Source organism: Giraffa tippelskirchi, chromosome Y (assembly GCF_054371585.1).
Source record: "Giraffa tippelskirchi isolate mGirTip1 chromosome Y, T2T-mGirTip1v1.2.pri, whole genome shotgun sequence".
In the NCBI taxonomy this organism is placed as follows: domain Eukaryota; kingdom Metazoa; phylum Chordata; class Mammalia; order Artiodactyla; family Giraffidae; genus Giraffa; species Giraffa tippelskirchi.
Window position 1 is genome coordinate 9,068,882 of NC_137290.1, and position 143,471 is coordinate 9,212,352.

Below are 143,471 nucleotides of genomic sequence, written 5' to 3' on the forward strand. Positions count from 1 at the left end.
TCCTTGAGACCTCTGTGTGCATGAATTAAATTCGTTGATTTTTCCTGTCTCCATGCAAGGTTACGTGAGTGGGTTGCCATTGCCATTGGAGGAGGATCCCACAGACAAGGGAGCCTGGTGGTCTATCTTCCAAGTGGTCACAAAGAGTCATACATGACTGAAGCGACTTAGCACACAAAATATCACTTTAACTGATGGCTAATATATATTGTACACCTGTGCTTTTCATATTTGCCCATTTACATGCACAGAAAACCATTGGGTACAGTACACCTTAAAAAATATCTGGTTCTATGCTTTTATTTATGGAAAATAGGATTACTAATTCATCTGCTTTGTTGTTAAGTCCACTCAGATTTTCCCATTTTTTAAATTGTTTCAGCCAGTCTGTTCTTATAGCAATTTGACTGTGTCACACAACTTAACTTCTCTTAGCATAAATATTTGTCCAAAGTACCTAACAATCTTCTTTATTTAGTATGATTTCATAGCAAGACCATCTTATTTGTTCTCCTTTCAGTAACTGATTCTCTTCCCCTTCTGTTTGTTCAGTTTACCTACTTTTCCCCCCATTCTTATTAACTTTGTTTTTTCAACTTTTGTTCTCTTCTTTCTCTGTTTATTTTATTGCATTTCAATTCTAAACTTGATTACTTTCTTCTTTCACCTTTCTTTGGGGTTAGATTCCAGGCCCAAAGTTTCTCAAGGAGATATTAGCTTCTTCTCTTGATTGGAGAGCTATATATATTTATCTTTATTAAACAGAAATGCACTGGGTTCTTATTGTGTATTGAGAAGTTCATTAAAGGATGGTGCCTCGGATGACACTGTGTTTTACTGAGTTCATTGTAGTAAAATAAGAAATCACATTGGTAACATCAGCATTTTGCTACTGAAGCTCAGTCTGGACAGGTATTTTACAGCCTTATTATAAAATCATGTTCTCAAATGGAGGTTTCTCTGGTACCTGGGTATATCATAATCCATAACTAATTTTATATGACTATGGAAAAGAGGCAGTAAATTCAGATGGTGAAGTATCCACCTGAAGTAAGGGACCTGACTTCCATCACTAGGTCAGGAAGATCCCCTGGAGTAGGGCATGGCAACCCATTCCCATATTATCGTCTGGAGAATCCCATCAACAGAGGAGGCTGGTGGGTTACAGTCCATAGGGTTGCAAAGAGTCGGAGACAATAGGGAGTAATTCTTTTAGTTTCATGGAAAAGGTGTATTAATAAATTTTATAGTAATCTTTAAACTTAACAGTGTTTACTCCTAGAGAACACTAACTTTTCTGTAGCAAGTTTTTACACAATACTGACTACATAATATATCTTATTTCTATACACCTAGTATTTCAAATTTCATAACTGACTGAACATATGAGCGTGCTGCTGTCATCATAGTTGTATAAAAAGAGGTCAGTGAGGCATTCGTCCATAGCGAAGTATTCAGTTCAAGAGTGAGGAACGGAAATCAGCCAGCTGAAGCCACAGACGTGAAATTTTAGGCTGTTATAGTATGTCCTCTAGTCTTTTCCATTCTATGGTTCTCCTCTATTTCTTTGCACTGGTCACTGAGGAAGGCTCTCTTATCCCTCCTTACTCTTCTTCGGAACACCACATTCAAATGGGCATATCTTTCCTTTTCGCCTTTGCCTTTTGCTTCTCCTCTTTTCTCAGCTATTTGTAAGGTCTCCTCAGACAACCATTTTGACTTTTTTGCATTTATTTTTCTTGGGGGTAGTCTCAATCACTGCCTCCTGTACCATGTGATGAATCTCCGTCCATAGTTCTTCAGGCACTCTGTCTATCAGTGAATCTGTTTTGTCACTTTGACTGTATAATCATAACAGATTTGATTTAGGTCATACCTGAATGGTCTAGTGGTTTTCTCTACTTTCTTCAATTTCAGTCTGAATTTTCAAATAAGGAGTTAATAATCCGAATGAGAATCAACTCCAGGTCTTGTTTTTGCTGACTGTCTAGAGCTTCTCCATCATCAGCTGCACAGGATACAATCAGTCCGATTTTGGAATTGACCATCTGGTGATGTTCGTGTGTAGAGTCATCACTTGTGTTGTTGGGGGAGGGTGTTTTCTATGACCAGTGTGTTCTCTTGGCAAAACTCATGTTAGCATTTGCCTGTTCCATTTTGTACTCCAAGGCCAAAATTTCCTGTTGCTCCAGATATCTCTTCACTTCCTACTTTGGCATTCCAGTCCTCTATGATGAAAAGGACATTTTTCTTTTAGTTTCTTTTTCGGTCAACTTCAGCTTCTTCAGCTTTACTGGTTGAGGGATAGACCTGGATTACCATGATGATGAACAGTTTGCCTTGGAAATGAACAGAGATCATTCTGTCATTTTTGAGACTGCACCCAAGTACTGCATTTCAGATTCTTTTGTTGACTAGGAGGGCTACTCCATTTCTTCTATGGGGATTATGGCCCACAGTAGTAGATACAATGGTCATCTATATTAAATTCGCCCATCCCAGTCCATTTCACTTCACTGATTCCTAACGAGACGATGTTCACTCTTGCCATCTCGCTTGACAGCTTTCAATTTACCTTGATTCATGGACCTAACATTGCAGGTTCCTAGGCAATATTGTTCTGTACAGAATCGGACTTCATTTCTCTCACCAGTCACATTTACAGCTGGATGTTGCTTTCCCTTTGGCTCCATCTCTTCGTTCTTTCTGGATGTATTGCTCCACTCTTTTCCAGTAGCATATTGGTCACCCTATGACCTGGGGAGTTATTCTTTCAGTATCCCACGTTTTTGCCTTTTCATACTGTTCATGGGGTTCTCAAGGCAAGAATGCTGAAGTGGTTTGTCCTTCCCTTCTCCAGTGGGCCACATTTTTTCAGAACTCTCCACCGAGACCCGACTATCTTGGATGGCCCTACACAGACGGCATGGCTCATAGTTTCATTAGTTGCACAAGGCTGTGGTCCACGTAATCAGTTTGGTTAGTATGCTGTGATTATGGTTTTAATTCTGTCTGCCCTCTGATGGTGAAGGATAAGAAGCTTATGAAAGCTTCTTGATGGGAGATACTGACTTTGGGGGAAACTGGGTCTTGTCCTGTTGGGTGGGTCAGGCTCAGTAAACCTTTAATCCAATTTTCTGTTGATGAGCAGAGCTGTTATCCAAACTGTGGTAGGGGTAAAGAAGATAGCATCCTCCTTCAAAAGGGCTTTTGCCGGCACTCTTGTATTCAGTGCCCCTGACCATTCAGGAGGACACTGTTCACCCACGCCTCCACCAGAGACTCCAGGACACTCACAGGGGAATGCAGCTCAGTCTCTTGTGGGGACACTGTTCCTTTCCCCTGGCTCCCAGTGCACACAGTGTTTTGTTTGTGCCCTCCAAGAGTCTATTTCCCCAGTCCTGTGGAAGATCTGTAATCAACTTCCACTGGCCTCCAAAGTCAAAGGGTTTCTCAGTTCCTTTGTCAGATCTCCAGGTAGGGAAATCTGTTATGGGTCCTAGAACTTTCTTAACAGTGTGATAATTTCTTTGGTATACTTGTTCTTCAGTTTATGGGTCATCTGCTCAGTGACTCAATGGGGGATAATGGATACCTCCTCCAAGAGGGCTTATGCTACATGTTCCGTGAACCTGGTCTGCTGCACCCAGAGCCCCTGCCCCCGCAGCAGGCCACTGCTGATCCAGTCCTAAAAGGAGGCCCTCAAACACTCAAAGTCAGGACTGGCTCATTCTCTGTGGGGTCTCTGGCTTTTGGTGCACACAAAGTTTGTTTGAACCCTCTGAGCATCTCTAGTGGGCATGGGATTTGATTCTAAAGGCAATTCTGTCCCCCCTACCAACTTGCTGGGGCGTGTCTTTTGCCCTTGGATGTGTGGTATCTATTTTTGATGGGATCCAACATTCTCCTCCGATGGTTATTCAGCAGAGTTGTTATTTTGGAGTTCTCACAGGAGAAGATGAGTATAGGTCCTTCTACTCTGCCCTCTTGAGAGAATAGTACTGCCCTTAAGCAATGTCCTAGGCATGGTCATTGATAAAGAATCCAATACACAGCAGAAAATCAAGAAGACAATTCAGGAGACAGTTTCACTCACATCCCAGATCAAATTCAAGGGAAGCTGAGAAGCTCACTGTCCTTGTGGTAGCCCACATTTATGGAGAAGCACTGTGGGTAGTGTCGACTAGTAGCCACCATGTGTTGGGTCCTCTGGATGACCTTCAGTAACAAGTCTTCACTCAGTGCCCTAATGCCGCTGGGGTGCCAGAGACCCACACGCCAGGTCTTTCCTATGGGAAAGACTAGTGGTCTCTTCAGGAAAACTAGAGATGCCAAGGGGAGATTTCATGCAAAGTTGGGCACAAAAAAAAGACAGAAGTGGTTTGGACCTAACAGAATCAGAAGATATTAAGGAGAGATGGCAAGAATATGCAGAAAAACTACACAAAAAAGATCTTAATGGCCCAGATAACCACGAGGGTGTGATCACTCACTTAGAGCCAGACATCCTGGAGTGTGAAGTCAAGTGAGCCTTAAGAAGCATCACTATGAGCAAAGCTAGTGGAGGCAATGGAATTCCCCAGCTGAGCTATTTCAAATCCTGGCTATGATGCTGTAATAATACTGTACTCAATATGCCAGAAAATTTGGAAAACTCAGCAGAGGACTGCAAAAGGTCAGTTTTCATTCCAATCTCAAAGAAAGGCAATGCCAAAGAATGTTGAAACTACTGCACAATTGCACTCACCTCACACACTAGCAAAGTACTGCTCAAAAATCTCCAAGCCAGCCTTCAACAGTATGGAGACCAAGACTTCCAGATATTCAAGCTGGATATTTAAAAAGGCAGAGGAACAAGAGATCAATCACCACCATCCGTTGGATCATACACAAAGAAAGAGAGTCTCAGAAATCATCTATTTCTGCTTTATTGCCTATCTCAAAGCTTTTGATTGTGCAGATCATGACAAACTGTGGAAAATTCTTACAGGGATGGAAATACTAGTCCACTGTACCTGCCTCCTGAGAAATCTGCGTGCAGGTCAGGGTGCAACACTTACAACTGGACATGAAACAGTGGACTGGTTCCAAAGTGGGAAAGGAGAACGTCAGAGCTGTATATTGTCACCCTGCTTATTTAACCTTCACGCCGAGTACATCACGGAAAAGCCAGGCTGGATGATGCACATGCTAGAGTCAAGATGGCCATGAGAAATTTCAACAACCTAGGTATGCAGATGGCATCATCCTTATGGCAGAAAGTGAAGAGGAACTGAAGAGCCTCCTGATGAGAGTGAAAGAAGAGACTGAAAAAAGCTGGCTTAAAACTCAACACAACAAATTAAGATCATGACACCCAGTCTCATCTCTTCTTGACAAATAGTTGGGGAAACAAGAGGTACAGTGGGAGACTTTATCTTCTTGGACTCCAAAATCACTGCAGATGGTGACTGCAACCATGAAATTAAAATACACGTGCTCTTTGGAAGAACAGCTATGACCAACCTAGACAGCATATTAAAAGGAGACATTATTTGGGGAGGAAGGTCTACTCAGAACTACGGTTTCTCCGGTAGTCATGAACAGATGTGAGCACTAGACCAGAGAAAGCTGAGAATCCAAGAATTGATGCTTTTAAACTGCGGTGTTGAAGAAGACTCTTGAGAGTTCCTTGGACTGCAAGGAGCTCAAACCAGTCAATCCTGAAGGAAATCAGTCCTGAATTTTCATTCGAAGAACTGATGTTGAAGCTTAATCTCCAATACTTTGGCCACCTGAGTTAACAACTGCCTCATTGGAAAAGACCGTGATGTTGGGAAAGACTGAAGGCAGGAGACAAAGAGGAGGATAGAGGATGAGATGGTTGTATGGCATCACTGACTGGATGGCCATAAGTTTGCCAGAACTGGGGGAGTTGCTGATGGACAGGGAAGCCTGGCATGCTGCAGTCCACAGGGTATCAAGGAGCCTAACACGACTGGGAATGAACTGAACTGAAAGTATGTGTTGCTAGAAGAAGAAGAAGAAGAAGAAGAAGAAGAAGAAGAAGAAAAGCAGCTATGGGAAAGGTTACTTCTTTAAGATTTCTGTTTCCACCCAAATACACTGAACTCCCGGGTTCCTGAACTTTCTCTATTTCTTGCTTTGATAGGCCAACACTTTACCACTGAACTACGAAGGAAGCCCACAAAAACGATGTAACTATTGTATTTTACCTTGTACCAATTTTAAAATGGCAAACCACTCCAATATTATTTCCAGGAGAATTCCATGGACAGAGCAGCCTGTGGGACTACAAGCTCTGGAGTCACAAAGAGGAGGAAACGACTGAGCTATCAACACTAGTGCATGCAGCCACCAGAGGGAGCTATCTTCCCCTTTCCTGCAGCATACGTAATGACGTGTCTAATGCGGCTGACGTCAGCCGTGATTCACCAGTTGGCGAGACAGAGAGGAAGAGCAAGCTTTCCGCGATAAGCCTAGTGGCCACCATTTTGTCTCTGCGTTGGAGGTAAAAAGGTGTATCAGTGAAAGGGGCAGCAGGGAGAGCAGGTAAGGCTGAGGCTGCAGCAACTATCTGTTAGTTAGTCGGCGGGGAAGGAAGAGTAAAAAGAGTGCTTTGGCTGGGTTTGGCTTCTGCTACACGTGGAGTAGCCGGCGGAGCCACGTGGCGAGCTGGCATTGGTAACAGATGGCTTTTGTCTGCTGCTCTCCTCTGGTAGCACTTTCGGGCAGCGATTTTTAGCCAGCTTTTTTCGGAAGGGTTTTGGGGAGCTCTTGGGATTCAGGAGAAGAAGGGGACGACAGAGGATGAGGTGGTTGGATGGCATCACCGACTCAGTGGAAATGGCTTCGGGTGGACTCCGGGAGTTGGTGATGGACAGGGAGGCGTGGCGTGCTGCGGTTGATGGGGTAGGAAGGAGTCGGACACGACTGAGCGACCGGACTGAACTGCTGCTGCTGCGTCGCTTCAGTCGTGTCCGACTCTGTGCGACCCCATAGACGGCAGCCCACCAGGCTCCGCCGTCCGTGGGATTCTCTAGGCAAGAACACTGGAGTGGGTCGCCATTTCCTTCTCCAATGCATGAAAGTGAAAAGTGAAAGTGAAGTCGCTCAGTCGTGTCCGACTCTTCGCGACCCCACTGGACTGCAGCCCAGCAGGCTCTTCTGTCCATGGGATTTTCCAGGCAAGAGTACTGGAGTGGGGTGCCATTGCCTTCTCCCGAACTGAACTGGGATACCCTAAACTGAGTTTAAGGGGCCGTGTAAGTGCTGGTGCAAGGGCATAACAGCCAAGTGCAGGGTGGATGTTACCCTTTCTTCCCTTGGGTTCCAAAATCGCACCTCAGGGCTCCAGAGGCCCCGATTTCTGCCTTTAGAGGCTCAGGTCCACATGTCTAGTCAAAAATCTCACTGCCTAGTATCTTACAGCACCAGGCTCAGAATTGCTAGGCATATATTCCTATGAAGACCTTAAATCAAAATTAGTACCTTCACAGCTTCCAGGAGGAACCCAAGCCTGGGCCCGGTGTGTTTACCCTTCAGTTCCCTCAAAGAGACTTTTCTCGAACATCTTTGCTGACACACCATTTCACTCACTCGTTTTCTCCTCCTAGCAACCTTGCAGAGATTAAAACAAAGTACAAGACCAGTGAATACTACTGACCCTAACTAACCCCTGCTGAGAGACCCCGTCCACACAGCTCACCTTCATTGTAATCTCTTATCACAGAGATCACTCTGGACCCAGTATTTCCAGTTAAAATACAATCTTTTTTTAGCATGTCAGTTTAAAGACCTTTCATTTCTACATCTCCTTTAAGCAATGTTCCTAAGGCCAAGATTTCTGCTTAGCGGCCCAGCTCCACAAACTCCACTTTAGCATTTCCATAAGGAAACACCTCTGAATCCAATATTGTTGTTCACTAATATGCTTTACTCCTAAGCCATTATCTGCTGTTGGAGAATACCCAGGTTTTTCATTGTGGCACAGTTCTTTTCAAATAATCCCAGGTATCATCCCTCAGAACCCCCTAAGAGATAAGACACCAGGCAGAAATTCTTTGGATATATACTCCTTCAGACATCCTTCCCCAGTTCTTCCCCAATTCCCCCCATTTCTGTGGCAGCATCTGATAACACCCTTGCAGATTTTGGTCCTAATCATCCCTGGTAGAGGATCATCTTCCCAGTCTTGCTGGTGCTCTATCTGTGCATTCGAAAAATAGCTAATTTTCTAGCTTTTTAAAAAATCCTGTTACTCCACATCTTACCTTATACTACACCCTGAGGGCCTTGGGAGGCCCCCAGCATCCTCATTCAGAAGCTGCAAGTCTTCACTTGTGGTCTCATTGGCCCATAGAGCATTATCATATCCCCTACTCCAACAGCCTTACATCAGCCTGCATCCCCTGCTCAGCATCTATTCAGCCTGCCTGAAACCCAGGCAGACGTTGTGATCTAGCCGGGGTGTGGTCCTGAGTCTTCAGTCTGTTACTTCCTGAAACTCTTTTCTCTTCCTAGGGAATGTCAGCTGTCTGAGCTCGGCTTTCTGTTTCCTTCCTCTCAGTGGCTTTAGTACCTAGCATGTTTTCATTCTTCTTTTCTTAAAATGAGATTATTAGTACTAAACCCCTTCTCTCCCTTAGAGTTACCATTAACAAAAAGAAAAGTCTGCCAACATCTGGCTCATCTCTGACCCTTTTTCTAAAGATGCCCAGCTTGCCACTGTCGAAACAATGCATGTCTGGACCTGATTCAAAACCAAGTCCTGATTTCTCCTCTGCTTGTTCTGTGATGTCCACAGAGCCATCAGGATCAGCCAGTGTCTCTAACATAAATCTTGGAGGTGGGATGGTGTTGTAGTTGGTGGTTGAGTAGCAGTATCTCTGTTATTTAAGCCCTTATTTTATCTTGCTGAAACTTTTTTTCCCTCCATTCCTAGGAAATGCCAAAGAAGTGCAGTGAAACAGACATAGATGAGGGTCTTTACTCTCGACAGTTGTAAGTGTGCCTAAACCTGGGTATATGAAGCAGCAGAGGGACATAGAAGACAAAGGAGGGTGGGCCAAGCCCTGACCCAGAGTCTTCTTCAAACCTGGCAGATATGTCCTCGGCCACGAGGCTATGAAGCATCTCCAAGCATCCAGTGTGCTGGTATCAGGCCTTCGGGGCCTAGGGGTGGAGATTGCCAAGAATATCATCCTCGGTGGTGTCAAAGCTGTCACCCTGCATGATCAGGGCACTGCTCAGTGGGCTGACCTCTCGTCCCAGGTACCCCTTCCTGACTCCCTTTCCTTGCACAGGCACCTAACTGCTTGATCTCTGCATTCACTTCACTTTGTTCCTTTCTGTACCTTCTTCTAGTTCTGCCTGCGAGAGGAGGACATTGGTAAGAACCGGGCTGAAGCCTCACAGTCCCGCCTTGCTGAACTCAACCGCTATGTGCTAGTCAGCACCTACTCTGGGGCCCTTGTTGAAGACTTCCTTAGTGATTTCCAGGTATCTGCAGCATCAACCTGCCTCACTTTTCTCAGATCCATTTTCTAGTTTGTTCACTATTTTTTTTTTCAATGGATTGGGCCTGTGGGTGCTGATACACTGCCTGGGGTTTCCCAGAGAACTTGGGTACTGGGTACCCATCTACCCTTGTTGTAGTGGTAGAAACGTACCCTTGTGATTAGGGAGGAACATTTGGACAATGATTCTTTCCACATCATTGCTGAACAGGGTTAGCTTTGTCCTATTTTGTTTAGTCTGAAAATGGAAACTAATGAAAGCGTAGGATTGGGGGTGAAATGCCAACTTTTACAGAGTATGTAAAAGGGCACGCATGGTTGTAGGAAGGTAGGAGTGGGTGTTTGCTTTTCAAAAAAGTGAATTAGTTGGTCTTCACATTCTGTCCCACTACTACCTCTTTACTTTTCTTGTCATAGTCTGGGAATTCATATTCATCTTGAGATTTCGCCCTCACTGAGTGTGATACGTGTATTTTATATTTGTAGAACAGGTCAGAACTAGTAAGCCTGAGCCCTGAACATCTGGCAGTTCCTGACCTGCCTTTCTCCTTTATTTTCTTACTCCCCTTCCTCAGTGCCAGTCCTTTTTGCAGTGAGCTTCTTTCTTGTTACAGGTGGTGGTCCTTACCAACTCTCCTTTGGAGGACCAGCTGCAGGTGGGTGAGTTCTGTCACAGACACGGAATCAAGCTGGTGGTAGCAGACACTCGAGGTCTTTTTGGGTGAGTGCCTGCTTCTCCCTTTATCCTAACTCCTTCCTAGCCCAGGCCCAAACCCTCTGGCTCTCAGTGCCCTAATGATTCTCTTAAGGAAACCAGGTGTGCAGGTCTGCATGTCCACCTCTGCCCATACAGCGTAAGCACTGTCTGATTACCAGCATGATGCCTCAATACCCAGGTTCCTGGTCTCAGTCTTGTTTTCTCCTTTTACAGGCAATTGTTCTGTGACTTTGGAGAGGAAATGATCCTCACAGATTCCAATGGGGAACAGCCTCTCAGTGCTATGGTTTCTATGGTTACCAAGGTATGGAGTCTGGCCCCAGGATGGTATGTTTGTAGCCGTGGTCCTTGTGTATGCTCCTGGTACCCTGATCTACATATGAGGTTTTCTTTACTTCTCTTCCAACCAGGGCAACCCTGGTGTTGTCACTTGCCTGGATGAAGCCCGACATGGATTTGAGAGCGGTGACTTTGTCTCCTTTACAGAAATTCAGGGCATGAATGAACTCAACGGCATCTGTCCACTAGAGATCAAAGTGCTGGGTATGCTAAGCCTGGGGTCAAGAAGTGATTACCTAGAGCAAAAGGAGAATTGTCCCTGTGGTCATACAGACGTGTGCTGAATTATATATACCACACGCCAAGGGGAGATAAGTCTCTAATCTCTCACCTGGGATTTATAATACAGGTATCCAAGTAGCCTTAGTTGAGAACTGTGAACTGAACCTAGAAGCAGAATAGATTAATACCACTAGCGTTTGATTCCATCTGGCTCATTGATTGCACCTCTCTTTTTTTTTTTCTTTAACTTTCAGACTGTATAAAAGTAAGTTCTGCATTGACTTTTCCAAGTAATACTTCATCACTGCACACACACAACAAAATATTTGCAATTTCATACATGTCATAAAGTTCTTCAAGCATGAAAAAGCTCGAAGAGCATTTTTATTTTATAATGCTCAAATTAAAATTATTTGATTCTGTTTGACAGTTACATGTTCTCTAGGTTTACATGTGCATCCAGTGTCGTTTTGCTTCCGCCCAAGCGCTTTATCTTATGTTGTATTTTAGTGGTGACTCTTCTTGCTTTTTGATGTTTGAAATTGTCTTTCTTTCAGAATGCTTGATTTTGAAAAACAATTTTTTGCAGAGTGTAGCATTCTAAAAATGTGGTTCTGTTCTTTCTTGCCTGTTTTCCCTGCAAAGTCTCCTGTTCTTTTCGTTGTTCCTTTGTCTTTAATGTGCTTATATTTTCTGTCACTGATCTTCAGCAATGTATTGATTATGATACACCTGAATGTAATTTTGCACTTATGATAGACCTTTGTGTAATTTTCTCCATGTTTCCTTTGTGATTTATCAAATTTATATTAACTCTGAGTTCATAGCTTTATCAGATTTGGAAAATTTCTGTGTCCTCCCCACCCCTGTTTCCTTGGTCAAAATACTACTTTCTCAGCTCACTCCCCACTCCATCATCTTGTTGCAGATCTCCAATTGCACGTATTTTAAGCCACATTACTTTTTTGGTTTTTCTACCCCCCTCTTTGTTGTATTGCGGATAATTTCTCCTACCGTGTCAAATCTACTACTTGTTTCTTGTGTGTTAATTTGGCAAACATACCAAGTATATAAAGTCAGTGCACACACGCATGCATGCATGCACGCTAAGTCACTGAAGTTGTGTCCAAGTCTTTGCCTCGCTACAGACCATAGTCTGCCAGGTTCCTTTGTCCATGGGATTCTGCAGGCAAGAACACTGGAGTGGGATAGCCTTTCCTTCTCCAGGGGATCTTCCCAACCCAGGGATCCAACCTGGAACTCTTTTAACATCTTCTGCATTAGCAGGCAGGTTCTTTACAACAACAACCCCTGTCAAGTCATAAAAACATTTCATACGTCAGTGGAGTTCTCAGTAATCATAAATTAAGTAAAGAGTGATTTGGAAGATAGAAAAAAACACAAGCTGCTTCAAGTGAAAAAAAATACATGGAATTTAATGAATCCCAACAAAGGCATGAGCAGAAAAATGTTTTTTAAAGATATAATGCTTCACAGTTTACAGACTTGATGAAAACTAAAGCCAGAGACCCATAATCTGGAAATTTTTGATGGAAGCAACATAATTGTGGATTTTAGAGTTGTCAAGCTACATTTTCTTGTTTTCATAAGTTTTGAGCTTATCTCGTTGATGTTGGATCCTGTAAGAGCTCGCTGCTTTTTCTTCAGAGTGACAATTTAGACATCGAGTAGCTATGGTATTGAAGAAGTCAGGATTGTGGAGTTTTTTGTTTGTTAGTTTTTAATGAAAGTATTTTTAATTGAAGTGCAGTTGACTTAGCATCTTTTGTGTTGGTTTCTGTTTTATAGGAAAGTGATTTAGTTGTATATATATTCTTTTATGTATTCTTTTCCATTATAGTGCTTCCCTGGTGGCTCAGAGGTTAAAGCGTCTGCCTCCAATGTAGGAGACCCGGGTTCGATCCCTGGGTCAGGGAAGATCCCCTGGAGAAGGAAATGGCAAACCACTCCAGTATTCTTGCCTGGAGAATCCCACAGACGGAGAAGCCTGGTGGGCTACAGTCCACGGGGTCGCAAAGAGTCGGACACGACTGAGCGACTTCCCTTTCTTTTCTTTCTTTCTTTCCATTATAGTTTATCACAGGGTATTGAATATGGTTTATCTCTCCTGGGTATAATAGTTTGCATCTGCTAATCCCATTTCCAATCCAAGGTAGAGGTAGGTGGCGAAGAGTGAGAGTGGGAGGTTTTGCCATTCTGGTTTTGATAGACCTGTTGATCTTGGGATGGTGTGAATTGACAGATAAGCCTTCATGCTTTTTATCCTCTAGGTCCCTACACCTTTAGTATCTGTGATACTTCAAATTTCTCTGATTATATCCGTGGAGGCATTGTCAGTCAGGTCAAAATACCTAAGAAGATAAGCTTTGTGAGTATGTATGGGAGGGTATACTGTAGGGTTCCAGGTATGTTTTCTTTTGTTTCATTTTGCTTTTCTAGTTCTGATGTGCTATTCTCTGTTCTCCACCAGAAATCCTTGCTCAACTCACTGGCAGAGCCAGACTTTGTGATAACAGATATTGCCGAGTATTCTCGCTCTGCTCAACTGCACATTGGTTTCCAGGCCTTGCACCAGTTCTGTGCTCGGCATGGCCGGCCCCCTCGGCCCCACAGTGAGGTAGGTGGGTGATCAAGCCAGCCTGGGTCCTTGCACCAAAGCTCCGCCATTACTTCTTCCATCTCTTTACTTTTTCTCCCTCTCCCCACAGTGGCATGACTGAGCCTTTGTTTCTTGTGTCCTACCAGGAGGATGCAACAGAACTGGTGGTCCTAGCAGAGGCTGTGAGTGCTCAAGCCCCGCCAGCAGTGCAGCAAGACAGTTTGCGTGAAGACCTCATCAGGAAGCTGGCTTACGTGGCTGCTGGGGATCTAGCACCCATGAACGCCTTCATTGGGGGCCTGGCTGCTCAGGAGGTTATGAAGGTAGGTGTGGTGGGAGTGGGCCAGGTTTCTTCCTGACTCTGCTACTTGCTGTCAGGCTATGATTAGCCAGGGATCACTTCCCCTTTCTTACCTCCTCTTCAGGCCTGCTCTGGAAAGTTCATGCCTATTATGCAGTGGCTGTACTTTGATGCCCTTGAGTGTCTCCCTGAGGACCAAGAGGCTCTCACAGAGGACAAATGCCTTCCAGTACGTGATGGGGGCCCACAGAGAAGGTATTACTTTTGTCCTCTCTAATGGACCTTTTCTCTAATCCTCTCCTCCCTTCACATGACGCAGTGCCAGAACCGTTACGATGGGCAAGTGGCTGTATTTGGCTCCAGCCTGCAAGAGAAGCTGGGAAAGCAGAGATACTTCTTGGTGAGAATGCCTGTTGGGCAAAAGCTACTTTTATTTATTCTAGCTCTGGCCACCTCTTCTGGAGTCTCCCCTTGCCTTAGAAGGGAGGGTGTTTGATTGTACTATCATCTCTTCTGTTTACTGTTGTTGTGTTTTTGTTTTGTTTTGTTTTGTTTTGTTTTCATACCATGTCCTTGATTCCTGGTCTTCTGCCTTTTTCCTGATGAGCATGCATTTTTATGCTCCTGGGCCTTAAATATGCAGTCTTAGATTCTGTTAACCAACCTCTCTTACAGTCTCCAGGAAGAATAAGGACTGAGGGGTGGCTTTGTTACCCAAGGCCCCCTAACCATTACCTCTCTCTCTTCTTGACTGCCTTTCAGGTGGGTGCAGGGGGCATTGGCTGTGAGCTGCTCAAGAACTTTGCCATGATTGGCCTCGGCTGTGGGGATGGTGGGTCAATCACAGTTACAGACATGGACGTCGTTGAGAAGTCAAATCTGAACCGACAGTTTCTGTTCCGTCCTTGGGATGTCACGGTGAGTGAGATGGACAGGGTTAAGTTGTTGAGTTTTTCTCCTTTTTCTTGTTATCCATCATACTGACTTAGGTCTTTTGTGTTTCCCCCTTTCCTTCAGCTCTTCCCTTAATTTTTCTCTACAGTTCAGTTTTTCAGCAGGTATTCACTGAGTACTTATATCTTGCATTTGCCATTTTACATCTCTCCCTACTCTTTTTTTCCTTTGATTTTTAGTTACTGCTTATGTGAGATTACAGAAGCTAGGTTATAGAGGAAAGTCTTTTGTTAAAGTCAGGGTTATTTTTTGCCTGCTCGGTGTCTGCCTTTCATTTTATCATGCAGGTGCTAGGCTCTACTTTGATAGTTGAGATATATAAGAAAGTAGAGAAGTTTCTGCTCTTCTCTGATGTGATGACATAACATTGAGAGAGTCTCAAAGTTCGGTGGAGGTAGACAGCGCTCTTTCCTCAAGTCCACAGCTGTTTTAAGACTTACGGGGATATTATTTTCTTCTTATTCTCATCTCACCAGTGGGATGGGGAACCTTCCTCTCTGCTTTTGAAAGCTGTCTGAAAAGGACACAGTGTTTTCCACATGACTAGATCAATGTATGATGGTACAGAATTGTGCATTAAAGGAGATCCTTTCAAAATGCAGTGAAAACCAGTGGATGTTGCTATGGATTCCACATTTCACCTTGCAACTACATTTGTAAACACTTGTCTACTTTTATGTATTTTTTTAAATATCACCTGAAAACTGTTACTGGAACTTTTTTTGGCAAGGCTGAATACCCCTTATGTTCTTTTAAGCAACATATACAATGCATTGACTGCAGTACTCGTGAAAATTCATCTGTCTTCTAAAACAGCTTAAGACAAATTTGCAAAACTGTTAATACAGTTGATTCCTGTCTAATATTAAAGTTTCATGTTGCAATGTTTTTCTTAACATTTGTGTTATGTAATGGAATTATCTGATTTTTAAACAGACTTATATAATTTAAACATTTCTCTGTTTAAATGTCTAATGTAGGGAATCTTGATGGCTTTGCATCACATTAAAAAAACCTTTCTAAGAGCTCTGCTTTTGCCAAGTGCTAGAGTGGATAAATAACAATAGCACAATGTATAGTTCAAACATGGGGTGAAAAATAATGTTTTGGGCTAAGGATGAAAAGCAAGATAAAGAACAAGTACCATGAGAGGATAGTTTGCAGTGTGGTAAAGAAAGTTCTCATTGGAAAGGTGGCATTTCCACAGAGAATTAAAGATAATACAGGTGAAGTGGAAGAAATCTCAGGAAAGAGTATACCACATAAAGATAGCAGCATGAGGAAAATCTCAAGGTTGAAATATTGTTTCTGTGGTTGAGAGACAGAGACAGTGGGAGATCATGGGAATAAAGAAACTCGTAAAAGTAATAGGGGCCACCTCATCTTATCCTTAGTTGAAAGTGGGAACCGATAGAAGGTTTTGAACAGACCACGAACTTGCGCTGACACGGGGTTTCAGAGGATTGTGCTTTCGGTAAACCAGAGGATCTTGGTTTTCTCGCAGTGAATGCACACCATGTGCATTCTGGGTGCTGGCAACTAAAAATAACAATGCATATTGGGTAGATAGAAGAAACAGGGGCTCGACCCATTGTCTCCTATCGTATTACTATTTTCTTTTTCAGCCCTGTTCCCAATTTGTTTCAGCCTCAGGTCTGTGGCACTTGTCATATGCCACAGGGCCCCCTGAACTAACAGTGTTGGTCTTGAGCATCATTACTTAATCAGTTTTCAGAAGAGGTCTGCACAGGTGTGTTGGGTGATTTTATACATGACAATTCTGTTTCCCCTGCCCCTAACCAGAAATTGAAGTCTGATACAGCCGCTGCAGCTGTGAGCCAGATAAATCCACACATCCGGATTATAAGCCATCAGAACCGTGTGGGCCCTGAGACAGAGCATGTATATGATGATGACTTCTTCCAAAACCTGGATGGTGTGGCCAATGCCCTGGACAATGTGGACGCCCGTAAGTGCGCTGGATGGGTGAGAACAAGGCCAGAGCCGTGTTTGTGTTTTCGGGAGGGAGTGTCATCTTCTCCTCTACTGATGTTTACCTCCCCTTCATCTGTTGACTCTTTCCCACAGGCATATACATGGACCGCCGCTGTGTTTACTACCATAAGCCACTTCTGGAGTCAGGTACACTGGGAACCAAGGGTAATGTACAAGTGGTTATCCCCTTCCTGACAGAGTCATACAGCTCCAGCCAGGACCCTCCTGAGAAGCCCATCCCCATCTGCACCCTGAAGAACTTCCCGAATGCCATCGAGCACACTTTGCAGGTGATCAGCTGTGGGGGTAGAAAGAGGTGGAACAAGACAGGCCTCTAGACAGTGCCAAGCTCTTTTTATTCCAATGATGCAAGCCTCAGTGTATATAAAATGTGCCCTCCCTTCAAATCTCCTCCCTTCACTTTAAACCTAGTACCCTAAACTTTTTGGAATGCTTTTTCTTAACATGGGAATTTTATTTTGGTAACATACAGGAAAGTATTATGTATACTATATAAAACATTTTACATAAGAAGTGTATATCTAAAAAGTGAAGATGTCTTTCTTTAGATACAGAATACAGTTTTCTTGCTAAAGAAAATCAACTTCTTAATATCAGCTCTGCTGGTTATTTAAACCTGTCTCTACTGCGTACATATTTACGACTGATGTTCTGATTTTTTGTCCAAAATACATTTAGCAACTTGTTTGTCAGACTAATTCTGTTTATGTAACGTGCATATATAAATGTATGAACATATTTGTCATCAAGATTGACAATGTAAAAGCCTCCCTTTAACTGGAACTCAGAAGCTAGCCCTAATTCCTGTCTCCTTTTCGGTCCCAAAATAACCATCATTTTACCCAAATAATTCCTAATGCAGTTTTTGAGGATGTGTCGGAAGTATGAGATTAGTCAGAAAATGAGAAGAAACAGTTGAATCTGTCACTTTTCCTTTCAGGATGAGTTTATACTTATGGACTCAGTACACAGTGTGTCTCTCTGCCTGTCCATGCCTCCCATGTCTGTGTGTGTATGTATATATTTATAGTCAGAGACAGACGGAGGGAGAGGTAGAAAGATGTGTTGGTGTGTATGTGTCTGTTTCTCTCAATATGTAAAACCTATGCAAGGTTATGTTTCCGTTACTCTGTTTCTTTCTACTAACATATAGAGAGGCCAATAAAAGAGCTTTGTGAAATGGAAATTTTACATTGAGAGTTACTCACAGGACTTTTGCAAAGCATTTACATTGGTATGTCCTTGTGACATTCAAAATAAGTTTTAAATACACACCTGTGTGCTTATTCTTTGATATTCACTCCTTGAGGTATAGACAGTAGTGATACAGACTTGTGAAAGGAGGATACAAAAGTCAAGATGTACATGAAGGTCACAAAAGTGTGGCAGAGCTGGCATTTGAATCTGGATCTCCACCAACAGGATGCCTCATATCACTGTGCCTGGGACTGTATTTATTGATCTCTTTAATTCTCAGGGGCAAAGTGCTGTTATTATTTCTCCCAAGTCCCCAGAAGATCATTGTGGAGAGATAATGCATGTTTCCTTGTTGGGGTGAACTTTTTTTTATAATTTAGGCATGACATACCTAGGGTAACGTGTTCAACCTCAGAATAAGTTTACCACAAACTTCGGCTTGTGTAGTAATCTCTGCCCAGATTAACATCATTGATTTTTAAATAGAATGGGGGTTGGGGCTTCAAAAGTTTGAGGTGTCCCATTGGGATGGCTTCATGCCTGTTTTCCCATAGCAGCCATGCTCTTCCTGTTTGCTTTATTTCCCTGATGGTCTCTCTTATGCCTGCAGAAACTTTTTGTTATCTCATTCGTTTCCTGTACCTCACGTAATGTTTTCTGCCCTGTCTGCAGTGGGCTCGGGATGAGTTTGAACGTCTCTTCAAGAAGCCAGCAGAAAATGTCAACCAATACCTTACGTGAGCACTTTGGTCCAAATGCCTCCTCACCCTGTCTCTGGCCCATCAAAGCACTCTGTAACTTCTTAACAGTTAGGAGCTACTGTACTTTTTTTTTTTTTTTTTTTTTTAGGGGGCTTGGGGGACACACCAAGAATCACACAGTAGTACGTGGACACTTAGTTCCCCAGTCAGGGATTGAATCCATACCCTCTGTGGTGGAAGCACAGTTAGAGGACCACCAGGGAATTCCCTGGTCTACTTTCTGAATAAATTAATGGTTGCTTGGGCCTTATACCTTTGGAAGTCAGGACTGACTTTCCACAGACATAAGCTTACTCCTGGGATCACTGTGTAATTCTGCATTGGTTTCCCCTCTGATTCTTGATAGAGACCCCAAGTTTGTGGAACGAACGCTGCGCCTGACAGGCACCCAACCTCTGGAGGTGCTGAAGGATGTGCAGCGCAGCTTAGTGCTGCAACGGCCACAATCATGGGCTGACTGTGTGACCTGGGCGTACTACCACTGGCATACCCAGTACTCCAACAGCATCAGACAGCTGCTGCACAACTTTCCTCCTAACCAGGTAGTAACACAGTTGCAGGGACCATTTGTCAACAGGTTTACCGGAAACAGTCTGCCCCAGCGTTTTATAATTTTTTTAAATTTATTTTTAAATGGATGATAGTTGCTTTACACTATTGTGTTGGCTTCCGCTATGCTTTTGACATGATTCATTCCAGTTAATCCCGCTGTGGCAAGCTCAGCAAGGCTTTGAGAGCTCTTAGAATGATTAAGCAAGTGATTTTTGAGGTCAAAGACTCCCACCCTTCTTCTCTAATCCACAGTCACTCTTTCCTCTAGCCGTCAGATACTTGGTTATCAGTTTCCCTTAGACATAGGATGTGTCATTGCAGAAATACCAGTCAAGACTGTCAAAAGTGTAGAAGAAAAAAGTCAGGGTAAATGGCATAGAATCTAGCTGTGTTCTCTTGGAACAAGTTATGCAGTTCCTCTCTTCACCTCGGTATCCTCATCATGGAATTAGGCATAGTGATTCCTAATTTCATGAGAGTTTTATGAAGGTTAATTGCTATTTAATAGTAAATTGTTAGTACACTGCCCAGTGGGCTTCCCTGGTGGCTCAGTGGTAAAGAATCTGCCTGCAGTGCAGGAGACTCTGGCTTCAATCCCTGCGTCGGGAAGATCCCCTGGAGAAGGGAATGGCTACTCATGCCAGTATTCTTGTCTGGAAACTCCCATGGACAGAGGAGCCTGGCATGCTGCAGTCCATGGGGTCACAAAGAGTTGGACATGACGTAGTGTCTGAACAGTAAGAACAAAGTGGCTGGCTGTCCATAAAAGGTTCATAAATATCTCTCTATCTGGCAGAAAGTGAGTGTCAAAGGATAGTGAGTTGGGCCTTCCAGGACTGAAAATGAGGAGTCACGGTTATGAGAGAGGCTTCTTGTGGCAGGTTCTGCTCCCCCAAATCTTTCTGTTTTCTAGCTCAAAGGTTCAGGAGCCCCTTTCTGGTCGGGGCCTAAACGCTGCCCACACCCGCTTATCTTTGATGTCAACAATGTAAGTCTACTCTCCTGGGTCTTCTGTGGTTGGGTGCAAAGTCGCTGAAGGAGGCTGAGCCTCTGTAGGGGAGTACTGATGTTCTTACCCCTCCTTACCTTGCTTTCTCTTAGCCCCTGCACCTGGACTACGTGATAGCTGCTGCCAACCTGTTTGCCCAGACCTATGGGATGGTGGGCTCTCAGGACCGGACTGCTATCACCATACTCATTCAGTCTGTGCAGTTGCCTGAGTTCACCCCAAAGTCTGGCATCAGGATCCAGGTTTCTGACCAGGCGCTGCAAACCGGTTCCTCCACTGGTGAGAGCACATTTGTTGGGCTGGAGCCACCACACCACTTCAGCCCATGTCCATGCAAGCCTCCTGTGCACTGATGTTTTGCCCCTGGCTCTTCTCTGTCATCTCCAGTCTGAGATTTATCCAGTGCCCTTTTTCCTTGCTTCTTCTGTTTCCAGTAGGGTTTGATTGAGACAAATTCTCTCTTGCACTACTTCTTTCTTCTCCTTCTCTCAGGTGGACCATGTCTTTTTTTGTGTTTTTTCTTTGTTTTGTTCTATTTTCCTCCACTACTTTTTGTGTTCTTCTGAGGTAGAAATGGATGTGATTTCTACCACTAGTCTCTCTCTGCCTGATTTCTTCCCTGGTTCGTCTTGACAGATCTCCTCATCTACATCCCTGCTTCTCTTTGATATGTATCTGTAACCTGTTATTAATCGCTGGGTATCTTTCCTCACCTCTCTCTCAAGATATTCCTCATCTCCCCATCTGTAACTGTCCCCCAACTTAAAATTCCATGTCTCCCCTACCCGTCTCGTGATCTATAAGCCCCTGTCTACATTTTATCTTCTTTGTATGTATCCCTCAATTTCTTCCCTTGTATATCTCTCCCCTCCTCATATATCTCTTGCAGTTTCGGTCGAAATAGCTACTCTCACCGACTCCTCTTTAAATTTCTCTTTATGCATCTCCCTACCTGTCTCCCCTTCAGATACTTTCTACTGTCTTCTTTCCTATACATTTTTTTTTTCAATCTGCACTGTTATTCTCCTCCTTCCTTCTCAGATGTGTCCTGTTTATCCCATTTCATACTACTCTCTTCTTTCCTATTGGTGCATTTCCCGGCAATATCCCTTTCTGTATCTTTTATCCCCTGGTCTCCTGTTTGCCTTTGTGGTTTCTTTCTTATCTCCACTTGGCTCTGTCTTTCTTCTTTAAAATGTCTTATATTTATGTCCTCATTGACATCCTGTGTTTTTCTTTTTTATTGTGGTAAAAAACACAAGAGATTTACCGTCTTAATCATTTTTAAATAGACTCTTAAGTAGTATTAAATACAGTTATATGGTGCAGCAGATTTCTAGAACTTAACTTGCAAATCTTCAACTCTATACCCATTAAACAGTAACACCCCAGACCTCTTCCCCTCTGCCTCTGGCAAACAATACTGTATATTCCATCTCTATGATTTTGATTTTTAGGTACCTTATGCAATATTTGCCTTTCAATCTCCGGCTAAGCATGTAGTTCTGAGTGCATTTATGCTGGTAAACTGCCAGGATTGCAAATGTTCCTTTTTTTTAGGAGGCTTAATGTTTCACTGACTGGATAGACCACATCTTTGCATCCACTCATTCATCAGTGAGCAAGTTGGGCTGCTTCCCTCGTTATTACAAATAGTATCGCTGTCTAAACCTTTCTTAGCCTCAGTCTTTTTCCCTCAGTGTCTCTAGATGTACTCAATTTTCATGACCCACACACCTGTCTACTTCTTTTTTCTTTGGGGTGTTTCTGCCTTACCTTTCCCGCTTTGTTTTACTCTTTTCCAAGGTGTCTTCCCTTTTTAAATCCTTTATCTGTGTGAACTTTCTCTGCCTTACTTTGGACTCCTGCTTTCACCTCAGACCGTGGCATGGAATCGAATATGTATCTGAGGATTGACATGTACTATCTGCTCTCTGCAGATGATAACAGCTTACAGGAGCTCAAGGCCATGCTGCCGAACCCAGAGAGACTTTCTGGGTTCAAGATGTACCCCATCAACTTTGAGAAGGTGATTAGGAGGAGGTGACTCTCAGCAGGAGAACAGGACGGGCTGAGCCATCTTTAGCTTTTGTGAGGTTTACATGCCTACCATATGGCCCAGTTATTTTGTGGTCTGGACATCTTTGGCTGGACTGGCAGGTGATGGAGGAGAATAGATGTCAGTCCATACTAGCTGAAAACCTTTTGTTCCTAATCTGCTTCCTCTATTCTTCCTCTGTCTCCACTCAACAATAGGATGATGACACGAACTTTCACATGGATTTCATTGTGGCTGCATCCAATCTCCGGGCAGAGAACTACAACATTCCCCCCGCAGACCGGCAAAAGGTAACTAAAAATTTGGATCTAACCTGGAACCCTTTCCAAATTTGAATCTGCCACATAACGACCTTTTCAGTGGCCCCTCAGCCTCTCATAACAACCACCTCTGCTCATCACATTCTGTGTCCTAGAGTAAGCTGATTGCAGGGAAGATCATCCCAGCCATTGCTACAACCACAGCAGCTATAGTTGGCCTTGTATGTCTGGAGTTGTACAAAGTGGTACAGGGACACCGACAGCTTAAGTCCTATAAGAATAGCTTCATCAACTTGGCCCTGCCCTTTTTCTGCTTCTCTGGGCCCCTTGCCCCACCCCGTCACCAGGTAAACTCTTGTTTTTATGGAAACTTTTGGTATTACGCATCAGTGAGTGATACTATATGTGTATATGAGTAGGTGGTATATGTATCTTACCCTTGGAGAACTGGCTCTAGTTTTCATCATTCTGGAGGGTTGCTTTAATTTTGTGCATCCTGTGTTCATTGTTTGAACCCGTGCACTGTGGAAGTGAAACTGGCATATTTGTGATTGAAAGAGGAGAGTAAAACCTGGGCTTCTCCTCCGATTTACCCTACTGTGCTTTATCCCACAGTTTTATAACCAAGAGTGGACACTATGGGATCGCTTTGAGGTGCAGGGGCCGCAGCCTAATGGTAAAGAGATGACCCTCAAGCAGTTCCTTGACCACTTTAAGGTAAGGCCCCCTTCTTCACTTACTACATGTAGGGTAGTGCTTGCCCTGGTTCCTGGTTTTGTCCATCCTAGTGACATGGTTGTCCCTCCTTTTTAACTATCTTCAGACAGAGCACAAATTGGAGATCACCATGCTGTCCCACGGTGTATCCACGCTCTACGCCCTTTACATGCCATCCAGCAAGCTGAAAGAACGGATGGATCAATCGTGAGTTGGGCTCCCTGGGCAGGGAGAAAGAGGTCCTGTCTGGGCTAGGAAGTAGCAGCTCTCTATGCAACTCATATTTACTGTTTTCCTTAGTTATTTGCCCCTATATGTCCTTTTCTCTTTTTCTACTTACCTGACCCTGTTATTCCTCATACTAGGGTGACAGAAATTGTGAGCCAAGTATCAAAGCGAAAGCTGGGACACCACGTGCAAACATTGGCGCTTGAGCTGTGGTGCAATAATGAGGATGGCAAAGATGTGGAGGTTCCTTATGTACGATACACCATTCGCTAATTCCTTTATGCTCCTCTTCCAAGTTTTCAGTCAACTCAGTGTTTCCATTTTCCCTATATTTCTGGCAAAAGCTGAGCCTCAAGTCCTTTGGAGAACTTGTTGTTGTGGCTTCCTGTGTTTAGTGTTGGAATTCTTAATAAAGAGGTGTTAATCCAAGTGTGCCGTATCCTTCCTTTTGCAAAGGCCTGAACCTAGTTGCCTTTGGAAGGAGCAAGTTCACATATTAATCCAAAAGGCTCCGCACTGCGCCAGCATGGAATTTGTCTTAAATCCAGGGTTATCAGATAAGATTAAATCCAGTTGTTTTGCCAGAGCTTGCTTTGCTCCATTTTCCTCCTGTCCTCTGCTTACAGACAAATAGAGACACTTGTAGGTTGGATGTAGAGCATATCTAGCCTTACCGCATGCATTATATCTGATTCAAGTTCTACTCTCTTGCAATAACAGTTTGCAAGGTGGTAGAATTTGGGTCTGGATTATGGGTCTGAATCTTGCCAGTGTGAATATTCTTTGTTTCATCTCTTGAGTGATCAGATAAAGAGTTGTTTGCAAGAAGAAAAAGATTTAATTAATACCTATAAGTGTTGCAAGTAGTACTGCACATGATACTATTTTTTTTTTTTTTGAGAATATACTTTAGCTTCTCTGTGTCCTAGAGCTTGGTCCTCTTCTAGCTTACTTGCACTCGGATGGTTTATAACCGTGCCTTTTTGCTGTGCGGGATCCTCATCTTAAGCTCTGCTCAACTGAGGTTTCATGGCCTTAAGATGTACACTTATGAAGAAATTACTGACCGGAGAAGAAAAGTCCTTGTCTGCTGTACCCTGATGCCCTCATCCCTGGGTCTCCCTGTTTCCTTCTTCGATATCAGCAGACTGGGAAAACTTAAAAGGGTTTTATCTCATAGATGAACAGTGAGAGTACACACAACCACTGCAGAGCACAGAGCACAGCAGGCACACTGACCAGACGGCTGAAGGAACGAGTGTGTTCAGCTGCCACTGTATTTCTTCCTTACCCTCTGGTACCAGCTTGGGTGCTTAAAGGTAACTACTCAAACCCTCGGTATGTCACCCAGATATGTAAGACCCTTGTTCTTACACAGCAGTTAGAAACAGCCCTCATTCCTAACTCAAACCTGGATATTGGAACTAGCTAAGCCAGTCCATGAACCAGGCAGGCCTGTCAACATCCAGGCTACTGTCTGGGCCAGCTGCAGGCCAGACACTGTGTATGTCCTTGACTCTTCATCACCACAGTATTAATCTTCCAGGTGACCTCAGTTCTTCCATAGGTTCTTTTTGTTCCCAGAAAAGCCATGGACACAATGAGCAGATTTTCTTTACCTCTGGTATCTTACTGAATGGTGGTGCTAGTTGTCGAGTTTAAATGGAGAAGTTTCTCCAGGATTGGCACTTGGGCATCCTCATTGCTCTACAGCACTGAAGACACTAACATTTATCCATGGTTTCCATCATCCTAGTGTTCGAAGGCTGCCTAGAAACTGTATTCTTCTACCTCTTTTCTCCACTCTCATAGGTCCAGATCCTCAAGCATGGCATTACGGGACTGTCTGGGCAAACAGTGCTCAGCACTACAACCCTTAAACCTCATGGGGCTGTTTAGCACTTGAAATGAGGCTACTGCTACTGATTAACTTAATGCTTCATTTTTTTGTAACTTGAAATACATACATGTAGAAAGGGGCTATTGCAATGAACAGCAAAACGTCCCTGCTCCTTGGCCTTCATCTCCCATCAACTTCTGAATCACTCAGGAGACAAACAAATTGCCAAGGACAAGACCCCAGACAAAGCAAAGAATTCACGTGAGGACTTTAAGGCCGAGGAATGGAGCATCTTCAGAAGGACCGCTATTGCCTAGTCCCTGGAACTGGATGACAGCAGGCTCTGAACTGACCCCCAGGGAGCTGACATGCCAACGCGTCTCTCACAATCCCAAGGACTCTGCAGGCAACCAGCCCACCACCCTTGCTTTCTCCTTGGTCCCTCCCTCACAGGCACACCCTGCAGAGGGGCACACACGTACACCCTACTCCTGCACCTTCCTCGCCTTTCTGCACTGCCAGGGAGGCTGGAAGTGCCTGGTGGCATGCCACACACACAGCCCGTCTCTCCTAGGATGACTATGTTTTCGCACAGACATCCTCCCTCAGCACGTCTCGCATTCCGTCTCGCATTGTGCCAGGGTGTGCCACCCTCGGGGAGGCAGGGTGCTGGCTGATGGGCTGATCCTAGGCAGCCCTGCCCAGTACCTTCCCCAGTCTCCTCCTCACGTGTGTGGAACAAATCTCCAGTGAACCTGGCTCTCTGTGCCTCTTCCTCCTTTGGGTCTCAGCCCTTGTCCGCGGGACCTTAGCCTCCTCACCATCCTGGGTCTGTCGTAGGCATGGCCAGCATTTCCGCAGGCCGGCTCACATCCCCAGAAACGGAGGGGTCCACAGGCATGGGTTTCAAAGCCCCAAGCCGCATGATTTGCTCTGGGTGACTCCTCAGACCCTCCACCCCTCTTCCCGGTCCAAACACAACAAAACAACTCGGCAGAAATGCTGAGCGTGTTTTTGCCTTTTGGTCTAATTGCATATTTCTGGAGTCACGGTCCTGAGTTATCACTCACCATCCTTTCCTTGTTCCCGTCCTGGACAGGGTCACTGCGGAGATACGTCGACCAACCACCGTCAGTCTGGGGACGCCTCATGCCTCCTCTTCTGGTTGCTCCACGCCTCCTCTCCTGTCACCTTCATCTCTGAGTCTGCCCTGGGCCAGACACACAGGCACAGACCCACACAAACACAGGTCAGACAAGCACACGTGTATATACACACACATGCACGGCATGGGGCCACAAACCCAAAGAGGGAACGCAGGTGTGTCACTAGCTGAAGACACCTGTGTCCAGCAATGTAGGAGATGGCGTCAGTAGGCACCATGTCCTTCCCTTGGGGCTCCTTGTCCACCTCCTCTCCCAGCTCTTCCGTATTTTCCCCAGCGAGCCTGAAGCTGTTTCCAGGGCTGCCTGTGTGGTGGTGGTGAGAGGCCGAGTGGTGGATGTGGAAATTCACAGAAGACCCCAAAGTCAGCACACAAGTGCACTGCGAACCTGGAGAGGACACCCTTCCAATGATAGGCCTTCAAAGGAGGAGGCGCAGGAAGGAAGGGACCAGGCAATCTCAAACTCAGTGAGCAGCAGGAGGCCGGGGTTTGGCAGGACCCGGGGGAGGATGATTCTGACAAAGATCGTTAATTCATCCTGCCTCTAGCAGAATCACCTAGGACTCTCGCGCTGCAACCACAGCTGCTTTGAGGGAGACTTGCTTCCCTCACACACACATCGACTCCCCAAGCCTCCAGTCTCAGCAGGTCACCTGCCAAACGTATGACCCGAATCTAGGCTCCGCAGCCAGCTTGCATGAAGGCATTTGGGAAAGGAGAGTGTCCCAGCCTCTACATGGCTGACCCATCAGGGCCCACCACCTGACCCCCTCACAACCCGTGTTTCTGTCAGTTACCTCTCATGGCAGGACCTTCCTCCCTGGGGTAGGACTGCAGGGGATCCTCCCACATGTCTTTGCCAATGATCTGCTGGCAACATGAGCAAGGTCAGCCCAGGGCTGACCAGTCCCTGTACCCTCCCGTGAGCAGCCAAGAACTCCAACATCAATCGCCACCTGTGCGCGGGCCCAAAGCAACCCCACCTCAGCAATCCTGTTCAATTCTGGGCAGTTGTGGTCTGACAACCAGTCGAGAAAGTTAAGACTCCTGGCATCCAGCCTGCGGCTGGGTGCTCCCCGTTCAAAATCCTAGAACCACCGGACTGGAGTGGAATGATGCGCCCTATACCCTGGAGGAAGACAGGGGAGACAGGGGAGGGTCCCGCGGGTGGAGAATCCACACACTTGCGCACCCACCCACACCAGCCCAGGAGCCTCGCCGTACCAGCGATGTCAAGTTAATACTCCTTAATGATCGCCATGTCCCCGAAGTAGGGGTTGTCCTGAAAGGAAAATATCAGCTTGCAGTGGGACCGTGGATGGCTCAGCACCTGCACCTGCCAGGACAGGGAGGAGGAAAAAGGTGCAAGCTTCTTGGGGCCTTAGCTTGCCTCCCAGGCGGGCATTAAATGCTTCTGTGATGCCTCTCCAAGGACTCACAGCACAGGCACACGGATAACAGGATCCATCAACTCCCCGCCCAGGGCCCCCACCCACCCGTCGTCAGCCTCACTGACCTTCAAGTCCATCATGTAGCTAAGAAAGTCTTCATCTTGGTCACCGATCATGACGGACACCTGGGGGTGGTTCATAATCTGCTTTAGGTCAAGGAGCCAGTCAGACCACATGCTGGGCCAAGAAGAACCACGAGCAACAGCCCTAGTCTGGGGCAGAAGGATGACACTACGACAGGCATCTGTGAGGATTCTGGGCACTTCCGCTTGCCCAGCCACCACTGACTCCTCAGGCCCTGCAATACCACCAGACAGGCTCATGGCTCTGGGTTCCCTGCAGTGTTCTGCATCCGAGGTGGTCTGCATCCCCCAAGCAGGGTCTCTTTCTGACCGCTCCTGTCCTCCTGGCCTGTGTGCGCTGGGTAGCGGCATGTCACTGCTAACATGGTCCAGATTTGCAGTTCCTGTGCAAACAGCGTCTGAAAGCTATGTGGGGGGCAGTGTGTGTGTGTGTGTGTGTGTGTGTGTGTGTGTGTGTGTGTGTTACAAGGGGTGTTATGTTTGTGTGTGTGTGTGTGTCTCCCACTGTCTCAGCTATTTGCTGTGTTCATCCACATTTGCAACAATAACTCTTTGGGGTTGCTGCTCTCTTCTCCTGTCTCTAGTCATTCCTGACCACGAGGTTTCGACTACTACTCCTGCTCAGAGGTAGGCCTAATGGAGACACCCAAAGTCCTGGCTGGGACACTTACAGGTGTGGCACTGTGCCTTGGGAGCTCACCACTCCCCGGCCCCCAGTTCCTTCAGGGGCCTCCGTCATCCTCCCCCTGCCCTTGCCGCCTCACCCCTCCTGCACCTGCTCCTGCCCCTAGGGCCTCCTCCTCCTCCTTGGCCGCGGACGAAGATGCAGCAGTAAGGATATGCTTTGGCCTAGAAGCCAGGGATGCCCGGGATGATGGCGCTTCTCTGAGCCAAGTGACACTTCCTCCTCCGACGGTTCCTGTGCAGTAGGCCCAGCGGTTTTTCTCATTATCAGAGCTCAGTTCCACCTGCAGGGCGTTTACTTCCGGCCGCTCACTCGGGCCTCCGGGCCTTTCCTGGCCCTGCTCCTCCTCCATCTTCCCCTCTCGCTCCTGGGTGGACCCCTGGATCTGCTCCTCGTCCGCCACAACCTCCACCTCCTCCATGAGGTCGTCCGCCAGCAGAGGGAACTCCCGTCCAACCCCGGAAACCTCTCCTTTCCCCAGGCCACGCCTCCCTCCACCGCCTCCAGCCTGAAGAGGGTGGCCTCTCCCCCTGGCGTGCCACCTGGTGCCTGCAAGTTCCCAGCCGCGCACAGCATCGCGACGGCAGGCTGCGTGGACCCCACGCCCTGAGCACCCGGGCTCCCAACTAAGAAGGTCCAGAGTCCCGGGACTCTCCCGCCTTCTTCGGGCCGCCTCTGACGCTCCTCTCAGCCCTGACCATGACCCCGAGCTGGGGCCGATGCGAAGGGGCCGGACATGATAGCAGAGCAAGTGGTGGGCACCGGCGGCCCAGGCTGCAGTCACCCTGCCGCGACCACTGGCTCTTTGGGGGCGGGGAGTGGGGGAGATGGTCGCAGGGCGGGGGCTGCTGTGTGCGGGGGTGGGGTGGGGCCTGAGGCTGAAGAACGGGGTGCCGGATGTCCTGGGGCAAGGCGCCCTGGCCCTGGGAGATGGGCCCAGCACGCAGGATACCCCGGCTGTGAGCCAGGCTGGACCCATATCTAGTCCAATGGCAGAGAGGGTGGTGGGCGGCACCCTCGATGGACACGCCCCTAGGCCAGAGGCATCGTCCCAGGCTCCTGGGCTCCAGCGCCCCCACGTGGCCCAACTCTGCTCCCGGGCGGCGGCGGGTTTTGCATCTTGCGCTTCCCCCCTCTGACGTTGACTTGGCCTCTGGAATTTCTATCCACATCTTTCCGCTGCACAATCCGAACAGCACACTCCGGTGTCCCACGGGACCTTCATCCCTGGGAGCTCTCCCGGAGTGTCCAAGGAAAGGCAGGGACGCAAAGTGGCTGGATAGTTTTCTCCGTGGGACAGAGAGCCTGTTGCTGTCCGGATGGTAGGGGAGTGGGTTCAAAGCCTAGCGTTTGCTACAGTCGAGCTCCACCGTTCAGGGGCACCAGAGACGTAGGATACAGAGCTCTCTCCGTGTCTCTTTGTCTTTGCTTCTGGCACAGCACTGTTTTCTCTGGCCATCTTTCTGTGTGTGTGCTAGGGGCTGGTGTCTGTGTGTCTCCCTCTCTCTAAGTGGTGCTGTTGACCTCTGCCATGCTCTGGACACCAGCGCTCAGAAGAGACGCTTAACCTCAGCGTGAAGCCAAGCCCTTTTCCTCCTGAGTAAGTCGCACCCACGGGAGATCAGACTTGGTCAGTCCACACGGTCGGAGAGTGCTTTCTCAAACTTGAGAGCCAACAGCGGGTGGTCTCTGCTGAACCGCAGAAGGGGACGGCCGACCCTCCCTCCCTCGCTGGGCAGACGTGAACGCTGCACAGGAGTAAGGTGGGTTGGCCCCACTTTGGACAGAGGGAGAATCGGGACATGCTGTTGCTGGCATGAGGGAACTCCCTGAACCTTGTTCGAATGCCAGCCAGGGAGATGCTAAGGACACCTCCCCGTTACGTTCCACGACTCACCGGTGCAGGAGGCATGGACGTCTGCCCATTTACCCTACCGAGCCCCTTTCAAAGTGGTTCTGTTCCCCAGGTGAGGACACATCCCAGCCTACCCTGTCGCCCTATCCTAGGGGCCGGGAGCAGCGAGGAGATCAACCTATGCCATCCTTCCCATAGTCCCGATAGCCGATATACGCGTTCTGCAGAGTACAGAGAGATATTTCAAACTGGCAGGCTCTGCAGGTAGCGGGTGCTTATGCGACAGTGCTGGTCCATCTCTGAAAGCTTCCAAGAAAGGCAAGGGGTGCTCATGCTCCTGGCAAGGTCATGGAAAGAATGCCCCTGTGCCTGAGAAGGATGTAAAGGTCCTCGCAGCTGGGTGTCCAATGGTCTGTGGGGCCACCCACCCCGTCTTCTGTGCCAGGGAATGCAGCCTGTTCTGGGTCTCGGCTCCTTTGCATCCTCACTGATCGCCCCCAGGTGCTTTCCTCCTGCCTCTCTTTTCTGCCGGGGATCCTGGGTGCAGCACCGTGTTTCCACTTAGAGCTTGCTCTCTCAGTGAGATCACGGGGCTTGTTTCCCTGGCCCAGGGTCTATGCACCTTTCACTAGCTCCTTCACGTTTTTGCTGCCCATCCTTCCATCCCCCGGCTAGGCCTGTACTGACAGGTCACACTCAAGTGTCCTGGCAGGAGCTTACACACACATGTGTGCTCACCCCCCCACACACACATGCACACAAGCGCACGAGCACGTACACACATCACTGAAACGAAACCTGCAGATATGCAGAAGTACAGGCTTTCTTCTCCAGGAAAATAAATTTTGGTAAGCACCCGTCTTTCTTTGTCCTGGTTATTTTCTTTCACTCGCTCATCAATCACGTCAGGTTGCACTTCTAATTCTGTGCCTTTGCCTCCAAGGTTACAAAATGTTGGCATTTGCTCGTGACGGGGACCGAGCTGCAGAGCAGCAGCCAGGGTTAGAAGTGCTCGCCGTGGACACCTGAGTGACATGCATATGTGTTCTGCATTCTCCCATCGCCTTGGACAGGTTCACACTTCCAGTCACGTTGGCTTGATTCCATTGCCTGTGCTTTGCTTCCAGGAACCAGAAAACCAAGGGCCTTTGGGCTCAGCTGAGTTGCAGCACCCCTTTCTCGGTGTGCACCTGTCTCGGTCATTCCTTGTTCATGTTGCAGCCCTGTTGTAAGCCTACCACCCCTTAGGGCCCACGAGCTACTGAGTGAGGGCCCACTGCTCTTCCTAACTGTAGCTTTCTGTGTGCACCTGTCTACCTCTGCCCCCAAGCGCTATCTCCCTGTAGCAGAAAAAGGCCAAAGAGACACCCAAGCCTCCAAGGGCCCCAGGAGAATGTGACAGGCCTGGATCTGATACAACGTTGTGGAGAAGGCGCACTTGGATCTACAGGACCTCTGCCGATACGAGGCATGGAACCTGAGGCCCAAAAGGAAAGGAGGCATCCTTACCCTTCAGCCCTTCCGTTTACTACTACCCAGACCCACGGAGCCCCCACATGGATGGTGCCCTGGGAAACCGGCCCTCTCTGGTGCCTTAGCTCATGCCTCCCTTGTGCAGAAAGCAGCATTTCTCCCCACATGTACCACGACGGCTTGATTCCACCCCAGGCCTCAATGATTTGCTAAATGCCAAGGCTCTCTTTCAGTTGCACTCAGTAGGCTGAGGTAGGATTCATTATAGTCGGGCATCCCTGCTAGCCTACACAGCCCATGCGCCAAGGAAGCCAGGCCCCGATTGGGCCCAGAGACAGCCAAGATGCTCACTTGGAATCCAGGATCCCTCTGAGTGTCGCCTATTGCCGATTCGCTACGACAACATCAGAGTTTCTGCTCCAGCGAGACTGTCAGAATCTTCCCTCAGGGGAAGACCCACACCTTTGCTCCTGTGGCCTCCACAGCCAGGGACGAGTCCCCAGAGAAAGGAAGGAATTCTCGTCAGGACTTTCAGCATGAGCAATGGGGTATTTTTGGCCGGATCGCTATGGCCTAGCCCCTGGAACCTGAAAACCAGCAGGCTCCGAACCGCCCCCCGGGGCATCCCTGTCTCCCACTGTCCCAAGGTTCCTTGCAACATGCAGCCAACCCACCACTCTTGCTTCCTCCCTTGTCCCTCCCAGTGTCAAAACAGAGCAACTGCAGGCAGGTGCTAATGTCTCTAGAGTATATGCTGTCGGCTTTACAGCAACAAAAAATGTCATGACAAAAGTTCTGAAGCTTTTCAAAGGTAAAGCCTGTATGTTTAGAAGATAGTTGTTGACTTCACCGCTTATGAGGTATTTATGACTGTTCTTTGGTGCTGGCTGATTTTAAGATTATCACCGGTTTCCAGCCCCCTGTTACTTAGGAAAGCACCCACTCACTTCTGAGAAGTCAAATGATCACCCATGAGCTTCAGCACTTCAACAATTTCGAAGACTAATGAGCGAGTTTTCTCTTTAAGATAATACATGCATTTCACAAGAATCCCAAGTTGTGACATGGTCTGTTCATTAAAACAAACAAACAAAAAAGCCTCTCTCTCTACCTTGTACTTTTGAAGTTTTAATTTTGCTGATATTTATAATCTGTTCAGCTTGAGAAATTTCTTTCAAAAATTTTGCTTTCAAAATCCAGATTCCAGGGGTACAAGCATATACATTCAGACTGATTAAAGGAAAAGCAGGAGAGTTGGTGAGGCAGTGAAACCCCTGGAACTCTTGTGCATTGCTACGGAAGTATGAATCAGTGCTGCTCTTTAGAAGAGAAAAGTGGTGGCTGGCATAACTGCACATATGCATGTCCAACCCCAACAACCACGTTCTTGGGTATATTCCCAGTAGAACTGTGTATTAAGCTAACAGAGGGCATGCAAAAAGATGTTTCATGACATCTCTTACACTGTTGGTGGGAATATAAACTGGTGCAGTCACAGTAGAGAATAGTGTGGAGGTTCCTTAGAAACTACAATAAAGCTATCATATGAGCCAGCAATCCCACACCCAGGCATATATCTGAAGAAAACTCTACTTGGAAAAGATCCATGCATCCCTATGTTCAGAGCAGCACTGTTTACAACAGCCAAGACATGGAAGCAACCACAGTGTCCATCAGCAGACGAACGGACAAAGAAGATGTGGTACATACACACAACGGAGTATCACTAAGCCATCAAAAAGAATGAAATGATGCCATTTGCAGCAACATGGATAGACCTAGAGATTATCATACTGAGTGAAGTCAGGCAGAGAAAGACAATTACCTTATGGTATAACTTATACATGGAATCTCATGCAAATGGACTTAGGAAACAGAAACAGACTCGCAGACATAGGAAACACACTTATACTTACTGAAAGGGAAAGGGGTTGGGGAAGGGATAAATTAGGCCTTTGGGATTAGCAGATACAAACTGCTACATACAAAAATACATAAGGTCCTGCTGCATAGCCCAGGGAGCTCTATCTGATATCCTGTAATGAAAACCAATCTGAACATTCATACATCTTTCTATCCGAATCACTTTGCTGTGCACCAGAAACTAATACAACATCATAAATCCACTATACTTCTATAAAACAAAAACAAAAATGAACTCATATATATATATATATGTGCTGTTGCTTCAGTAGTGTCTGCTCTTTGTGACCCTATGGACTGCATCCTTCCAGTATATACAGGCTTCCCTCATGTCTCAGACAACAAAGAATCTGCCTGCAAAACTATAGGTTAACATATATATATCAGTTCACTCCAGTTGCTCAGTCGTGTCTCACTCTTCGCGACCCCATGGACTGCAGCACACCAGGCCTCCCTGTCCACCACCAACTCCCAGAGTTGACTCCAAGTCACGTCCATCCAGTTGGTGATGCCATCCAACCATCTCATCCTCTGTCATCCCGTTCTCATCCCACCTTTAATCTTTCCCAGCATCAGGGTCTTTTCAAATGCGTCAGTTCTTCACATCAGGTGGCCAAAGTATTGGAGTTTCAGCTTCAGCATCAGTGTTTCCAATGAATCATACATATATATATATATATATATATATATATATATATGTGTGTGTGTGTGTGTGTGTGTGTGTGTGTGTGTATGTAAACCTTACATATATATGTAAACCTTACATATATACCTGCATATGTCTAAAGAATGTTCCTAACAGGTCCATTCATAATAGGCCCAAAATGCCAGCTACCCAAATGCCTACAGCATTTCTCAGCTTTTGTGCTGGGAGTCCATTTGATTAAGGTCTGACGAGAGTCCATCCTTAAGGGTAAGGACCATCCTTAATAGACAGGCCAGATGGGGTGTGTTTCGGCAAGTGTGTGTCCATTCCAAAAGAGTGTCAGTTGCCACCATCTAGGGGTTTTGTGAGTAGGCCATTGTGAGCAGCAATGAGTGTGTGGGTGTTTGGGAGAGGGGTGACCGCGTGCCTGGGGGTCACTGTGCATTTGGTGATTCTGCAGTGTGGGACCCCAGCCCCCGGCCCTCCCTACCCACACCCCCGGGCATCCAGGCCCTTGTGTCTCCACAGCTCAGCAGTATAACATGGTTTTCCCCTGTCAACCTCATGTCCGGTCTCCTGAAAGACCTGGGCCCGGGCGGGGAGTAGGTAGGGGTGGGGAGGGGTGAGGGTCAGGGCCCAGGTGGAACCCCCTGCCAGGGAGACAGTGATGCCAGGATGTTAAGCTCACAGAGGGGGTGTGAGGCCAGAATTTCCAGTCCTCCAACCCTGATAACCACAAACTTGTTTCAGGCAGTTTTAACTGCTCGATCTGAGCACCCGTGTAGAACGGGGGTGTGAAGGGGTTGTGAGCCGCTCCTTCCCCGCTTTTGTCCTGGTGGTCCCCAGGCACCTTTGAGGAAAAAGGTACCTTTTCCTAAAAGGTGCCCTTTTCCTAAATAATTGAAGCAGATGTACAATGCATAGAAAGGAGGCCAAAAAGATGCTATTTGAGTTAGTTCGAGTTTTCTCAGATTCATGTTCATTGAGTCGGAGATGCCATCCAACCATCTCATCCTCTGTTCTCCCCTTTTCCTCCTGCCCTCAATCTTTCCCAGCATCAGGGTCTTTTGAAATGAGTCAGTTCTTCGCATCAGGTGACCAAAGGATTGGAGCATCAGTCCTTCCAATGAATATTCAGGATTGATTTCCTTTAGGAGGGACTGGTTTGGTCTCCTTGCTGTTCAGGGGACTCTCAGGAGTCTTCTTCAGCACCATGTATGAGACCTTGGCAAATTGTTTAACCTCTGTGCCTCAGTTTTTCTATCTGTGAAAGGGGGAATGATAAAATGGGTCCTGCCTCCTGGGGCAATTGGGAGAATTAAGTGTGTCATATGCAAAATAACTCACTCGGGTTGGTATCCGGCTTTCAAGAACCAATTGTTTATCTTTTAAAGATTTTTTACAGTGTGGACCATCTTTTAATTTTTTTATTGAATTTGTTTTACAATATTGGTTATGTTTTATGGTGTTTTGTTTTTTTTTTATCACAAGGCATGTGGGATTTTATCTCCCTGACCAGGGGTTGAACCTGCAACCCTGCACTGGAAGGCGAAGTCTTAGGAAACGATATTTAAATCCTCGTTATCATTCTGCCGATGCAGTATCAGGTTAACCCATGTATGAGCCGGAATGGCTTTCCTACATCTCAATATGTGAAAACTTCTTTATTTCCAAAAGCCACAAGGATATTCTAAATATCTGTGTAAAACGGGAGGAGATCCTAGTCAGTGGGAGAGAGATACAGAACTAAAGAATAACTTTATTCACTCCTGGATTCAGCACAGCCTGGTGGCTGGGGATAAATCATAACAGATCAACATAAACATGAAACATAACAGATCTCGTCAGTGGTGGAAACCGTAGCCATTCTCCTTTGCTATAAAAGGGCTTCCCTGATGGCTCAGTGGGTAAAGAATCTGCCTGCAATGCAGGAGACACAAGAGATGCAGGTCCAATCCCTGGGTCGGGAAGATCCCCTGGAGAAGGGGATGGCAGCCCACTCTACTATTGTTGCCTGGAAAAACCCATGGACAGAGGAGCCTGGTGGGCTACAGTTCACGGGGTCGCGGGGTTGCACTAAGTACAGACACAACTTTCCTCTAGTGATGGCAGCTATTAGGTGACACAGGATTGCCGAGCTAGGGACTACACTTCCCAGCATCCGTTACAACTGCATGTCGCCATGTGACCCGTTCTGGCCAACGAGAGGTGAGGAACAGTGATCTGGGTTTCTTGTAGGAGTCGCCCTTTGAAGGACTGAAGCATGTCTTCCCCTCTTCTCATCCCCCTACTTTTCCTGGAACCAGAAGCTGGACTGAGTGTAGGGGGTGAGCCCCCTCCAGACACGTGGCACAGAGCACCAAGGTCAAAGGACCCTGGCTGCCCAACTCCACAGAGCTGCACCGCCCCAGCCCTGGGAGTTTCACACACAGACCACAGCCTTGGGAGAGACAGCAAGTTGGGTTCATTGAAGCCGCCATATTGGGGGTTTCACATGACAGTAGCCCAGCATGCATGATAGGGGGGCATGCGGGTGGCCTGGAGCGGGAGGCCGGGGGGACCTCAGGTTTCAGGAGATGTAGAGGACGTTGAGACCGCACAGGGGACACTCCCAGGCCTGGATCTCCTGATACTTTGCACGAGGCTTCGAAGGGGAGGTGTACTTCGGGCCAGCTCTCAAACTTACAGGAGAAGGTTGCGAGTCAAACTCGGAGTCGCTTGAATCCATGTAGAAGGTGAAGCAAAAACCCAGCTGGAAGGAAAGAAAGACCACAGAGAGGAGAGAGAAGAACTTTAGTGCCCAGGGGGAGAGGGCCCCCCCCCCTTAGTTTGAGGAGCTGATCATGGACTTCAGGGGCGACCCACCTGGGGTTGAATTCCTTCTTCGCCCAGTACAGCTGGGGATCCTGAGGCAGATAACCTGACCTTCCCTGGCCGCAGTTTGCATTTCTGTATAATGGACTATAAGTAACCGATCCCTCACAGAGGTGCATAAGGACTGAACAAAGTAATCCAAAAATGGATCATTAAATGTAACAAAGTTTGCCGCTTTGTGAGAGCTGGAAAGCCGTCAGCTGTGACAATGTTTGCTTTGCTGATTTTCTTAAAACCATCTGCTTTCCTAAAAAATTAAACACTTCTTCCCAACAGAAAGCTTCACCCACAGTGCTGGCAGTATTGAAGCTGTAGTAATTTCTGGGAGGACTACTATTTCCATCCCGCGGTTTTTGAGCATTTAGGACGCTTCAGCCTGAATGACATGTCAGGTCCCATTTAATCCTCACGAGGTGGCCTCTGATCTTATTTCTCCATCCTGCAGATGAGGAAATAGGGCTAGGGAGGCCCTGGTAAGCGTTCCCACTCTGACATTTGATCAGACATATAGGTTGGGAGCATGCGGCACTCAGGATTAGAAGTGAGTACATAACCTTCTTGATTCTCCAGGCAAGGATACGGGAGCGGGTTGCCATGCCCTCCTCCAGGGGATCCTCCCAACCCAGGGATCAAACCTGTGTCTCCTGTACTGGCAGATGGGTTCTTTACCACTGGCACCACCTGGGAAGCCCATTTTTCCAGGTAAGCGTGGCACAGATGTGAACTCATTTCATTTTCCTAGTAATCCCATGTGGGGTTCCTACTGCCCTGTTTCACAAATGAGGAAACTGAGCCACAGAGGAGTTCAGGAACTGGTCCTGGGTCCCACAGCTGGTAGTGGCTGAAGCTGGGTTTGAACCCAGCGCTGAGACCCTGGAGTTGGGGCCCTTAGCCTCAGAGGGCTGGGATGCCAGCTGGGAGGCTTGGGGTGGGCAGGACAGTGTTCCCTCCACACGGTGCCCTCACCTCTGCAGAACTGTCCTCCTGTTCCCAGGTTATCAGCCCTTCCCACTTGGGACATTTGGGGTCCAGATCCTTCTTGCGATGGGTGGGGCAGGGGTGTCCTGAGCATTGCAGAAATGCTAAGCAGCATTCCTGGCCACTGGATGACACTAGCACGACCCCTTCAATTGTCACAAACAAAAATGTTTCCAGACATTGAAGGCGTCCCCTGAGGGGCAAACCGCCTCTGGAGGAGAATCACCACCTCATCCCTTCCTTGTGTTCTCCAGGTTTGGGGAAAGGGAGGGATCGCCTTCCCATTGCATTCCCATGGTCAGCTGACTTGGCCTGGGGCCATTAGGGTCCTGCATCACCTCAGTTCATGACTGGTTCTGTGGATGACACAGGTGAGCAAGGGCCTGGAAGGCACAGTCAGAATTCTCTCTGCTTCTAGGTTATTTAGTGCATCTACAAGTGTCTCTCCAATGAGTCCCTATTAGAAAGGGGAAAGTCAGATATTATTCAGCAAAGAACTGGGACAAGCATCTTGGCCCAATGGCTCAAAATTCACATCACCAGTGATGGCGCACAGACCTCATGTGCATCAAAATGTGATGTTCTGAGAAGGACACGGCATCACTTAGGTGGTGCTCCAGAGATCAGAGCTTATCCTGAATCTCATTCATAGGGAGATGGCCAAAAATGCAACCGATAAACCACAATATGGGATGGGGGTGACTCTGGACTTCAAAATGCCTTCATAAAAGGCAAACAAGGCTTAGGAGACTGTCTAGCGTAAAGAAAACTACAGATACGTTACTAAGTACAACCCCTGCATACACAACTAGACCTAGTGTTGGAGGGAAAAGAATGCCAAATGGACAGTATGGAGCATATTATTAATATCAAAACCGATACAGGGATAAGATGAAGTGTGTGTCAGGGCTGAATGCAGGAAGGTGACCATAGCCCCACCCTTAAATAACAGAATATTGCATTTCTCAGGCGATACACACTTAGGTATATTATGTGTAGATATACTGCAATAAATATACATATATATTACATTTTGTTAAAGAAAATACACAAACAGAGAAAATGTTAGCAATTGGTGAATTTGGGTGATCTTTAAACCGTCTGTGACTCTCACGTTCTTTTCCAATGTGATTTCTAAGGAGTCCTTCCCAGGAGTGCTACAGGCACTAATAGGAAAGACATTCTCGCAGGCATCTGACACAGGGCCTCCCCTCCCCCCTCCCCACGGCTGCCCCTGGTTCTCACCAGGGTCCCTCCAGGCTCCCTTCTGGCCTGTTAAGAAGCCCAGAGACACAGCAGATGCCTCGTTGGCCAAGGGTGAGTCACGTGCCCAGCCCAGGTACAATCACAGGGAACCTTGGCACTGCCAGCTCTGATTGGTCGGGGCGGACCTGGAGCTGGTCTGAGGATGGGATCAGATCCATCCAAAGAGCATGGAGACACGTGGTCTCCCCGGAAAAGTCAAAGTGGTTAGTAGGAAAAAGAAGAATGGTACCCAGGTAGACAAGGCCATGCTTGCCTCCACAGGAGGGACCGTTCCCGAATTCATTCCTTCATTTAATCAGCCCGTGTGTATACAGAGCCTGACACCGGTTACACCTGATCTAGACAGGGGATGTGTCACTGAAGAACACGGGGGTTCCTGCTGGCATCCTCCCCCTGAACTACTCTCCTAAGGGAGACAGATTAGGAGCAAATAGATACACAGTGTAATCTCAAGTAGCAGTAACAGTGCTGAAGAAACTCAGCAAGGCAAGGCATCGGGGAGGCAGTGTCAAGGGCGGCTTCATGAAGGAGGTGACACAGGAGCAGAGGTTGGAATCAGCAAAGAGAAGGAGGCAGGAAAGAGGGCAGCACCCTCAAGGAAAACCATCCCCTCCACAGGAAGGGGTCCCATCTGGGACGGCGGAGGGGCACAGGGCACCCAGGCACCCAAGGGTCTCTGCTGGGCGGAGAGGCTGGCCGATAAGCCTGACCTCTCAGGCCCAGGGTTCTCTGGGCAAAGGAGAAAACAACTAGACCCACCATGCCACACGTCGGCACCCGTTTGGCTGACACTCTTGCATTCTTTCCGGTGGGCCCCCTTTGCCGACCGGTAGTGCTCTCAAAAGGCAGGGCTGAGCGAGGAAGAAAGAGGCATGAGGCTATCTCGCCGCTGAGGCTTGAGAAACTCGATAATAATAAGATGCTCATCAGGAAACCAGTGAAGACGGCTAATACCTGTGGAGTACCTGTTATGTGTCAGGTGTGCTTTTAAGTGTTTTGCAGGCATTAGCTTGTTTGGCTGTTCATAATAATTCTCTGAGATGGGCACTATATTCCTCCAACTTAGCAATAAGGAAACAGAGAGCTTAGGACCCTTGTGGGAGTTTGCACAGCAGTGCCTGCAGAGATGCATGAAGTTGCATCCTGAAGGTCCCCAGGGAACAGACAGGGCTTGTCAGTGAGTGGAGAGGCTAGAGTTAGACAACAGGAGCTCTGGAGATAGTGACGCCCTGGGGCGCCCATGCCCAGGAGGAAGGCACAGCTGATACACAGGTGCCAGTGGGGCACGTCTCTCCAGAAAACACGAGAGTTTCCTCGAAGAAGACAGACATGTCAATTTGGAGTCAGAGTTCCTGCTATTTCAAAGCTGCGCACAAATCCATCTATTTCCTTACACACTCCTCCACTCCTGGCCTCTCTCTGGAGGAGCATCCAGGCCACCTGTGCAAACGTCCCCTCGGACACTGCCATCTCCCTTTCTAAACATATGGTCCTGGATCCACTCCCCTGTGTAATGTGACCCAAGTAGAGTCCTGTTTCTACTTGCATATATTGTCATCATCAAACACTGGGAATAACCCAAATGGCCACCTGCACGAACCTGGTTAAGCTTCCCTGATGGCTCAGTGGTAAAGAATCTGCCTGCCAGTGCAGGAGACACAGGAGACCTGGGTTCAATCCCTGGATCCAGGAAGATCCCTGGGAGAAGGAAATGGGAACCCACCCCAGTATTCTTGCCTGGAGGATTCCATGGACAGAGGACCTTGGCAGGGTTACAGTCTGAAGGGCAGCAAAGAGTCGGACATGACCGAAGCAACTGAGCACACACACATAGCACAGAGAGACTGTGGAATCCCAGGCAGCTGGAACACAAACCAGGCATCCTGAGAGGGAGAGCCCTCGAGATGGACAGGGGACACAGTGCTTAAGGTCAAAGACCCCCAGGCCAGATGGCCAGGGTTCCGATCCCACTGTGAGCTGATGATTCACACTTGTCACCCTTCAGATTTCCCATCTGAAAAGGCGGTAATTCCTGTCCCTCCCTCACTGTGAAGCATGTGTGACTGGATGTGTGGAAAGACTTGGGACTGTGACTGGAAGATTCTCAGTGTCAGATCAGAACTAAATGAAACAAGACCCAGTATGAATGAAAGTGGCATGTGTAGTATGCACCCGTATATCAGACATAAATACACAGTAACAGATACATACACATCCTTGTCTCCATGAGTGAGCATAGAACATTCTAGAAAGCTGGACAAGGAGCTAGAAAGTAGCTATGTCTGGGGAAGGAACTACAAAGCTGAGCGACGGAGAGGCAGGCCTGTTGTTTTGTGTGATGGTTATAGGCTCCGACAGATTTGATAAAATACGTGGGGAAAGACATGGTGGATTCCGGCAATATCTGGCGTACCATCATCACGTCAGCTACAATGACTGGGTGTCCCCAGCCCCCCCCCTCCTTAAGAGGAGCCAGTGGGAGATACTTGGGGTTGGGGCCAGTCTTCAGGGTCATCCCTTCCCCATCAGCCTTTCCCTGAGGCCCTCCCCACTCCTGCCTGCCCACAGTTTCCGCCCCACGTGTGTCTCACCTGGTCTCTGTGGAGGCCTGGTCTGCACCTCCTCCCTTTCCTGGCCCCTGCTGGTGTTCAGAGGCAGCATGGTGACTCCACTGCTGCTCCCTGTGAACAGGAGAGACAGCAGTCAGTGCCTGGGTGGCAGAGCCAGGGGGCCCGGGTGTGAACCCAGAGGTCAGGTGCACTCAGACAGCTCCATCCCCTCCACATGTCTCCAGGTCCCCAACATCCAAGGAACCAAGGGGACGTGTTGACAATGCCTCCCTCCTGGTTCTGTCCAAAGCCCAGCATGTGATCTGGGGAGACCGGTGGTCATGGAGCCTGGCAAGGACAGGGGCAGGGCTCGTGGTACCTGGGACTTACCCCCTCTAAAACTAGAAAACCTGTGACATAAAGTGCTGGGGACAGGAAGCTGCAGCTTGGCTAAGTGGGAATCAAAAGGGCCTCAGGAGTCTGGCATACAGCAGGCACTCAGTAATTGCACTCCTGGGGCATTCCCAGGGCTGTCTTTCAGCTCCTTCCCAGGGCTACCAGGCAGTCTGACCGAGGGGTTCAGACAGGCCCTCCCCTCCCTGTCCTCGGGGCCATCCAGGTCCACATCAGGACTGTGGTCAATGGGAGGGGCTGAGCCCCAGACCCCCAAGCACAGCCCGGGGGAGGGGCTGGCCCTGCAGGGAGGCTTCTCTGCACAGGCTCAGTGTGGGGTCCTCATCTCCGGCCAGCATTGCCCTGGGCAGGACTTGGGCCAGCGTGTCCGGGGGTGAGAACTGGGGGGATTCCAGCCTGCCAGTCACTAGCTGAGAGAGCTCAAGGTTTACCAACAGCACAAGAAAGCACAGCACACTGAGATTTGAGTTTCAGACACACAGATCGTTTTTTAGAATAACTATCTCCAAACACTGCATGGGTCGTGTCCTACATGACATAAAAATTCATTTTGTGTTTATTCTGCTAAACTGTGTTTCAGTATTGGCATGTCCCATGGACTACTTTCGATGTACTTGTACTAAAAGGTAATTCATTCTTCACCTGAAATTTCTATTTAAGTATTTATCATGTGTTTTACCTGGGATGCCCCAGTTTGGGGGTATTTAACCTCTTGTGCTGTCAGCTTTCCCATCCACAACATGAGCAGAATGATGAAACGTGAGGATTACATAGAATTAAATGCATGTCAAGTGTTGAGAACACAGTCTGACCCAGACTCAGGCAGTCCCGTGTCGGATCCAACTCTATCGCTGTTGGTGGCGGGGGTGGGTCAGGAGGCCTCCCCCCAACCGTCTCCCATGCACCTTCCCTGGATCACTGTCTCTAACCCTGGGACCCTCCAGCCTGACCTCTGACCTCTGATCTCTCCCTGATCAGTCTAGGGCCTCGTTCTGGGCCAGGTTGTCTGGGGGAGAGAAACCCTGCGGGAGGGAAAAGGCCCCTGGGTCACCAAGCAGCTGAGGCACAGGGACAAGGTGCTGGTCAGTAGGGCATGTGGGCTTCAGAACTGGGGCAGCCCTCCAGGACCCTCAGAGCTAGGACAACCCCCCAGGAACGGGGAGACCCCCTCGGGTCCTCTCACGCACTCTGGCTCTCCATGATGTGCTCCAAGCATCTGGGGCACCAGGTGCACCCAGAAGTTTATTGGAAAGAACCGAGAGCCGCAGGCAGACACACTGCCCTGCAGCCCCAGAGGGGAAGACATAAGAGCTGTGTGCCCACCGTACCCTCCGGCTGAGCCTGGCCCCCCAGCCCCGGCGCCTCCCCCGGAGGCCGCCCCTCTGACACAAGCTGCCCTGTGCCCACCGTCCCCGCCCACTGACCCCGGCCCACCCGGGCCTGGCCCCTCCCCCAGAGGCTGCCCCTCAGAGAGGCACCCTGACCCCCAAAACCAGACACGACCCCCAAAGTCCCTGGAGGTCGCCAAGCCCATTTCCGACGGCTGTAGTTAGCAGCACATCATCACAGCCATCCTCCGAGGACCTCTGTATGCCTCCAGAAGTTTCTCTGTCCCTATTTGTCCCAACAGGCTCCCCCCAGAGACAATTTCTCAATCTTCTCTTTGGTCAGGGCTGTGCCTGGACCCGTGATTCCCACCTGACCTCTCCTGTGTCCTGCACAAAGTCCCGCCTCCTCCCCCAAACTAACAAGTCCACAGGTCTGTCCCTTGCGCTCCCTAAAACCTGGGGACCAGGACCCAGCTCCCCCTCCGCTGTCCCGCGGGTGGTCACCGCCATCCCCTCTTGCAGATACCCCAGCCTCCTCTGACCACTGCAGTCGTGGCTCCTCCTGGTGACCCCAGAAACACTCAGACTTGGGAGGGGCCGGGAGGCTCAGAAGGTGAGATGGCCCTCAGGGAGGCCTGGTTCCTCAAGGGGCGCCACCGCCCGCCCCATTGGGTCTCAGTGGCCCCCAGGTCGTGCCCCTGCACCCCACTCCCCAGGAGGCCCCCGCACATCCTCCCCGGGTGCCCCTACCCCATGCTCCCCGCGGAGACCCCGCAGCACCGTCCTGCCTGAACATGAAAGTTGGAGACCCTTCAGGACCGTGGCCAAGGAACTGATCTCGAGACTATCATTGCGACCTGGGTCTTCCACCCTGGGCGTAGACGGGATGGGTCCCAGTGCCTTTGCTTGACGCCCGGACAGGGCTGGCTCTGGGGATGCCCGTGGAGCCTGTGGACAAACGCGAGAGAATGAATGCGGCTGGATTGCCCAGTCACACAAGGCCCCCGTCCCCGCCCCAACCCCCAGATATTAAGTCAAGAGGTTAACAGGGTCTCTGACACCCGCACAGGCGTCGGAATGTTCACCGCAATTCCATTATTCGTGGGGAGGGTCCCGGGCCTCTTCCTCCAGGGAGATCCCCAGCCTGCCAGCATCACTGTCCCTCCTATGAGCTGTCCCTACTGGACCTCAGCGCCTGGCCCCTCGCCCAGCGCCCCTCCCCCACTGTGGGGCCAGGCCTTCCTGGGAAAGGCACAGAGGCTCAAGCTTCAGAGACCCAGGGGTGGGGGTCCTGAAGGATTACACACACACAGTGACTCCCTCCCGCGAGCTGACCCCCTGCTGGGGACTCACAGGGGGACACTCTCAACAACTCCCAGCCACACCCCTGGCCCCAGAGTCCCACGTGTGCAAATAAAGACACACTTTGCACTTGTAGATCCTGAAACACACGCAAATGGGCAGTAACACATCGTGAGGTTCAGGAACGCTCAGGCATGCATGCGTGCATACACACACACACACACAGATGTGCAGATACACACAGCTTCAAATACTGGGCACTTCCAGGCACACACACTCAGGACACACATATTTGCACAATTCAATCTGAAAGGACACTCTATGGGACACCCAGACCACCTCTGTCTGACACCCCAGGCTCAACCCCCAGTCTCACCTGGGGACCCATCCCCCAGAGGCTTCCCCTCTAAGACCACCCCCACCCCTACCCGCAGGTTCACTCGCCTTTACACTCTCTCCAGATGGTGTTTTTAAACATCAGAATCACTGCTTTGGACTTACAGGCTTGGTAAACAGTGAAACCTACTAGGAAATCAAATCACACAGATAAGCAGAGAGAAACCCTGGCGTGTCTCTCTCAGACACCCTCGGAGACACCCAGCCGTGCACACGGACACACACATACCCACACCCACACCGCAGTCACAGACATTCCTGGAAAATCAGAGTCACCCCTTCAGCTCGCGGGCCTTTTGGAAACGCTAAGACCCGCTCACAGATCCACACACACAAACGTTCAGGTTTAGGTTCGTGGAGCTTGAAAGAGCAGACAATCCGGGCAGATACACACACAGACACACGCATATACGGACTTGCAGAAACACCTATTTTCAAACAGACACTTTGGACACGGGGACATAAAGACACAGACGCCTTGGCAGACACGTTTGCAAAGCCGGAATCGGCCTCCAGACACAGGATCGCCTAGGGCTGGACCCGGGGGCCGACGCCCGGTCTCCCCCAGAGGTCGCCCCCCTCAGATGCGCGTCCCCGGCGCGCTCCAGGCACCCGCCGGCCGCAGGCGCGGGCGCGGAGACACACGAGGCTCCATAACGCTCCGGCAAGCACGCTTCTCGCCAGCTTGCTCTGGTGCCCCCGAAAGGCTCCGGAGGGGTTGCACGCCCCTCCGCACTCCCCCAGGCCCCCGTCTAGGCTCCCCCGAGTCAGCCTCCTGAGCTGCCTCCGGCCGTTCCGGAAGGAGGCCCCGGCCCTGCCGCCTCCCCAGAGCGCCTCGTCCCCCACGGGAGCCGCGCGGCCCGCAGACCCGCGCTCCTACCTCCTGGCGTCTTCGGGCCGGGCGCCTGCTCCTCCTGCACCTGCCCAGGGAGGAGGCCCAGCCAGGCCTTCACCCACAAGGCCCAGTCCTCCTCGCTGCCCTCCAGCCTGCTCTCTTCCCGGCGGCCCGAGGAGCCCTCGGACCACGAATCGCCCGCCTCGCGCCTCAGAAGGGTCTGAGGACTGCGGCCGCCCTCGGGGAGCCGCGGGCTCCTCGGGGGGCTCCTCGGCGCGCGCGCCCGCGCCCCGCCGCCGGAACGCACCCGCACCTCCTGGCGGGCCGCCTCCGCCCTCCCCGCGGCGACCCCGCAGCGCCAGCCCGCGGCCCGCCGCCCGCCGCCCTTCGCCCGCCGCCCCGCACTGCACACTCGCCCGGATGGCGCAGACCCTTCGGAGCCCCGGCAGCGACTCGGCTCTGGGCTGCCCAGAGGCACAGAGTCGGGGCGGGCCGGCCCCGGGCCGCTTCCTGGCGTCCCGCGGGGGCGGTGAGGGCGGTGGGTTCCCGGAAAACCCTCCTGGGGACACCCTGGACAAAAGCACGGAAGGAGCGGCTCCAGACCAACGACCCCGCCCGGGCCCACAGGGACTCAGATCGGGTGGGTATAACAGTGCCCAAAACAGACAGCAAGTGCTAGTGCTGGCTGTGGTTTTATTGCCAGGGTTGGAGGGTTGGAAATGTTGCTCTCATACCTGCTCTGTGAGCCCAGCGTCCATGGAATATTGTCTCCCTGGCGGGGGGTCCACCTGGGCCCCCCGCCCCCAGCGCCCCTTCCCCTCCCCGACCTCGACCCAGCCTGGGCCCAGGTCTTCCAGGAGGCAGGTGGGGTTGACAGGGAAGAACCAAGAACCCTGTTATACTGCCGGACCCAGGTCTTCCAGGAGGCAGGTGGGGTTGACAGGGAAGAACCAAGAACCGTGTTATACTGCCGAGCCACGGAGACCCAAGGGTCTGGATGCCTGGGGGTCAGGGGGGTGGCACTGATGTCTGGGACCTGGGGGCCTGCCCTGTGCCTACTTCACATACACAGTGACCCCCAAGGCACACCCACACACTCACTGCTGTTCACAGTGGCCTACTCTCAAACCCCCAAGATGTATTTCTCCTCCATGGACCAGAATCTCCTCCCCTCTTTTTTTGTTATGCAGATAATTAGAATGAGGAAGTTATCTTGGGTATTGACCATGCGGTAGGCACCAACCCAGTGTCTTTACACATGTCGATCCCCTTAATGCTCACGACCACGTGGCCAATTCTGTTATTCTGTCTCTTTCTGAGATAAGAGAACAGAGGCACAGAGTTCCTGTCGCTTGCTTCAGGTCACACAGATCATAAGGAGCCAAGCCAGGATTCAAATCCAAGGAGGCTGACTCTAGAGACTGTGCCAACAGGACTTAGCAGTTAAACAACAACAACAAGCCTCTGTATCAGACTCCTTTGGTGGCAAGCAACAGAAACCCTGATTCAGGGCCTTTGCACTGGCTGTTTCCTCCCCCTGCAGCGCCCTTCCCCCAGGGTTTTTCTGTTGTTGATTCAATCAGCATCTTTTCCAGTTCTTCCTTGCATGCAGGTATTGTTGACTTCACCGCTTATGAGATATTTATGACAGTTCTTTGGTGCTGGCTGACTTTAAGATTATCACCAGTTTCCAGCCCTCTGTTACTTAGGAAAGCACCCACTCATTTCTGAGAAGTCAAATGATCACCCATGAGCTTCAGCACTTCAGCAATTTAGAAGATTATAGAGCGAGTTTTCTCTTTAAGATAATACATGCATTTCACAAGAATCCCAAGTCGTAACAAGGTGTATTCATTAAAACAAACAAACAAAAAGCCTCTCTCTCTCTACCTTCTACTTTTGAAGTATCAATTTTGGGGATATTTATAATCTATTCATCTTGAGAAATTTCTTTCAAAAGTTTTGCCTTCAAAAACCAGATTCCAGGGGTACAAGCACATATCCTTCCGACTGATTAAAGGAAAAGAAGGAGAGTCGGTGAGGCGGTGAAACCCCTGGAACTCTTGTGCATTGTTATGGAAGTGTGAATTGGTGCTGCTCTTTAGAAGAGAAAACTGGTGGCTGGCATAACTGCACATATGCATGTGCAACCCCAACAACCCCATTCTTGGGTATATTCCCAGTAGAAATGTGTATTAAGCTAACAGAGGGTGTGTACGAAGATGTTTCATGACACCTCTCACACTGTTGGTGGGAATATAAACTGGTGCCGTTACTCTAGAGAACAGTGTGGAGGTTCCTTACAAACTAAAAATAAAGCTATTGTATGAGCCAGCAATCCCACTCCCAGGCATGTATCTGAAGAAATCTCTACTAGGAAAAGACCCATGCATCCCAATGTTCAGAGCAGCACTGTTTACAACAGCCAAGACATGGAAGAAACCTCAGGGTCCATCAGCAGACGAACGGATGAAGAAGATGTGGTACATATACACAATGGAGTATCACTAAGCCATCAAAAAGAATGAAATGATGCCATTTGCAGCAACATGGATAGACCTCGAGATTATCATACCGAGAGAAGTCAGGCAGAGAAAGACAAATACCTTATAATATAACATATAGATGGAATCTCATAAAAATGAACTTAGAAGAAACAGAAACAGACTCGCAAACATAGGAAACACACTTATACTTACTGAAAGGGAAAGGGGTTGGGGAAGGGATAAATTAGGCCTTTGGGATTAGCAGATACAAACTGCTATATACAAAAATACATAAGGTCCTGCTGCATAGTCCAGGGAGCTCTATCTGATATCCTGTAATGAAAACCAATCTGAACATTCATATTTCTATCCGAATCACTTTGCTGTGCACCAGAAACTAATACAACATTGTCGTAAATCCACTATACTTCTATAAAACAAAACCAAAAATTAACTCATGTATATACACGTGCTGTCGCTTCGGTATCACTAAGCCATCAAAAAGAATGAAATTATGCCATTTGCAGCAACATGGATAGACCTAGAGATTATCATACCGAGTGAAGACAGGCAGAGAAAGACAAATACCTTATGATATAACTTATAGATGAAAATTCATACAAATGGATTTAGGAAACAGAAACAGACTCGCAGACATAGGAAACACACTTATACTTACTGAAAGGGAAAGGGATTGGGGAAGGGATAAATTAGGCCTTTGGGATTAGCAGATACAAACTGCTATATACAAAAATACATAAGGTCCTGCTGCATAGCCCAGGGAGCTCTATCTGATATCCTGTAATGAAAACCAATCTGAAAAATCCTACATACTTCTATCTGAATCACTTTGCTCTGCCCCAAAAACTAATACAACACCGTAAATCCACTATACTTCTATAAAGCAAAAACAGAAATGAACTCATTATATATATATATATATATATATATGTGCTGTTGCTTCGGCAGTGTCTGCTCTTTGTGACCCTATGGACTGCAGCTTGCCAGTATATATAGGCTTCCCTCATGTCTCAGACAACAAAGAATCTGCCTGCAAATCTATAGGTTAACTCATGTATATATCCGTTCAGTTGAGTCCAGTCACTCAGGCATGTCCAGCTCTTCGCAACCCCACAGACTGTAGCACGCCAGGCCTCCCAGTCCACCACCAACTCCCAGGATTGACTCAAAGTCACGTCCATCCAGTTGATGATGCCATCCAACCATCTCATCCTCTGTCATCCCATTCTCCTCCCACTTTCAATCTTTCCCAGCATCAGGGTCTTTTCAAATGAGTCAGTTATTCACATCATGTGGCCAAAGTATTGGAGTTTCAGCTTCAGCATCAGTGTTTCCAATGAATCATATACACACACACACACACATATATATATATGTAAACCTTACATATATACCTGCACATGTATGAAGAATGTTCCTAACAGGTCCATTCGTAATAGTCCCAAAGTGCCAGCTACCCAAATGCCCACAGGATTTCTCAGCTTTTGTGCTGGGAATCCATTTGTTTAAGGTCTGATGAGAGTCCATCCTTAAGGGTAAGGACCAGCCTCAACACACAGGCCAGGCGGGGTGTGTTTCGGCAAGTGTGTGCCCAATCCAAAAGAGTGTCATTTGCCACCATCTTGGGGGTTTTGTGAGTAGGCCATTGTGAGCAGCAGTGAGTGTGTGGGTGTTTGGGAGAGGGGTGACCGCGTGCCTGGGGGTCACTGTGCATTTGGTGATTCTGCAGTGTGGGACCCCAGCCCCCGGCCCTTCCTATCCCCACCCCCAGGCATCCAGGCCCTTGTGTCTCCGAAGCTTGGCAGTATAACATGGTTTTCCCCTGTCAACCCCACTTCTGGCCTCCTGGAAGACCTGGGCCCGGGCAGGGACAAGGTAGGGGAGGGGAGGGATGAGGGTGGGGGCCCAGGGGGAACCCCCCGCCAGGGAGACAGTGATGCCAGGACGTTAGGCTCACAGAGTGGGTGTGAGGCCAGAATTTCCAGTCCTCCAACCCTGATAACAACAAACTTGTTTCAGGCAGTTTTAACTGCTCGATCTGAGAAACCGTGTGGAGTGGGGGTGTTCGGGGGTTGTGAGCCGCTCCTTCCCCGCTTTTGTCCTTGTGGTCCCCAGGCACCTTTTAGGAAAAAGGTCCCTTTTCCTAAAAGGTGCCCTTTTCCTAAATAATTGAAGCAGATGTACAATGCGTATCAGTTCAGTTCAGTTCAGTCGCTCAGTCGTGTCCGACTCTTTGCGACCCCATGAATTGCAGCACGCCAGGCCTCCCTGTCCATCACTAACTCCCAGAGTCCACCCAAACCCATGTCCATCGAGTCGGTGCAATGCATATAAGGGAGGCCAAAAAGATGCTATTTTAGTGAGTTCGAGTTTGCTCAAACTTATGTCCACTGAGTCGGTGATGCCATCCAACCATCTCATCCTCTGCTGTCCCCTTCTCCTCCTGCCCTCAATCTTTCCCAGCATCAGGGTCTTTTCCAGTGAGTCAGTTCTTCCCATCAGGTGTCCAAAGTATTGGAGCATCAGCTTCAGCATCAGTCCTTCCCATGAATATTCAGGGTTGATTTCCTTTAGCATAGACTGGTTTTGTCTCCTTGTGTTCAGGGGACTCTCAGGAGTCGTCTTCAACACCATGTATGAGACCTCGGCAAATTGTTCAACCTCTGTGCCTCAGTTTTTCTATCTGTGAAAGGAGGAACGATAAAATGGGTCCTGCCTCCTGGGGTGGTTGGGAGAATTAAGTGTGTCATGTGCAAAAGAACTCACTCAGGTTGGTATCTGGCTTTCAAGAACAAATATTTATCTTTGAAACATTTTTTCAAATGTGGACCATTTTTAAAATTTTTTATTGAATTTGTTTTACAATATTAGTTCTCTTTTATTGTTTGTTTGTTTGTTTTTTTTTTTTTGGAACAACGCATGTGGGATTTTATCTCCCCGAACAGTGATTGAACCTGCACCCCTGCATTGGAAGGGGCAGTCTTAAGAAACGATATTTAAATCCTCGTTATCATTCTGCTGATGTAGTATCAGGTTAACCCATGTATGAGCTGGAATGGCTTCCCTAGATCTCAATATGTGAAAACTTCTTTATTTTCAAAAGCCACAAGGAAAATGTGAGGCCTGTGACGCTGAGTTTCTGGATCCCTCCCCTGTCCTGGGGCTACCCATGTGGCCCAGTGGTAAAGCATCTGCCTGCCAGTGCAGGAGATACAAGTTTGATCGCTGGGTCGGGAAGAATCCTGGAGGAGGAAATGGCAACCCACTCCAGTATTCTCGCCTGGAGAATCCCCTGGACAGGGGAGCCTGGTGGCTACAGTCCTCGAGGTCTTAAAAAGTCGGAGGCCTCTCAGCATGCCCACACACACACACAAAAAGGAAACTGAAATCAGCCATCCTCTGTAACATAGGCAGGACTGAATTAAAGATTAGTATGGCTAGGCTCCTAAAAAACAAACAAAAAGAAACAGACAGACAAAACCACACATGCGTGATTTGTCGTCCCTGGAAGTCTGAAAATCTAATATCTGCAGAGTCTGGGCAAAGACATCCAGCGAATTATTAGTGAATTAGTGAATCCAGCCAATTGATAGAATAGCGAGTGATGGGGGCCCTGGAGAAACGGAATCTGTTGCAATGAGGCGGCCGCTCCAAGCTCCTGCCAACTGGTGGTGGTGGACCAAGCACTGCCAGATTCTCTGATACTATTCAAGAGAACCCAAATTCCAGGTTGTTATTTAAACTTCTTGACTTGGCAGTTAACTCAACTATCAAGGGCTTCTCAGGTGGTGGTAAAGAACCTGCCAAGGGCTTCTCAGGTGGTGGTAAAGAACCTGCCAAGGGCTTCTCAGGTGGTGGTAAAGAACCTGCCCGCCAATGCGGGAAGACAAAAGAGACTCGGGTCCATTCCCTGGGTTGGGAAGATCCTAACCAACCAGAGGGAAGAAGAAAAGGAAATGGCACTGTGCATGTCAAATACCCGCCTCCAAGGCTCAATCCTAGCCCAGCCATGTACCAGCTGTGTGACGTTAGGCAAGTTGCTTAACCTCTCTGTGCTTTGGTTTCTTTATCTGCAACATGTAGGAATAACAATGTCCCCTCACCCACCATAGAATTGTCATCCTGATGCTGCTGCTAAGTCGCTCAGTCGTGTCCAACTCATGGACCACAGCTTACCAGGATCCCCCGTCCCTGGGATTCTCCAGGCAAGAACACTGGAGTGGGTTGCCATTCCCTTCTCCAATGCATGAAAGTGAAAAGTGAAAGTGAAGTCGCTCAGTCCTGCCCGACTCTTAGAGAGCCTGTGGACTGCAGCCCGCCAGGCTCCTCTGTCCATGGGATTTTCCAGGCAAGAGTACTGGAGTGGGGTGCCATTGCCTTCTCTGAGAATCATGAGGATTAAGTAAAGTTAGTACAGGTGTAACTGTGAGAATTGTGCCCAGTATGTAAAACCCTGTGTCTCTACTGCTTTCTCTAAATGGGTGAGTCTGTTTCTCAGAACTGTGTGGGACGGTCTCTTCATGGATATAAATAACAATGCTGCAAACATCATGATTGGGGACTTCCCTGGGGGTCCAGTGGTGAAGAATCCGCCTGCCAATGCCGGGGGCCCGGGTTCGATCCCTGGTCTGGGAAGATTCCACATGCTGCAGGGCAGCTGAGCCCGTGCGCCAGCCACGACTGCTGAGCCCGTGTGCTCTAACTACTGAAGCCTGTGGACTCTGGAGCCTGTGCTATGCAACAGAGAAGCCGCCGCCATGAGAACGCCACACATCGCAACCCCAGGATAGCCCCCGTTCGCTGCAGCTCGAGAAGGCCCTTGTGCAGTAATGAAGACCCTGTGCAGCCAAAAGCAAACACATAACTTAAAAAGCATCACAATCTGAAGCAGTGGAGAGGAGCAGACACCCTGGGTTTGAGCCATCGGCCAACGCGACACGTCAGCTCGGCTGCTGAGTGGCATGGAAGCATCGCTTCGGGGGTAGGATGAGATTTTAGCAACTGCCTCTCCACGAGCACTGCCCGCAGTATTTCTATCCTGCCGTCTCACAGCTCTGGCTTACATGCCTCCACTCATGGGGATCTCATGTACAACAGTGCTTATTCAGACAAGGATGACCATGCTCCCCTAAAAGGGATCTGTGGCACCATCTGGGGACACTTTTGGGTAGAGACAGGGGATGTTGGTCAACCTCCTGCAGTGCACAGGACCACCCCCCCAGCAAAGACGGATCCAGCTCCCATACAACAGAAGCACCAAGCTGGCCGCTTTGACCCCTCAGTCTGGAATCCCTGATGCTGCATCAGCAGAGTGACAACGAGGATTTAAATATCCTTTCCTAAGAATTCCCCTTCCCATGTAGGGGGTGCAGATTCAAGGCCTGGTCGGGGAGATAAAATCCCACATGCCTTGTGACCAAAAAAACCCCATAAAACAGAACCAATATTGTATATATAAAAAAAAAACAACTCAATAAAAATGTTCCACATTTAGAAAATCTTTAAAAAAATAAATAAACATTGCTTCCTGAGAGCCAGATACCAGCCTGAGTGAGTGCTTTTGCATATGAGACACTTAATTCTCCCAACCACCCCAGGAGGCAGGACCCATTTTTTCATTCCCCCTTTCACAGATAGAGAAATAAGGCACAGAGGTTAAACAATTTGCTGAGGTCTCATACATGGTGCTGAAGACGACTCCTGAGAGTCCCCTGAACAGCAAGGAGACCAAACCAGTCCCTCCTAAAGGAAATCAATCCTGAATATTCATTGGAAGGACTGACGCTGAAGCTGACGCTCCAATACTTTGGTCACGTGATGCGAAGAACTGACTCACTGGAAAAAGACCCTGATGCTGGGAAAGATTGAGGGCAGGAGGAGAAGCAGAAAACAGAGGATGAGATGGTTGCATGGCATCACTGACTCAATGGACATGAGTCTGAGCAAACTCGAACTAACTAAAATAGCATCTTTTTGGTCTCCCTTATATGCATTGTACATCTGCTTCAATTATTCAGGAAAAGGGCACCCTGACCAGAAATAATGTCCATGTTAAAAATAAAGATTAAGGGCCCTATTTCTGGGTCACCAGTGTTTGTTCTTCTTTGATAGGAAGACTCCCTTCCCAGGTGCCAGGTCCACACTGACTCGATATGTATGTGCTGGTCTCTCTTTTAACACTGAAGAAATATAACCCCCCTGACTCGTTTAATGTTTTTGTTCTGTTGTTTTGCAGTGGTTGAGTTATGTCTGACTCACTGTGACATCATGGACCGCAGCACACTAGGCTTCCCTGTCCACCATCTTCCCGAGTTTGCCCAAACTCACGTCCATCGAGTTGGTGATGCCATCCAACCATCTCATCCTCTGTCGCCCCCTTCTCCTCCCGCCTTCCATCTTTCCCAGCATCAGGGTCTTTTCCAGAGAGTCGGTTGTTCACATCAGGTGGCCAAAGTATTGGAGATTCAGCTTCAGTCCTTCCAATGAATACTGAGAGTTGATTTCCTTTAGGATTGACTAGTTTGATCTTCTTGTGGTCCAAGGGACTCTCACGAGTCTTCTCCAGCAACACAGTTCAAAAGTATCAATTCCTCAGCACTCAGCCTTCTGGCAGCCTTTGTTCTGACAATATATAAAACTGTGCTGAAAACTTGGAGCAGCTTGTCAGAATAATCTGGGAAGATGACTTTCAGGTTGGCCATGTTTGGCTTATAGAAATCAAGACTTTTCTCTATCATAAGTAAACACAACTCTTCTCTCTTCTTATTATAGACTACTATTATTTTCATTGGTGCTGCTTGGCATACACAGCAGGATATCTGAAAAGCCCACCTGAGTTCACCTGAAGTCTACTTTGGACCAGTGCTCGGTACCAAGCACGGGACCCTTGAGCCCCTTTGGCATCACAGCGCCCTCAGGTGAGTCTGTGAGTTTTCCCTTGTATCTGTCGCTCAGTTGTTAAGTCGTGTCTGACTCTTTGCGACCCCATGGACTGCAGCACGCCAGGCTTCCCTTTCCTTCACTATCTCCCAGAGTTTGCTCAATCTCATGTCTGTTCAGTCGATGATGACATTCAACCCCCTCATGTGCAGTCACCTCCTTCTCCTCCTGAAACATCTGGATCTCCTTATATTAAGTGATGGTCCACCGAAGAGAGAGATGGTCCTTTTTTCTAGGCAAAGGACCTAGGCGGAAGTTCCAGGTAGGAAGGCCTGGAATTTTGGTGTGAACCGGGTTGGCGTGTTTTTTTTTTTTTTTTTTTTAATGTGGCTTAAAACAGGAAATCTAATTTTTGATTTGCATTCTATAATAGAATGAAACTAAAAGAAAGCAGGAGACAGTGCTACCCAGTGAGGCGCCACCCTCTGGAGCACCAGCTGGTTTCTACAATTGGTAGGGAGAACTAAGATCCCGTAGGTCATGTGGTATGGCCAATCCTGCCCCACCCCACAAGAAAAACCAAAGCCCAAGTAAACAAACGACGAAGCCTATGGTCAACTGATCCAAACCAGTCTTCTATCTGAAAGGCTGAAGTGGGCCAGGTATCATACCAGTGGGTCCTGTACTTCTTCCCTCTTTCAGGGTCCCCCCTGGAGGAGACCTGAGAATCAGATGGCCTGGTCCCAGCACTGGAACCAGAGTGAGAGGAGATTCACAACTGAGGCTGGGCGCGGGGTATGGGGGTGGTATTTGTAAGTTGTGTCTATACCTGTGCTCACATACTTAATGCTATGCTTTTCCTGCATTTTCCTTCGGAGAATCTGTGGTCCCCACCTGCCTCTGGAAGCACAGGGTTTGGCTAGCTTGAGTGCATGCAGCGGGGCAACACTAGGAATAGTAACCCCATTCCTAGGATGCTGGCGTTTGGGGGAATTATAACCAACGAGAAAAAGCCTACACAACGAAGCCTACAACTGCAACAGTATGTGGGAATAACTAAGGAAAACTGATGAGAAAAACAAAAGCTTTGTTGAGAACACAAAGCTTTACCAGTTGATAAGAATGCTTGAATATATAAAAGAACATCATATTCCTGGATGCTAATAAATGTAACAATGTCAATTCTTCCTGATTTGTGAAGTTCACTTCAATAATCATCAAAAAGCTGTTTTTAGTTGGTAAACAAATTTTTCATCCAGAAGAGTAACCATCATATCTTTCTCATATAAGTACACATACATATAAATACACTTTTAAAGGTACAATGACAGAAAGCTCACCTAAGACGATATACAAGTTAAAAACATAGATCTAGGATGCGTAAAGGGTGACAAAACAATTTGGATGATACAGATATACAACTGTATTATAAAATAACATATTATGACTTGATGTGTCACTTATTAAAATTGATGTTGCGGCAGTTAATGGGAGACCAGTTTTATTTTCACATAATACATTCAAAGTAAATTCAGTAACAGTTAAAGTATATTTTATAAGTAATAAAAACTGCAGAATAAAACATTAATGTTTAGAGGTGGTTAGATTTTGTAGGTTTAGAAAAGATAGCAGAAGAATTGAGCTATATAAAAATTGAAACCTTCTGAAAAAAATTATTGAAACAAACTGGGGGAAAATGTTTATGGCCAAAATGAAGACAGTTAATATCCTTATTATATAAAGAGACTGCTCAAATTGATTGGAAGATATTAAAGCTACACAGACAATGAATGCAAAGAGGAGAAATATAATTGCTTAAGAAGCTCAGAGGAAACTATTCAGTGTCCTTAAAAACGAAATAAATAAAATTAAATTAGATGTCCCTTCTCTTGTTAAACTAGCAAAGGTGAAAAGCACCATCATGAGTTAATGGCGGCGGTGCAAATCGATATGTTTTTGAATGAAAACTTAGATGTGTATCAGGAACCTTAGACAAGTATACCCCTTCCCATACAATGAATCCCCTTCTGATACAGGAACTCCCTTTTGGCAAAATCTTAAAAGACTCCTAACTTTAGAAAAATATTTTAAGGACCAAAATGTTCATCACAGTATCCTTTACAATTGTGAAAAACCAGAACTAAATGAAACATTCAAACAGAGGGGAGGGCCACACAGATAAATCTCTGGGCATACTCTGCAGCTATCAGCAAGGTGAAAACGACTTCCCGGGGACAGAGCAGTGTGTGAGGTGTACGGTTACATGGAAAAAACATGCCATGCACACATGGGATGATCACAGCTAAATGAAAACTATAACCATCTTAAAATAGGTAACACGCCCACATGTGTCAGTAGGTGAGACAGAACAGAGGTACCATGGAAGCCAGACTTCCTCCCCACTACTCCCTACAGGCAAGCACCTCCTTAGTCTGGTGATTAGTTTTAAATTATAACAAAACAAGAGGACTTCCGTGGCGGTACAGTGGTTAAGACCCTGTGCTTCCCAACACAGGGGACTCAGATTCAATCCCTGTTTGGGAAACTAAGATCCTGCATGCAGTATGTGCAGCCAAAAAAAAAGAAAACAAACCAAAATGACCAAAATGTTAATGCTGTCTATGGTGTACTGGAGTCCGGGGCAGGGGACAGCAAGGCAGAGAGAGAGAGAGATCTCAGTTCAGTTCAGTCGCTCAGTCGTGTCCGAGTCTTTGCGACCCCTTGAACTGCAGCACGCCAGGCCTCTCTGACCATCACCAACTCCCAGAGTCTACCCAAACCCATGTCCATCGAGTCGGTGATGCCATCCAACTATCTCATCCTCTGTCATCCCCTTCTCCTCCCGCCCTCAATCCTACCCAGCATTAGGGTCTTTTCCAATGAGGTAGAGAGATCTACCTTTTCATAAAACTGAAATTGTTTTTAATGAGTCAAGTTAGTGCTCTCAAATGAACAATAGGAATCCTTTTAAAAATCCTTTTAAAAAAAGGAAAACCAGTTTGTGCAAATCAGTAAAAAAGAAAAAAAGCACAGACACAATAGTAAAATGGGCAAAAGGCCTAGATTATACACAGAGAAGTTTAAAAGCATACACGGGCAGGAGGGAATTCATGAGGTACCAAGAATCACTTTTTTGGCTTATCAAACAGGCAAACATTTTCTTGGTTTAAGTAATAAATATCCAATGCTGGTAATGTTGTTCAAAGGCTTCTTTATACCAGGCATGGGAAAGCCATTTCTTTGCAAATATGAACTGCTCAGTCTGTCTTATAAGGAGTGCTATGCTGAGAAAGGTTGTGGGCCAGTCTTCAGGTTCAGGGCCAGCGTGACTGATTAGCTATACACATCTCTGCCCACCCGCCTCCTGCCCTGCCTGTAGCTGGTGGCTGTGAGTGCTGCCCCTCAGGAAACAAATTCTGCACCATCTTTTGAGAACCACAGAAATGCTTTTCCTGTCTCATCTGGTAATACCACTTTTTGGAAATCTATCTTCAGAAAACAACTACAAATACAATGCTTTATGATCTGTTTACCCAACCTTTATATCACTGCCATTTTTAAATTGTCATTACAAATTAGTGAGAAAAAGAGAACTCCAAATCTGTAATTATACGAAAAATGTTTACTCAGAAAAATTATTTAAAGTACAGTGAATACTCCAATGTGCTAAGGTGTGGTTGTATCTGACATATGGCTGTGGTCTGTAATTCTGCGGTTTAGCAACTGTCACTAAGAGAACTTTAAGAACACCCCCTGAGTGCCTACTATGTACCAGGCACTGTTAGGCTCTGTTGTACGGACGAGCTCCAGGCCTTTCAAGAGTTCCAAGGGGAGGCACTGTTACCGCATTTCCTGAGAAAGTGAGGTTAAGCGGCTTCTGAGGAGGGAGCCGGCTCTGGCTTCAGGTCAGCCCAGCTCCAAAGCCCACACTCTCCCTACCCTACCAAGGGGCTCCTCAGCCAGTGAACACAAGCATGGTCCTGGGTGTGTGCTCTGATGAGAGCACCCCGGGGCGGGGGAGTTTATTAGCCTGCTGTGTTTCTGAATTTTTTTTTTTAATATGCTTACTACTGTTTAATGAGGAAAGTAAACCTAACACAACTGGTAAAATGAGGGTGTGGACAAACTACTTCATCTGTGGATCTTTCCAGGCCTGACATTAGGCCTCTTAATTCCCTAAGCGGGGTTAAGAGTGCAAATTCTTCACAGAGCAACTGTAGTAGTTCTTCACAGAGAGTTGAGTAGTTCACTTGCTCCCAAGAGAAAAAAAAACAAGTGTACACATCTTTTTGACCTTGAGGAGAGAAGGCCAGGGGTGCTTCCAAAGCCTTCAAGATACATATACCTTTTGGCCCAGAAGGTCTATTGCTGGGAACTTCTCCTTGGGGAACACAACCACATGCAAAGACATCAGAGCAAGTTGCTGATGGAAATTCCAAGACTCAGGAGGTAATGGGGAAGCAGCGCACATGTACCAGATAAGTTTCAGGTGTACAACACAGGGAGTGAGCATTCTTACACATTCAGCAACAATCACCACAATCAGCACAGTTACCATCTGCCACCACAAAGCTGTCACAACAGTACTGACTATATTCCCTACTTGTACATTACATTCCTGTGACTTATTTTATAGCTGGAAGTTTGTACTTCTTAATCCCCTCACTTTTCCGGTCTATCCCCCCATCCTCATATAATACAGTATGTTAATTATAACTAAATAAAAAAAATAAAAGGTTTGCAATGGAATAAAAAAAAGAGATAAAGAACAGTAACCCCATTTTCCAAACCTAGAAGTCTAGGGAAATAAATTAGGCCAAGTCTATGCAACCAAGTATGAGGTAGTCCTGAAAGATGAAACTGGGGGATACATTTAGGAATGTGGGAAGATGTTCATGATATATTACAAGAAAATTGCCACCTTTAAAATAGTATGTATTTTCTTTAAAAATCTATAGAAACCTATACACAGGAAAAAATGTCTGAACAGTGTATACCTCTTCTGGCAGCAAGTATATCTAAGACAGGAAATACAAATATTAAAAAAAAAACAACCAAATCCTCAAAGATGATAGTATTTTCTAATCATCTTCAACAGATAGGTATTACTTGCATAATCAAAGAAAGCTTACAACATGAGTGTTTCTACATTAAAAAAATAGCCTGAGTATAAGACCAGTGCTCAAACTGTCTGATGTATCAGGAATTGGTTGGGAAAAGCCACAAAGAATAGTATTATCCTTGGGGGCCCACTAGAATAGGAGCAAGAAAAGCAGCAAGGTGAAAGATAACAGGCTGAGGTACCTGCCACCACAGGCAACTAGAGCTCAGCTTGAAAAGTATGGAGGCAGTGGCTTGTGCATATTTTATAAATTCCAACTAGTCCAGGGATGACCGGCAGAGTTAACTACCCACGTTGTCACTGCTGCCATCTGTGGTATGAAAGCAGCATCGGAACAGAGTCAAGTCTGATGCTCCCTGGCTTTCTAGAGTTAAGGTCTCTTAAGAAGCCTTGGCCCAGGGCCCTCGACAAATGTTCCACAGCAGACCCCCTCGAGGAGTCTCTATCACCTCTTAATCCAAATATCTAAAGACCAGGATGGAGTAATGGGGGGAGACACGTAAAGAAAAATCTAGAAGAGGTGGTGAAGAAGGAACATGCAGCTGGATCATGAAGAGTACATGGATGGTGAAAACTATGAAACCTTCCTGCCTGTGAATGGTGCAAGCTTGGAGAATGGTGCAGTGGCTTGGAGAATGACTTCAAGAGCCTAGACCTTTGGCAGGGGCAAAAAACTTGACCGGGATATGATATAAAGTACACAAAACCACCTACGAGGTATTCCTGCCAAAGCAGCTGAAGACGAATCAAACTAAATTCTCCAGAGTTTAGCACTAACTTCCATTTACAGAAAATACAGGGAGAGAGGGACAAGTTAAGGATACCACAGGAAGCAAACAGACACATTTACAAGGGGGGACATTCCACAGGACAACTGACCTAGTTTCTTTCAGGACTACTGGCTTAATCACACAAAGCTTTAAAAAAATGAGAGCCAGAAAGATGGCTGCCATGGCTGGAGCGAGGGGGAAATGGGGAGTTCTTGTTCCATGGATACAGAATTTGAGTTTTTCAAGACGAAAAGTCCTGAGTATTCACTGCACAATAATGTGGCTCTACTTAACACTACTGACCACTTAAAAATGTCTGAGATGGTTAATTTTATGTCATGTGTTTATCAGAATTAAAAATAAATTAAAAAATGAGGGCTTCTAAAATTAAACAGTTAAACCTTAATATAAGGAATATAAAAGCTGTTAGCTATACTAGGAATTGGGTGGAGAGAGGGGGGAAATATATTTCTACATTATTCTTGGGGTCACACAAGGCACTAAGAAAAAGTGAGAAGAGATTGCTTTAGGTTAAGAGAAACTTGAAATCAGACAACCAAATGCAATTAATAGAGCACATTTGGATCCAGGTTCAAACAAGCCAGCTATAAAAGGACATCTCGGCAATGACTAGGAAAATCTGATTATGGTCTGGGTAAGACACTTTTTCTGAGTTGATTTAAAATTTTCCTTTTTAGGTAGATATACTGAAGTTTAAAGAACAGAGATGACACAATTGAAAGAAAGTGTGTTAAGCTAATAATAATTGGGGTAGTATGGAGATTTAGCAAAAATGGTGAAGGAACAAATGGGATGGCAGACTGATGAAGGGTGTGAGTAAAGCTATGATCCCAGGGAAAGCAGCAGATTTCACAAGGTAGTGGTGAGGTAGAAGTTATCATAAAGAAATGACAGGGTTTTCCTGGAGTGCATGGAGGTTACAGTTACAACCATTCAGAAAAAGGATGGAGTCTTTTCGAAAAGGCACAGGAGCCAACTCGAAAGGACTCCCAGTGGCCAGAGCTGGAACAATTCTAAAGTAAGTAATGGTCATGTTGAATTACAGCCCATGCCACAAATCCATGCTATATAAATAAATTACTGAATAAAAATCTAGAGGAGCAACTTTTCCTCACAGAATTCTAATTACTAAACGTAGAAGGGATGAGAAAAATGAAAAAATCACTAGTATGACAGAGTAAAAACGGCTGTATGTAAAACCCACTTGCTAGATTCTAGAATTCAGTAGGTAAAAGTTGGAGGAGAAATTGGAAGCTCTCCTGAAAGTTTCTCCTGAGAGATATTTATTAATCACCAAGAGAAACAAATGAAGGTTAATTAACAACATCAACAATAAGCCATACTGACATTATCTTCCCTTCAGGTAGTGGTGGCAGGATCAGAAACAAATATACAGTGGGTGGGGAGGGTGGTCCATGGGAGGAAACAGGGCCAGTCAGTGAGGGCTGTTCCACCAGGAACTTGGGAAACAAGGATGAGGGGCTGTGTAGTGAGCGCTCATGTGGATCAAGTGCTCATTTGGCTGGTGCAGGCCCTAATGACTCATGTTGGTTTTTAAGTTCATGACTTTGTAGCCACACATCATAGGTCAGAAACGGCAGGATGAGAAAAAGCACGGCAGTGAATAACGACAGACACAACCCACCCTGCCAGGCCAGGAGTCAGATTCTGAGACACTAGGTCACCTGGTTCCCAGGTGTGTTTGCATCTGACCATCATTCAAGTCAGTGATGCAAAACCTTTACATTAGAACACTATGGCATAAAAGAGATTTTTAGTGCAACTCGTGGCTCGTACTTTTGAGTGAAGTATGCCCAGCATAGAAATAGGACTTTAGGTGAAGCTGGCTGTGCTGATGACGCCCGAGTCCTACAACAGAAACCGTTTTCAAATACTCCTTTTTTTCAAAAATGCAAAACCCCAAACCCTCACATATAAAACTACTAAACATGCTACTTGATCAGCAGCAGATTTACGATCTACAAGACCAATTATAAGAAAGTGTTTAGCAAAAATATTCTTCCCTGATCAGTGTCCCCAAAATTCATCTAATTCTAAATTGTAAGAGAAATGGCTATCTGAACTTCACTTTAACAATCTCTTTGACCCCCTAGTTCCACCAGTGTCCCATCTGATTTAACATGAAATAACACTGAAATTACTAAAAAGAAAGGTGGCTTCGGTCAGTACAGATGTTACTTTTCTTCAGAGAGAATGTGGCAGGAAGAAAACAAACCTGGGTTGAGCATCAAGATTTAAAATAAGTATCTCAGGGACTCTCAAAAACCAAACAAGCGAACCAAACCAAGCTGGGGTTCAGTTTTTGCCTCATCACTTACAACCCAGGTCAAATCAAATGACAACCTGGAGTTTCAAGTTTGCTCTATCTGTACATATGAAATAAATATCCTCAACACAGGTGCAGTGCAGCATTCCTTAACTGATCAAATAATACACATGGCAATGTTTTCAAAATTATGAATGTCTATGTAAGCACATTACCAATTACTTCAGCTTTGTGGATTATCACCATAGGTACACCTCACACACCTTTTTACGATGCCCTTTGCTGATGCATCCCACGTGGTAAAGATATTGTATGTCAACACTTCTGTAAAAATTCAGACAACAGAGTTCCTGTCTGGAGCACACCTGCCAGTCACACATTTTTTGTCGGGATGTCAAAATCGAGGTTCTCTATTCTATGGACACCACCAGAGAAGGACAAACTCTATCGGCTTCTTTCCCAAAAATACTCTGTAAGGTTTTTTGCTTCAGTGACTGGCACACGTGCTGACTGTCCGTCTGCAAAAAGACTGTTCTATCACCTTGCAACCGCTTGCTGTTTTCTGACTACACCATGACATGTTTTCAAGTTGTTAACAAGGTGGGAGGGCTGGTGCAAGACCTTCTTTCATTCAGAGCGCTCCAAGGGTCTCTCTCCAGGAGAAAGCCTAAGAGGTTGAGAATGTTCTGACTGGACGTGTTTCAACAGTAATGGCACTCCAGGGGCTTCTCTTGAGAATGGAGTTGGTAATGTTGAGTGAGGCAGGAGGGTCAGCTGAAACACTTCCCACACAGCTGGCACTGGTAAGGCCTCTCCTGAGTGTGAATCCTGTAGTACTGGATGAGGTGTGATCTTTGACGCAACCTTCTGCCACAGTCGCAACACTGATGGGCTCTTTTTCCAACGCAGTCGTGCTGCCGCTTACATCCAATCAAATACATCTTGTCTCGGGGTAACTCACGTGGCAGGGCTCTTGCTGCTTCGTGGGCTTTGAGATGCTGCACATGATGGACAGCCTGGATGACAGCTTTGCCACACTCGAGACGCTCATGGCAGTCCTGCCTCTGAATGCTCACGCGGCCGTATACATCTGCACGCTGGGTCAAGGACTTCCCATCCCAGTGAGTCTTCTGATGCCTGCTGAGGTGCGGCATGAGGTAGAAGGCCTCCCCACACCGTTTACATACAAAGGGCTTCTTCCCCGTGTGGATTTGCTGGTGCTTCTCCCGGCCTCCTCGGGTACTGAAGTCTCTCCCACAAAATTCACATCTATAGTGTTTGTTCTGTCGGAGGAAAAACGAGTTGTGGGCCAGGCAGGACCTGGTGCAGGCTCCAAGAGTACTGTGCTCCCGAGGACCATTTCCTAGCAGACTCTCCGATGGTTTCTTAAGTTCTGAGCTTTTCTCTAGTTGATCACCCTCGTGGCTTCCTTCCTGAGTGAGGGTCTTGGGGTCACTTATTTTTATGGGACTCAAAACTTCTGCCGGCTTGACCTGGTGCAACTCCAGCGGATCATCAGCACAAGACTCTCTCGTGTGGGCACACAAGGAGTCACCTGCCTACAAATCCTCTATTCTTGCCCCCGAGGATGATTTCTCTACAGGCAGGCTTTACTCTGGAGTTAGATCTTTGGTTTCAGATTGGTCCTCGCAACCTAAAAGAAATGTAAAAGGTCCTCTACTATTTTTTACTCAGAGAAAAACATCATTATAGTAGAAACAGAAGAAAGAGACCAATCATTACACACACATTAGTACAGAGGTTTGAGAGTTTTCCAGGAACCAAAGGAGAGAGTGGGAGAAGGATGCAGAAGACAGCAAGCAAGGATAGGTGAGGGTGAGGCAGCAAAGACCATCTAGGAGGACTGAACATTGACAAAGATGCCAGAGGCACTGACAAGAGAATGAGAAGGAAACCAGAGAAAGAGGGGGGACTGGGGTTTGGCTGCAACTTCCAGACCATGCTTGGTACATCACTGCGCTTTGGAGGAACTAATACAACTTTGGCCATAAAGGGATTCTACTGTCAGGTCAATCCGGGAGATACCGTACGATGCAAGTCAGCTTTCACTCTTGTAGGACTCTTCAGATCCCTTAAGCAGCATCTCAGATCTCCAAGAGGGGAAATGTAAGAGGTAGCATTTCTCGAACTGATCTTGTTAGGCAACACTTTTGGGTTTTTTTTTTTTGTAAAGAACCCCGATTATCATAATTCTGTAGGACTATTGGGGAAACACTGGAGTACACCGGTCAACACCTTCTCACTCAGAATAAAGCAAGAGAACTCCAACTCTTTTCTTGGCTCCCAATCTCTCGTTTTACACATTCAATTCAACATTTACTAAACGCTGATTCCGAGCAAAGCATCATCCACCTGGATGTTCGTAAGTCTGTACAAAGACTCTAATCAGGCTATAAATGTACAAAAGGAGAGTTTGGGGAATTTCATCTGGGAATGGAAAAAGATCAGGCAGGGGAAGGCATTAGGGCTGAGCAAGCAGTCAAATGGGCAGCAAGCTTATTCTGAGCAGACACTGACTATGGAAGTACACAGTCCTGGGGAGCAGCAATATAGGGTTCTAGTAGGAGTATCTATGAGAGATGAAGCTGGATGTGACTTTTGGGCCAGACTGGGACGGATTTAAATGTTTTGCTAGAAGTCTGGATTTTCTTTTGGGAGTGGTAAGAACCTGATGTGTGCTTTATGTCACCTCCGTGAGGGCTGGAAAGAGCAGTGGTATCACACCAAGGTTTTCGATTGTCTCAGGGACAGAGAAAAGACCTCTGATTTCTAGCTGTCAGGGGAAAGGCACAAATGAATGCAGGGGCTTGAACATTAGAGGATACGGAAACTGGCCTCCCTGGAGCTAAGCAGGAGAGGAAGAGATGAGCTTCAGAGAGGAGATAAAAGAAGTACCGAGTGAGCATGATGTGGCGTGGCCACACGAGCCCCTAAGGTGAAAGCACCTACTGGCCCTCTGCCTAAGCTGAGTGGGCTCTGAGGACCAGCTCCCAGCCCCTGCTCACTGAGCAGGGTTGTCTCCCCAAGATCCCGGTCTCACTGCTCACCTTGACATGTCACTGCACTCCCGTCTTCCTCCCTAGCATGTGACTCCTCCTCTTCCAGCTGTGAGATAATGTCAGGTTTAGGGAACTGGTAACCTGTTGAAGAAGGAGACTTATAACTTGGGGGTTCTGTCCTGTACCCTCAGGAACTCCCAGCCTGGTTTCTAAAGGCTCTGAGATAACAGGCAAGTGCAAATTTACACACAAGAAAAATAAAGCCTGTTTCCAAAGATTCTGCCACTAGGGACATATGCCAATGTCTGGAAACAATTTTGGTCATCACAGCTTACCGAAGGAGACCAGGTTCCTGTAATTTTCCAGCATCACCTCCCGGTAGAGCTTCCTATGAGAAGCACTGAGGTAGGGTAATTCTTCTGGACTGAAGTCCACAGCCACATCCTCGAAAGTCATCAATTCCTGAAATACAAGATATACTCCTAAATGATTGAAATCCGGAATTATCCCAAAGAGGGATAAAGGTGCCTGGTAAGAGGGGACTGACCATGAAGCACACATTCAGACAAGCAGAAAGACTCTAATCCAAAGGTTTCAGGGACCTACAAGGGTTTCTTTCCTTTAAGTCTTTCTCATTAAAATGTTTTCTTCTCTGCAATCACCCTCTTGTTTTTTTCAGCCTTCTAACTTTATAGAGGCTTTCAATGGCTAAGTCAAAGATCTCTCTTGGGAAATGTCACACTGCACTTGAAAATATGTGGGTTATTTTCCAATATCTTTTGGTATTAACTTCTAACATAATTCCACAGTGATAGGAGAACAGACTCTATATGATTTCAATACCTTCAGGCCATGAAACTTTTGCACTTAATATCCCTGGATATGTTCCATGGTCTCCTAGTTTATAGTCTATGGGTACTTGAACAGAATTTGGATTCTCTTGTTGTGTGAAAACTATATAAATCTGAAGTTATGTTCAATTGGTTCATACTGCTTTTCAGATCTACTATAGACTTCTAACTTTATTCATTCCATTAATTTTTTGAGTTTGATATTGGAAGTCCAACTAAAAATTGTAATTTATCTACTTAAAAATAATTGTAATTTATAGTAGAACTTCCCCCATAGCTCCCTCATAGCTCAGCTGGTAAAGAATCTCCCTGCAATGCAGGGGACTTGGGTTTGATTCCTGGGTCGGCAAGACCCCTGGAGAAGCAAATAGCAACCCACTCCAGTATTCTTGCCTGGAGAATCCCCTGGACAGAGGAGCCTGGCAGGCTACAGTCCATGCAGTCACAAGAACTGGACATGTCTTAGCGACTAAACCACCAACCACCACATAGTGGAACTATATGTAACTTTGTTGTGAACTCTCCAAGCCTCCTGTAAATGTGTTATCATAGTTTCATAATTTAAAACATAAAAAAGAAAGAGAAAAAATAAGTATATCTTTCTTTTGATTTGAACTCTTGAGAGAAGTAGGAATATTTCTAAGACAGCTCCTGCTGCGAATTTCTAGAGATCTGTGTGGGAGGAGAAAGATCCTTTTAAGTTCCTTAATAAAGAGAGAAAAATGCAAATAAAAGCTGAGCAGTATACCCCAATCCCAGGAAAAAGAGACAGCTGGGTCTACGTTCTGGTTCTCTCTTACAAGCTCTGTGAGTGTGGATAGGTTAAGCCTCAGTGACTCATCCACAAAACACAAACAGCTCATAAAAATGCAGAGATGGCCAATCTTATAATAAGAAAATGCATTTCAAAATGACAAAGTATGACTTTATACTCATTCAACTGACAAAAATTAAGACGTTGGACAATACCAAATACTGTCGAGAAGGGGGAATCTTCGTGGTGGTGGTGGTGTAGTTGCTCCGTCGTGCCTGACTCAAAATTTTGAGACCCATCCACTGTGACCGAGCTCTTTTGTCCATGGGATTTCCAAGGCAAGAATACTACACAGCAGGTTCCCATTTGTTTTCCAGGGGATCTTTCTGACCAAGGATTGAACCTCCATCTCCTGCACTGCAGGCAGATTCTTTACTGACTGAGCCACCAACGAAAATCTTAGAATGTGGGCTTTTGAGACCTCTTAAAAGATGCTAAAAGTGAAGTTGCTCAGTTGTGTGTGAGTTCAGTTGTGTGTGACTCTTTGCGATCCCGTGGACTGCAGCCTACCAGGCTCCCCCATCCATGGAATTTGCCAGACAAGAGTACTGGAGTGGGTCGCCATTTCCTTCTCCAGGGGATCTTCTCGATCCAAGGATTGAACCCAGGTCTCCCGCGTTGCAGGCAGATGCTTCATCGTCTGAGCCACCAGGGAAATGTAAATTGGTAAACCACTTTTGGGTCCAGAAATATACCTATTCCTAGGTGTATCTGCTCATGTGTACTGTCTTATAACCTCCAAAATCTAGGCAAGACCCAAACACTCATTTATGGTAGAAGAGATAAATGTATGATGATATTGGGGCTCCCCTGGTGGCTCAGATGGTAAAGAATCTGCCTGCAATGCAGGAGACCCAGGTTCAATCCCTCAGTCATGAAGATCCCATGGAAAAAGGAATGGCAACCCACTCTAGTATACTCACCTAGAGAATTCCATGGACATAGGAGACTGTCAGGCTACAGTCCCTGCAGTTGCAATGAGTGAGACACAACTGAGCGACTCAGTTCAGTTCAGTTCAGATCAGTCACTCAGTCGTGTCCGACTCTTTACAACCCCATGAACTGCAGCACGCCAGGCCTCCCTGTCCATCACCAGCTCCCGGAGTTTACCCAAACTCATGTCCATGGAGTTGGTGGTGCCACCCAACCATCTCATCCTCTGTCATCCCCTTCTCCTCCTGCCGTCAATGTTTCCCAGAAACAGGTTCTTTTCCAGTGCATCACCTCTTTGCATCAGGTGGCCAAAGGACTGGGGTTTCAGCCTCAACACCAGTCCTCCCAGTGAACACCCAGGACTGATCTCCTTTAGGATGGACTGGATGGATCTCCCTGCAGTCCAAGGGACTCTCAAGAGTCTTCTCCAACACCACAGTTCAAAAACATCCATTCTTTGGCACTTGGCTTTCTTTACAATCAACTCTCACAATCATACATGACTCCTGGAAAAACCATAGCCTTGACTAGATGGACCTTTGTTGACAAAGGAACATCTCTGCTTTTCAATGTGCTGTCTAGGTTGGTCATAAACTTCCTTCCAAGGAGTAAGTGTCTTTTAATTTCATGGCTGCAATCACCACCTGCAGTGCTTGGGGAGCCCCCAAAAATAAAGTCAGCCACTGTTTCCACTCTTTCCCCATCTATTTGCCATGACGTGATGGCATCAGATGCCATGATCACTGGGTGACTAACACACACATAATCACACCTCAGAATAATCCAGTAATACAAACTAAGTAATTACAATTACATGCAACATTCTTGGTAACAGAAAGGTGAATGTAAGAAGCAGGTATTGGAAGACTACCGAAGACCATGATACCCATTTTACTAATATACGTCTCTTGTGTTTTCATGGAAACATTATGCAGATCAACGAACTAGAGAGCATGTACTGACTGCCCAGCTTTTATAGAGGGGTTTATTTGGCTCACATGTGTTCTTTATTCTTTCTTCAAAATTTGTTAGTTGCCAACACCAAAATATTAGTATAATTCATATTATTAGCAGGATTTTTTGACTTCACTTTAAAAAATCAGAAGATCTAGGCATCAGGGTCCACATTCTCACATGGCGCCATCAGCTGATGCTGAAACATAGCTGCCCTTAGATGGGGCAGATGCCCCCCATGTTGTCACAATCCACCCACTTACAAATTCTCTTTTATTACCTCAGTCATCTCTGAGGGCATCTTCACTTGCGATCCTAGACACAGACACTGTAGGGAAAGAGGGCTATTCTCAGGAACAGATCACCTGGAACAATGTTTCTCACCTCTCTTCCCCTTAGCTCTTCCTCAAGGAGCATTTGTAAACACTTTCTTTTCCTAACTGTCAAACGCCTTCCCCTCACCCATGAATTTTTTTCTAAAGCAAGTGCAACACATTAGCTTCTTCTAGGTTTCAAAACATGATTTAACAAGAACATTAAGGAGCAAATTTTTAAAAATTCACAACAGTTATTTCATCTATAAAAAGGAGCATAATAGTAGTACAAATCACATGAGGGTTGCTTTGACTAAGTCAAAAGTGGAGAGATAATGGAACAATAAACAATGAAAAATTAATTCAAGAGACAGGAAAAGAGAGAAAATATTAAAGATGTGGTATGTGGTGGTGGCAATAAGTGTGAGAAAAAGCAGGAAAGCAAAAACAAAGAGTCAGAAGAAAACTCTGATACAGACGCCTGGGAAAGAAAGGCTCAGTTAGGTAAAGTTTACATAAAGACTTTAAGGAAATGAGGATGTTTAATTAGATAGAGGAGGTCTAGAAATCAGAAAGGGGAGCTCCTCACACTGCAGAACTAAGTCAGAAGAAAACCTGACTCACCTGAGATCTAACAAATGGCTTCCTGTCAGACATCTTTGTGTCCTTCTTTTGGTGGTGTTTTGTGTTTCTCTCTTCTGCAAGGACACAGTTCTGAGCAGAGTAACCTAGAAGGGAGAAGGAATAACCACAGAGTTGAGTCCAGTCTGGCAGCACTCACAGACACAGAGAGTAGCCTGCCAACCCCTCACCTGCCATGGGCAGAAGCAGCACTTCCTATGACAAGAGAAAAACCAAAAAAATCATTTCTCAGCTCACTGTGGCAATTCCAGAAAAGAGGTTTGTTTACCTCCCACCTCTAAATGCTTCCATGGATTTTCAGTGCCTTCCAAATAAAGTAAACCTTCCCTCTACATTTGTATCAATGGTCCTAGCTTCACCATCGATTTAGTCACCAGAGAACTTCAGTTTCTCAATTGTAACATGAAAATTACAATCATCTCTCTAATTCTACAGGCACCTATAAGGGTTAAACATTACCTGCTGTGTGTGGGGCACAAAGCAGGTAGTAAAAAAAAAAAAAAAAGACCACAACTCTTATTACTACATCTTTTTCACTCAGGGATCTAGAAGACAACCACCACCTTCCCTCAGGAAACCTGAAGTCCTTCCTTGTTTGTGGTCTCTTTCCAAGAGTACCTTTCACTATTCTATAGTTTCTTCTCATACCCTAGCAAGCTCTTTCCCTTCTCTTGAATTTCAGCTCCATCAAAGGCTGTGTCTTTGACCAAGTTTAAAAATTCTGTGGGACCATATGCCCTATGTCCGATGGAGGCAGTATTAACAGCCACGATTAATAAGATGACAGACTCTGGAGCCAGCCACGGAGGTCGGAATCCTGACTGCCAATTACTATTAATAATTGTGGACCACAGGCAAGTTGGGCTTCCCTGGTGGCTCAGACGTAATCCCTTGGAGAAAGAAATGACAACCCACTCCAGTCTTTTTGCATGGAGAATTCCACTGGCAAGGAGCCTGGCAGGCTACAGTCCATGGGGTCAAAAAGTCAGACACGACTGAACGACGAACACGTTCACAGGTAAGTTATTCAATCTCCCTGTGCCTCTGTCTTCTCATCTGTGGAAGGAGGGTAATACCTATCTCAAGAACTACTAAGAGAGGTAAAACACTATTATAAAATATTTACAATGTAGTACATTTTAAGTGTCCAACATGTTTACTATTCGGTTCAGTTCAGTCGCTCAGTCGTGTCCGGCTCTTTGCAACCCCATGAACCGCAGCACAACAGGCCTCTCTGTCCATCACCAACTCCTGGAGTCCACCCAAACCCATGTCCGTTGAGTCGGTGATGCCATCCAATCATCTCATCCTTTGTCGTCCCCTTCTCCTCCCGCCCCCAATCCTACCCAACATTAGGGTCTTTTCCAATGAGTCAACCCTTCGCATGAGGTGGCCAAAGTATTGGAGTTTCAGCTTCAACATCAGACCTTCCAGTGAACACCCAGGATTGATCTCTTTTAGGATGGATTGATTGGATCTCCTTGCAGTCCAAGGGACTCTCAGGAGTCTTCTCCAACACCACAGTTCAAAAGCATCAATTCTTCGGCGCTCAGCTTTCTTCACCGTCCAACTCTCACATCCATACATGACCACTGGAAAAACCATAGCCTTGACTAGATGGACTTTTGTTGGCAAAGTCATGTCTCTGCTTTTAAATACGCTATCTAGGTTGGCCATAACCTTCCTTCCAAGGAGTAAGCGTCTTTTAATTTCATGGCTGCAATCACCATCAGCAGTGATTTCGGAGCCCAAAAAATAAAGTCTGACACTGCTTCCACTGTTTCCCCATCTATTTCCCATGAAGTGATGGGACCAGATGCCATGATCCTGCTTTTCTGAACGTTGAGCTTTAAGCCAACTTTTTCACTCTCCTCTTTCACCTTCATCAAGAGGCTCTTTATTCTTCTTCACTTTCTGCCATAAGGGTGGTGTCATCTGCATATCTGAGGCTATTGATATTTCTCCCGGAAATCTTGATTCCAGCTTGTGTTTCTTCCAGCCCAGCGTTTCTCATGATGTACTCTGCATATAAGTTAAATAAGCAGGGTGACAATATACACCCTTGACGTACTCCTTTTCCTATTTGGAACAGGTCTGTTGTTCCATGTCCAGTTCTAACTGTTGCTTCCTGACCTGCATACAGGTTTCTCAAGAAACAGGTCAGATGGTCTGGTATTCCCATTTCTTTCAGAATTTTCCACATTTTATTGTGATTCACACAGTCAAAAGCTTTGGCATAGTCAATAAAGCAGAAATAGAGGTTTTTATGGAAATCTCTTGCTTTTTCGATGATCCAGCGGATATTGGCAATTTGATCTCTGGTTCCTCTGCTTTTTCTAAAACCAACTTGAACATCTGGAAGTTCACGGTTCACGTATTGCTGAAGCCTGGCTTGGAGAATCTTGAGCATTACTTTACTAGCATGTGAGATGAGTGCAACTGTGCTTTAGTTTGAGCATTCTTTGGCATTGCCTTTCTTTGGGATGGGAACAAAGACTGACCTCTTCCAGTTCTGTGGCCACTGCTGGGATTTCCAAATTTTCTTAGCCTCTTCAAAATTCTTTTAATGAATGCAGGTGCACAAAACTGGACTAATCATAATCCTTGATACATCACCATTCAGCCATACATGACCCTCATGTTTATTTCAAATTTAATTCTTTATATTTTTCAATGTAATCAACCCATCCCACTGGTCCACATCCCCATCTTGTTCCCTTGCCTTTCTCTCCTTGTCTATATATATACACACATATATAAGTATATATGTATATATATATATACACACACACAAACAAAGCTTTGGTTTTAGTATCAATATCATCCAAAGGGCTATCGGGAGTGAATGGCTTTCTTCTATCACCAGTGAGATGCCCTTAGTTCCAATCGAGTAACTTTGAGTTTCTAAGACACCAGTCAAATTTTGACAGAATTGAAATTTCGGGCCTCCTATCTCCCACACTGCATGCCCTCTTTTTTTTTTTTTGACTGTGTATTGTTTTGTGTTGACACTAAGGTTTAGGCTCAAAATGAAAAGTGGAAGGGTGGGGAACAGAGCAGAGAGAAGGCATACTCTCCGAAAATAGCATGAAAAGCAAAAGCCAAATCTCAAGTTTCTTTCATTTCACATAGGATTAGGCAGATTAGACTGGAGATTACAAAATTCATTCATTCATTCATTGAACAAGTTTTTATTTAGCTCCCTCTTACATGCCAGGCATACAGCAAAAGTTCAAAAAGTCCCTCTCTCACCTTCCTCCTCACATGCTTGGATCAAGTCTGCCACCAGGTCACCTGCTTCCTTGCTGCTCTTGGGCTGCTTTGACTTCGCTCATGTCTGAACCTCCCCTGGCAACGTGTTCAGAAACTGCTCCAGCACCAGCTGCTCCATCATCTGCTCCGTGGTGCGGCTCTTTGGCTGCAGCCATCACCAGCAGAGCTCCTGAAATTGGCTCACAGCTTGGTGAGGTCCTGTAACCGACAGGGGCTGAAAAGACCTAAAGTTTTGATGAGAAACTCTTGGAGCCTCTGGGTTTCTTATGGGGGTGGTTTCTCGATTTTCTTCTTGATCACGTAGATGAACGAGCTGGGTATTCCTCGAGATATCCAAAACTTCTTTCACATGGAGCATTTTTACAGCTTGACCCTTCAAAGGATGGAGATACTCTAAAAGGCAGGCTGCTTCAAAGCACACTGTTGTGGAAGATGGTGGGCTGAGTTTTATCAGATGAAGAAGAGAGTCAGAAACCTTAGGGTCTGCAGAAACTACACAGAGAGACTCACAAATGGCTTGCAGAGTTTAACTGGACAGTAGAGGTTATGCGAATCAAAGGAAGTTAGCTCATTTCACACAAATGCCTAAATGAATATTCACACAGATTTGCATATCTACAGACCGGCTCTTGCCTCAGTCACAGCGTCAGGTCTAGAAGATGCACAGACACGGGCTAGAAAAATCTCAGAAATGGCACTGAAGGGAAGAGACTTGAACTCCAAACCACAACGAACTGAACAAATTCATGAACCACCTAAGAAGATGCTTTTAAAAATGAGTTAATACAAATGAGGAAAGATCATTACAATACATTCATCCTACAAAGGACTGCATCCCTATGCAAAAAATATAAAGAAATCAAACAAGCCTATAACAAAAAGGCAGAGATCACTTAAAAATGCAAATTTATTTTCTTATTTTTTATTTAAACATTTTAACTCTTTAGCTAGAAGTTAGACTGGGATAATGTATGAGAAGACTGTGATTTTTTCTTAATACTTATCCACCTACCAGCAATTTAAAATTTGCTATTACTTCCTTTTTTTGGATGTACGATACCCCCCACTGAATTTCCATCTCTACAGGCTGCAGCATAAGATTCTGACAAAGGAGTAGCAGAAATGACGGTGAAATCCTGGCAACCTGCTTCTCTAGGCTAGCCAGGTCCCAAGCTAGAGCAAAGAGTCACAATCCCTTCTCCTCGCCCAGAGAGGGAAAAGTAGGCATAAAAGCAGCTGATGTTAAACACTTGGGGGGAAAAAAGCAAAAGAGTCCCTAAAAAACGTGAGTGGTGGTGGGTTCCTTGATTTCAGAGTAGGGAAGAAAGTTCAGAGAAATGGGAATAAGTGCTGGGAGAAGGGAGTGGAGGCCAAGAGATTCCAGGTGAGCTGAGGCTGTGGGAGGAGGGAGCAGGGACTGAAGGGAGCCACCAAAAGAGAAGTGCTGAGGAATGGGGAAAGGAGGAAAGCAAGGCCAGGCAGAATGCAGAGCTGGACCAGAGGAGGAGGAGTGGGGCAAGGTAAAGAGGAAGAACCAGTCTGGGCTAGGAGAGGTGTCCAGGGAGTAGGCGCCCAGAGAGAAGGGGTGGGACTGAGGCAGAGGAGCAGAAAGGAGAGGCAGAACTAAGGAGAGGAAGGGGGCCAGGACTGAGCGAAAGGATATAGAGAGGAGAGGTGTGATGGAGGGAGGAGGTCTGAGGCAAGAGGGGCAGGAAGGAGGGACCAGGGCCAGGGCAGAAGTGGGGGACCACAGGAAGGCTGAGGGAGGGTAAGGGCTGGGAGAGGAGAGGTGGGCCAGAGCCAGGGGGAAAACACAGAGGAAGGTGGGACAGGAGGTAAAGGGGGAGCTGAAGGAAGGAGCGCCTCTGACATAAAGGGGGTGGAGCTCGGAGAGAGGCAGGAGCAGGACAGAGGGGAGGGATAATGGCAGGGCCAAGGCTGAGGGCACTGTGTTGAGGGGAGAGGAGGGGTCCTAAGAAAAAAGGGGAGTTTGAATGTGGGGGAGGCTGGGGGGAGGGGCCAGGGGGTCTGGAGAGGAACGGGGGGTCTTCAAAGGCGAAGAAGGGTGGTTCTGGTGGGGGAGAGCGAGAGTGGGGTCCTAGAAGAAGAGGGCTGAGGGGCATCGTCGAAGGGGAGGGTGGAGGTCCTCATGGAGGAAGGAAGTTGTTCTGAGGGGAAGGCAGGGGGTCTCTGAGGGGGTAAACTGGGGGGATCCTCCAAACGGGGGGGGGTGAAGGGAAGGGGAGGGGTCCTCGAGGGGGAAGGAGGGTTTTCTAGGGCGGGAGTCCTTGAGGAGGCCAACAGGTGTGTCTGAAGGGGAAGGCCCGTGGGGTCCTCGAAGGGGAGGGCAGGGGTCCGAGAGGAGGACGGGGAGGGTCCTCAGGGACCAAGGAACGCGTTCTTGGGGGTGAGAGCAGAGAGGCCATAAAAAGGGAGGGTCTGTGGGGTCCTGGGACGGGGAGGAAGGTGCGACGCGGGAGGAGGAGGGCGGGTGGAAGGCCTTCCAGCCAGGGAAGCATTGGCAGGAAGCCGGGGCGTGAGCAACAGGGAGGCCGCCGCGTCCTCCTCAGAGTTGACTTGGCCCGCGCGGCCTCCCGCACCCCTTCCCCTCAGGGCCGCTACTTCGCGCCTCCCTTTCCGTCGACTTCCCCGCGAAGAGGAGCGTCTGCCTCGGCGTCCCTGAGAGGACGCCCGCGCCTCCTTGCCCGCGAGCCGGGCCCTCACCCCCAGGGCCTCTCCCTCGCGTCCGGGCCCTGGCCGCCGCGCGCTCACCTCGCAGACGGACACCCTCGCCTGGTCGAACCTCTGCACCTCGGTCTTGCAGAGCAAACCCGCCAGGCAGGCGCTACCAGCGGTCTGCGCATGCGCCCTGTGGGACGGCCGGTGCAGAAAGCGCCGCGCAGAAAACGCAGGCCGCTTTTGGCCGGCTCCGCTGGGCGGGCCCGCGAGGACCACGCGGCCTAGAGAGGGCTGGGAGGGGCCGGAGGACTACTTCCTTTAGATGCTTTACGAGTTTTGGCAGTAGTCAGCACGTGGTTTAAAACGGTTTCAAAATAAGCAGTATGCAGTGAAAAGCCTTCTCACTTTGTGTGTGCCACCGAAAAAATTCTCATGCTATAAAACCACGGAACACTCAGGTGACCGGTGCAATTATTTGAACACGTATGATTATTAAACTGAATAATTATGCAACTGTGAATAATTATGAAAGCATGAACATGTTTTCAGTGTCCTTCCACAGTGTCTTTGTGTATATGAAAATAGAGATACATGCGTATATACATATGTGCGTTATACACACATATATGTCATTATCATTGATACGTATTATACATATCTATACTATAAATTCGGTAGATATTAACCTGTAATAGATATAAATAGTTTAAAATATAAAATATATTTTCTAAATAAGAAGTGTGACGATGTAACACAACCTATAATGTGACACAGTGTGGTACATACTGTAGCTTAAAATGTGTACTTAAGTAATATAATTACTCCCTTGATAGCAATATAAGGCTTCCCTGGAAGCTCAGTTGGTAAAGAATCCGCCTGCGATGCCAGAGAGTCTGGTTCGATTCCTAGGTCAGGAAGATCCGCTGCAGGAGGGATAGGCTACCCACTCCAATGTTCTTGGGATTCCCTTGTGGCTCAGCTGGTGAAAAATCCACCCTCAACACAGGCAGACGTGGGTTCGATCCCTGGGTAGGGAAGCTCCCCTGGAGACGGGCACAGCTATCCACTCCAGTATTCATACCTGGAGAATTTCATGGACTGTCGAGTCCATGGGGTCTCAAAAAGTCAGACACGACTGACCAACTATAACAAGTATATCATGATGCCACACAGATTCATATTATATGTAACTATATGTTTGTATAAATAGAGTAGAAACATTTTTAGTTTGCAAAAGTACTCATAGTCTCGTTTCCTACCTTTTTTATACAAAAGGTGGCAGACTGTACCCATTGTTCTATGCCTTCATTTTTTCCTATCTCAGAGACCTTTACATATCAGTACAAAGAGAATTTGCCTACTGTTTTTGAACAGCTGTTTGAATTCTGTTGTACTGTTGTTGGAACTTGATTTATTTACCCCATCCCTGACTACTGGGTGGTTGAGTTGTTTTCAGCCCTTTGCTACCAGTATTCTGTGCAAAACTATGAGCTTCAGCAGTTCTGCTGCTGTGTGAAATCTTCTGGGAAGAAAAATCCCCTGCAGTGGAATTGTTGAGCCACAGTGCACACGTGTGTGTCATTTTGACAGAGATTTCTAAGCTGCCTTCCATAGACGCTTGCCTATCAGACCCCCACCAGCCTGTGTGAGCAAACCTGCATTCTCAGTGTTATAGGATGCTTTTTCAGTTTTTCGAAAACTAGGGTCGAAAAATTTTTCAGGAGCAAGGTAGAATATGTTTTCCTGTGTTGAGGAGCCATTTGTGTTTAACTAAAGAACATTTATCAGGGCCTCGAGATATGTAGGGAAAGTATAGTGAAAGGTGCAATAAGTATTTTAGTCATTGTGATGTTGATTATGGTGATGATGGCATAATGGTTAATATTCTTGACACTGGTCTTATACCTGTGACAAAAACTAACTCAAAGTGGATCAGACACCCAAATGCAACACCAAAACTAGAAAACTCCAGGAAGAGAACTTAAGAGAAAACCTATGACCTGAGATTTGGTGATGGCATTTTAGGTATACACGTGCAGCTCACAAACCCCTGGTGTGGGGGATTCCCCAGAAGTGCCCTTCTATGTATTGTATCTGAAAACCTGCAATTTGGAGGTCATTCAAGCTCTCTGAGCCTCAGTCTGTCCTTCTAAACTAAAAGGACAGCAAGTTACTAAATATAAGGATTAAAATATGTAGAGGTGGATAATGTTTTCTTCCACGTGCTGAGGGTCGCTGGGTGCGTCTGAAAATGAATCAACAAAGACATATTAACTGGAGACAAGCTTACAACTTATTTTAATATGTTTTAAGTGACACAGGAGCCTTCCTAAGGAAATGAAGACCTAAAGAAACAGACCTGAGTATTTCAAACTAGGTTTGATGAGGTGGGGACAGTTGTGGAAGAATATGATCGGTTAAGGAATAAGAGGTGAGTGTAATAAGCTGGCAGAAACTTAGCAAGGCCTGTGTGTTAGGCTTCCTCTTGGAAGTGTTCCTCACCCTTTGGAGATAAGAATGCTCCTTTCCTCCTGCTATAGGCAGGGTACCTCTCCCATGATGGGATTATGGCTTGTTTCATGGAAGAAGGGGGAAGGGGAAGAGAGTGAACCTCTTCCTTCCGCTGTTTTCTCAAACTGCTTCACCTTCAATATGCCAGGTGCCATATTTTGGGGTGAGGTATCCTGAACCTCATCACATGTCAAATGATTAAAGTGGTGTCTGAGATCCATACAGGCAGTTTATATCTGTTGGCTTCAATTTTATTAGAAGACTCTTGAGAGTCCCTTAGACTGCAAGGAGATCAAAGCAGTCAATCCTAAAGGAAATCAACTCTGAATATTGATTGGAAGGACTGACATTGCAGCTGAAGCTCCAATACTATGGCCACCTGATGCGAAGAGCGGACTCCTTGGGAAAGACCTGAGGCTGGGAAAGACAGACGGCAAGAGAAGAAGGAGGTGGCAGAGGATGAGATGTTTGGATGGCATCACCGACTCAATGGACATGGGTGTGAGCAAACTTTGGGAGATGGCGAAGGAGAGGGAAGCCTGGCATGCTGCATCCGTGGGGTAGCAAAGAAGTGGACGTGACTCGGTGACAAACAACAACAGCACCCAAAAAGTAAGAAATAACAGTGGTTGAGGGAGGAATGGAGATAAGGGGGAAGCAACAAGGACGTTCCCAACAGGGATCGCTGATTCCGGATTAGAAGTCAGTGAGGAGTTAACACAGCTTGGGGTCCAGAGGAAAAATAGGTCAACAACCCAGCTTGGAGGGTCCCAGGGAGTCATGCACTAAATGTCAGACTTGATGCAAAGCTCTCTGTTGTGTACATTTCCATCTAATTAAAGAAGCAGACATTTTTCTCAGAATCCACATGAAACATCCAGAGGTCAGGAGACTCCCACCTCTAAGTCACACACATACCTTAAGTGCACGTCAACTTCTTGGAAATTCATATCTTGTTCTGGATATTGTTTTTCTCCTTTGTTCTTATTTGCTAGGCTGAAGGTAACTCACAAATATTTTCTTAGGTGTGGGTGTCTTGTCCAGGGTGCCTGCCAGGGGCGCGACACAGAGTCAAGTGTGAAAAAGCTGTATGTTCAACATATGGTTGCTGAGGGGAAGGATGCAGGGAAGGGATGGTTAGGGAGCGTGGGACAGACATGTACACACGGCTGTATTTAAAACGGAGAACCAACAAGGACCTGCTGTGGAGCACAGGGAACTCTGCTCAGTGTTCAGTGGCAGCCTGGATGTGAGGGGAATTTGGGGGAGAATGGATATGCGTGTATCTGTAGCTGAGTCCCTTTGTTGTCCGCCTGAAACTATCATGGCATTGTTAACTGGCTATACTCCAATATAAAATAAAAAGTTAAAAACTTCATGTTCGATTTATTAGCAGCACCTCTTAAGAGAGCATATGTAGGAGGTTACATTGTCTTAAATGGTTTTCTAACTCCTTATGTTAAAATCAGAGCAGCAAGAGTAGATAAAGGGATTATATATTCATACATATTAAGATGGCACAATATGTAATCATATAAAAGCAATTTATGCACATTTGAATCTTGATTTTCGTTTGCTGAAAGAAAATATTATTAAGACAAAAAGGAAAATCATCCCCCTGAACATGGCATTACCCCCGTGTTTCTTGCTCCCATGCAAATATCTTACTCAGTCATCATACCTTTATACAACTTAAAAAAAAAAAACAAAAACTTTTTGTTTGTATTGAGGTATAGCCAGTTAAAAATGTTGTGATACTTTCAGGTAAACTGTGAAGGGACTCAGCCATATGTATATATTTATCCATTCTCCCCCAAATTCCCCTCCCATCCAAGCTGCCAGGTAACACTGAGCAACGTTTCCTGTGCTGTACAGTAGGACTTTGTTTGTTATCCGTGAGTTTATCCATAAGAACAAACCATAAGTTTGCTCTCTAAGTCTGAGAGTCTTTCTGTGTTGTAACTTCATTTATATGATTTCATTTTAGATTCCACATATGAGGGATGCCATATGATATTTCTCCTTCTCTGTCTGATTTACTTCACTCGCTATGACAATCTCTAGGTCCATCCATGTTGCTGCAAATGGCATTATTTCATTCTTTTTAATGGCTAATATTCCATTGTACTGTGTACAACTCTTATTGTATGTGTATATTTTATGCTTTGCACAATTTATTATGTTGTCTCTTTAAAATTAGTATCCCTAAGATCTAATAAGAGTACATCCTGAGAAATGCCAGGCTGGATGAAGTACAAGCTGGAATCCAGATTTCTGGGAGAAATATCAATAACCTCACATATGCAGATGACACCACCCTTATGGCAGAATGTGAAAAAGAACTAAAGAGCCTCTTGATGAAAGTGAAAGAGGAGAGTGGAAAAGTTGGCTTAAAGCTCAACATTCAGAAAACAAAGATCATGGCATCCGGTCCCATCACTTCATGGAAAATAGATGGGAAAACAGTGGAAACAGTGTCAGACTTTATTTTTTGGGGTTCCAAAATCACTGCAGATGGTGCCTGCAGCCATGAAATTAAAAGGCACTTACTCCTTGCAAGGAAATTTATGACCAACCGAGACAGCATATTTAAAAGCAGAGACATTATTTTGCCAGCAAATGTCCATCTAGTCAAGGCTATGGTTTTTCCAGTAGTCACATATGGATGTGAGAGTTGGAGGGGGAAGAAGCCTGAGTGCTGAAGAATTGATGCTTCTGAACTGTGGTGTTGGAGAAGACTCTTGAGAGTCCCTTGGCCTGCAAGAAGATCCAATCAATCCATCCTAAAGGAGATCAGTCCTGGGTGTTCATTGGAAGGACTGATGTTGAAGCTGAAACTCCAATACTTTGGCCACCTGATGTGAAGAGTTGACTCATTGGAAAGGACCCTGATGCCTGGAAGGATTGGGGGCAGGAGGAGAAAGGGATGACAGAGGATGAGATGGTTGGATGGCATCACCGACTCGATGGACATGGGTTTGGGTAAACTCCGGGAGTTGGTGATGAACAGGGAGGCCTGACGTGCTGTGATTCATGGGGTTGCAAAAAGTAGGACACGACTGAGCGACTGAACTGAACTGAACTGAATGAACACACAAAAGATGCTCAACATCACTCATTTTCAGAGAGATGAAAGTCAAAACCACAATGAAGTGGCATCTGACACTGGGCACAATGACCATCACCCAAACATCTCAAACATGAAATTCTGGAGAGGGAGTGAAAAGGTAAGGGTCTTACACTGTTTGTAGGAATGCAAACAAGTATAGCCACAATAAAGCGTATGAGTTCTTAAAAACCTGGAAACAAAACTGCCATATGAGCCAGCAATCCCACTGCTTACATACACCCCAAGGAAAGTAGAATTGAAAGAGACACGTGCACCCCAATATTCATCTCAGCACTATTTACGATAGCTAGGACATGGAAGCAATATTGCTAGATATCCATTGCAGATGAATGGATAAGGAAGTTGTGGTATATATATACAATGGACTATTACTCAGCTGTGAAAAGGAATGCTTTGGGTCAGTTCTAATGATGTGTGGAAACAGGAGCCTGTTCTACAGAGTGAAGTAAAGTCAGAAAGAGAAATACAAATGCTGTATAGTAATGTATATGTATGCAATTTAGAGAGATGGTCACGGGGATCCTTCATGCAGAGCAGCCAAAGAGACAGACATGGGAAGAACAGACTTTTGGACTCTGTGGGAGAGGGCAATGGTGGGACAATTTGAGAGAACAGCATTGAAACATGTACATTACCATACAAAATCAGATGGCCATTCCAAGTCCAGTGCATGACGCAGGGCACCCACAGCCAGTGCTTGGGACAACACAGAGCAATAGGCTGGGGAGGAGGGTTCAGGGCGCGGGAATATGTGTGTACCAGTGACTGACTCCGGTTGATGTAAATTTAATATCTTACAGTTAAAATAATTTTAAAATATGAAAGTTTGCTTTCTGAAATTGCAGTGTTGGAGTTCATGGTCCTGCATATCTTCTGAACCTATGAAACAAAGTCTGATTTGAAGGAGGGTAGTGTCAAATTATGTTGCCAAGAACTGTGTTCCCACACTCTAAAATCCTACAAAATGGACCTGTCAAGTTTCCATTAAAATATTACTTTGTTTTCCCTTCCGGGGCATCTTATGGAATGTTTCAAGTGACTGGAGAGGAAGCAAAAGAGATCACCCTCTTTGAAGCACCAAGTGACATGGGGCATCCAATTTTGAATAAATTTCCTAGGCACCACCCCCCACAAATTTTACCTATACAATTTCTACATGAGATGTATCAAAATAATTCTTCCATGGAAAATTGTACAGAAGAAACTCAAGATGAAACACTATGCCTCACAGTTACTAAACAGAGAGAAAAAAATGTGTTGTCACCAGTGTTTCCCTTCATTCAAGTTCTTACATCAAAATACTACAAACTGGCTTCTCAACAACAGAAAGTTTCACTTCCAGACATGGGAGGTCTAGGATCAGTGTGCTGGTAGGGTTAGGGTTCTGGTGAAGCCTCCTCTGATTTGCAAACTGCTGAGTTCTTGCTGCCTCTGCTCAGGGCAAACCCTCTGAGGTCTCCTTCATAAGGGTAGAAACTCCTTTCCTAAGGGTTCCCCCGCAGTGGCATAATGACATCCTAGAGGGCCTGCTTCAAAATACTATTATCTTCTGAGGTTAGGGTATCAGAACACAATTTTTAGGAAAATAAAAACAGAAATCAAGAAACAAACAAGAGTAAAACAATCAGACCATGAAAACTAGCAAACACAATGTAAGTGTAGATTAAATCTTTGGACAAGCCCGTGTTTGTTTGAGAACATCCACAGAGAAGTTTTTCACTATGTCATGTGCACAGATTCTGGTATTTTTGGCAAAGGCTTGAAGAAAGATACGTAAAAAGACTAAATAACCAGGAAGTTTTGATTATCAATGAAGTCAACTTCTCAAGTTTGTTTCTTCAGACTATTAAAACTAGTCCTCCATCTCAAATATGTTCAGCATATAAGTGCTCAGGAACTCCACAGATGAAGCACCAGAAAACACATCCATGAACTTTTTTCTCGGATTTAACTATGTACACACTCAGTGTACAAACTTGGGAAAGAAAACTCTAGCAAAGTGAAATGAAACCATCCAAATGTTTACTCCCCTTTTTTATATTACAGAAACCAGCTAAATGTATATTCCCTAAAAATTCTCCAAAGGAATATGTTTCAGAAATTACTTGATGAATGGTCTCTCACTACACATGAGTAAAATTTTATTGAGGTCATTGAACAAGCCCTGAATTTCATTTCATTCAGAGGATACATTCAAAGCACACTGTTAAAAAGCAAGATTAGTGTCTAAATTTGCAGTAAAATATGCACACACACACACAAATACACCAGTGACACAAAGCAAGACCAAAATATATTGAATGCAACACTTTCTTGTATTTTTCAGTGGCTGTTCCTTCCTTTCCCTTATCACAGCTAAGGGACAAATTTATGAAAGTATTAGTTTATAGAAATTACTTATGAAATGAGATTTTCACGCATACAATGTGATTATTTTACTCAGCAAATTCAGCACTATATTGTTACAATGCATATGACTTTTGAGAATGAAAGGACAAGTAACCTACTTTATCTGTAAAGGTTCATCTATTTACTTTATTCTTAATGGTGGTTGTACTTGAGAAATATTTAAAATGCTAAGTAAAAATACTCTCCACAAACAGATCAAAACATTCAATGTTAATAAAATTGAGTGTTACTTAGTGTAGAATTTCTGCAACTTCTAATCACATGAATTGAACATTATGACTCCAACCTGTCTTCTGAAGGCTTCACTTTGGAAATGCCCTTTTTATATATAGTGGCAACACAAAATGATGAAAAGAGTATATGTTACCAAACAGAATAAAACTACACTTGAGCATCATATGTAAGAAAATAGCCCTTTTTCTTAACTTCAAATGCATACTTCTGCTTTCTTTATATTCTATCAAAAATCTCAAGAAAACCTCTAGATAAGTGGAATATATAGAAAGACTCTGCAAACAAACGAGTTCACACGAGGGCTTATGATGGTGAGGCAATTTATTCAAAACATCCGTTGACTGGAGGTAAAACAGGAGAGGAATCTTTCCTCTTCTTTCTTTGTCCCCAGTGTTTTGGCAGCAGATATTGAGGTCTTTACCCCTAAAAATTCCATTACATTGAAAGAAGCAAGTGTTAACATTTTACTCAAAATAATTCAGCTTCATCTGTTTTTAAAAGCAATATGATACCAAAACCTTGAATAGCCAAAGCAATGTTGAGAAAGAAGAATGGAGATGGAGGAATCAACCTGCCTGACTTCAGGCTCTACTACAAAGCCACAGTCATCAAGACAGTATGGTACTGGCAAAAGGGCAGAAACATAGACCAATGGAACAAAAGAGAAAGCCCAGAGATAAATCCACGCACCTATGGACACCTTATCTTCGACAAAGGAGGCAAGAAGATACAATGGAGAAAAGACAATCTCTTTAACAAGTGAGCTGGGAAAACTGGTCAGCCACTTGTAAAAGAATGAAACTAGAACACTTTCTAACACCATACACAAAAATAAACTCAAAGTGGATTAAAGATCTAAACATAAGACCAGAAACTTAAAACTCCTAGAAGAAAATATAGGCAAACCACTCTCCCACATAAACCACAGTAGGATCCTCTATGACCCACCTCCCAGAATATTGGAAATACAATCAAAAATAAGTGGGGCCTAATTAAAATTAAAAGCTTTTGCACCACAAAGGAAACTATAAGCAAGGTGAAAAGACAGCCTTCAGAATGGGAGAAAAGAATAGCAAACGAAGCAACGGACACACAATTAATCTCAAAAATATCCAAGCAATTCCTGCAGCTCAATTCCAGAAAAATAAATGACCCAGTCAAAAAGTGAGCCAAAGAACTAAACAGACATTTCTCCAAAGAAGACATACAGATGGCTAACAAACACATGGAAAGATGCTCAACGTCACTCAGTATCAGAGAAATGCAAATCAAAACCACAATGAGGTACCACTTCACACCCATCAGAATGGCTGCTCTCCAAAGTCTACAAGCAATAAATGCTAGAGAGGGTGTGGAGAAAAGGGAACCCTCTTACACTGTTGGTGGGAATGCAAACTAGTACATCCACTATGGAGAACAGTGTGGAGATTCTTCAAAACACTGGAAATAGAACTGCCATATGACCCAGCAAGCCCACTGCTGGGCATACACAGAATTGAAAGAGACACGTCTACCCCAATGTTCATCGGAGCACTGTTTATAATAGTCAGGACATGGAAGCAACCTAGAAGCCCCTGAGCAGACGAATGGATAAGGAAGCTCTAGTACGTATACAGAATGGAATATTACTCAGCCATTAAAAAGAATACATCCGAATCAGTTCTAATGAGGTGGATGAAACTGGAGCCTATTATACAGAATGAAGTAAGCCAGAAAGAAAAACACCAATACAGTATACTAACACATATATATGGAATTTAGTAAATCGGTAAAGATAACCCTGTATGAGAGACAGTAAAAGAGAAACAGATGTATAGACCAGTGTTATGGACTCTATGGGAGAGGGCGAGGGTGGGATGATATGGGAGAATGACACTGAAGCATGTAAATTATCATATGTGAAACGAATCACCAGTCCAGGTTCGATGCATGATACAGGGTGCTCGGGACTGGTGCACCAGGATGACCCGGAGGGATGGGGTGGGGACGGAGGTCAGAGGGGGGTCCTGGAAGGAAAACACATGTACACCCACGGTGGATTCAAGTCAATGTATGGAAAACAAATACAATATTGTAAAGTTAAATAATAAAGAAACTAATTTAATAAAAAATAAAGAAATAAAACAATGAAAATAAACCATAGTTTATTTAAGGCACAGTGTGCTTTAAACTACACTCATACTGAATTTTATTCTTCTCGGCAGGTGATGACCAAAATTCAAGCTGTAGCATGTTCCTCAGACTTCTGAATTCAATTCAGATCTGTAAGTGAAAAGAACATCAGATCTACAGAAAAAATAATTCTTGTAATAATGCTTAAAGGATCTTCTTACACTACTTAGAAAATTATTCCTTTTGAACTAAAGTTAAGAACAACAACCAGATTGTTTTCTCAATTCCTATGTGTTTTCAGTGAATCTCTATGATCTCAATGAGAACATCATGTTACGCAAGCTATTATTTTTTCAATGTTTTAAATTAACTCACTCATCTTAATGGCAGGTTAGAATCTTTTCGCCTCCCAAAGAGAGAAGGATGGTACTAAATCCAATGCTTGTGACTCAATCTGATCACAGGCGTGACACTCTAGTAATCACCAGGATATCTGACTGTGGCAAGAACTGCGATTCTGACATAAAACACATAAACCTAAACAAAATTTCCAATATAAGACAAACTCTTTCACTTACGGTTGCCTTTAGTCTTTTCCCCAACTGACCTGCTTAGTCACAGCTCCAGAAACCTGTTCTCTTTTCCTTCTAAGGAAAAGCTTAACTCTGTGTGGCTTGGTATTCAAGTCTTCCCTTTGGTTAGATCCCTTGCCTTCAACCCCAGCTCAGCCGTGACAACCTTCCGGTCTCGAATAACATACTACATAACTGGTTCATTTTACATTCTTACCACAGAAAATAACTGTCAACTGTACCTCCTCAGTATTAATTTAGCCACAAGGAATCTCTGGCAAAACTGAGCAAAACATTAGAGAGAGGACAGCATTTCTAAGAAATCTGTGGTCAGCATTACAAACCATCTAGATACTACAAAGATATCATTAAAAAGACATCTACTTAAAAGACATTTCATTACTGGATTCTTTCTTAGTATATAATTGTGTTTTACTTTCTGATTTACACTGAATCATAAAACCCGGGGTCCACTTTTTCAAATAAAACTGCCTTTTCATTTTTAACCACGGTTTAACTGAAATCTTTAAGATGTTCATTTTAGCATTTACAAAATTCATAACTCCAAATACATAAAAGATGATGACAGAGGCATCATAAATATATAAAATAAAAACTGATGTAAAATTTTCGAGCCTCTGATAAGTGGTAGCAAAACTGGAAGAGAAAATTTTTAAAAATATTTAATGATATTGCAACAATATTTTTCTACTCCTTTTTAATTTCCTGTTTCTGGTGTGCTTTAAAAGCATGCAACATCAGTAGAGTATCGGGCTTCCCTGGTGGCTCAGAGGGTAAAAGGTCTGCCTGGGTTGGGAAGATCCCCTGGAGAAGGAAATAGCAATCCACTCCACTGTTTTTGCCTGGAGAACCCCCACAGACAGAGGAGCCTGGTAGGCTACAGTCCACGGGGTCAGAACGAGTCAGACATGATTGAGTGACTTCACCTTCGCTTCAATGGAGTATTGTCATCTGTTTAAAGATCTATAAAAATAGGGTAAAAGAAAGAAATAAATTCTCCACTATTGGTACATAACCAGCTGTTCTAATTCACGGTGTGAATAATCTTAAGCAGTTTGGGTGTTAAATGTTATTTGTGGCCATGTCGCACAGGATGCAGATCATCCTTTTCAGACCAGGAATTGAACTCGTGACCCCTACAGTGGACGCTGAGAATCTTAAAATACTAGCACACCAGGGTAGTGCCTTGGTTTCATTTCCTAAATGATTTGGAAATCCATCAAAGTATAATACGGACTGGGATGAACAGGATAGATGTGAGAGACTGAGTATAAAATTGTAAACTGTGTAATCTTGGTGAATATGTGATTGCTCACTTCCACTTAAAATTCAATTTCTCTGAGTGTCTGAAAATGCTCTTAATAAGGATGTTGGTGACTGAAAGATCTTGAAATCTGTGTTCTAAGTCATTGATTCAATTTAGACTTCCTAAAATCTGCTCCTGGAATTCTAAACTTCTACCTTAGTATTCAATCAAACACTCATTTTTGATTTTGCATTTCTGTCTTCTACTACAGAAGTACCGAAAGAAGAAGATGAAGAAGTCTAACACGCCTTACAAGAGTATAAGCCATATTGTCATTCCAGTTACTTGATATGCCTGTCTAAAAAGTCAAGAGATACAAATCAATAAAATTTGTACTTAAAAACATTCATAGCAGCATTGAAGATTGTAAATTATCATATATGAAACGAATCGCCAGTCCAGGTTCGATGCATGATATGGGGTGCTCAGGGCTGGTGCACTGGGATGACCTGGAGGGATGGGATGGGGAGGGAGCGTGGGAGGGGGTGTCTGGAAGGGGAACACATGTACACCCTTGGTGGATTCATGTCAATGTATGGCAAAACAAATACAATAATGTAAAGTTTAAAAATAGATAAATAAACTAATTTAAAAAAAAAGAACCGTGAGGCATTTAAAAGTCTTATCATCACTATTTCCTAACCAAGATTAACAACCATTTCCCACAAACTTCAAACCAAAAGTTTTTTCTAGAGTGATACAGGACAATTAATGTAACCTCTAAATACATGGGCAACAAAACAGGCCTTCATTTTAAGAATGCTTTGGAGTACACTGAAATTCCAATGCTTCTGCAAGGTGGCTGCAACATGCTTTACTTCTTTTAACGTACCAGCCTTGGGAGATGATACATTTTAAACCTGTCTGCTAAACTTCTTACTACTATCACTGTAGACCCCCTTACCTAATAAAGACAAGGAGTGCCCACTGTCAGACCCAGTTGACATAAATCAAACAAACAAGGAGATCCCAAGAATTATAAAGTTTTTGAAAAATTAAAAAGGTTGCCATGCTGTCTTATGAATATTAATGGCTATTCAAATTCACGGATACATGAGCCTCAATATATATTCAATTCAAGTGTTCCTCCTTCTGAGCCCAAAGATGGTGAAAGGTCTGACTACTTTCATGTACCAAACAATAAAAAGCACACACACACATGGTTCAGCCTGGACTTACACCTCAATGTCTTCAACCTCATCTGCAGGGTCCTTAAACTGGATTTCATCATCATCTTCAGGATCAAAGGAATTTGTTTCATCTGTTTCACTAAGTTCTGCTAAAAACACAGTAAGAGCATACTCTTAAAAATATAAAATCAAGATGTTACTAGATTAGTTGCCTACTTAAAGAAATAATACTGGATTAATACTAAAACACTGAACTGTACAAGAAACTGCTTGTAATCAATCATCGATTCAACAGTTCCATTCCAAGAAAAATCTGCCTAACTGCAAACATATCACAGAGAACAAACTCAGAATGAAACAACTAAAAGAAGTTCACTGCCAAGTAAATGTTGATCTGATTCCCAATTATCTTAGTCTTTTTTAAATGGCCTATATGTCATCAGAATTTTCATTCTTACTAAAAAACGCATACCTTTATAATAAAATGCACTGTAACTGAATAAATAAAGTTGCTATCATGTTCACAATGTGAGTTTAGTACACTTCCTCTTTTTTGTTACTAGGAACTTATTTTAATCTTTCCAAGCTCACTAGAGGAAGAATAGAATACTTTTGTCTTTAAGAAACAAAAGGGATATCTTTTAAGAACACTCTCCACAAAATGCCACAACAGTACTTTATGTACTAAGAAAACCTGAATACTCCTCCATAAAGATCAATACCAGTACCATAACTGTTGTCCTCGATTAGCTGAAACCAGGTATAATCTCTTAAGAATTGTTTAAAAGAGGCATTCCTTGAACAATTGTTACGTATCAGGCTACAGTCTGTAAACTTTTTAATTCCCCACCAAAACAGCATATATTAGGAAGAGAATCCATTACTAAGTTGTTAATACACTGAAGTATTTCATACATTCTTAAAGCGAATTGAAGTATATATGCAAAAATACATAAAAGAGAGAGAAAGAACAAGAGCAGAAACAACTGCTTCACCTAAACACTAAGTAGCAAATACTATAAGAAGACAGGGAAATGTAATAACTTTGACATTAACTACCATATTCTGGAAGCTCTCCATAAGCCTTCAGACTTCTAGCTTCATCTGCATTGTACTTTAAAATTACATCAGCTTTGTTATCCTTGGAGAAAAACAAGGAAGGATGAAAAGTGGTTATACAAAGAATCATCAGTTGTCTCCTAAATTACTTTCAAATTAAACACAATTATGTAAAACCTCACTATTCTCTCACCTTCCTTCTATGAGCGGCACACACACACACACACACACACACACACACACAAATTCACACGACAAAGTTTGCATGCATGACCAAATGAAGTATAGACAAGGAAAATGATGCATACAATGCATTGAATCAAAGAAAGAAAAGGAAAGGGGGGTGTGTGTGTGTGGTGGTTTTGAAACGTGGTCCTTGTCCACACTCTAACACTGTAGTTCAAACTGAAAGTGGTATTTTACCCAAAAGAAACCTTTCTACAACCCACAGTTCTTAGAGTATCTTACTGATTCGAATTGTTTGCGGTGCTTTAAAAAGATACCTATATCTTCCTAAAACCTGACAGGCCTGAAGTGAAGTCCTTGCATGTTTATAAAGCTCTTCTGGGTGTTTCTGATGCAAATATGCCTGAGAAGTACTGCCCTAAAATGTTCACTTTTCTCCATTTTAAAGAAGCTGAGACACTGACAGAACAAACAATTCTGAGCGCTTACAATTAACCTAGAAAAGACCTAAAGAAAGGCAACTGAAAATATCACAGTCATAAAACTGCAGTGTAATACACACCAACACTTCTCAAACTATAATGTGCACAAAAAACATGTAGGTATTGTGTTCAAACTCTGAGTGCAACTCAGTAGGGACAAGATTAGCAATGCTATGCTATGCTAAGTCGCTTCAGTCGTGTCCGACTCTGTGCGACCCCATAGACGGCAGCTCACCAGGCTCTGCCGTCCCTAGGATTCTCCAGGCAAGAATGCTGGAGTGGGTTGCCATTTCTTTCTCCAGTGCATGAAAGGGAAAAGTGAAAGTGAAGTCGCTCAGTCGTGTCCGACTCTTAGCGACCCCATGGACTGTAGCCTACCAGGCTCCTCCGTCCATGGGATTTTCCAGGCAAGAGTGCTGGAGTGGGGTGCCATCGCCTTTTCCCAAGATTAGCTAATAACCTGCTAATACACTTCCACAGAGTGGTGATGCTATTTTCTTTACATTATGATTTGACTAGCAAGGGTTTGTAATTATCTGCAACAGATTAAAAATCAGAAGAGCTGTTTCTGGCTATCCACTTTAAAGTTAGTATTTTAACCCCTTAATGGATTGATATAACTGTGGTTACACTGCCATTGCAACAAAGAATTAAACTGGGAACTTAGAATTCTTCAATCCATTTGCGGGGTTATATGTAGTTAAATGAAAATAAATGGACATGAAAATGATACACTTTTACAGACAGATTCTATGTTTTTAGTCATCAAGCATGAAAAATGGAAAGGTTATAAATGGATGATCTAGATCACAAAAACATACAAAGGAAAAAAATACAGTAAAGTTTCAGGATATAAAATCAACATACAAAAATCAGTTATAATAGTAATGTGTCCACATTACCCAAAGTAATGTACAGATTGCATGTAATTCCTATACAAATTTAAGTAGCAGTTTTTTTCACAGACAAAGTTATATGGAACCTCAAAGAATCCTAACCGCCAAAGCAATCTTGAGGAAGAATAAAGCTGGAGGACACACACTCCCTGCTTTTCAAACACAACTGTCCAAACAATATGGCACTGGCATTCCACCAGTAGGCGGACTCCTAGAACAAAACTGAGCACTCAGAAACAAAATTTTTCAAAGACAGTCAACGAATACTTATGAAGGGAAGCAAGATAACTGTGTAGAAAAGACATCCTCTCTAATAACCAGGTCTAGGAAAACAATACTTAACATAAAAGTGGACCGCTATCTTACACCACAAACCACCTAAAATAACCCTGAAGAGATTTAAACCCAGGCTTGAAACCATAAAACTACCACAAGAGAACACAGTGTAAAACTACCAAATGCCGCTCTTGTTCTTTGTTTTTGGTATAGGACACCAAACCCATAAGCCACACAAGCAAAACCTAGTAAGTGGAAGTACTTCACATTAAATCACTTTTGCACAGAAATGGAAATCATCAACAACAACATAAAAAAGACAGTGTACTAGATCAGTAAAAATATTTGCAAATGATAAGACCACTAAAGGATTAACATCCAACGTAGATATATATTGCCATTTGCAAGAACAGAGATGAACCTGGAGGACAGTGTGCTAAGAGAAACAAGTCACACAGAGAAGGCAAACACTATAGGACCTCATTTATATGTGGAATCGGGACTGAACCCAAACTCATCAAAGTTGAGGGATGCTCCTAGTCTCTCAGCTTTGAGTGACCTGGAGTTTCTGCACAAGCCCGAAATGATGACTCAGAACTATCTGTTGCCTGGATGAGTATCAAAGGTATGCCCCAGCATGCACAGAGTCTAAAAGCAGAGGCTGAGAGGACTGCTGGCTTTTAATGAAACCTCAAACATGGGCTGTGTGCAACGTTATAAACAAGCATTCAGTGGCCACATGAAGGAAAAGATACATGCCATACACAATCTGTTTCAGAAATCACTCAACAAACAATGGCAAGATAAAAGCCCTGGGGGAAGAAATCTGATCTCCCAGTTCACCACGTTATATTTGCATTTTCTAGTTTTCAACAACAACAAAAATAACAACAAACACAAGACACACAAAGAAAAAGGAAAAGGTGTTTTGTCACATACCAGAAAATTAGCAGTCAATCCAAAGCATGGCTGAGAAAGCCTAGAAGCTGCACTTAACAGAGACTTCACCTCAGGTAGTATACGTAAAAAGAAGACAAGAAACAACGTGCATAATGTTTTTAATTGTCAAGAATATTTCACTAGAGAATCAAGACATACAGATTCTTTAAGAGAAAACTAGTGCAGATGAAAAGTGAAGTAGCTGACTTCAAAATGTCTCTTTTAGTCACTAATAGAACAATCACACCAAAAAATTGACAAGGAAACAGAAGACTGAAACTTTACAAATCAGAACGTCTTAAGTATTTACAGAAAACATGACCTGATAATCGAATAGAGAGCGACTGAGCAGTTGTTTCACTCAAAATCTAATTTAGCCCAAGGGATGGGTTTGACACAGAAATCAAAAGAATTTCTGTCTCACAAGTTATAGTCCAAACATTAAGGTCGTAGGGGGCAACTACCAAGTAGTTTTCTAAGTATTCATCTCAGATTTATAACATAGACGCTAAACAACCTAGTCTATGTCTTACCTTTCTCCTATAAGCCTCAAACACCCTTTTTGGAGATTACAGGTTTTGCCTGAATTGATTGCATCATCTACAGCAGTGGTTTTTCAAACTTGGATCTGAGACCTTGAAATTTAAAAATTGGAACTGACAACCCAATATAAAATTACTAAATTTTTCTTTTGATGAGTGAGAATACTAACGAAAATCACTGTCATATGCTACTGTTCTTATTTCAGCAAAGGTCATTTTACCAAAATATTTAAAAGGCAAAACGGGGGGGAGTCTTCTGGTGGTCCCATGATTAGGACTCAGGACTTTCTCAGCAGTATTCTGCATTCAATCCCTGACTGGGGATCTAAGATCCTACAAGCTGCAGTGTTGTCAAAATTTACAGAAAAGAAAAATGGAAGGAAAATGAATAATCTAGTTCTGTGAAACATATGTCACAAAATAGAAAGATATCTTCTCATTTTACTACAAAACACTGAAAACGTCAGCCTGCGGCAAAATTCCAGAAAACCTAGCACACAGCCTTGAATACATGTGCGCTTTAAAGGAGGACAGAGTGATGAGTTGCAGTATTTATCCAAAATTATAAGAAAATACTTATTGCATAGCATATTTACAATAAAAAAGGAAACAACCAGTCTTCCCACAAAACCGTCAGTCATATGCCGTCAGTCAGCCAGAATTCTATCATCTTATACATCATGGATCGTAACAAATTTTATTGCCAGAAGGATGAGAATCATAACTGGCTGGAAGAGATCAAATGCATTTTATTGCATCATCTAAATACTGATGTTAATGATTTCTAAATTCAAGAACATTATAAATTTAGGTGTAATTGTTACCTGATAGTCTCGAAGACCAACCAATATAATATCTGAAGTATTTATCCAAACCTATAAAAGAAAACTCACAGTATATTATACTTAAAATGCAAACAAAAAATAGTGTGTGATGTTAAGCCATACTTAACATAATACAAAAGATACAATTCACTCAGTGTGTGAAAAGGACCTATGAAAAATTAGGGCAAAATGACAGATGAGTGTGTGTGTGCGTGTGTGTGTGTGTGTGTTTGTGGTGTGTGTGTGTCATGTGTACACGTGCATGTATGTGTGTGTGATCTGTGTGTGTGCTCGTGCCTATGAGACAAAGTCTAGTTACAGAGAGTTATTAAGTAACTATTAAATAAAAACTAAAGATAGGCAGTTCAGTTTGGATCAAGATTTCTAATTTAGGATATTAAAATAGATAATAATTTTACTTCAAATAAGCCTTTAAGTTTACAAAAGCATAGTTCTTTGCCACGTGAATTACTTTTATTCACAAATCACTTTGGACATCTTTAGTTATTTTAAACAAATGAAAATAACTCATCGACCCAAATATAGCCATCTAGTTACCATCGGACATCAATTTAGGCCCCCAAACCACTAACTGGAAAAGAATGACTCAAGAGAACAAAACTGTTTTTTAATCCAAAAAATTAGGGTTGAAGGAACTTTTAAACAATATGATCAATCAGTGTACCAAAATTATTAAATAAGATGGTCCCATTTCAAATGTTCCTAACACCACGTACAGCTGTTCCCACAAAGCAAAGTCTTACCCGGGACCATACACTGGATTTAATTAGCAATTAGACTCCTTTTGTCTTAAAAATAATTTTCAGGTGTTTTATTTTTCTTTCTTTCTCTCATGGGTTAATATTTTTGTTAAGAGTCTAGGTCATTTGTTTCATACACGGAATGTGTCTGTTTCTTCAAGAGCAAACATTTCTGGCCGAAATCCAGCCTAGGTGTCACAAATCATTCTTTCTAAATCTAAATCCTCTGATGAAAGTTATCGAGGATTTTCTAATTTTATGTGTTTCTATTGTCATATAACTCACTATTTTTGAAGTCTTGAAGAATTCACCAAAGTCAGTCACTTGGAAGCACAGCTAAATTTTTTAAAGGTAAGTTTTGTATTAAAGGAAAATATATCTCCACACTCACCCTTTTTCTCAAGCTGCCTCGGATATGACATATCCTTGTCATACCATCAAAACACATTGCTTCCAATCGTGCATTTCCCAACATTTTGGTTACCTTGGCATATTCTTAGGAAGGGGCAAAAAAGAAAAAAAAAACAAAACAAAAGAGAGCTGTAAAATACTGTTCAATTTTTTAAAAAATGTAACACTTGTTGTTAGGTTGGTAACTTAAATTTTATTGCCAAATTTAGACCACACCAACCATGATTTAAAAAAGAACAAAATGTTCAAATATTATAACAAAGGAGAGCTGTCTCAAGGTGACCTATATTAATTTTATCCACAAAAATGAGAGAACTCTTAATCTGCCAAACAATGTCTATAGTCTCTTCCAGCTACACTTAATGCATTTACCCTCATGTTTTCAGAGCAAGGAAAAGTCGACAAAAGTGAAGCAGTTAATCCAAAATTAGAAATGTTAGTAACACAAAAAGCTACCTGCTACTTTGAATATTTAAGTCATCTACTAATTTGAGAAAATCAGTTCAGTCGTGCTCTTCATGACTGCATGCTCTACCTTTGGACATCAAAGCGGCTCATTTCAGACTGCACCCTAAAGGCTGACTTAGCAACCTCTCAGGCTGAGTATTCGCCAAACCTCGACTCTCCTTTCCCTCATTAACTCTACCGATAATCAACAGCAGGTTGATCATTAACAAACTTTTGCTTGAGAACACGTTGATGCTTATTCTCAAGTTCTTAAAATGGTATCTTAAGGTAAAGTGTCAAATGTTTAAATACAATTATATCTAAGAATAGTAGAGGCCACCTGATTCTACTGTCATTTGAAAACAATGACAAAATCATTAGCTAGTATGGGATGATGTCTTCTTGATTTAAAAGACAAAAGCAGGCATCAGAATAAAGAGAAAGAAACAGGTAGTTAATATAAAGCGTGTACATTACTAAATTTTTTACTAAGGACTAACATCAAAGTGACAGCCACTGCAGCCACGAAATTCAAAGGCACCTGCTCCTTGATCATTCAGGCATGACATAAATCAAATCCCTGATGATTTTACAGTGGAAGTGAGAAATAGATTTAAGTGACTAGATCTGATAGGCAGAGTGCCTGATGAACTATGGGTGGAGGTTCGTGACACTGTACAGCAGACAGGGATCAAGATCGTCCCAAAGAAAAAGAAATGCAAAAAAGCAAAATGGCTGTCTGAGGAGGCCTTACAAATAGCTGTGAAAAGAAGAGAAGTGAAAAGCAAAGGAGAAAAGGAAACATATACCCATTTGAATGCAGGGTTCCAAAGAATAGCAAGGAGAGATAAGAAAGCCTTCCTTAGTGATCAGTGCAAAGAAAGAGAGGAAAATAATAGAAAGGGAAAGACTAGAATTTCTTCAAGAAAATTAGAGATAGCAAGGGAACATTGCATGCAAAAATGGGCTCAAGAAAGGGCAGAAATTGCATGGCCCTAACAGAAGCAGAAGATATTACGAAGAAGTGGCCAGAAAACACAGAAGAACTGTACAAAAAAGATCTTCACGATCCAGATAATCACTATGCAGTGATTAATCACATAGAGCCAGACATCCTGGAATGTGAAGTCAAGTGGGCCTTAGGAAGCATCACTACAAACAAAGCCGGTGGAGGTGATGAATTTCAGCTGAAAAATTTCAGATCTTCAAAGATGATGCTGTGAAAGTGCTGCACTCAATATGCAGAAAATTGGAGAACTAAGCAGTGGCCACGGGACTGGAAAAGGTCAGTTTCATTCCAATCCCAAAGAAAGGCAATGCCAAAGAATGCTCAAACTACTGCACAATTGCACCCCTCTCACACGCTAGCAAAGTAATGCTCAAATTCTGCAAGCCAAGCTTCAGCAATACATGAACCATGACCTTCCAGATGTTCAAGCTGGTTTTAGAAAAGGCAGAAGAACCAGAGATCAAATTTCCAACATCCACTGGATCACGGAAAAAGGAAGAGATTTCCAGAAAAACATTTATTTATGCTTTATTGACTATGCCAGAGCCTTTGACGGTGTGGATCACAATAAAGTGTGGACAATTCTGAAAGAGATGGGAATACCAGACCACCTGACCCGCCTCTTGAGAAATCTGTATGCAGGTCAGGAAGCAACTACATCTGGAACAGTTATAACTAGACACGGAACAAGAGACTGGTTCCAAATAGGAAAGAAGCACATCAAGGGTGTATATTGTTACCCTGCTTATTTAACTTCTAGGCAGAGTACATCATGACAAACGCCGGGCTGGAGGAAGCACAAGCTGGAATCAAGATTGCCGGGAGAAATATCAAGATCCTCAGATAGACAGATGACACCAACCTTGGTGAAAGATCATCTTGATGAAAATGAAAGAGGAGAATGAAAAAGTTGGTTTAAGCTCCACATTCAGTAAATCAAGATCCTGGTATGCAGTCCCATCAGTTCATGGGAAATAGATGGGGAAACAGAGGCTAACTTTATTCTGGGGGGCTTCAAAATCACTGCAGATGGTGACTGCAGCCATGAAATTAAAAGATACTTACTAGTTGGATGGAAAGTTATGATGAACCTAGACAGCATATTAAAAAGCAGAGCCATTACTTTGCCAACAAAAGTTCATCTTGTCAAGGCTATGGTTTTTCCAGTAGTCATGTATGGATGTGAGAGTTGGACTGTAAAGAAAGCTGAGTGCTGAAGAATTGATGCTTTTGAACTGTGCTGTTGGAGAAGAGTCTTGAGAGTCCCTTGGACTGCAAGGAGATCCAATCAGTCCATGTGAAAGGAGATCAATCATGGGTGTTCACTGGAAGGACTGATGTTGAAGCTGAAACTCCAGTACTTTGGTTACCTGATGAGAAGAGCTGACTCACTGGAAAAGATCCTGATGCTGGAAATGATTGAGGGCAGGAAGAGAAGGGAATTACAGAGGATGAGATGGTTGGATGGCATCACCACCTCAATGGATGCCAGTTTGGTGGAACTCCAAGAGTTGGTGATAGACAGGGGGGTCTGGCGCACTGCAGTCCATGGGGTTGCAAAGAGCCAGGCACGACTGAGTGACTGAACTGAACTGAACCGCTCCTTGGAAGAAAAGCTATGACAACTCTAGACAACACGTTAAATGGCAGAGATATCACTTTGCTGACAAAGGTCTGTATAGTCAAAGCTCTAGTTTTTCCAGTAGTCACATAGGGATGTCACAGTTGGGACCGTAAAGAAGGCTAAACGCTGAAGAGTTGAAGATTTTCAACTATAGTGCTGGAGAAGATTCTTGAGTGTCCCCTGGACAGAAAGAGACCAACCAATCAGTCAATCCCAAAGGAGATCACGCTGAATATTCACTGCAAGGACTGCTGCCAAAGCTCCAATAGTTTGGCCTCCTGATGCAAAGAGTCGATAGCAAGGAGAAGTCCCTAATGCTGGGAAAGCAGGAGGGCAAGAGAAGAGGACAACGGAAGATGAGATGGTTGGATGGTATCACAGGATTCAAGAGACATGAGTCTAAGCAAATGCAAGGAGATAGTGAAAGGCAGGGGATCCTGGTGTACCGCAGTTCACGGGCTCCCACAGAGTCATAGACATGGCTTAGCGACTGAATAACAACACCTCCACCAAAGAGATCCTAATCTGTCATTATCCTGAAGGGTAAATGGGATTCACATGATGGAGAGTCCCTTGGTTCACAGGCCATGAACCCAGCTTATTGTTCAGGACTGCTACACAGGAGAAAATAACAAAGAAAAGAAAATTGTAATTTAAAACCTGGGCCTGAAAACAAATTTCTAATGTAAGGAAAAAATACGAAGGTCAAAGACCAGATTATCTTTAGCCACACACCATGTTTCAAATAATTAATAAAAATATTTGTGTTTGTGCCTGAGTGTGTGTGTGTGTGTGTGTGTGTGTGTTTAGTGACTTCCACTATGAAGGAATAATTACGTGGCTTTTTATGAAGTGCTGGAAATTACTGAAACAAATGGACACATGTGAATGGCAGTTACACACCAGCTCAACAACAGAGAATAGCATTTTCATTAAGAGAAAAGTTTACATGTGAACTGAACAATATATGTTAACTTCAATTCATTTCAACACCCACATATGGCTACTGGGTATTCCAAAACACAAGTTTGCCCAGTGGTCAGCCATGAAGTGCGGGGGGCAACCTGCGAGCAGGACGTGCTTTGAAGAACTGCCTTGTTAACTCAGGGGTTAATTCCAGGGCAATCTGGCACGCAGGCTCTGCTTTGAGAGCTGGGGCCGCCTTTGTTAACTCAAGGGTCGAGTCCAGACATAGTTCTCTGTCCCGCCACCTCTTATTGTTTACTAGGGAAACTCCTTGCAGCTTTCTGGAGCACATCTGACACAGGACAAATGGCTTTTTATGACCTAAGTCCTGAGAAACACAATCATGGGAAAATCATGGGAGTTTGGTTAATAGATTTATGTTTTTTAGGTGATTTCTGATGCATGTTACTTAGGTAATTTTTAATAATAGTATTGTATAAGAATTTCCTGGTATAAGGGTATATAATTCTGTGTGTAAGAATAAACAGGTGTCACTGGCATTGCAGGTTGCAGTGATCCTCTCAACGCCCCGCTGTGTCTGTGTCTGTGTCTCTCTGTGTCTCTGTGTCTGTTTCTTTTCTTAGCCAAGGAATCCCGCGTCCATGCCTACGTTGACTCGTCGGCTGGCTCCGACAATGAAGAATCCACCTGCAAATGCAAGAGACAAAGGAGACACGCACTAGACTTCTGGGCAAGGATGATCCCATAGAGAAGCAAATGACAACACACTACAGTATTCTTGCCTGGAGAATTCCATGGACACAGGAACCAGGTGGGCTACAGTCCATGAGATCGCAAAAGAGTCAGACATGACTAAGCGCAAGCAACGGGGCTAGAAAAAAGTACTTACTAGGTGACAATACAATGGTAAGGTTAAATTTCTCGTGACCATGCTACTGGAGTTACATAAGAGAAAGCCTTCACTCTTAAGAGATGAGATATTTAGGGCTAAAGACCGTAACTGTATGTAACTAGATCTGCCTATAAGAAAGATTAAAATATTAGGAAGAAAATGTTCATGTACAGAAAGAAAGTACAAGAAGAAAACATTAAATATTAGTGAGTCTAAGTTAAAAAAAATATGGGAGTTGTATTCATATTTCAACTCCTCCGTGGGCTTAGCTATCCATTAAAGGGAAGAAAGTAAGTGCTTCAGTCAATTATTCTACTCTTCTTTTAGCCTGCACTTACTTAAATAAGAGACAGTCAATTATTCAGTTACTTTATTAAATACACTAAGGACATTGGAGTACTGAGGGTCTGAGGTCTTGGCATGGATTTCTCAGAGTCTACTGAAAAATATTACAATAGTAGGGAATTTTCGATGTTGGCAGCCAGGCTTACTCTGCTCTAAACCCTACAATTCAGTTGCACTCATGCCATGCTTTGTCACAGAATAAAAACTGGACACTTTCTTTACAGAAATGCCACATTAAATCTGCATGAGAAACAGTGTAAATTGAATTACTTAAAACAGAAATTATGCAGCAACGTAGGGCACAGTAAATGGGGAAAAGCTAGAGATACGAGGGGCTTCTGTGGTGGCTCAGTGGTAGGGAATCCACTGCCAATTGATCCCTGGTCCAGGATGAACCCACATGCCCCCAAACGACTGAGCCCCTGGCCCACAGCTATTGAGCTTGTGCTCTCAATAGCTGTGCTCTCAATAGTTGCAGCCTGGCAGCTGCAGTTGATGAGCCCATGTACTGCAGCTACTGAAGCCTGGTCTCCCTAGAGCCTCTGCTCCACAAGTGGAGAGAACACCCCAACGAGAAGCCCATGCACTTCAACTACAGAGCAGCCCCCACTCCCCACAACTAGAGAAAAGCACATGTGCAGTAATGAAGGCCCAGCACAGCCAAACAAACAAACAAAGAAACACATAAGCAAATGAAATCATTTAGATTAAAAAAAAAAGGAGATATGAGACAACTCCTCGGGATTATGACTAAGGTATGTTTCAGAGTAAACTCAAATTCAATTACTAGAAAAGGTATAAATAACTAAAGAAGTCTTACCTTGTCCGTCTTCCTTAAAGACTAAGTCTCGTTTTTCATATTCATTCTCCTTCTTACCCTTGCCTCTGTTTCTGCCTCCTTTACCTAAATGATTAAAGAGTGAATAAAAATTGACATCTAAGCATCTGTATAATAGTTTACAAACTCAACTGTTGCACAAGCTAACGTAAGATTTTAAACTTTATAAAAACACAGGGAAACAAACAAATTACCATTTAAATTAAGAGACCTAAAAAGAGATTTACAATTTAACGTTATTTGCTTTCTGATTAGCCGCATGTTACAAATTGTCAGTGGCTTTCATCTAAATCCCTTACCCGATAAGTATATTATCAACCACATAACCCATTACCAGAGACAGCCATTAGCATTTTGTTATTATCCATGCTTTCCGATTAAACCTGGATTCTATACATTTTCTTCCACAATTTATTTTCAAATTAATAAACCAAGACTAGTCCATATATTTGTAAAGGGCTGAAAACTGAAAAATCATATGTAGAAATGTCTTCAGTTTGGCATGAGAGGTAGCAGCTAGTATAAAAGTTCCACAGAAGGAAGAGCAGAGTTACCCAAGGCTGGAGTGAAGCCTAGGAAGATAACATTAACAAAAATGTACTGAACATCTACTAAGCACCAAGCTGTAGCAATTCAGCATTCATAAAGTCCTGTTCTCTTTAGAATACACTACCAAATGTGGGCATAGGAAACTTCATTCCTAGAAACAGAAGAGGAAACAAGGAATGCATGGCAATGTACAGTTATTTGTAAGCTAAACGTGAATTAAATAGAATAGAAAAAACAAGTAGAAGTGGTTTGTAATTTACCTAACACATTATGAAAAAGACATTCCTAGAGTTTCACTGACTAGTAGCAGCAAAACATTTGCTTGCTAGAGAAAGGCTGGGCCAGTTGGTCTGGGGAATCTAGAGAGCACTGAACTCAAAGGTAAAGAAATGTGACCGAATATGGCAAACGTTAAGTAAGGCTTGAGAGCTAAAATGAAGTGCCAGGAATGAACAATGAAGAGATTTGTTGTGCAATGTGAAATGTGGTGCTATTCTGAAGGAGGTATTCTCACTCCTTGCAGTTACAGTTTTCTGGGAGGCATTACAGGCCATTAAACATGACACAAGAAGAATTGAGGTCTGTAAAAAGGAGAATTCAAGGAATGACTGTCCCAGTGGTCTGCTTCAGTTAGCTTACAAGTACGATGTTGGAAGTTACAAGTAGAGTTATTGTCAAATCTGATTATTTGTGAACTGTCTGCCTCAGAATAAAGATAAGTAGAAATACATAGTGCCAGCATCTATTTTATGAGAAAAGAAGGCAGAACACGTTGGTATATGCTTCCTTCTAAAGAAGGTTAAGGTTTGTGACAGGTAGAGGAAAGTAAGGAGAAGGCAATGGCACCCCACTCCAGTACTCTTGCCTGGAAAAGTCCATGGACGGAGGAGCCTGGTAGGCTACAGTCCAGGGGGTCGCTAAGAGTTCGACACGACTGAGCGACTTCACTTTCCCTTTTCCCTTTCATGCACTGAAGAAGGAAATGGCAACCCACTCCAGTATTCTTGCCTGGAGAATACCAGGGATGGTGGAGCCTGGTGGACTGCCGTCTATGGGGTCGCACAGAGTCGGACACGACTGGAGTGACTTAGCAGCAGCAGCAGAAGAAGAAGAAGAAGAAGAAAGTAAACTGGCAGACATGAACCTAAACATGCAACGGTGTTTTACCTTCGTGTTTGCAAAGAAGCAGTATTTTCAGCAGTAGTCAACTGTCCACAAAGTAAAGTATGGAGAAATATTTAATGGTCCCAAAAGAAAGAATCAGTGTGTCGTAAACAACAGCTAAGGGAGAGTCCCGGGAAAGGATGAAGGCCACAGAGGCGAAGCCTTGGCTGCCCAAAAGTAGCCTTCTCCTCAGTTTACTAATGCGCTGGCAGTTAACCTGGCATGTTCAGTTCAGTTCAGTCACTCAGTCCTGTCAGACTCTTTGCGACCTCATGAACTGCAGAACTCCAGGCCTCCCTGTCCATCACCAACTCCCAGAGTTTACCCAAACCCATGTCCATCGAGTCGGTGATGCCATCCAACCATCTCATCCTCTGTCGTCCCCTTCTCCTCCTGCCCCCAATCCTTCCCAGCATTAGGGTCTTTTCCAATGAGTCAACTCTTCGCATGAGGCGGCCAAAGTATTCAGCTTCAACCTGGCATGAATGGAAAACTAATCTATTTCACCCTCCGTGTAAAACTGACAAACACAGAGAGAAAAGGATACCGCTATGTGAACAGAGCGGGAGGAGGCAGGGGCAGCTTCCTAGCTCCTATGTGGACTGTGCAGTCCTGCTCAAAGATATCAGCCAACCACAAGAAGGAGGGGCTACCACCGGTGGCGGCTGAGCAAACCGTGGTTCTGGGAAACCGAGTCATTACCTTTATTCTTGGGCATAGCTGTAAAGGCAGGCTCACTGTGTTCAAGCAGCTTCCTGTGCCGCTGCCGCTGCCAAGCAATCCTCCGAGGCTGCCAAAGAACTGTTACGCACTCCGAATTGAGAACTCGGGAGAGATCGGCACGCGGCCACGCTTAGCGGCAGCAAAATGGCGACCCAGCTGGTGTCACGGGGTTTAACGTCACTCTAGTCGCCTCTGACGCCACCAGCCTATCCCCAAAACACAGTCTCTTCTGACCTATGGACCTCATGTAGTCCAAACCAACTGACTATCCTGATTGAAGGTGAAAAGAAAACTAGGAAAGTCAAACAAAGGAATAAATGTAGAAAATTATGATAGGTTTAAAAAAAATTTTAGATTAAAAGTATACATGCTGCTACTGCTAAGTCACTTCAGTCGTGTCCGACTCTGTGCGACCCCATAGACGGTAGCCCACCAGGCTCCCCCGTCCCTGGGATTCTCCAGGCAGGAACACTGGAGTGGGTTGCCATTTCCTTCTCCAGTGCATGGAAGTGAAAAGTGAAAGTGAAGTCGCTCAGTCATGTCGGACCCTTAGCGACCCCATGGACTGCAGCCTACCAGGCTCCTCCGTCCATGGGAGTTCCCGGCAAGAGTACTGGAGTGGGTTGCCATTTCCTTCTCCGAAAAGTATACATACAGAGAGATAAAAAAAGGTGGATTTATGTCAATGTATGGCAAAACAAATACAATATTGTAAAGTTAAAAAATAGATAAATAAACTAATTTTAAAAAAACAGAAAAAAAGGGAATAAAAAGGAAACAAACAAAAAAAAACTCTACAGAGCAACAAAATACCAACAGAGCAACAAAATACCAACTTTGAGGCAGAGGTGTATAACAACAATAAAAAGTGTGACTGAATATACACATATACAGATACATCCATAGGAACATCAAAACTGTCCAAGAAAAATAAAGTACATTAAGTTGACCCCACAAACAAAGGAAACCTAAAGTATCTCTACAGGAGCAAAACTAATGCAGAAACTAGAAAGCAAAACTAGAGCAAGATTCATATTGAGGAATAAAGTGATTAAAATAAAAAATACCAAATTTGCTGAGATGAAAGGGAAGAAAGTATAGAAAGAAAGAATAGATATGCAAAGTTAAACAGAGGTAGATAAAGAAGATTTATATGCATTAAAGATTAACTGCAAGGGGAAAGAAACAGTAGAAAAAGAAAACAAAGGAATAAATATAGAAAAATAATAATAGGTTTAAAATTTAAAATTTAAAGTAGAAAAAGATAAAAGAAAAACAAAATGAAAACTCCACAGAACTGCAAAAGCCCAATGTAGAACCAGAACTTTATAAGAGCAATAAAAAAATGTGACTGAGAAAAGAAGAAAAAGCTCAAAAGCTTCATTAGATTTCATAGTGCCAATGCAATCAACAACTACAAAGAGGGGAAAAAAGGAAAAAGAAAAAAGCCTAAAGAATCTCCAGAGCAAGTCAAAACATAAGAATAATACAGGTTTATCTTGAGTTACTGCTGTCAGAGTCCTTTCCCTCTCTAGAAGTCACAAGCCACCTCACCTCTCTAGGGTACCCTCCAATGCTGATCTCTGGACTTGCTGTGGGGGCAGCTTACATTCTAATCTGGTCCTACTTTTATGTGTTCTTACCTCCAATGTCCACAGCTATCAGAACTAGTGCAATTTCTTTTGTGGGAGCTCTCAATGACATTTTATGTATTCCATAGGCACAGAGTCTGCCTAGGTGTTCATGTGGATTTAATCTGCAGCTTTACAGGTGTAGGAAGGTTTTGCATCTTCTTCCTTAGCCACACTGCCCCTGGGTTTCCTTTGTGGTTTTATTTCCATGTCTGCATGTGATTCACCCACTGGGTTTTGCTCCTGAGGCTGCCCTGCAGGACTTGGGTTTGCCCCTGTGAGGGCCAGGTGTGGAGGTGGTGTGCTGCTTGGGACACAGGCATTCTAGCAGCACCAGGTACTCAGGGGTGTGGTGAATAGGACAGCAGGAAATATAGTGCTCTAGAAGGGTATGGCAATCAGTGTTGGCCAATATGCTCCAGTATCCTTCCTGGAGAACCCGCATCCCTGACAGAGAATCCTGGCAGGCCACAGTCTACATGTTAGAAAAGATTTGGACACTATGAAGCGACTGCACGTGTCGACTCAAGACTTTTTTTTTTTTTTTTTAACTCTGGCAGCTCTGCCCCAGTAAGGGTTGAGCACGAAGGTGTCACAGCTGCTTGGCTTGCAGGGACCCTGGCAGTGCCAAGTGTGCAGGATCTTGGACTGCCTCCACTGCTGGACTAATGGCTCTATCAGTATCTTTCTTTGAGCCTCTTCAGCTGGTGAGTAGAAGGCCTCTTTGGCTAGTTTTTCTCTGTATCTCCACGCATTCAGACACTTAGAGGGCTCCCTTGTCTGAGGTCCTTCTCTGTAGCTCAGCCTATCAGGCATATAGAGGGCACACCCTCAGACTGGGATCCTGCTCTGTATCAGGCACTTGAAGGAGCACCCTGGGTGAAGTCCTACTCTGTAGTTTGGGGAGTCAGGCGCTTCATGGGCCAGCCTCTCTCTTGTTCAGCCGCCAATGCTGGCAAGTAGGGAGAGAGAGGCTACAGTGATGGCTCCACCCCCTACATGTGACTCAGCAGTTTCACCTTGCTTCCATGGCTGCCTGTCATACCTTCACAGGCATTTCCCACCACGATCTCCTCATTCTCACATACAATCAATCTGTGTCTCCCCAGTAAACAGCAGCCCTCACCCTGGGATTGCTCCACAATCCCTATGCTCCAGCTACCAGCTGCTGCACCTTCTAGGTGACCTGTGTCCCTCTCTGGGGTGTGTGTGGCTGTGGCAAGGACTGTTTGATTCTCATTCCATTTAGGCTGCCACAAATGAGCTGTTTCACTCTCAGCCTTAAATGTTTCTCCTCTGGTCCAGATAGGCGCTCGCATGTGGAGTTTGAACACCTACTTCAGTTCTCCCACCCACCTAGGGCAAGTCCAGTCCTACTAACACTTGTACTTTTCTCCCTAGTTCCTTCATCCTACAGACTTTTGGATGGTACCATATGTTATTTTCCTCTGGTTAGGCAGTCCTGTCTGCTCTCAGCTAGTGTTCTGCAAGCACTTATGTGCCTGAATGTGTATCCCTGATGTATCCATGTCCACCTACAGCTCCACCATCTTGTTCATCTCAACTTTATTAATATTAGAAATAAGACTGCTATGAACATTCATGAGCAAGTCTTTGGGTAAACTTCCTTTTTTTTTTGTTTTTCATTTTTGTTGGTATATACCTAGAAGTGGGATTGCTGGGTCATATGGCAATCCAATGTTTAACTTTTAAAGCAACTTGCAAAGTGTTTTCCACTGGGCCTGTCCCATTTTGTATTCCGATAAGCAGTGCATGAAAGTTGAAATTTATTCACATACTCATCACACTTCTTCTCGTCTATTCTCTCATTAGAGCCATCATTTTGTTGTGCTGTGCATGCATAGTTGCCATCTGTGTATATTTATTTGGAGAATTTCCTGTGCAAATCTTTTGTCCATTTTTTTGCATTGTTGCCTTTCATATATTTTCTAAGTCTCTTAAGTTTTTCATAGTTCAATGTTACTGATATTATTTCTCATTTTAATTTTCATTTGTCTATCTTACTATATAGAAAAGCAATTAACTGAGTTTTATATATCAACTGTATATCTTGAAACATTGCTTTAATTACTTCTTAGGTTTTGTAATTTTGTTGTTGCTGTAGATTTCACTGGCTATTCTAAATAGATGACACTTACAAATAAAAACATTTTAATTCATCTTTTCCAAACCAGATACCTTCTCAATCATTTTCTAATATGACTTCACGGAGAGAAATGCAAAATAATGGAGTGGATATCTTTTTGTTGCTTCTGATCTTAGAAGTAAAGAACTCAGTCTTCTACCATAAAGAGTGCTGTTAGTTATACAGTTTATTACATTCATCAGTTTGAGGAAGTTTTCTGTTTCTAGTTTCTAAGAGTTTTTATACAGGATGTGCTCAGTCACACAGTTGTGTCCAGCTTTTTGTGACCCCATGGACTGTAAGCCTAAAAGGCTCCTCTGTACATGGGACTTCTCCAGGCAAGAATACTGAAGAGGGTTGCCATGCCCTCCTCCAGAGGATCTTCCCAAACCAACGATGGAACCCAGGTCTCCCACATGCCTGGCAGATTCTTTACCAGCTGAGCCACCAGGGAAGCCCAAGAATGCTGAAGTGAGTAGCCTATCCCTTCTCCAGGAGATCTTCCCACCCCGAGAAGAGATGTTAGATTTTATCAAATTATTTTTCAGCATTTATCAAGATGACCCTACTGTGTTTCATTTTTAGTTCTTTAATAAGTTGAATTACACCGATGGATTTTCAAATAATTAAGCGATGTTGCATTCTTAGGGGGACAAAAATCAGTAGATTATGCTGTGTGTACTTTGAATATATTGGTGTAGTCTGTGTTTCATTCTGGACACTTACTATTACTACTTCATCAAGTGCACAATTTTCCCTGCTGCCCTGTCTAATCTGTCATTTTTTCAGTCCACTGTGTTTGTCATCTGACACTATGGTTTTTATATCTACAAAAAGATATTGGGTCTATTTGATGATTTCTCTGTCTATACTTAATTTTATAACACACAAAACACAGTATTTCCAAGTATTTTACTGTCTCTGTGTGCAATTTCTAAAATTTTTTAAATTTCTGTGTCAGCTTGATTTATCAAGGGGATTACAATTTGATTATTCTTACCTTAGTGAGATTAAATATCTTTTTAATGTGATTGGGGCTATTTCTATATCTTTCTTGTTAATTGCCTGCTCATGTCTTTTAAACATCTCTTAATAAAGTTAAAGGTCAGTGCTGTAACTTAGAAACTGTTGGCTCTTGTCTTTTTCATAAATTTCTATCAGGTTTTAGGTTCTTTGTTATAAAAATATGGAGTCATCTTGTTGGTTTGTTTATGGTGTGCTTTGTTATACCTCTTAAGAATTTGAGCTGTGTGATGCATCCTGGGTGAATAAGCAACCAGTGGACACCAGGAAGTGAGCACTCCATGGAAACCACTGGAAATCCCTCTAAGCCAACAAACTGTGTCCCTGGGGACACCCCTCAAGCTGGCTGAAACTGCCAGTCAATTAGAAACACAAGGACCGCAGTGAAGCACACAACTCATTCCCCTATCATCAAGAGCCAACAACCTCAATGAGAGACCTTGGGAACTAGATGGGCAGGGCATGATTACTCAGGGTTTTCTCCCAGAAACTGGAAGCTTGTGGTAACTCTTCATGGAAATGAATTCCACCATGGTCTCGACTGTGAGGTAACATCCAAGAGATGCCAGCAGAAAAGCAAGATCAGAAAAAGAGATTTATGAGGGCACATGTTGAGAAGACCTTTGCACAGGAGGCTCTCATACTTCTGGGCAAACTCCGCCCCTTCCTGGGAATACTAATCTGTCACGGGTGGTCACTTCCTTCTCAGGATCACCCAGTACAACCTGAAGCATGTATTTATGTCCCTCATCCCCATCACCCCGTTAAAACCCAAGCATGGGTATTATACCTAGTGAGGTGACCATGAGTCCTAGACTTGAAAGAAGACAGTTCCAAGTGGAGCAAGGGCAAGTGTATTCAGTGCAGTCTCACAGCCTTAAGATAGAGATTTCAGACTGAAAACTAGAAAACTGAGGACGGCTACATGAACAACTGAGAAAAGGAGCGGGGATGGAAAAGGTTTCTAGTAGGTTACCCAGAGTTAAATAGTCTTCAAGTTGCATTAAGATCACCTGTAGGAGGAAAGTGAAATGATTATCATTTTCAAAGCCTAATTATCATGCAGGCTTTTAGGCAAGATATTAAAAATTACTTATAGATGAAATTGAGAGACAACAAAATGAAACCCCGAGTAGTGTGGCTGTGAAGCAAGGTTTGGAGGAGACACACTCTCTTTGCCATCTGACACTACTGAGTTGACTTAGAGAGATTGGGTTGGCAGTTGAGTTTGGAGGGCTCTTTAGGGGAATTAAAAAAGTCCCATTTCTCCCACCAAAACATCTGAGTTGCTCTCCATCCTCCCCTAGAGATGTCAGGATGGGGCTTTGCGATGTCAAGGCTCACCCAGGGCTGGTGAAGGGATTTGGTGACTTCATAAAGCATAAGGGTGTAGCCCCCTATATATGGGGGTTCTCAGCAGCTCTGGAACAGACCACTGGGAGTCTTCAAAATGACTAAAGTGACTAGGAAGCCAGACGCTCTAGTGCACTTATGCAACAGCCAACTCCATATATCTAGGATGAAAAGATGAAGACCTCCTCTCAACAGAGGTCCAAAAGAAGTGTTAAGGTGAGCTGAACCCACCCAAGCTCCTCTTGCCCATTGACACCACCCTATAAGACACATTCCTCTGTCTTTGCCTGGCAAACACCCTCTTTTGTCCCACACTGTTTGTCCTGGAGCTATCAATTCCAAACATCTTCACCCTCTTCCCCAAACCAGTGCCGTTCTGTGCTTTCTCTCTTGTTTTCTCCAGGTGGCCAGGGTAGCTGTGAGGGTGAATAAGCATATTCAACCAAAGCTGACCAAGAAAGTTTCTCAAGAAACTTCCATCTCAGAGAATCTTAAGAAAATCAGAAGCTCAAAGCTCTGTAGTCAGTGTTTCAAGGTGAATGAAGAACTGAATCAAAACAAACCAGAAGAAATCCGAGAGATCATGGAGACGACTGCCATTCCAGCTGGACCAGCGAGTAGGCAGTGACTTCAGAGTATGGCTAGAGATCTCAGAAATCTTCGGGGGTCTTGCCTCTGAGAAACTGCCAAGAGTAGAGATGTTGAATCTTATACAAACAATAAACAGTAATAATGAAAATTAAATAAATTCAATGTGATGTGAAATTATGTGTGTCACTGAGCTCTTTGATAGATAGTGGGTGGAAGAGAGGAGAGGTGGGGCATAAGTGTGTGAAGAGGGAGGGAGATGGGTCCCATGGAGTTGAAGATGGAAGCAGAAGATTCAGTTAGCCAGAAAGTAGAGGGGAAAACTGGGTCCAAACTGAGCCCAAAAGATACACTTCCCATGGGAGAAGAGGAGGAGGACTTGGTGTTTGTGTGAGTGCAGAAGTTGGAACTTAGCTGGGGAGTCGTGTCATGTATGGGTGGCCGTGCCATTTGCTAAAAAAGGCATAAAAAATAGTTGCCCCTAGGACACCTACCTCCTAGTAGTGTTTATTACATCTTGAGATATGATGTCAGCAACTAACAGCCTCAAAAACTCAATCTTGCTTACTAAAAGGTAGTCCATAGGAGTTAAATAATGGTGTTTTTCAGGTGTTTTGTTTTCTCAAAAAGCTAAAAATGGAACAACACATGACCTAAAAATTTCACTACTGGTTATATATTAAAACAAAAACAAAAACACAACTTAAACTAAAAAGACACATGTACCCTAAAGTTCCTTGAAGCACACCATTCACCTAAATGTCCATTAGATGATAGATGAATGGATAAAGATATGGTATATATGTATTATAGGCCACTAGTTGTTGTTCAGTCAATAAGACATATCCTACTCTTTGCAACCCTATGGACTCTACCCCTCCAGGCTCCTCTGTCATGGCATTTTCCAGGGAAGAATACTCCAGTGGGTTGCCATTTCCTTCTCCAGGGGATCCTCCTTACCTAAGGATTGAACCCACATGTCCTGCTTGACAAGCAGATTCTTTGCCACTGAGCCCCCAAGAAGACCTTTGAAATACTACTGAGCCATAAAAAGAATGAAATATTGCCATTTGCAGCAACATGAAAGGTATAATACTAAGTAAAATAACTCAGACAGAAAAAGACAAATTCTGTATGATATCACTTATACAATCTAAAAATACCTCAAAGTAGAGAATTTACCAAAACTGAAGGCTCTCAGATATAGCGAACAAGCTACTGTTTACCAGTGGGGAGGGGGAGGGGCAATACAGAGGAGGAGGAGTGGAAGCACAAAGGGTTAGGTGTAAGATGAACTCAAGGATGTATTGTACAACATGCAGGATTGAGCCAGTATTTTGTAATAATTATAAATGTAAAACTAACTTTAACAATTGCATAAAAAGAAAGAAATGGAAAGAAATAGTGGAGAGGAAGGAGCAAAGAAAAGAAGGAAGAATGGTGTTTTTGGAGTTCATAAAGCCAATGTTAATTAGGCCCTTTTTAGCTAAGGAATTTAGAATGGAGTAGTGGCCTCCCACAAGCAGGCCAGAGGGAGTGGCCCACATCCAGTGAACGCAATACTGGGGGGCATTGCCCACAAAGAGTTTTATTACAAGAATAAAGTCGGTTCTGTTTTTATTATGATGTCCATACTCCAGTCTTCTTCAATAATGTCAGCAACTAAACACTTTTCCTCTTTAAAATCAAATTTTGTTCATTAAAATTTTTAAAGTTTGTTGTCGTTTATGTCAGGTTTTAATATTTCATATATTATTCACAAGGTAGAAAGTTTTAAAATATTTGTGTATATATACATACACACACTCATATGTATACATATATATGTGTATACTGCTGCTGCTGCTGCTAAGTCGCTTCAGTCATGTCCAACCCTGTGCGACGCCATAGACGGCAGCCCACCAGGCTCCCCCGTCCCTGGGATTCTCCAGGCAAGAACACTGGAGTGGGTTGCCATTTCCTTCTCCAGTGCATAAAAGTGAAAAGTGAAAGTGAAGTCGCTCAGTCGTGTCTGACTCCTAGCGACCCCATGGACTGCAGCCTACCAGGCTCCTCCGTCCATGGGATTTTTCAGGCAAGAGTACTGGAGTGGGTTGCCATTGCCTACTCCAATATGTGTATATATATGTATATAATTTCAGAGGGCCACAGTTTTAGTACTTATCTTTAAAAATTCATTGTATTCTGTGAGGGAGTTAATTAATAGAAGACCCTGTTAAACAGCTGCTGCCAACACAGTCTACCATGATTACCACTGCTCCATTAAACAGAGCATCATTAATGGTTTGGAAGTCCTTGAGACCACTTCCTGCATAGCCTGCCATCCTGCAGGGAATGTCCTATTGCACACTGCACGTTTAAACAGTTGATTATAAATACACAGTGATACAACAAAGATTATCAAGATAAAGACATACAATGTGATTTTATTTATGTCTAAATCAATGACAAAAAGTATTCATGAAAGGTACAAACATTTTTAGCTTGAAATGTATGAAATCTTCTTATATTGAGACATAAACTATCTTGCTGAATTTGAAAAATGTTTTAAAGTGAAATTCACTCCTGTCAGTTATTTTGAAACTATGGTCCAAAGAAAATAAAATTACATTAATTGGGGCTGTTAAAACTGTACCTTTCACAGATTTTTTTCTTAAAAATTCCCTTACATTTTTACAGCCATAAATAGCTATAAAATGATCAATAGATATTATACTATGTTTATTTTCTGGACATTATTTCCTTTAATTTATGAATGTAATTGGAAAGTTGTTCTACCGAATGGGTATTAAAAATTACTCCTCTCTTTTGTATGGAAAACACTGTTTAAACTACTGTTGGGAGATATTTTATTGCCTAAAATATTTTATAATTCAATTCTTCTGTCTAGGTTTTTTGTAATTCACCTCTACTGTCTAGGCTTTTTGAGTAATTTTGTTAAGGTTGAGGATTTTCTCATCTATCTCTACTATCTTAAGAGCTTCTGTTAGGAATGTGTGTCTGTTGTTGTTTAGTTGCTCAGTTGTGTCCAACTCTTTGCCACCCCATGGACTGTAAGCCCAACAGGCTTCTCTGTCCATGGGGATTCTCCAAATCAGAATACTGGAGTGGGTTGCCAAGCTCTCTTCCAGGGGATCTTCTTGATCAGAGATCAAACTCCTGTCTGCTACAGCTCCTGCATTGCAGGCGGATGCTTTATCACAGAACCAAAATATATGTTGTGTATACAAGAACCACATTTTAATTATAAAGATTTGTAATCGGTGATAAGTGAAAATGGAGAAGCCTAAACAAGAATGTATCTTTTACCAATTAACAGTAAGAAAAAAATTTTCCTTTTATTTTGCCTTCATTCATTTACTTCTTACAACACTCTTTCTTACCTCATAACTTCTCTTCTATCACTTTCCTCTGTGTAAATAACTACTTTTAATATTTCTTACAGAACAGATATCTGCTGAGAATAAATTCCCGAGTTTTTTGTTCATATGAAAACACCTACTTCTCCTTTACAAAAAGGATGTTTTTCCTGGACCTAGAAGCTAAGATCAGTAGTTTTTTTGTTGTTTTTTTTTTATAAATTTATTTATTTTAGTTGGGGGCTAATTACTTTACAATATTGTAATAGTTTTTGCCATACATTGACATGAATCAGCCATGGGTTTACATGTGTTCCCCTTCCTGGACCCCTCACCCACCTCCCTCCCCATCCCATCCTTCTGGATCATCCCATTGCCCCGGCCCTGAGCCCTTGTCACATGCATCGAATATGGAATGGTGTTCTGTTTCACATATGATAATATACATGTTTCAGTGCTATTCTCCCAGAACGTCCCACCCTCACCTTCTCCCTCAGAGTCCATAAAATTGTTCCATGCATCTGTGTCTCTTATTCTGTCTCGCATATAGGGTTATCGTTACCATCTTTCATATTCCATATATATGCATTAGTATACTGTATTGTTGTTTTTCTTTCTGGCTTACTTCTCTCTGTATAATGGGCTCCAGTTTCATCCATCTCAGTAGAACCGATTCAAATGTATTTTTTTAATGGCTGAGTAATATTCCATTGTGTATATGTACCACAGCTTCCTTATCCATTCGTCTGCTGATGGACATCTAGGTTGCTTCCATGTCCTGGCTATTGTAAACAGTGCTGCGATGAACATTGGGGTACACGCGTCTCTTTCAATTCTGGTTTCCTCGGTGTATATGCCCAGCAGTGGGATTGCTGGGTCATATGGCAGTTCTATTCCCAGTTTTTTAAGGAATCTCCACACTGTTCTCCATAGTGGCTGTACTAGTTTGCATTCCCACCAACAGTGTAAGAGGGTTCCCTTTTCTCCACACCCTCTCCAGCATTTATTGCTTGTAGACTTTTGGATAGCAGCCATTCTGACTGGTGTGAAATGATACCTCATTGTGGTTTTGATTTGCATTTCTCTAATAATGAGTGATGTTTTAAAGAAAACTTTTTATTTATTGGTATGTTGTTCATGTACCACGACTTTACCAGTTAAAGAGTATAATTAATTGGTTTTTAATTTCTTCATAGTTTTCATAAGCATAACCACTACTTCATTCTAGAATATATTCATCACTCCAAAGGGACATATTGTATAGTTATCAACTATGGACAGAGGTTCATGATATTGTACAGGAGACAGGGATCAAGACCATCCCCAAGAAAACAAATTTAAAAAGGCAAAATTGCTGTCTGAGGAGGCCTTACAAATAGCTGTGAAAAGAAGAGAAGAGAAAAGCAAAGGAGAAAAGGAAATATATACCCATTTGAATGCAGAGTTCCCAAGAATAGCAAGGAGAGGTAAGAAAGCCTTCCTCAGCGATCAGTGCAAAGAAATATACAAAAACAACAGAATGGGAAGGACTAGAGATCTCTTCAAGAAAATTAGAGATAGCAAGGGAACATTTCATGCAAAGATGGGCTCAAGAAAGGGCAGAAATGGTATGGACCTAACAGAAGCAGAAGATTTTAAGAAGAGGTGGCAAGAATACACTGAAGAACTGTACAAAAAAAGCATAACCCAGATAATCATCATGCAGTGATTACTCACCTAGACCCAGACATCCTGGAATGTGAAGTCAAGTGGGCCTTAGGAAGCATCACTTAGGAAGAGGAGAGTGAAAAAATTGGCTTAAAGCTCAACATTCAGAAAACCAAGATCATGGCATCCTGTCCCATCAGTTCATGGCAAATAGATGGGGAAACAGTGGAAACAGTGGTTGACTTTATTTTTTGGCAGGGGGCTCCAAAATCACTGCAGATGGTGATTGCAGCCATGAAATTAAAAGACACTTACTCCTTGGAAGGAAAGTTATTACCAACCTAGACAGCATATTAAAAATCAGAGACATTACTTTGACACCAATGTCTGTCTAGTCAAGGCTATGGATTTTCCAGTAGTCATGTACGGATGACAGTAGTCATGAGTAGTCATGAGAGTTGGAATGTAAAGAAGACTGAACGCTGAAGAGTTGAAGTTTTTCAACTTTAGTGCTGGAGAGTTCCCTGGACAGCAAGGAGATCAAGTCAGTCCATCCTAAAGGAGGTCAACCCTGAATAATCACTGCAAATACTGCTGCCAAAGCTCCAATACTTTGGCCACCTCATGCAAATAGTCAACTGAAAGGAGAAGACCCTGATGCAGGGAAAGCATGAGGGCAAGAGATTGAGGGCAGGAGGAGAAGGGGATGACAGAGGCTGAGATGGCAGTGCAATTGGACATTAGTTTGGATAAACTCTGGAAGTCGGTGATGGACAGGGAGTCCTGGCGTCCTGCAGTTCATGGGTCACAAACAGCTGGACACGACTGAACGACCAAACGGAATTGAACTGATTAGACATTTTCCATCCGCTCTGCATCTGGGCCCTGACATCCACTTCTCTATTTTCTATCTTTAGAGAATTACCTACTCGGAGAGAAATTCATTCATATGAAAGGAATAATGCACTATGCAGCCTTTTGTGCCTGGCTTCTTTTAATTAACATAATCATTTCAGAGATATAGCATGCTATAGCATGTATCAGAACTCCATTCATTTGAGGACCAAATAATATTGCATTGCATGTTTTATTTATTCCATCACCAGTTGATGGACATTTGAGTCATTTCAACTGATTTTTTTTATTTTTTTTAATTTCTTTTAAAACTTTTTTATTTAATAATTTGAATTTTTATTTTAATGGCTTTTAAATTAAATTTAAATCAAAATTTAATATAATGGCTTTACAGAATTTTGTTGTTTTCTTTTAAACCTCAACATGAATCAGCCATAGGTATGCCTATATCATACATGTATCTCCTCCATGTTGAACCTCCCTCCCATCTTCCTGCTCATCCCACCCCTCTATGTTGATACAGAGTCCCTGTTTGAGTTTTCTGAGACATACAGCAAATTACTGTTGTCTCTCTGTTTCACATATGGTAATGGAAGTTTCTATTTTACTCTCTCCATATGTCTCACCCTCTCCTTCCTTCTTCCCATGTCCATTATTTTGTTCTTTATGTCTCTTTCTCATTTGCAGCCCTGGAAATAAATTCTTCAGTACCATCTTTCTAGATTCCACATCTACACGTTAGTATATAACATATGTCTTTTGCTTTCTAACTTACTTCAGTCTGTAGAATAGTGTCTAGATTCATCCATCTCATTGGAACTGACTCAAATGTGTTCCTTTTTATGACTGAGTAATATTCCATTGAAAACCGACCTTTTCCTGTCCATTTCCTTTTCATTCCAATGCCAAAGAATGTTCAAACTACTGCTCAAATGCACTCATCTCATAAGCTAGCAAAGTCATGTTCAAAATTCTCTAAGCTAGGCTTCAATTATACATGAACCAGGAACTTCCATATGTTCAAGATGGATTCAGAAAAGGCAGAGGATCCATACGTCAAGTTTCCAACACCTGTTGGATCATAGAAAAAGCAAGGGAATTCCAGGAGTACATCTACTTCTGCCCTACTGATTCCACAAATGCCTTTGACTGTGTAGATCACTGCAAACTAGAAAATTCTTCAAGAGACGGAAATACGAGGCCACCTCATATGCCTTCTAAGACATGTGTATTCACGTCAAGAAGCAGCTGTTATAACCAAACATGGATCAACAGTCTGGTTCCAATTTGGGAAAGGAGTATGTCAAGGCTGTATATCGTCACCCTGCATATTTAATTTATATGCAGAGTGCTGCCGCTGCTGCTGCTAAGTCGCTCAGTCGTGTCCGACTCTGTGCGACCCCATAGACGGAAGCCCACCTGGCTTCCCCTTCCCTGGGATTCTCCAGGCAAGAACACTGGAGTGGGTTGTCATTTCCTTCTCCAATTTATATGCAGAGTACATCACGCCAAAAGACGGGCTGGATGAAGCACAAGCTGGAATCAAGATTGTCAGGAGAAATATCAATAACCTGAGATACTCAGAGGACACCACCCTTATGGAAGAAAGTGAAGAGGAAGTAAAGAGCCTGTTGATGAAAGTGAAAGAGATTGGAAATCTGGCTTAAAACTCAACATTTAAAAAACTCAGATCATGGCGTCCAGTCCCATCACTTCATGGCAAATAGACGGAGAAACAATGGAAGACTTTATTTTGGGGTGCTCAAAAATTAGTGCAGATGGTGACTGCAGTCATGAAATTAAAAGACGCTTGTTCCTTGGAAGAAGAGCTACTACTAAACAAGACAGCATATTCAAAAGCAGAGACATTACTTTGCTGACAAATGTTCGTGTAGTCAAAGGCATGTTTTCTCCAGCAGCCAAGTAGGGATGTGAGAGTTGGACTACAAAGAAAGCCGAGTGCCAAAGAATTGATGCTTTTGAATTGTGGTGTTGCAGAACACATTTGGGAGTCCCTTGGACTGCGAGGAAATCAAACCAGTCAATTCTAAAGGAAAGCAGTCCTGAATATTCATTGGAAGGACTGATGCTGAAGCTGAAATTCCAATACTTTGGCCACCTGATGCTGGGAAAGGTGGAAGGCAGTAAGAGAAGGGTTCGACAGAGGGTGAGATGGATGGATGGCACTATTTTCTTGTCCCTGATCTTAGGGGGAACACTAAAGAGCCTCTTGATGAAAGTGAAAGAGGAGAGTGAAAAAGTTGGCTTGAAGCTCAACATTCATAAAACTAAGATCATGGCATGCGGTCCCATCACTTCATGGGAAATAGATGGGGATACAGTGTCAGACTTTATTTTTTGGGGCTCCAGAATCACTGCTGATGGTGATTGCTGCCATGAAATTAAAAGACTCCTTGGAAGGAAGGTTATGGCGAACCTAGATAGCATATTTAAAAGCAGAGACATTACTTTGCCAACAAAAGTCCATCTAGTCAAGGCTATGGTTTTTCCAGTGTTCATGTATGGTTGTGAGAGTTGGACGGTGAAGAAAGCTGAGCACCGCAGAATTGATGCTTTTGAACTGTGGTGTTGGAGAAGACTCTTAAGAGTCCCTTGGGCTGCAAGGGGATCCAATCAATCCATCCTAAAAGAGATCAATCCTGGGTATTCATTGGAAGGTCTGATGTTGAAGCTGAAACTCCAATACTTTGGCCACCTCATGCGAAGGGTTGACTCATTGGAAAAGACCCTAATGCTGGGTAGGATTGGGGGCGGGAGGAGAAGGGGACGACAGAGGATGAGATTATTGGATGGCATCACCGACTCGATGGACATGGGTTTAGGTGGACTCCGGGAGTTGGTGATGGACAGAGCGGCCTGGCGTGCTGCAATTCATGGGGTCGCAAAGAGTCGGACACGACTGAGTGACTCAACTGAACTGAAGTTTTTACCTTGATGACATTAGCTAAAGGAGTGCCAGTTTTGTTCATCTTCTTAAGTTAAAGGCTTTGTTTGATTAATCTTTACTATTGTTTCTTTTATTTTTCCATTGTTTCTGCTCAAATCTTTATGATTTCTTTCCTTCTACCAATTTTTGTTGTTGTTGTTGTTCTTTTTCCAGCTGTTTTATGTGTCAAGTTAGGGTGTCTATTCGATATATTTCTTATTTCTTGAGGTAGTTTGTATTGCTATAAACTTTCCTCTTAGAACGGCTTTTGCTGCATCTCATAGGTTTTTAGTCATCGTGTTTTCATCTTCATTTGTTTCTAGAAAATTTTTGATTTCTTGTTTGATTTCTTCGGTTATCTGTTGGTTATTTAGACATGAGTTGTTTAATCTTCATCTGTTTGTGTTTCTTACACTGTTATTCTTTTTTTTTCTTTTTGAATTTTTCTTTTTTATTTTATATTTTTAAGATTAGTTTATTTTCTATTTTTTAACTTTACAATATTGTATTTGTTTTGCCTTACATTGACATGAATCCACCATGGGTGTACATGTGTTCCCCTTCTAGAACTCCCCTCCCATCTCCCTCTCCATCCCATACCTCCGGGTCATCCCAGTGCACCAGCCCCGAGCACCCTGTATCATGCATCAAACCTGGACTGGCGAGTCGTTTCACATGTGATAATTTACATGCTTCCATGCCATTCTCCCAAATCATCCCGCCCTCGCCCTCTCCCATAGAGTCCATAATACTGTTCTATTTATCTGTGTCTCTTTTGATGTCTCACATACAGGGTTATCTTTACCGATTGACTAAATATCATATATATGTGTTAGTATACTGTATTGGTATTTTTCTTTCTGGCTTACTTCACTCTGTATAATAGGCTCCAGTTTCATCTACCTCATTAGAACTGATTCGAATGTATTCTTTTTAATGGCTGAGTAATATTCCATCGTGTATATGTACCACAGCTTCCTTATCCATTAGTCTGCTGATGTGCATCTAGGCTGCTTCCATGTCCTGGCTATTATAAACAGTGCTGCGATGAACACTGGGGTGCACATGTCTCTTTCAATTCTGGTTTCCTCAGTGTGGATGCCCATCAGTGGGATTGCTGGGCCCTATGGCAATTCTATTTCCATTTTTTTGAGGAATCTCCACACTGTTCTCCATAGTGGCTGTACTAGTTTGCATTCCCACCAACAGTGTAAGAGGGTTCCCTTTTCTCCACACCCTCTCCAGCATTTATTGCTTGTAGTCTTTTGGATAGCAGCCCTTCTGGTGGGTGTGAAGTGGTACCTCATTGTGGTTTTGATTTGCATTTCTCTGATAATGAGTGATGTGGAGCATCTTTTCATGTGTTTGTTAGCCATCTGTATGTCTTCTTCGGAGAAGTGTCTCTTTAGTTCTTTGGCCTGCTTTTTGATTGGGTCGTTTATTTTTCTGGAATTGAGCTGCAGGAGTAGCTTGGATATTTTTGAGATTAATTCTTTGCCCTTTGCTTCATTTGCTATTATTTTCTCCCATTCCAAAGGCTGTCTTTTCACTTTGCTAATAGTTTCCTTTGTTGTGCAAAAGCTTTTAATTTTAATTAGGTCCCATTTGTTATTTTTGCTCTTATTTCCTATATTCTGGGAGGTGGGTCATAGAGGATCCTGCTGTGATTTATGTGGGAGAGTGTTTTGCCTACGTTTTCCTCTAAGAGTTTTATAGTTTCTGGTCTTATGTTTAGATCTTGAATCCATTTTGAGTTTATTTTTGTGTATGGTGTTCGAAAGTGTTCTAGTTTCATTCTTGTACAATTACAAGTGGTTGACCAGTTTTCCTAGCACCCCTTGTTAAAAAGATAGTCTTTTCTCCACTGTATCTTCTTGCCTCCTTTCTCGAAGATAAGGTGTCCAGAGGTGCGTAGATTTATCTCGGGGCTTTCTGTTTTGTTCCATTGATCTATATTTCTGTCCTTGTGCCAGTACCATACTGTCTTGATGACTGGGGCTTTGTAGTAAAGCCTGAAGTCAGGCAGGTTGATTCCTCCAGTTCCATTCTTCTTTCTGAAGATTGCTATAGCTATTCGAGGTTTTTTGTATTTCCATACAAATTGTGAAATTATTTGTTCTAGTTCTCTGAAGAATACCGTTGGAAGCTTGATAGGGATTGCATTGAATCTATAGATTGCTTTGGGTAGTATACTCATTTTCACTATATTGATTCTTCTGATCCGTGAACACGGTATATTTTTCCATCTATTTGTGTCCTCTTTGACTTCTTTCACCAGTCTTTTATAGTTTTCTATATATAGGTCTTTTGTTTCTTTAGGTAGGTATGTTCCTAAGTATTTTATTCTTTTCATTGTGATGGTGAATGGAATTTTCCCTTAATTTCTCCTTCTGTTTTCTCGTTGTTAGTGTATAGGAATACAAGGGATTTCTGTGTATTAATTTTATATCCTGCAAATTTACTATATTCATTGATTAGCTCTAGTAATTTTCTGGTGGAGTCTTTAGGGTTTTCTATGTAGAGGATCATGTCATCTGTAAACAGGGAGAGTTTTACTTCTTTTCCAATCTGGATTCCTTTTATTTCTTTTTCAGCTCTGATTGCTGTGGCCAAAACTTCCAAAACCATGTTGAATAGTATGTTATTCTTGTAAGTGATATCTTGTCTCACAGCATTGCATTCGGAGAAGATGCTTGATACAATTACAATTTTCTTGAATTTACTGAGGTTTGATTTGTGGCCAAGGTGTGGTCTATCCTGGAGAATGTTCCATGTGCACTTGAGAAGAAGATATAATCTTCTACATTTGGATGGGATGTCCTGAAGATATCAATGCGATCCATCTCAACTCATGCATCATTTAAGAATTGTGCTTCCTTATTAATTTTCAGTTTTTGATCTGTCCATTCATGTGAGTGGCATTTAAAGTCTCCTCCTATGATTGTGTTAGTATCAACTTCTCCTTTAATGTCTGTTATGTTTGTCCTATGTATTGAGGTGCTCCTATGTTGGGTTCATAGACAATTACAATTGTTATGTCTTAGTCTGGGATTGTTACTTTGATCATTATGTGGTGTCCTCCCCTATCTCTTGTAATCTTCCTTAGTTTAAGGTCTGTTTTTCTGATATGAGGATTGCTACTCTATCTTTCTTTTGCTGCCCATTTGCATGGAATATATTTTTGTATACTCTCACTTTCAGTCTATATGTTTGTTTAGGTCTGAAGTGGGTTTTTGTAGGCAACATATATATGGGTCTCATTTTTGTATCCATTAGCTAGTCTGTGTCTTTTGGTTAGACCACTTAATTCATTTGCATTTAAGGTAATTATTGATATATATGTTACTATCCCATTTTCTTAATTGATTGGGGTTGATTATGTAGATCTTTTTTCTTCTTTTGCATTTCTTGTCTGTACAAGTCCCTTTAACATTTGTTCTAAAGCTGCTTTTGTGTTACTGAGTTGTCTTAGCTTTTGCTTGTCTGAACAGCTTTTGATTTCTCCATCAATTTCGAATGAGATGCTTGCAGGGTACAGTAATCTTGGTGCTATATTTTTCCCTTTCAGTACTTTAAATGTATTCTGCCATTCATTTCTGGCCTGCAGAGTTTCTGCTGAAAGAATAACTCTTAAGGGTATGGGGTGTCCCTTGCGTGTTTCATGTTGCTTCTTCCTTATTGCTTCTAATATTCTTTCTTTGTGTTTAACTTTGTTAGTTTGATTATTAAGTGTCTTGCCATATTTCTCCTTGGGCTTATCCTGTGTGGGATTCTTTGTGCCTCTTGGACTTGTTTGACTATTTCCTTTTCCTTCTTGGGGAAAATTTCAACTCTAATCTCTTCAAAAAATTTTTCATACCCTTTATTCCTCTCTTCTTCTTCTGGGACCTCTGTAATTCAAATATTGATGCATTTAATATTGTCCTAGATGTCTCTGAGACTATCCTCTGTTCTTTCCATTCTTTTTAGTTTATTCTGCTCTTCAGCAGTTATTTCCACAACTTTATCTTCCAGCTCATTGATTCGTTCTGCTTCAGATATTCTCCTATTGATACATTTTAGAGTGTTTTTTTATTTCAGTACTTGTGTTGTTTGTCTCTGAATGTTTATTCTTCAGTTCAACTAGGGGTTTATTCATTGATTCTTGCACTTTCTCCCTTTTGTTTTTAAGGTTTTTGATCATCTTTACTATATTTTTCTGAATGATTCTTCAGGTAGTTTGCCTATTTCCTCTTCATTTTTTGGACTTCTGTGTTTCTAGCTTGTTCCTTCATTTGTGTACTATTTCTCTGCCTTTTCATTATTTTTTTAACTTATTTTGTTTCAGGTCTCCTTTTCTCAGGCTTCAAGGTTGAATTCTTTCTTCTTTTTGGTTTCTGGCCTACTAAGGTTGGTCCAGTGGTTTGTGTATGGCTTTCATAGTGTGAGATTTGTGCTGAGTTTCTGTTTGTTTGTTTTTCCTCTGATAGGCAAGTCTGAGTAAGGTGGCAATCCTGTCCGCTGATGATTTGTTTTCATTTTTGATTTGTTTGCTTTTTGGATAAGGTGTCCTGCACAAGGTGCTACTGGTTGTTGGGCGATGCTGGGTCTTGTATCCAAGTGGCTTCCTCTGTGTGACTTCACACTATTTGATACTTCCTAGGGTTAGTACTCTGATAGTCTTAGATCTTGGAGTCAGTGCTCTCACTCCAAAGGCTCAGGGCTTGATGTCTGGTCAGGAATGAACATTCCACAAGTGGTTTGTTATGGCATTAAGTGAGATTATGAGAAATATGCAAAAATGAGAAACCAAAGATGAACCCTGGACAAATGGCAGTTACAAAATCAGGCAAATAATAATGAAAATAATGGAATACATACATATATATATACACTGCTGCTGCTAAGTCGCTTCAGTCGTGTCCGACTCTGTGCGACCCCATAGACGGCAGCTCACCAGGCTCCACCATCCCTGGGATTCTCCAGGCAAGAACACTGGAGTGGGTTGCCATTTCCTTCTCCAGTGCATGAACGGGAAAAGTGAAAGCGAAGTCGCTAATCGTGTCCGACTCTTAGCGACCCCATGGACTATAGCCTACTAGGCTCCTCCGTCCATGGGATTTTCCAGGTGATATATGTGTGTGTGTGTGTGTGTGTGTGTGTGTGTGTGTGTGTGTGTGTGTATGTATGTGTGTATATGTATGTATGTGTGTATATATATATATATATATATACACACACACACCTATGAGCAAAGTGAAAGAAGTCCAGCAAAAACAAAGTACAGTAGATAGAGCCAGAGAATAAAGCAAATCCAAAATTATATTTACCTGTTAAGAAGAAAACTATAGCACAAACCGGAAAACAAAACTAAAGCATGGTGCCAAGTGGGGAATAAAGCAATGAAAACAAAACTAACGAATATGTTGAGAGGAAAGGAAAGAAGAGAAAGAAAGTATAGATATGCAGAATTAAATAGAGGTAATTGAAGAAGACTTCCATACACTAAAGATTAACTGCAAGGGGTAAAAGCAGTAGGAAAGGCTAAGAAAGGAATAAGTGTAGAAATATATAATAGATTGAAAAAATTTAAAATTATAAAAAGAGAAAAAATGCAGAAGAAGAAATAAAAAAGAAACAAAAAATAAAAGGAAAAATCCAAAAAACTGCAAAAGCCCATCGTAGAGGCAAAGGTTTATAGCAACAATAAAAAGAGTCACTGAGTATACACACACACACACACACACACACACATATATATACACCCATAAGGAAAATCTAAAGAGTCCAACAAAAATAGGGTACAATAGATCGACCTGTCAAACATAGAAAATCAAAAATTATATCTACCAGAAGAATAGTAACTAAAGCACAAACTGGAAAACAACTGAAGAACGGTGCCAACTGGGGAATAAAACAATGAAAATGAAACTAACCAAACATTGATAGGAAAGGAAATAAAGAAATGAAAGAGCAGATATGCAAAGGTAAAAGAGATAGACGAAGAAGATTCATATATATTAAAGATTAACCACAAGAGGAAAAGAAGAGTAGGAAAGGAAAACAAAGGAATAAATGTAGAAAAAATATAATAGGGTTAAAAATTTAAAAAAATAAATGTATAAAAAGAGAGAGAGACAGAGGAAAAAAAAACAATGGAAGAAGACAGTAAAAAAAGGAAAAAAGCAAAACAAAACTCCACAGAGCAGCAACAAAACTATGCAGAGGTGGAGGTTTATAACAACAATAAAAAGTGTGACTGAATATACACATATACATATACACCCATAAAGAACATGAAAACAATTCAACAAAAATAGGGTACAATAGATCAACCTGTCAGACACAGGAAACCAAAAATTAATCTACTAGAAGAAAACTAACTAAAGCACAAACTGGAAAACAAAACTGGAACAAGGTGCCAATGGGGGAATAAGGCAATGAAAAGAAAATTAACAAATATATTGAGAGGAAAGACAAGAAAGAAAGGAGAGAAATAATAGACACGCAAATTTAAACAGAGGTAGATAAAGATTTATATGCATCAAAGGTTAACTGCAAGGGGAAAAGAAGAGTAGGAAAAGCAAACAAAGGTTAAATATAGAAAAAATAATAGGTTTAAAAAATTAAAATTAGAAAAATATAAAATAAAAATAAAAGGTAAACTCCACAGAACTCCAAAAGCCCAACACAGAAGCAGAGGTTTATAACAGCAATAAAAATGTGACTGAGGAAACAAAAAAAAGCTCAAAGCTTCATTCAATTTCATAGTGCCAGTAAAATCGACAACTACAACAGAGGGGGAAAACAAAAGAAAACATAATAATAAAAGAATCTACAGAGCAAGTCAAAACAGAAGAACAGTATATGTTTATCTTGAGTCACTCCTGTTAGAGGCCTATCCCTCACTGGAAGTCACAGTCCACCTCACTTCCCTAGGATACCCCCCATCATTGATTTGAAATCTTGACCTGCTGTGGGGGCAGCTCATACACTAATCTGGTCCTACTCCTATGTGTTCTTGCCTCTAATATCCACAGCTATCAGAACTAGAGCAATTTCTTTTGTGGGAGCTTTCAATTACCTTTTATGTATTCCACAGACACAGAGTCTGCCAAGTTGATCGTGTGGATTTGATCCGCTGCTTTACAGCTGGTAGAAAAGTTTTGCATCTTCTTCCTTAGCCACACTGCCCCTGGGTTTCAATTGTGGTTTTATTTCCATCTCTGCATGTGATTCTCTTGAGGCTGCCTTGCAGGACTTGGGTTTGCTCCTGTGAGGGCCAGGTGTGGAGGTGGTGAGCTGCTTGGATCACAGGCGTTCTGGCAGCACCAGCTACTCAGGGGTTTGGCAATTAGGGCAGTAGGTAATATAGTACTCTAGAAGGGTATGGCAATCATTATCGGCCAGTGTGCTCCAGTATTCTTGCCTGGAGAAGCCCCATCCCTGACAGAGAATCCCGGCAGGCTACAGTCTACAGGGTAGAAGAGTCTGACACTATTGAGGTGACTGTGAGTGCAAAGGTGCAATAGATTTTTAACCTGTGGCAGTTCTGCCTCAGTGAGAGTTGAGCATGAAGGTGGCACAGCTGCTTGGCTTGTATGGACCATGGCACGTGAAGTGTTCAGGGACTTGGATTGCCTCTGCCCCACAAGTTATTGCCCTATTAGAATCATTGAGCCTCTTGTAGCTGGTGATCAGAAGGCCTCTTTGGTTAGTCTTTCTCTGTAGCTCCTCACATTCAGTCACTTAGAGGGCTCGCTTTTCTTGGGTCCTACTCTGTTGTTGAGTGTGTCAGGCACATTAGAGCACCTCCACCACCCCGGCCCCGCCTCAGGCTGATATCCTACTCTGTAGTTCAGAGCATCAGACACTTAAAGGAGCACCCTGGGTGGAGTCTTACACTCTGTAGATCAGTGATTCAGGTGCTTCATCGGCCAGCCTCTCTGTTGTTCAGCTGCCAGTGCTGGCATGTGGGGAGAGAGAGACTATGGTGATGGCTCCACCCCCTACACATGACTCAACAGTATCACCTTCCTTCCATGGCTGCCTGGCTTACCTCCACAGGCATTTCCCATCACAATCTCCTCATTCTTACATTCCATCAATTTGTCTTTCCCCAGTAAACAGCAGATCATGACCAGGGATTGCTCCACAATCTTTAGAAACCATCTGGCAGCTGCTGTGCCATCTAGAGGACCTGCATCCCTCTCTGGGATGTGTATGGCTGTGGAAAGGACTGTCTGGTTCTCATTTCATTTAGGCTGCCACATATCAGCTGTTTCACTCTCAGCATTACATGTTTCTCCTCTGATCCAGACAGTTGTTCCCATATGGAGATAGGACACCTACTGCGGGTCTCCACTCATCGAGGGCAGGTCCAGTCCCACTAATGCTCATGTTCTCCCCCCTAGTTCCTTCATCCTTCCAATTTTTTGTGGTTCCATATATTATGTCCCTCTGTTCAGGCAGTCCTGTCTGCTCTCAGCTGGTGTTCTGAAAGCACTTCTGTATCTGAAGGTGTATTCCTGATGCACCCTTGGAGAGAGATGTACTCCTGGTCCAATTACACCTCCACCATCTTGTTCATCTCAACTTTTTGACTATTAAGACTGCTATGAACATTCATGGGCAAGTTTTGGGGTAAATTTTCTATTTTTCATTCTTGCTGGTATAAAGCTAGAAGTGGGATTGCTGGGTCATATGGTAACCCAATGTTTAACTTTTTAAGCAACTTCCAAAGTGTTTTCCACCGGGGCTATCCAATTTTCTATTCCCATAAGCAGTGCGTGAAAGTTCACATTTTTTCACATATTCATCACACTTCTTCTTATCTATTCCCCCATTTGAGCCATCATTATGGTGTGCTGTGCACACTTAGTTGCCCTATGTGTATATATATATATACGTATTTGGTGAATTTACTAAGCAAATCTTTTTTCCATTTTTTTGCATTGTTGCATTTCATATATTTTCTCAGACTGTTAAGTTTTGCATACGTCAATGTTACTGTTATTTTTTATTTTAATTTTCAGGGTCTATCTTATCATATAGAAAAGCAATTGACTGAATTTTATTTATCAACTGTATATATTGTAACATTGATTAAATTACTTCTTCAGTTCAGTTCAGTTCATTTGCTCAGTCGTGTCCAACTCTTTGTGACCCCATGAATCGCAGCACACCAGGCCTCCCTGTCCATCACCAACTCTCGGAGTCCACCCAAACCCATGTCCATCGAGTCGATGATGCCATCCAGCCATCTTGTCCTCTGTCATCACCTTCTCCTCCTGCCCTCAGTCATTCCAAACATCACGGTCTTTTCCAGTGAGTCAGCTCTTCGTATCAGGTGGCCAAACTATTGGAGTTGCAGCATCAACATCACTCCTTTCAGTGAACATCCAGACTGATCTCCTTTAGGATGGACTGGTTGGATCTCCTTGCAGTCCAAGGGACTCTCAAGAGTCTTCTCCAAAACCACAGTTAAAAAGCATCAATTATTCAGTGCTCAGCTTTCTTTATAGTCCAGCTCTCATGTCCATACGTGACCACTGGAAAAACAATAGCCTTGACTAGACCGACCTTTGTTGGCAAAGTAATGTCTCTGTTTTCTAATATGCTGTCTAGGTTGGTCATAACTTTCATTCCAAGGAGTAAGCATCTTTTAAATTCATTGTTGCAATAATTGTCTGCAGTGATTTTGGATCCCCAAACAATAAATTCAGCCACTGTTTCCCCATCTATCTGCCATGAAGTGATGGGACCAGATGCCATGATCTTAAGTTTTCTGAATGTTGAGCTTTAAGCCAACTTTTTCAGTCTCCTCTTTCACTTTCATCAAGAGGCTCTTTAGCTCTTCTTCACTTTCTGCCATAAAGGTGGTGTCATTGGCATATCTGAAGTTATTGATATTTCTCCCAGCAATCTTGATTCCAGCTTGTGTTTCTTCCAGCCCAGCATTTCTCACGATGTACGCTGCATATAAGTTAAATAAGCAGGGTGACAATATACAGCCTTGACGTACTCCTTTTCCTATTTGGAACCAGTCTGTTGTTCCATGTCCAGTTCTAACTGTTGCTTCCTGACCTGAATACAGATTTCTCAAGGAGCAGGTCAGGTGGTCTGTTATGCCCATCTCTTTCAGAATTTTCCACAGTTTGTTGTGATCCACACAGTCAAAAGCTTTGGCATAGTCAATAAAGCAGAAATAAATGTTTTTTTTTTTTTTTTAATTCTCTTGCTTTTTTGATGATCCAGCAGATGTTGGCAATTTGATCTCTGGTTTCTCTGCCTTTTCTAAAACCAGCTTGTACATCTGGAAGTTCATGGTGCACGTATTGCTGAAGCCTGACTTGGAGAATTTTAAGCATTATTTTACTAGCGTGTGAGATGAGTGCAATTGTGCGGTAGTTTGAGTGATCACACCATCATGATTATCTGGGTCGTGAAGATCTTTTTTGTACAGTTCTTCTGTGTATTATTGCCACCTCTTCTTAATATCTTCTGCTTCTGTTAGGTTCCTACCATTTCTGTTCTTTATTGAGCCCATCTTTGCATGAAATATTCCCTTGGTATCTCTAATATTGTTGAAGAGATCTCTAGTCTTTCCCATTCTATTTTTTTCCTCTATTTCTTTTCATTGATTACCAAGGAAGGCTTTCTTATCTCTCCTTGCTATTCTTTGGAACTCTTGAATTCAAATGGGTATATCTTTCCGTTTCTCCTTTGCTTTTTGCTTCCCTTCTTTTCACAGCTATTTGTAAGGCCTCCTCAGATAGCCATTTTGCTCTTTTGCATTTCTTTTTCTTGGGCATGGTCTTGATCCCTGTCTCCTGTACAATGTCATGAACCTCCATCCATAGTTCATCAGGCAGTCTGTCTATCAGATCTACTCCCTTAAATCTATTTCTCACTTCCACTGTGAAGTCATAAGGGATTTGATTTAGGTCATACCTGAATGGTCTAGGGGTTTTCTCCAATTTCTTCAATTTCGGTCTGAATTTGACAATAAGGAGTTCATGATCTGAGCCACAATCAGCTCCCAATCTTGTTTTTGCTGACTGTATAGAGCTTCTCCATCTTTAGCTGCAAAGAATATAGTCAATCTGCATGATCCTCTACATAGAAAATCCTAAAGATCCTACCAGAAAATTACTAGAGCTTATCAATGAATATAGAAAGTTCCAGAATATAAAATTAACACACAGAAATCCCTTGCATTCCTACACACCAATAATGAGAAAACAGAAAGAGAAATTAAGGGAACAATACCATTCACCATTGCAACAAAAAGAATAAAATACTTGGGAATATATCTACCTAAAGAAACAAAAGACTCATATATAGAAAACTATAAAACACTGATGAAAGAAATCAAACAGGACACAAATAGATGGAGAAATATACCGTGTTCATGGACTGAAAGAATTAATATAGTGAAAATGAGTATACTACCCAAAGCAATCTATAGATTCAATGCAACCCCTATCAAGCTACCAACAGCATTTTTCACAGAACTAGAACAAACAATTTCACAATTTGTATGGAAATATACAAAATCTCAAATAGCCAAAGCAATCTTGAGAAAGAAGAATGGAACTGGAGGAATCAACCTGCCTAACTTGAGGCTCTACTACAAAGCCACAGTCATCAAGACAGTATGGTAGTGGCACAAAGATAGAAATATAGATCAATGGAACAAAATGAAAAGCCCAGAGATAAATCCACGCACCTATGGAGACCTTATCTTCGACAAAGGAGGCAAGATGATACAATGGAGAAAAGACAATCTCTTTAACAAGTGGTGCTGGGAAAATCTGGTCAACCACTTGTAAAAGAACAAAATTAGAACACTTTCTAACACCATACACAAAAATAAACTCAAAATGGATTAAAGATCTGAACATAACACTAGAAACTATAAAAGTCCTAGAGGAAAACATAGGCAAAACCCTCTCCCACATAAATCACAGCAGCATCCTCCATGCCCCACCTCCCAGAATGTTGGAAATAAAAGCAAAAATAAACAAGTGGGACCTAATTAAAATTAAAAGCTTTTGCACAACAAAGGAAACAATAAGCAAGGTGAAAAGACAGCCTTCAGAATGGGAGAAAAAAATAGCAAATGAAGCAACACAGAAACAATTAATCTCAAAAATATCCAAGCAACTCCTGCAGCTGAATTCCAGAAAAATAAACGACCCCATCAAAAAATGGGCCAAAGAACTAAACAGACATTGCTCCAAAGAAGACATACAGATGGCTAACAAACACATGAAAAGATGCTCAACATCACTCATTATTAGAGAAATGCAAATCAAAACCACAATGAGGTACCATTTCACACCAGTCAGAATGGCTGCTATCCAAAAGTCTACAAGCAATAAATGCTGGAGAGGGTGTGGAGAAAAGGGAACCCTCTTACACTGTTGGTGGGAATGCAAACTAGTACAGCCACTATGGAGAACAGTGTGGAGATTCCTTAAAAAACTGGGAACACAACTGCCATAGGGCCCAGCAATCCCACTGCTGGGCATATACACTGAGGAAACCAGAATCGAAAGAGACGCGTGTACCCAAATGTTCATCGCAGCACTGTTTACAATAGCCAGGACGTGGAAGCAACCTAGATGTCCATCAGCAGACGAATGGATAAGGAAGCTGTGGTACATATACACAATGGAAGATTACTCAGCCATTAAAAAAATACATTTGAATCGGTTCTGTTGAGATGGGTGAAACTGGAGCCCATTATACAGAGTGAAGTAAGCCAGAAAGAAAAATACCAATACAGTATACTAATGCATATATATGGAATTTGAAAGATTGTAACGATAACCCTATATGCGAGACAGAATAAGAGACACAGAGGCATAGAACAGTCTTATGGCCTCTGAGGGAGAAGGTAAGGGTGGGACGTTCTGGGAGAATAGCATTGAAACATGTATATTATCATATGTGAAACAGAACACCATTCCATGTTCGATGCATGAGACAAATGCTCAGGACTGGGGCAACAGGATGACCCAGAGGGATAGGATGGGGAGGGAGGTGGGAGGGGGGTTCAGGATGGGGAACACATGTAAACCCATGGCTGATTCATGTCAATGTATGGCAAAAACTACTACAATATTGTAAAGTAATTAACCCCCAACTAAAATAAATAAATTTATTTTTTAAAAAAAGCATCAATTCCTCGGCACTTGGCTTTCTTTACAGTCAACTCTCATATCCATACATGACTGCTGGAAAAACCATAGCCTTGACTAGATGGGTCACACAAGGCCCCCGTCCACGCCCCAACCCCCAGATATTAAGTCAAGAGGTTAACAGGGTCTCTGACACCCGCACGGGCGTCAGAATGTTCACTGCAATTCCGTTATTCGTGGGGAGGGTCCCGGGCCTCTTCCTCCAGGAAGACCCCCAGCCTGCCAGCATCACTGTCCCTCTTATGAGCTGTCCCTACTGGACCTCAGCCCCTGGCCCCTCGCCCAGCGCCCCTCCCCCACTGTGGGGCCAGGCCTTCCTGGGAAAGGCACAGAGGCTCAAGCTTCAGAGACCCAGGGGTGGGGGTCCTGAAGGATTACAGACACACAGTGACTCCCTCCCGCGAGCTGACCCCCTGCTCTGGACTCACAGGGGGACACTCTCAACAACTCCCAGCCACACCCCTGGCCCCAGAGCCCCACGTGTACAAATAAAGACGCACTTTGCACTTGTAGATCCTGAAACACACGCAAATGGGCAGTAACACATCGTGAGGTTCAGGAACGCTCAGGCACACAAGCGTGTGTACACACACACACACACAGACGTGCAGATACACACAGCTTCAAATACTGGGCACTTCCAGGCACACACACTCAGGACACACATATTTGCACAATTCAATCTGAAAGGACACTCTATGGGACACCCAGACCACCTCTGTCTGACACCCCAGGCTCAACCCCCAGTCTCACCTGGGGACCCATCCCCCAGAGGCTTCACCTCTCAGACCACCCCACCCCTACCCGCAGGTTCACTCGCCTTTACACTCTCTCCAGATGGTGTTTTTAAACATCAGAATCACTGCTTTGGACTTACAGGCTTGGTAAACAGTGAAACCTACTAGGAAATCAAATCACACAGATAAGCAGAGAGAAACCCTGGCGTGTCTCTCTAAGACACTCTCGGAGACACCCAGCCGTGCACACGGACACACACATACCCACACCCACACCGCAGTCACAGACATTCCTGGAAAATCAGAGTCACCCCTTCAGCTCGCGGGCCTTTTGGAAACGCTAAGACCCGCTCACAGATCCACACACACAAACGTTCAGGTTTAGGTTCGTGGAGCTTGAAAGAGCAGACAATCCGGGCAGATACACACACCAGACACACGAATGTACGGACTTGCAGAAACACCTATTTTCAAACAGACACTTTGGACACGGGGACATAAAGACACAGACGCCTTGGCAGACACGTTTGCAAAGCCGGAATCGGCCTCCAGACACAGGATCGCCTAGGGCTGGACACGGGGGCCGACGCCCGGTCTCCCCCAGAGGTCGCCCCCCTCAGATGCGCATCCCCGGCGCGATCCAGGCACCCGCCGGCCGCAGGCGCGGGCGCGGAGACACACGAGGCTCCATAACGCTCCGGCAAGCACGCTTCTCGCCAGCTTGCTCTGGTGCCCCCGAAAGGCTCCAGAGGGGTTCCACGCCCCTCCGCACTCCCGCAGGCCCCCGTCTAGGCTCCCCCGAGTCAGCCTCCTGAGCTGCCTCCGGCCGTTCCGGAAGGAGGCCCCGGCCCCGCCGCCTCCCCAGAGTGCCTCGTCCCCCACGGGAGCCGCGCGGCCCGCAGACCCGCGCTCCTACCTCCTGGCGTCTTCGGGCCGGGCGCCTGCTCCTCCTGCACCTGCCCAGGGAGGAGGCCCAGCCAGGCCTTCACCCACAAGGCCCAGTCCTCCTCCCTGCCCTCCAGCCTGCTCTCTTCCCGGCGGCCCTCGGAGCCCTCGGACCACGAATCGCCCGCCTCGCGCCTCAGAAGGGTCTGAGGACTGCGGCCGCCCTCGGGGAGCCGCGGGCTCCTCGGGGGGCTCCTCGGCGCGCGCGCCCGCGCCCCGCCGCCGGAACGCACCCGCACCTCCTGGCGGGCCGCCTCCGCCCTCCCCGCGGCGACCCCGCAGCGCCAGCCCGCTGCCCGCCGCCCTTCGCCCGCCGCCCTTCGCCCGCCGCCCTTCGCCCGCCGCCCGCCGCCCTTCGCCCGCCGCCCCGCACTGCGCACTCGCGCGGATGGCGCAGACCCTTCGGAGCCCCGGCAGCGACTCGGCTCTGGGCTGCCCAGAGGCACAGAGTCGGGGCGGGCGGCCCCGCGCCGCTTCCTGGAGTCCCGCGGGGGCGGTGTGGGCGGTGGGTTCCCGGAAAACCCGCCTGGGGACACCCTGGACAAAAGCACGGAAGGAGCGGCTCCAGACCACCGACCCCGCCCCGGCCCACAGGGACTCAGATCGGATCGGTGGTTACAACAGTGCCCAAAACAGAGAGCAAGTGCTAGTGCTGGCTGTGGTTTTATTACCAGGGTTGGAGGGTTGGAAATGTTGTTCTCATACCTGCTGTGTGAGCCCAGCGTCCCTGGAATACTGTCTCCCTGGCGGGGGTTCCACCTGGGCCCCCCACCCCCATCGCCCCTTCCCCTCTCTGACCTCGACCCGGCCCGGGCCCAGGTCTTCCAGGAGGCGGGTGGGGTTGACAGGGAAGAACCAAGAACCGTGTTATACTGCCGAGCCGCGGAGACCCAAGGGCCTGGATGCCCGGGGGTGGGGGGGTGGCACTGATGTTTGGGCCCTGGAGGCCCCCCCGGCGCCATCTTCAGATACACAGTGACCCCCAAGGCACGCCCGCCCACACACTCACTGCTGCTCACAGTGGCCTACTCTCAAAGCCCCAAGATGTAGTTCTCCTCCATGGACCAGAATCTCCTCCCCTCTTTTTTTGTTATGCAGATAATTAGAATGAGGACGTTTTCTTGGGTATTGACCATGCAGTAGGCACCAACCCAGTGTCTTTACACATGTTGATCCCCTTAATGCTCACGACCACGTGGCCAATTCTGTTATTCTGTCTCTTTCTGAGATAAGAGAACAGAGGCACAGAGTTCCTGTCGCTTGCTTCAGGTCACACAGATCATAAGGAGCCAAGCCAGGATTCAAATCCAAGGAGGCTGACTCCAGAGACTGTGCCAACAGGACTTAGCAGTTAAACAACAACAACAAGCCTCTGTATCAGACTCCTTTGGGGCAAGCAACAGAAACCCTGATTCAGGGCCTTTGCACTGGCTGTTTCCTCCCCCTGCAGTGCCCTTCCCCCAGGGTTTTTCTGTTGTTGATTCAATCAGCATCTTTTCCAGTTCTTCCTTGCATGAAGGTATTGTTGACTTCACCGTTTATGAGATATTTATGACAGTTCTTTGGTGCTGGCTGACTTTAAGATTATCACCAGTTTCCAGCCCTCTGTTACTTAGGAAAGCACCCACTCGTTTCTGAGAAGTCAAATGATCACCCATGAGCTTCAGCACTTCAACAGTTTAGAAGATTATAGAGCGAGTTTTCTCTTTAAGATAATACATGCATTTCACAAGAATCCCAAGTCATAACAAGGTGTATTCATTAAAACAAACAAACAAAAAGCCTCTCTCTCTCTACCTTCTACTTTTGAAGTTTCAATTTTGGGGATATTTATAATCTATTCATCTTGAGAAATTTCTTTCAAAAGTTTTGCCTTCAAAAACCAGACTCCAGGGGTACAAGCACATATCCTTCCGACTGATTAAAGGAAAAGCAGGAGAGTCGGTGAGGCGGTGAAACCCCTGGAACTCTTGTGCATTGTTTTGGAAGTGTGAATTGGTGCTGCTCTTTAGAAGAGAAAATTGGTGGCTGGCATAACTGCACATATGCATGTCGAACCCCAACAACCCTGTTCTTGGGTATATTCCCTGTAGAAATGCGTATTAAGCTAACAGAGGGTGTGTACGAAGATGTTTCATGACACCTCTCACACTGTTGGTGGGAATATGAACTGGTGCCGTCACTCTAGAGAACAGTGTGGAGGTTCCTTACAAACTAAAAATAAAGCTATCGTATGAGCCAGCAATCCCACTCCCAGGCATGTTTCTGAAGAAAACTCTACTTGGAAAATTCCACGCATCCCTATGTTCAGAGCAGCACTGTTTACATCAGCCAAGACATGGAAGAAACCTCAGGGTCCATCAGCAGACGAACGGTTGAAGAAGATGTGGTACATATACACAATGGAGTATCACTAAGGCATCAAAAAGAATGAAATTATTCCATCTGCAGCAACATGGATAGACCTAGAGATTATCATACTGAGTGAAGTCAGGCAGAGAAAGACAATTACCTTATGATATAACTTATAGATGGAAACTCATACAAATGGACTTAGGAAACAGAAACAGACTCGCAGACATAGGAAACACACTTAAAATTACCAAAAGGGAAAGGGGTTGGGGAAGGGATAAATTAGGCTTTGGGATTAGCAGATACAAACTGCTATATACAAAAATACATAAGGTCCTGCTGCATAGCCCAGGGAGCTCTATCTAATATCCTGTAATGAAAACCAATCTGAAAAATCCTACCTATTTCTATCCGAATCACTTTGCTGTGCCCCCAAAACTAATACAACATCGTAAATCCACTATACTTTTTAAAACATAAACAAAAATGAACTCATATATATATATATGTGCTGCCGCTTCGGTAGTTGTCTGCCCTTTGTGACCCTATGGACTGCAGCTTGCCAGTATATATAGGCTTCCCTCATGTCTCAGACAACAAAGAATCTGCCTGCAAAACTGTAGGTTAACTCATATATATATCCGTTCAGTTGAGTCCAGTTGCTCATTCGTGTCCAACTGTTCACGACCACACAGACTGTAGCACACCAGGCCTCCCAGTCCACCACCAACTCCCAGAGTTGACTCAAAGTCATGTCCATCAGGTTGATGATGCCATCCAACCATCTCATCCTCTGTCATCCCGTTCTCCTCCCACTTTCAATCTTTCCCAGTATTTTTTAAATTTTTTATTGAAATTTTTATACAATATTGGTTCTCTTTTATGTTTTTTTTTTTTTTGAACAAGGCATGTGGGATTTTATCTCCCCGAACAGTGATTGAACCTGCACCCCTGCATTGGAAGGGGCAGTCTTAAGAAACGATATTTAAATCCTTGTTATCATTCTGCTGATGTAGTATCAGGTTAACCCATGTATGAGCCGGAATGGCTTCCCCGGATCTCAATATGTGAAAACTTCTTTATTTCCAAAAGCCACAAGGAAAATGTGAGGCCTGTGAGGAAACTTCAGCCTGTGAGGCTGACTTTCTGGATCCCTCCCCTGTCCTGGGGCTACCCATGTGGCCCAGTGGTAAAGCATCTGCCTGCCAGTGCAGGAGATACAGGTTTGTTCGCTGGGTCGGGAAGAATCCTGGAGGAGGAAATGGCAACCCACTCCAGTATTCTCACCTGGAGAATCCCCTGGACAGGGGAGCCTGGTGGCTACAGTCCCCAAGGTCTCAAAAAGTCGGAGGCCGCTGAGCATGCCCACACACACACACAGGAAGGAAACTGAAATCAGCCATCCTCTGTAACATAGACAGGACTGAATTAAAGATTAGTAAGGCTAGGCACTTAAAAAAACAAACAAAAAGAAACAGACAGACAAAACCACACATGCGTGATTTGTCTTCGCTGGAAGTCTGAAAATCTAATATCTGCAGAGGCTGGGCAAAGACATCCAGTGAATTATTAGTGAATTAGTGAATCCAGCCAATTGATAGAATAGGGAGTGAAGGGGGCTCTGGAGAAACGGAATCTGTTGCAATGAGGCGGCCGCTCCAAGCTTCTGCCAGCTGGTGGTGGTGGACCAAGCCCTGCCAGATTCTCTGATACTTTTCAAGAGAACCCAAATTCCAGGTTGTTATTTAAACTTCTTGACTTGGCAGTTAACTCAACTATCAAGGGCTTCTCAGGTGGTGGTAAAGAACCTGCCCACCAACGCGGGAAGACAAGAGACTCGGGTCCATTCCCTGGGTTGGGAAGATCCTAACCAACCAGAGGGAAGAAGAAAAGGAAGTGGCACTGTGCATGTCAAATACCCGCCTCCAAGGCTCAATCCTAGCCCAGCCACGTACCACCTGTGTGACGTTAGGCAAGTTGCTTAACCTCTCTGTGCTTTGGTTTCTTTATCTGCAACATGTAGGAATAACAATGTCCCCTCACCCACCATAGAATTGTCATCCTGCTGCTGCTGCTAAGTCACTCACTTGTGTCCAACTTATGGACCACAGCCTACGAGTATCCCCTGTCCCTGGGATTCTCCAGGCAAGAACACTGGAGCGAGTTGCCGTTCCCTTCTCCAATGCATGAAAGTGAAAAGTGAAAGTGAAGTCCCTCAGTCCAGCCCGACTCTTCGAGACCCTGTGGATTGCAGCCGGCCAGGCTCCTCCATCCATGGGATTTTCCAGGCAAGAGTACTGGAGTGGGGTGCCATTGCCTTCTCTGAGAATCATCATGAGGAGTAAGTAAAGTTAGTACAGGTGTAACTGTGAGAACCGTGCCTGGTATGTAAAACCCTGTGTCTCTACTACTGTCTCCGAATGGGTGAGTCTGTGTTTCTCAAAACTGTGTGGGACGGACTCTTCATGGATATAAATAACAATACTGCAAACATCACGACTGGGGACTTTCCTGGGGGTCCAGTGGTGAAGAATCCACCTGCCAATGCCGGGGGCCCAGGTTCGATCCCTGGTCTGGGAAGATTCCACATGCTGCAGGGCAGCTGAGCCCGTGCGCCAGCCACGACTGCTGAGCCCCTGTGCTGTAACTACTGAAGCCTGTGGACCCTGGAGCCCATGCTATGCAACAGAGAAGCCGCCGCCATGAGAACGCCACATATTGCAACCCCAGGATAGCCCCCGTTCGCTGCAACTCAAGAAGGCCCTCTTGCGGCAACGAAGACCCCGTGCAGCCAAAAGCAAATACATAACTTAAGAAGCATCATAATCTGAAGCAGTGGAGGGGAGCAGACACCCTGGGTTTGAGCCTCGGCCAACGCGAGACGTCAGCTTGGCTGCTGAGTGGCATGGAAGCATCGCTTCGGGGGTAGGATGAGATTTTAGGAACTGCATCTCCACGAGCACTGCCCGCAGTATTTCCATCCTGCCGTCTCACAGCTCTGGCTGACATGCCTCCACTCACGGGGATCTCACGTAGAACAGTGGTTATTCAGACAAGGATGGCCATGCCCCCCTAAAAGGGATCTGTGGCACCAACTGCGGACATTTTTGGGTAGAGACAGGGGATGTTGGTCAACCTCCTGCAGTGCACAGGACCACCCCCACAGCAAAGACGGATCCGACTCCCATGCAACAGAAGCACCAAGCTGGCCGCTTTGACCCCTCAGTCTTGAATCCCTGATACTGCATCAGCAGAGTGACAACAAGGATTTAGATGTTCTTTCCTAAGAATTCCCCTTCCAATGTAGGGGGTGCAGGTTTGAGGCCTGGTCAGGGAGATAAAATCCCACATGCCTTGTGACCAAGAAAACCCCATAAAACAGAACCAATATTGAAAAAAATGCAATAAAAATGGTCCACATTTAAAAAATCTTCAAAAAATAAATAAATATTGCTTCCTGAGAGTCAGATACCAACCTGAGTGAGTGCTTTTGTATATGAGACACTTAATTCTCCCAACCACCCCAGGAGGCAGGACCCATTTTATCATTCCCCCTTTCACAGATAGAAAAATGAGACACAGAGGTTAAACAATTTGCCGAGGTCTCATACATGGTGCTGAAGACGACTCCTGAGAGTCCCCTGAACAGCAAGGAGACCAAACCAGTCCCTCCTAAAGGAAATCAACCCTGAATATTCATTGGAAGGACTTATGCTGAAGCCGATGCTCCAATACTTTGGCCACCTGATGCGAAGAACTGACTCGCTGGAAAAGACCCTGATGCTGGGAAAGATTAAGGGCAGGAGGAGAAGGGGAAAACAGAGGATGAGATGGTTGCATGGCATCACCGACTCAATGGACATGAGTCTGAGCAAACTCGAACTAACTTAAATACAATCTTTTTGGTCTCCCTTATATGCATTGTACATCTACTTCAATTATTTAGGAAAAGGGTACCTTGACCAGAAATAGTGTCCATGTTAAAAATAAAGATTAAGGACCCTCCTTCTGGGTCACCAGTGTTTGTTCTTCTTTGATAGGAAGACTCCCTTCCCAGGTGCCTGGTCCACACTGACTCGATATGTATGTGCTGGTCTCTCTTTTAACACTGAAGAAATATAACCCCCCTGACTCGTTTAATGTTTTTGTTCTGTTGTTTTGCAGTGGCTGAGTTACGTCTGACTCACTGTGACATCATGGACCGCAGCACACTAGGATTCCCTGTCCACCATCTTCCCGAGTTTGCCCAAACTCACGTCCATCGAGTTGGTGATGCCATCCAACCATCTCATCCTCTGTCAACCCCTTCTCCTCCCACCTTCCATCTTTCCCAGCATTAGGGTCTTTTCCAGAGAGTCAGTTGTTCACATCAGGTGGCAAAAGTATTGGAGTTTCAGCTTCATTCATTCCAATGAACTGAGGGTTGATTTCCTTTAGGATTGACTAGTTTGATCTTCTTGCGGTCCAAGGGACTCTCATGAGTTTTCTCCAGCAACACAGTTCAAAATATCAATTCCTCAGTACTCAGCCTTCTGACAGCCTTTGTTCTGACAATATATAAAACCGTGCTGAAAACTTGGAGCAGCTTGTCAGAATAATCTGGGGAGATGACTTTCAGGTTGGCCATGTTTGGCTTATAGAAATCAAGACTTTTTTCTATCATAAGTAAACACAACTCTTCTCTCTTCTTATTATCAGTTCAGTTCAGTCACTCAGGCATGTCCAACTCTTTGCGATCCTGTGAATTGCAGCACGCCAGGCCTCTCTGTCCATCACCAACTT

The 143,471-nt window shown here is 44.4% G+C and overlaps 4 protein-coding genes, 1 non-coding gene and 1 pseudogene across 33 annotated transcripts; 2 read left to right on the forward strand and 4 right to left on the reverse strand.

Moving 5' to 3' along the window:
- The first annotated feature begins 6,428 nt into the window (after positions 1-6,428).
- LOC145537646 (ubiquitin-like modifier-activating enzyme 1) lies at positions 6,429-23,900 on the forward strand. Of its 27 annotated transcripts, none has more exons than XM_081568478.1 (26): positions 6,429-6,552; positions 7,003-7,187; positions 8,945-9,003; positions 9,105-9,273; positions 9,367-9,501; positions 10,133-10,239; positions 10,450-10,540; positions 10,647-10,779; positions 13,089-13,186; positions 13,289-13,435; positions 13,564-13,740; positions 13,843-13,947; positions 14,038-14,118; positions 14,481-14,636; positions 16,476-16,641; positions 16,761-16,957; positions 18,558-18,622; positions 18,993-19,191; positions 20,112-20,186; positions 20,300-20,486; positions 22,148-22,236; positions 22,464-22,556; positions 22,682-22,873; positions 23,142-23,243; positions 23,350-23,450; positions 23,609-23,900. In XM_081568478.1, exons 3-26 carry the CDS (start codon positions 8,948-8,950, stop codon positions 23,742-23,744), a joined length of 3,057 nt encoding a protein of 1,018 aa, XP_081424604.1. In that variant the 5' UTR covers positions 6,429-6,552; positions 7,003-7,187; positions 8,945-8,947; the 3' UTR covers positions 23,745-23,900. The 27 variants fall into 27 exon arrangements, with proteins under 27 accessions (XP_081424604.1, XP_081424610.1, XP_081424621.1 ...); XM_081568484.1 differs by having other exon boundaries at positions 18,993-19,188; XM_081568495.1 differs by lacking the exon at positions 22,682-22,873 and having other exon boundaries at positions 18,993-19,188.
- TRNAW-CCA (transfer RNA tryptophan (anticodon CCA)) lies at positions 12,663-12,735 on the forward strand. Its single transcript has one exon. It is a non-coding gene; the product is annotated as a tRNA-Trp (tRNA).
- Positions 23,901-27,265: 3,365 nt separating the features above from the next.
- On the reverse strand, positions 27,266-29,433 carry LOC145537647 (testis-specific Y-encoded protein 1-like; annotated as a pseudogene).
- A 6,898-nt stretch (positions 29,434-36,331) lies between these two features.
- On the reverse strand, positions 36,332-65,274 carry LOC145537674 (uncharacterized). Its single transcript, XM_081568527.1, has 5 exons — positions 65,082-65,274; positions 46,951-47,219; positions 44,790-44,949; positions 42,302-42,391; positions 36,332-37,344 (listed from the first exon to the last, which is right to left on the reverse strand). Exons 1-5 carry the CDS (start codon positions 65,272-65,274, stop codon positions 37,295-37,297), a joined length of 762 nt encoding a protein of 253 aa, XP_081424653.1. The 3' UTR covers positions 36,332-37,294.
- Positions 62,504-78,059, reverse strand: LOC145537839 (zinc finger imprinted 2-like). 2 transcript variants are annotated; one of them, XM_081568750.1, is made up of 6 exons: positions 77,694-78,059; positions 71,631-71,734; positions 70,973-71,020; positions 67,476-67,602; positions 67,189-67,281; positions 62,504-65,774 (listed from the first exon to the last, which is right to left on the reverse strand). In XM_081568750.1, exons 2-6 carry the CDS (start codon positions 71,661-71,663, stop codon positions 65,731-65,733), a joined length of 345 nt encoding a protein of 114 aa, XP_081424876.1. In that variant the 5' UTR covers positions 71,664-71,734; positions 77,694-78,059; the 3' UTR covers positions 62,504-65,730. The 2 variants fall into 2 exon arrangements, with proteins under 2 accessions (XP_081424876.1, XP_081424877.1); XM_081568751.1 differs by lacking the exon at positions 70,973-71,020 and having other exon boundaries at positions 77,694-77,856.
- A 9,952-nt stretch (positions 78,060-88,011) lies between these two features.
- On the reverse strand, positions 88,012-106,066 carry LOC145537504 (eukaryotic translation initiation factor 1A, X-chromosomal-like). Of its 2 annotated transcripts, XM_081568175.1 has the most exons (7): positions 105,899-106,066; positions 103,466-103,549; positions 97,382-97,485; positions 96,230-96,280; positions 92,085-92,166; positions 91,075-91,174; positions 88,012-88,146 (listed from the first exon to the last, which is right to left on the reverse strand). In XM_081568175.1, exons 1-7 carry the CDS (start codon positions 105,912-105,914, stop codon positions 88,122-88,124), a joined length of 462 nt encoding a protein of 153 aa, XP_081424301.1. In that variant the 5' UTR covers positions 105,915-106,066; the 3' UTR covers positions 88,012-88,121. The 2 variants fall into 2 exon arrangements, with proteins under 2 accessions (XP_081424301.1, XP_081424302.1); XM_081568176.1 differs by lacking the exon at positions 96,230-96,280 and having other exon boundaries at positions 105,899-105,976.
- Between the last annotated feature and the right edge of the window lie 37,405 nt (positions 106,067-143,471).

What these genes read in the sequence shown, in the direction of transcription:
- LOC145537674 (XM_081568527.1), bottom strand. Translation starts at nt 65,274, where the DNA reads ATGCCGCACCTCAGCAGGCATCAGAAGACTCACTGGGATGGGAAGTCC. An exon ending in GAAGGGTCTGCGCCATCCGG is followed by an intron (nt 44,950 to 46,950) that starts GCGAGTGTGCAG and finishes GTTTGTCCACAG; the next exon opens with GCTCCACGGGCATCCCCAGA. An exon ending in TCTCCAACTTTCATGTTCAG is followed by an intron (nt 42,392 to 44,789) that starts GCAGGACGGTGC and finishes TCCTGTTCACAG; the next exon opens with GGAGCAGCAGTGGAGTCACC.
- LOC145537504 (XM_081568175.1), bottom strand. An exon ending in CTTTAAGGAAGACGGACAAG is followed by an intron (nt 97,486 to 103,465) that starts GTAAGACTTCTT and finishes CCCCTTCCTAAG; the next exon opens with AATATGCCAAGGTAACCAAA. An exon ending in TTGGTCTTCGAGACTATCAG is followed by an intron (nt 92,167 to 96,229) that starts GTAACAATTACA and finishes TTTTTCTCCAAG; the next exon opens with GATAACAAAGCTGATGTAAT.
- LOC145537839 (XM_081568750.1), bottom strand. Translation starts at nt 71,663, where the DNA reads ATGTCTGACAGGAAGCCATTTGTTAGATCTCAG. An exon ending in AGCCATTTGTTAGATCTCAG is followed by an intron (nt 71,021 to 71,630) that starts GTGAGTCAGGTT and finishes CTTTCCCTACAG; the next exon opens with TGTCTGTGTCTAGGATCGCA. An exon ending in TGCCCTCAGAGATGACTGAG is followed by an intron (nt 67,603 to 70,972) that starts GTAATAAAAGAG and finishes CTTGTATTTCAG; the next exon opens with GAATTGATGACTTTCGAGGA.
- LOC145537646 (XM_081568475.1), top strand. Translation starts at nt 8,713, where the DNA reads ATGCCCAGCTTGCCACTGTCGAAACAATGCATGTCTGGACCTGATTCA. An exon ending in ACTAGAGATCAAAGTGCTGG is followed by an intron (nt 10,780 to 13,088) that starts GTATGCTAAGCC and finishes TTTATCCTCTAG; the next exon opens with GTCCCTACACCTTTAGTATC. An exon ending in CCCCCGCAGACCGGCAAAAG is followed by an intron (nt 22,557 to 22,681) that starts GTAACTAAAAAT and finishes TCTGTGTCCTAG; the next exon opens with AGTAAGCTGATTGCAGGGAA.